The 103,869-nt window shown below is 41.7% G+C and overlaps 2 protein-coding genes across 3 annotated transcripts; one reads left to right on the top strand and one right to left on the bottom strand.

The window, feature by feature from the left end:
• Positions 1-307: 307 nt before the first annotated feature.
• Positions 308-61,137, bottom strand: WDR20 (WD repeat domain 20). 2 transcript variants are annotated; one of them, XM_054025815.1, is made up of 4 exons: positions 60,874-61,137; positions 24,144-24,326; positions 15,506-16,786; positions 308-1,201 (listed from the first exon to the last, which is right to left on the bottom strand). In XM_054025815.1, exons 1-4 carry the CDS (start codon positions 61,135-61,137, stop codon positions 1,148-1,150), a joined length of 1,782 nt encoding a protein of 593 aa, XP_053881790.1. In that variant the 3' UTR covers positions 308-1,147. The 2 variants fall into 2 exon arrangements, with proteins under 2 accessions (XP_053881790.1, XP_053881791.1); XM_054025816.1 differs by lacking the exon at positions 15,506-16,786 and having other exon boundaries at positions 60,874-61,128.
• A 20,985-nt stretch (positions 61,138-82,122) lies between these two features.
• HSP90AA1 (heat shock protein 90 alpha family class A member 1) lies at positions 82,123-93,244 on the top strand. Its single transcript, XM_054026414.1, has 11 exons — positions 82,123-82,232; positions 84,132-84,290; positions 84,391-84,757; positions 85,420-85,553; positions 86,805-87,113; positions 87,821-87,986; positions 88,336-88,526; positions 88,699-88,846; positions 90,501-90,769; positions 91,931-92,264; positions 92,500-93,244. The coding sequence occupies exons 2-11, from the start codon at positions 84,132-84,134 to the stop codon at positions 92,607-92,609; spliced, it is 2,187 nt and encodes a 728-aa protein (XP_053882389.1). The 5' UTR covers positions 82,123-82,232; the 3' UTR covers positions 92,610-93,244.
• Positions 93,245-103,869: the final 10,625 nt, after the last annotated feature.

Here is a 103,869-nt window from a genome sequence, read left to right as displayed (position 1 = left end):
ATCAGAAGAAATCACTATACTGCAAAAAAAATCTGAGGCTTCTATTTTAGTAAATATTGGGTTTTAATGTCTGAAAAATGTATTCAGAGGTAAGTTGTAATAGGAAGAAGTGCAGGGGAAAATTTCTAATTTCATTTCCCTAATCCAATTAAGCGACATTAAATATGAAAGTGTTCCTGATGCAAGAGGTTTTTAAAAAAAGGAATGTGTTCTACAAGGATTAGAGTGTATTTCTGTACCCAATATTTAATTCAAAAGATTGATTACATCAAAATCGATCCAATTTAAAACAGAACATAAACAAAACTGCATATTCAAGATAGTTTAATATGTATTTTCAGAATTAGAAATATCTTTTAGATGATGAAAATTACTAGTGTACTGATCCATTTTCCTCCCAATCACTGAATTACATTTATACATATAATACAGAGCCGATTGCAATTGGAAACAATATTAAAATAAATGTTTCAGATACAAAGGATATATTTTCTCCACAACATAGCTTTTCTGGGTGTCTGAATACCCATTTTAAAGTAATTCTCTACTAGCATTAAACTATTTAAGTGCAAACAATTTTGTTTAAAAAAAAAAAAAAGGACCCTATGATTGCAGCATCCATCTTCCTGAATTACATTTTTAAGCCAGAAAGTAATGACTTTCATTTTCCATGAGTGCATTCCAGGCTGTCTTCTAACCATCTCTGGTTAAAAATAAAAAAATCAGTGCAAAAAACAATGGTGAAGTACTAATTTATATAACCGTTGAACTTATTGGATTTAAGAAACATACTTTATTTTACACGTATCTCTTTCTCTCTATATATATATATATATTGATTAAATTACACCAAACTTGAAAAGTATAAAGAAAACTGAGAAAAAAAATAATTTTTACTGCAACACCAAATGAAGCATTTCTTTTTTAAAAGGAAAATTCTTCTTTGGGTGAGCAGCCTAGAAGTATTAGCCATACTAAGAATTCATTACATTATTCTTTTGCAAAGTATTATGTGATTCACATAATTCCAAGTTTACACTCTGCCATTTTATAATTTCTGATGCTCTCTGCATGAAGAACAGCTCCTGGTTCCACTGTCATTACTTCTTGTCCTGTGTTCAAAGATTCGCTAGCAGTAGTGCGATGGCTATACTACAGTTCCACTTGGAGAATTGGCCTGGTTTTGGGATGACAATAAACCCTGCAAACAAAGCAGTTTACATTAATCCAGCAAGAGAGCCTGACATTAACTTAAAAAATTAATCTGCAGCAGATAAATTTATCAGCACAAAGGTTTGTATGTACAGGCACTCACTACTAACAGATTACCTTTATTCCTCAAAAAATAATGTGCCAGATTCCTACATGAAACATTTTATTTGCCCTGCTTAATAATGTTCAAAACAATGTTTTTGGGACAGATTAATAAATATGTTTAGGACACTGAATTTGTTGCAAATGTTTGATCTTAGTTTGCCTTGCATTTTTCTTAAGCCACTGGCAACTTCTGGACACTTCTTTTTATACCACACTACACAAATAGTAAGTATCCTTTGAACTAATGGTTAAATATACAGCAAATGGGCACTACACTGACAATGTGTCTACTCTGCCATCAAGAAAAAAATTAGACAGTTAACCTCCATTAATGTTAATACTACTGGCGAGAATCCAAAGTTCTCATCTGCTGATGATAAATAGTAAACAGTTTAAGAAATATTTTAACAAATATTCCTATAGATTAGTTGGGAATGAGAATGCCTGGAAAAGACAATGAGTGTGGCGGGGAGACTCAGAATTCACATTAAGTTTTGCATTACCATTTAAGTTTGGATTTAGGTACGTCTATTAACTTAATTTTTTCATAAGTTTACCACCTTATTGAAATGCACTTCAAATCAGTAGTGGCTTGCTTATATTTCAGATTTGCAGCTTAAGAATTATGCAGCATTCTTAGCTACATAGGATTCTTGTTGATAACTGGTTTGGATAGTATAATAAAGAGGTATTTTCTGCTTTTGATTTATGTACTTGGCTGTCAGGTGATCAAGAAGCTTTTCCCTGTCATTCATTGAAAAGAAATGTAAGGGTTGAATTTCAATTTGGACACCAGCCTTCAGATTTAAAAAACAAACATCTGCACCAAAAGGCAGGTTTGTTTTCTTGCACTTTGTCATTTAGTTATTAAAAAGAGTGCTAACAGCCTGAAGAACTAAATACCTGCTACGCCTGAAGTACCCTGATTAACACAATGACTTCACTTTCCCTTGCTATATAGCTTAAAAAAAAAATCACTTTTAGTAATTTTCTTACCTCTAAATTATGTTCCTGTGACTCAGATCCATCAAGCTAGACAAGATCAGATGCAACTAACAATAGGAATGTAGAATTAGTGACATCTTCAGAGTCTATAGGAGCTCTTTCTTGCTTGGATCCAAGTATCCAGGAACCCCTACTGAAGAAAAAAATCCCTGTTCTCTTAAATCACAAACCGAAGTGGAAGAGGTTCTGGATTGGTGGATCTGAGTCACAAAAAAACTAATTTCAGGTAAACTCATCCTCCCCTTTAAAATCTCTGATCCACCAATTCAGACATGAGATGCATCCACATGGATTGGTGGGGTTCATGGCAGAAAATAAGTACATGGAAGATGGTATGGTATGCCACACCTCAGACTGCCCTCTGTAAATAGCATCTACAATTGTTTTATTTTGTTGTGTATACAATGCATAACTGATTTTCATATAATTTATGCAATGAAGTAGATTTGTGGCTCAGTCATGAAATATACAAATGTGATATTCAGGCCTTACAATGTTGCACATTTCAGAGTTCAGCATTACATGGAAGGAGGAATGGTAGGGTTTGCCTTCCTTCGCTGGGAGGAGGAGGAGGATGCATAGGGAGTGGAACTGTACATAAAGGGTAAAAATTTTAACAGCATCTAAGTCATTGGGCACTTCTGAAAAAGTTACCAAAAAGGACTTTTTTTTTTTTTTTAAAGTGAATAAAATGTGTGATGAATATACCAGAATGCTGAATCACATGCAGAGTTTACATTGTTATCATGACCACGTTCCAGGAGTCTGTTAATCCTAACCATGACACCAAAACAATTTCGCATTTTCTTGAAAGATTACACATACTAAGTAACTTTTAAAATGCAGTGGAAAAGGATATTCTGTAGTTAAACATCCCTAGGTACCAATATTCCTAATCTTGTTTATGACAAATTAATCAAGGGTCTGACATGTGCATATGCTAGTAATCCTATGATTGTGAAGCATAAATTAAATCCTATAAAAATGGCGTAAAGGACAAGGTATTTCTCATGACCACAATATCCAGGGGCCATGACAAACAAGAAATAGACACTATCCATTGTGAATGTTAAGGGAACCCTTATTTGAAATGCAGTCACTTCCTGTGTTTTGCTAAATACAGCTGTGCTTTAAAAAGGGGCGATTCTAGAAAGCACTAACACCATTCAATGTGGTACCACATACCCTATGATCTTCAGCATTCAAGTAATTAGGACCCAGACTGGGTTGATTCTCATCCTTATCTCCTGGGCTATGAATACCTTATCAGAAAAAAAGTTGAATAGTTTGAATAGAGGACTGGACAATAGGCACTCCTGAGTTTTAATTCCTGCTCTGAAATACTTCCTGCAGTTTTGAGCAAGGTACTGTCTGGTTCAGGTGCCCATCTATACAGTTAGGATAACTGCTTATCTACTTCAGAGTGGTCTATGAAGACTAGATGTTTGTACAGCACTTTGAATGTGAAAAGCTAATATCAGCTAATACATTCTGATGAGTAACAGTTTAGTAGTATAATTCATATTAAGACCAAGGATGAAAATGAGTAGCACAGATTACATTTAACAAAATTGAAATTTGTAATTTGAAGTTTTTAAATCAAGACTGGATATCTTTTCAAGTGATATGCTCTATCTCAAACAAATTATGGGTTTAATGCAGAAGTTATTAGGTGAGGTTCTTCAACCTGTGTTATACCAGCGGTCAGCCTATATATAATCATAATGATCCCTTCTGACTTTAAACTATGAATATGGTTATGAATTTTGGTCTGAGGATGATCATCAAAATTTGGTGAGGAAAACTTATGTTCAAGAAGGAAAGAAGCAAAGAAATGAAGATTGTAGCAGGCCATTTGCCTCTTTACTGAACCACTCTTGGATAGACCAGAGAAGATGGGACAGAACACATGTTACAGAAACTTAAGTAATTCTTAAATACAAAAAATCCTGCTAATGCAACAGTAATGCTGCCCACTTCAAGGTCAAAGTCGGGGGCACCTGGCATTGGCCACTGTCGGTTGACAGGATAGTGGACTGGATGGACCTTTGGTCTGACCCAGTATGGCCGTTCTTATGTTTTTAAAGTGCAAAGAAATTCAGATTCCTACAGTAACTTCAGATCTGTTCTGTTGTGCACACAATGCATACTACGCACCAAAACAAGTTATATTAAGCTATGTATTCAGCAAACAAGGAACAGAATATACTTAGTGTGCATGCAGCAAGGGCAAATTCAAAGTGGCTGCTGACATCTTAAATAACTTCATTCATTTTTTGCATTTATTTTTATTAAATGTTCAATTAGAACAGCATTCATAGGACATGAGACACTGAAATCAGGAATTAATTTCCAATTAAAAAACTCAAACTACAAGAGGAAAAAAAATTACCTCCTGTCAAGCTTTGAAGTTCTTCCTACTAAGGTGAATGGAGTAAGGTGTGAAGTTCATAGTTTTGCCACTGCTTTTTTTTTTGTTTGTTTTGGAGGAAGTCTTATCTGTTCAGGTTACGATGTCTGAACCTCCTTAAGTTACAGATCATAGAATGCATCAAAAATTGCAGGAAGCCCAGGGTGGGAAGATGTGCAGAGTTCATGTATTTTTTTCCTTGTTCCTACTGTTAAGATGGGTCTTTTTGGTGGAGGATTTTGCAGTGTTCTCTCTCTAATTCAAGTTGTTTCAGCAACTGTCCCTTGGCCTACCAAATGCTAGTCAGGCCTGCCAGAACATATACTGTGATTTCATAAAAAGGGCAGGACTGAAATAATATATTCATTGAGCATGCTCAAACTTTAAAATCATTTATCTTTTCATTCCCTATCCTGCAAATCTAGCAAAGGCATTAGACCTCAGTAAAGATATTCCAATCAAGTTCTGAACCAGCCATATTTGCATTTTCTATTCAGAAGAGACTGCCTTTAAAAAACATTGAGTACCACAATTCTCAGTACTGATGGCATTTTGATTTTTTTTTTTTTAAATTCACCTTCACAAACTTACAGAACTTCTGAAATACCTTTTGAGGCTGAAGTAATGTATGAAGACAAAAATTTATAATGCAGTTTCCAGATTATAGCAGCTGAGCCTGATAGTCTGAATTTCAAAAATCTATCAGCTAATACTTGGTGAATATGAAATAAGGAATAAGATTAATGCTAATCAAAGTCACCATAGGGTTACAAATATTCTTATATGAATGAAGATAAAATTGATTAGAACCAAAGAGGGAATAGATAAGTTGGTGTTTTTCATTGAGAAACTGAAAAATGTGAAACAATGAATATGGTGGTAGCTAAGTGCTATGTGGTATGCTGGATATATTAGGGCTTGTTTATACAATCACCAAGCTGCAGCAGCATAAATCACGTCTTAAATGATTAAAACTAAACCAGTATAAAGCCTTGCTTGGACACTACCATCCAATTTTCAACTTGTTAGCTAGGCTTGCGCCTCTAATTTTTAAGATGCAAATTAAACCAGTAAGGGTATCCACACACACAGCTGCATTGAATTAAATTTTTTAAGACCACAGTTTTAGTTTTTGTTTAGATGAGACCTCAAACAGTAGTTTGCTCAGGTAAATGTTCAAGTGCTAAGATGAGGCTCTGAGCTACATGAATTTCTTTACTTGATCACATTAAAGGAATTCCTAATGGAGTCATAAGATCAGTTAGTGAACTGGTGTTAAAATGTTACAGGTTTTTTTTAAAAAGGACAAATCCTTTATGAACATATACCCACCATATAGCAGAAGACTTCTTGAAAAGAACTGGGAGAAAGAGGGGTTACGGGAAAGCTGATGTTAAGCATTTTAAATAGAAATGACTATTTGTTTTGTTTCTTCTTAATATTTATTCATTTTATGGAAATTGTATGTTTGGTGCTGAAGTATCTACTTGCCTTTTCTTGTTTTGCTGTAGTAATGTCACATGCCTGAGTATAGTTTGTGTACTAGCAGGATAAAGTACCTTGTAAATGTGTGCAGCAGTAACACAAGTGATTCAGATGCCATTTTACTTCGGGTATATATTAGTGTATAGGGATATATTTCATTACTGAAGTGTATTTCCATCCTTGTGACAAAAAGCACTAAAATTCCACTATCTATATATAATCCATGTAAAAACCCTCTGCCTCAGACATCCACAGAGATTAGATAAAGTATACCATACCTTAAGGGCTCTTAACACTTCGGTTTAGATATGACAGGCACCTGTGTCCAAGAGGCAGACTATACCTCATGAGTTTATGTATAATGTACTGTATTTTCTGGCGTATAAGACTACTTTTTAACCCAGGAAAATCTTCTCAAAAGTCGGGGGTCGTCTTATACGCCGGGTGTCGTCTTATAGGGCAGGTGCTGAAACTTCCGAGCCGGACTGGAGAATCTGCGGTCGCCGCATATGGTGGGGGGAGCTCAAAAACGGCCGCGGCCGCATCCCCACCCGATGACGAGGTGAGGGGGCGCCTCACCGGGAAGGTGTAAGTGAAGGGCGGAGCAAGCTGCAGGCGTCCGGGACGCCCGGGGTATGGAAAAAAGAGATAGAGCGGCGCTGTGCCCAGAAAAACACGCCTCTTTCACCCGTCTGGCCCGCCCTTGTATCCTATTACCGTACCTCCTTCTCTGCCTCTCAGATCTCGCTCCTGAGGACTGCAGTGAAGCGGCGCAGGCGCGCATGTGCGAGATCTGAGAGGCAGAGAAGGAGGTAATAGGATACAAGGGCGGGCCAGACGGATGAAAGAGGCGTGTTTGCGCTACCGCTCTGATAGTCTTGGAGACAGGGAGGGCTGGGCAGGCAGGGAGAGCTGACCAATCCAAGCAGGCTTTGTATACAACAACCAGCCAATCGCCGGTAAGATACATCGCTTGCCGTGATTGGCTGGTTGTTGTATACTGGGTACCACATACAGTACAGCACCAGTATCTGTACCTGTTCATACAGTATAGCACCAGTACATACAGTACAGTATACAAATGTCCAACAGTCAAAACCCCATCATGGCTCCACCAGCAAGAAGAAAGAAATATGAAGCCAGTTTCAAACTTAAAGTTGTAAACTTTGCCATGGAACATAATAACTGCGCTGCTGCAAGACAATATGCCGTAACAGAAAAGATGGTTCGGGACTGGAAAGCAAATGAAAAAGCATTAAAGAGTATGCCAAGGGGTAAGTGTGCATTAAGAAGAGGCACTCCACATTGGCCAGAACTCGAAAAACATGTAGCAGACATGGTGAATGAGCATCACCAAAACGGTTATGTAGTGACATGAAATAAAATACATTTGTTTGCACTTCAGTGGGCCAAATCTAACCCAGATCACAGCAACAGATTTAAGGCCACTGTATCCTGGTGTACTAGATTCATGGGAAGGCATAATATGGTACTGAGGCAAAAGATGAAAATTGCCCCAAAATTACCTGCAGATCTTGATAGCAAAGTAAATAGTTTCCATCGATACGTAATACAACAGCGCACTAAACATAGCTATGCGTTAAGTAGTATTGGAAATATGGATGAAACTCCAATGAATTTTGATATGGTTGGAAATAAAACTGTCCATCAAAAAGGTGAAAAAACAATTTTAATTAAAACAACAGGACATGAGACGTCCAGTTTTACAGTGGTACTAGGATGCACAGCTGATGGCGCCAAACTGAGACCAATGATTATTTTTAAAAGAAAAACAATGCCGAAATTCAAGTTCCCTGTTGGTTGTTTTGTACATGTGAATGAAAAAGGCTGGATGGATGAAGAAGGGGTAAAGCTATGGCTTGATAATGTATGGAGCAGGCGACCAGGTGGACTTTTTCAAAAATGTAGTCTACTGGTGTGGGATATGTTCAGGGCTCATTTAACTCCCAGCACCAAGCAAATGCTTGCAAGACTAAACACAGATGCGGCAGTTATTCCTGCAGGATTGACATCGTTGGTACAGCCACTGGACGTGTGCCTAAACAAGCCATTTAAAGATCGCATTCAAGAACAGTGGAATGAATGGATGGTTAGCGGCGAAAAGTCATTCACAAAAGGAGGAAACATGCGTGCTCCACAGTTGGATGTTTTGTGCAAGTTTGTCATAAAAGCCTGGAATGATATTGATGCAGAAACAGTAATCAAGTCTTTCAAGAAGTGTGGCATATCAAATTCATTAGATGGTATGGAGGACGACTACTTGTGGCAAGATGAAGAGGAAGCCGAAGCTGAGACCACACCATCTGATACGGAATTCGATCCATACGATGACTGCCTTACAAATGTATCACAAGATGTCATTGATGTACTTATGATATCAGATGACGAACAGGAGGATTTTGAAGGCTTTTAAAGGGAAACTGTCACGCCAGCAAAACCTGTAAAAATACCGTAGCTTGCAGTTATGATGGGCGTTGCTAACTCGCCAGGGACTTGCCCGGCACTTGCTCTCTCTCTCTTGTTTGTTATCTTCCTCCTATCATCATCAGTTCCAGTTTGGTTGACAGCTTAGAAAACAAACAGCATGGCAGCTCCCATGGGTTTATTGTCTTATCCTTCCTTTCAGCTTTAGAGTGAATTAGGAAAAGTTTAATCCACTTGCACTGTTTTATGTTTACATGTTTGATGACAAACAGCCTTATGTTTATAAGTGACAGTTTTCCTGCTAAGTACCTGCATGTCATAAGCATTTGAATTAAAATGACCATATTGAAATCAAATCTGATGTTTTTTTAATTATTTTTTGGTGTGCGTTGGAAGAGGGGTAGTCTTATACGGCGAGTATATCCCAAACTCTATATTTTAACTGGAAAATTTGGGGGTCGTCTTATACGCCCAGTCGTCTTATACGCCGGAAAATACGGTAAATGTATAACTGCCTCATTTATCTTCTCTAAAGCCTGCTGAAGCGCGCACATGCTTTTGCTGACAGGATCCTAATCCCACCTAGGCATGGGACCTAGTTTAGGAGGAAAGGACTCATATACTTAAGTACAGAGAGAAGCATTCTCTAGCCTTTTGAAACTAGAACTTTTGGCAAGATTTAGGTTATAGGTCAGGTCAAACAAAAGCAACCTGAGAGAAACCAAGCAAATTTAATTTTGAATAGAAACTGCAGCAGCCAAGAATATGCAAACTCTCAATCTGAAAAGAGTGCACGGATAGAAAAGAGTGAAGACGGATGTGCCACCTAAATGTGAACTTTCAAGGCAGACTAGAACATGATCACACTGACTATTTCCTTAAGGACTTTTGTGCAAGAGATATTTAAAAAGGAAAGTAAAAGCCAGGTTACAGCTGGGAGACATCTTTTACCAAAGCATCCATTATGATTGTAGAATAGGGGGAAGCCAGATTGCTTTCATATTCCCACTAATTCCTGTGGAACTTGTTTGACCAAACAATTCTCAATTACATGGCATTTGACAATCAGATGTTCCCACGGCAAGCCGTCAGAACGAATTTCACCTTGCCTCTCAGCATATGCTTTCAAAAGTGCTACCAGGTCCAGTCACATTAAGGTCATTCACTTCACTATTTCTTGAAGTGCCAGAAGACCATCCAGTGTTTAAATCCAATAATAAGGAAAGAAGCTTCTCCCATCAGAAAGCTACAGAGGAATCTCACCAACAGAGAAACTGATCTCTGCTTGCCAGGGCCCATGACTCTAGAACTTAGGTCAATGAAATAAGGAGAATTTGAAGGCCCTGCTAGAAAAGCCCTAACCTGAGAAACAACCTCCTGAATATCATCTTTGTCGATTGCTTATCTGAATAAACCTGGAACTCTAGTTTAAGGGATGGAGAACCTTGATGAGCTGTCCCCATGTATCTCTGATGGAAGTGAGTGGGCAGCATTTTACACCAGCCTAACTTGACTATCAAAGTCAATGTCAAACTTGGTCTGTTCTGGACCTACGATATTATTTATAGGTTGGAAGCACCTGAATTCTCTTCTCTTTTGAATAAAGCCCACATTGGTAGGGCTGTGAACTCAGTTTTGTATAGTAAGCCTCAAGGTCTACTTAAGGTTGTGACAGAGGCACAGCCTGAACTGGAATCCATAGGGGAAAGAGCTCCTGTAGAGTCCAAAGACAAAAATTCTCCATTCCAACTGCTGCTTGATGGATACACATTGACAGCCTAATTTACCAATGTCTGAATGACTAAATAGGAGTTTAAAATGATTTATTTCATTGTTCTCATATTTAAGGATTTTAAAAGAAAAAACATGTGAACTTTACAACATAGTTCAAAGTTAGAAGTGACAGATCGAATATCAACTTGAGAACAAATTCTGAAAGATTTACTCAAAAACTGCATGATTTAGTCAATCCCTTGAATTATAAAATGGCAGCTAAAAAGCTAGCAGTTTCACTGCAGCCATCTGTTCAGCAAGGTATGTATAGCATATAGAAAAAACCTTTCACTCGTTACATCCCAGCTTTCAGAACTTTGATATGAAAAGGACTATTGAAAATTATTTACATTTACAGTTCAGTCACACATTTTATTTAACGTCAGTATACAGAGGACAACCCCAGCAAATTTTGTAATGTCAAGTATTTAGTAAGGTTCTTCAGCTGTAACAGTGACAACAGAATAGCTAAAAAATAAGCAGTATGAAACAAACTTGAATTTTTAAAATTATAAATATACCAACAATACTTATTAAAGCTTAATTATTGCAACAGTTAAATTAACAATATTTCATGTTAGAAAGGCTCTATGAAATTTATTCAAGTTGTCAAGAAATTAGATGGAAGTGTAAAAAGGAAATACATATGAATTTTCTTTTGATTTGCACTCAAGATATAGTCAATACAATTTTGTACAGTATCACCTAACATATCAATCTTTAACAAACTCAAGTATACAGAATTGGTAAAAATGGAGGGGAAAAAAATCTTGTTTTTAACTTTTACACCTAAGTTGTGCCACAGTAAATTAACTGACATGAAATTCATTATTGTAACATAAGCAGGCCAACAATTTTTTTCAGTATCAATTTAGTTGATTTAAGCTGCTAAAGGGGCAGATGTATACACAGTCTCAAGTACATAACCAAGTTTGAAAAAGGTGATAGTTCAAAACATGGGATTTCTGCAAGTATTTAGTAAAAGGCATGTTATTTCCTAACATGAAACAGAAACCCTCACCCATAAGACCTTTATACAGGGTTATGATCTCTCCTGGCTTCACTGAAGACACTTTGTCACACCTCCATTGTGCACACCTTGCTATACATTATCAAACCAGTGTATTAGTTTAAATTCACTCTGCTAATGAAGGTGTACTATATGTGCAATTTCATTTGCTACTATATGCACATTACAGGAAGCTTCAAATTGCACCTTGGTAACCTGAAATCATATAGCTGTGATTCAGTTTTACTGTAGAATTTACGCAGATACCGTTATCACATTGAAATAATTCTAATTTGATAGTACTTCAAAATACCAGTAATTGAACTTCAGTTGTATTAAAAAAAATGCTCTTTTCCACTGAGGAAGAATTAATGTGTAGACAGTGTTCCCACTCGCCAAAGTATAATATATGAATGTTTGTTAAGTACTTTTAGCAAAAACCATTAGTCATAATTTAAGGATGTTATAATTTAAGATTTTCATGTACAATAAGAATCAAAAACATTCTAAATTTCATGTGCATTGTTTCACAAAATGGTAACGTATTTAGTCTGCCAGATATATACTGCCATTTCACTCTCCTTTGTAGTTTTGTCCAATCTTACCTTGAGCTCTCTCAGAAAAGAGAAATAAGTGGTAAGTTTCCCTTAAATTAAAACAAAGTGGTTGTACAAGATAGGCAGGTTAAATTTTAGTATCATTCAAACATTTAGATAATACAGTTTATTTTGTATTGAAATAACTTTAGTAATAAAATTAGTAATTGTAATTAGCTACATTCATGCCTAGTAAAATAGTTTAAAGTAAAAGAATTATTAAATTCCTTTGCATGTAAATACGAAGCATTTTTACTGCATCTGTAGTATACGCAACTTGGCTTGAAGTAACTGGCAATGTGATTCATATGCAATTTCACTTTTCTAATTCTCTCCTATTTAAGTTGTTTTCAGACATGTTAAGGGATAAGATGAAAATTTCCATGACCCCAGCTAGGTTTTCCTAGGGAGCAATCCCCATGGCCAATCTGATGACAGTTACTCAACTAAGGAGAAAAAAAACCTCAAAAGTCAAACCCTCAAGAAGAGGGGACTAAAATTGTAGTTCCTAAAATGAGGGAAAGTGAAATTCGCAAATGAATGGATCAGACTGAAAGGAAAAATTGTTCATTCGTTTTTCAGACATGTAAAGCATGTTTTCCCATCACCCCAGCCCAATTTGTTTTACTGATTTTGTAAATCCCTTGCACTGCTTTTGTCCAAGAAAGTTAGTATGTTCATTTTAAAAGTGTGTTTGGATCACATACTTTACAAGAATAATGTAGCCAATAAGAAAGCTCAAGGTATGATGGGTAAACTGAAGTAATTCATAAAACTTGTGCGTAGGCTGTATGGGGCTGGGATGGCAGTGCATCATTCTGGCCTAATGGAATCAAGGTTGAAGATCCATTTCTGGATTTTCAGGCAAGGCCAGTAGAGACAAAAACACTGTGGGCAAGAGATTCAATAGGTCTAAAATGAGGAAGACCACCCTACGCCTGATCGTTGGTGCTTTCATGGCTCTTCCAAAAAGGAGGCAAATGAGAGGGAAAGGTAGAGATGGCTCACTGGCACTGATGCTTTCTACTGCAAGGTTAGTTTAATTTTCTGTTCAGTCTTTCTTTGGGTTGGTTATGGTTGGCACTCAACTGAGGCGGTTTGTGAGGCAATGGTGGAAGAATTTTTTTTAGCACAAAAAAGTGGTAGGGAGGGCAGTCTTCCAGGACTGTCAGGAACCCAGATAATGGGAGGAAGACAGAAGATAGCAGCTTTAAACTCCAAAGTGACAGACTTAGCCAAGGATAAAACTACTGGCAACATAGAAATGTGTGGTATATAGCCCAGAAGTGACACGTTACCATCAGTGTTTATACTTTGACCATTCTCGTTAAATATGCATAAAGTTATTATAAGTGCTCTATCCTATAAACCAAAAGATGCTTATCTTTCTGGCACAGATACTTCCCCATCAAACTCCTGTAAACATGCCACTAAAACTTAGTTTAAATAGCAGAGTGAACTCACTGTAAATGCAAATGAAGAAATCAGAGAAACAAGTCCATTTGAAAAATATCTTTCTAGGGAAGTAAATATATCCTAAATAATATGGCATTTACATCAGTGTGCAATATATTAATTTTGAAAAATCGTGATAACTTCGGCATGAAAATGACTTACCTGTAATTAAAGTTTTCCATATTAGCCAAATACATAAATCCTGATTTTGGGTACTGCATACTCTATATCTGAAATATTTGAGATGTTGTATGCTAAATCAAAACCATCAATGCACAAAAACGGATTAAGTTACACTCAGCAGTTTAAGGAAACCTAATTTATAAGTTCATAGAAAGAAAATGTAAAGGGGTAGTGTTTGGTAATACACACGCAGTCTGGGTTAACATTTATGCAAAATGGCAATATTCTATTCCAGAAAGCTGAGACACTGATACACATGTTTAAAGTTACTTTCATAAGAATGTTTGTGACTGGCACTGATTCACAGAAGTTAAAGTAGTTCCAGTGTAATGTAGTTTCACTATTTTGAGTTAATGATTCTCATGTACTAAATATCTTTAAAGGTAAAGTAATGCCCTTTCCCCCACCTTTAAAAGAAAGATACACTATGTTCAGACCTAGTTGACCTAGCCACTAAGTGTGCACAGATGCTGAGTGGAAGGGGTTCTCAATGTGTGCATATAATAGGACAGATTTGAGAACCAGACTGGAGGAGCTTTTTCAATATGTGCTTGGGGTTTCAAAGCAGCTAGAATCACCACTTTTTTTTTTTAAAAGGAATAATTCTGATAATTCATTCTGAGACTTCCTTGCAACAGAAATCTGAAGTTAGTTGTGGTGTATTTTAGTTTTCTGGAACACAGTGGTTGCTCCAACTACAAACATGACTCTAGAGAATCAAGTAGTTTAGGATTAAGGAACTACATATATCTGTATTGTCCAATTAGGAAAATATTCAAATAATTTAAGACCAATACTCCAGGAATGCAATAGCCTAATTAGTGCTGCATTTTTACACAAGCCCCTGCTGGTTCTCAGAACTGTATTTCATCAGAGAAGGTTAAACAAAGCTATCTTGGCATAGAAGGTGCTTGAGGTTATAAACTGGCAATTAGTTTTAGAAAACACAAGAAAACAAATTTGCCATGCAATGGACAAGATAAATATTGTATTCAAGATTAAGAGGCTTTTACAAGGGAGGGTAAAAACCCTAGAAATGTGTTACCTTAAATTGATAGACGTGATTGCCTGAAAGAAACCCACTAAAAATTCTTTTTTGCCTGCATACTTGACTAGTAAAAATGACACTACTGGACCAAACATGAAGCTGTTTATGCAGAATTTTTTTTTTTTTTTTAAACTGTGGCCACGATTCTTCTCATGATAATGAGCCCTATAAAAATTAAGATCTTTATACAGGTTCATAAAATCTCATTAGTAATGTATTATGCATTTAGGACTGATTCCCAATATGGTCAGCAGAGTTTTAAAAAGTTTGCTCACAAGTTGACTGACATTTATTAATATTCCAGAAATCCATAAAAAGGTAGTGTTAAACACTTAAGTTTTCAGATGGGATACCTAAATTCTAAAAAAGCTAGCATTTCATGGTAGACTCAAAGCAGTAGTATTTCAAAACACAGGAAAACGGCAGCACAGGAAAATGTGTGAATGACTAATATTGTTACTTTAGTGATTGAATACTTTTAATCTAGTTTTTAAATCTTTGTCTTCACCATGTGTTTATACTAAAAAAGTTTGAAAATATAGGAACACAAACTTTGGATATACAGTATTTCTCTGGTTGGAAGGCAACTAAGAAATGTACCCCAAGACACTTCAAATCATTCAGAAATATGGCATGCAGTATCCAAAAGTATGGCTCTGAGGAAATAACCTTTTTACATTAAGCATAAAGAAATTTTATATCCAATAATCAGGTATATTGAGAAAACTACCTATTCAAAGTTCTAGTTCTTTGATGCAGCATTAAGGATTAAAACTTACCACTTTACCAGGCCTTGCCCATGTGCAAATAAATCCCTCCTGACAAGCAGTGACTATACAGTCTTCAAGAAAAATTAACACAGTCAGTCTTTCATGTGCTATCTTTTTACAAATAAGAGGCTCTAACAAGGGAACATCTTCCATTCTGGGACAGAGAGGTGTTCCCAAAGTTTTAGCTGGGTCCGTTTTGGTTTTAGTAACTAGGTTCAGTTTGTCACTGCTCTTGCTAGATATATGTCCCATGCTATGATTTCTCTTGTGATCTTTTTCATGGTGTCTTTCTTTCCGATCATGTAGCGATAAGGTTGCAAACTTACTAACACCAGCAGCAATGGCACCATCCATGACACTGCTTTTACTGCCAGCATTTGAGACTGCAGAATGTGGAAGGCTGTTTGACCGTGGAAGAGGAGGGGGTACTGAGTTTCCAGGTGTTGTGATACTGTTTCCATTACTTCCTGGATTATTTCCACCACTTCCTGCAGGTGGACTTGTGGCATTCATAACATTTGTGTGTGTCCTTGCTCTTGATAGAGGTTGGTGAGGGAAGAGAATATCTTCTGTAAGGTCCCACAAACAGAGTTGTGTGTCTTGGCCTACAGAACCAAACCTATATGTAACACTTACTGGACGACTGTCTGTAGAGTTCCTTTTTGATAACCTAGATTGTGTACTATTTGCTCGATCCCTACCAAAATGAAGGTGGTCTTGGAAATCCTCATCACTACCACTAAATTCCATTGGGTCACTCTCTTCTACACTAGTGGTATATGGGTCAAATGCCACAACACTAACCCATGATTTATGTCCGTGGCCTCTAGCTATCACTCGACAGTCCACAAAAGACCAAACCGTTACCAAGTCATCCTCTCCACCTATTACAATGTATTTCCCATCTGGGCTCCAACACACACATAGTAGTCCCCCAAAGTAGCTTTTCATTGTACCATGCAACTCCACTGAATCGAAGTTAAACACACGAAGAAAGCCATCTTGGCTCACACACGCCAAAAATTTCCCATCGGGGGAAAAAGCAAATTCATTCAGGGCACCTTCGCCTACGGTCCATTTAAGTAGAGGATTTCTTGTGGATTTACTCTTGCAAGTGTGGACTGCAAAACTTTCTCCTTGCTTAAGTAGCTGGTAGTGTGGGGCTGTGGTACCACAAGTGTGCTCCACATTATATAAGTACATATTTCCACTGGAATGAGCTACTAGGAAAAGGCTTTCCGAACCTGGTACCCATTTTACACAGGTTACTCTGGACTTGTCTATTAGTCTCTGTGAAAAACAAAGAACAAGATATGCATCAGAAGAGTGATAGTTTTACAGTTTACATCTATTAAAATAAAATTTGACTGAATTTTGAATACTGTCAAACTCCTGACAGTTATAAAGTGGTGTTATTTGCAAAAGAAGCTCCAGTCAGCTTAAGATAGGCAGTTAGGAAGAGGAGGAATTACTGTTTAGGAAAAAGGTGCTTTTATTCTTTCTGGTCCAATTTTTATCAATAATAAATCTCTCTCAGTAACTAGGCCAATTTGTTATAGATCACAATTTAACATTCTTAGATTTACCTCTACAAGCTCAGCAAAAACAAGAGGTTTACTTAAGGAGCCAAAGAACACAGTCTCAAAAATAGTATGCAATCTGTGTGAATAGAAGTTACTCACCTACACTCTATATTAAGCTTATATTTAGTTAGAAATCAAAACAAAGTTAAGACCAGAGTTCAGATTAAATCCCAAAAGCCACACATGGGACTTGCCCTCAAAAAAAAAAAAAAAAAAAAAAAAAAAAAAGGCAGCTTTAGGAGCCCAATGGAAGATTCTAGAGTTACTAAAGTCTGCAGTGAACGTGTGCCAAGATATATACTATAATTACTTCCTCTGACTTACAATAACCAAATTCCTAGAGGTGGATGGAAAATTGATGGCTTGTAGTTAAGTACTGGTCAGAGAATTTAAATCAGAGCATCCCTTTTCCAAGTTACCCTTCACATATCAGAGAAACATAGAAGTCCATTAGATCATTAGGGAGGTGGTGGAATCTCCTTCCTTAGAGATTTTTAAGGTCAGGCTTGACAAAGCCCTGGCTGGGATGATTTAGTTGGGAAATTGGTCCTGCTTTGTGCAGCGGGTTGGACTAGATGACCTCCTGAGGTCCCTTCCAACCCTGATATTCTATGATCGCCATCTGTACAACAAGCAGTCTCATTTAAAGTATTAAGTACTTCCACAAATCGAGAGACAATGAGTGACCATGTGTATTAAATATGCATATGTACGATATTTTGAGTGTCTTAGTGCTGAAAAAATTGAAAGCTGCTTAGCAAATTTCACCTGGCTGCTTGAGCCTGCTAGTCCAGCCATGGTGCCCAATAGATATTTGTAAACTCTGAGCTGATCCATCACGCTGCCCACCTGACCACCCACACCTCCAATGTGATCTAGGGCAGAAACAAGCAACAGCAGTAAATAAGTGAAAGTATTATGGGCCACAGTTTGTAGGTTGAAAGAACAGTTGAGATATACAAAAAGTCAAGATTGCAATAAGTAAAAAAGGAGTTCCCAGGGAAACATACAGGGACTGACTGGCTGTAAAGTGCACTTAGCTATTTGTCAGAAGAAAATTAATTGAAGGATGAGGCAGTAGATGTGTATTTATCTACCACACTGAAAAGCAGCAGTTAAATGAACATTTCAAGCTATGCTTTGAAGCACTTCTATTGCTGTCAACCTGAAGATGAAAGCCAAAATCTGTATGCCAAGTACTTATTATGGACTACCAAAAAGAGGAGTTCAAATACAAAATGATTTAAAGATTCAGAACAGTAACAATCTAGCAAATTTCTTCTGAAATAAGCATCTTCAAATAGCAGTTTTGCTCGTTTTTTGTGGTGAACTAAAGAGCTGGTTTGTGTGCTAATTATTTTAATTGTGGTAATTGTTTTGTTGTTGGCCAATCATGCCTCTATTGTGACCCCAACAAAATATTAGAGAATTACCTTTACTAAAAGTATGATGCTAGGAAACTGGATCAATCCTCCCTGCCACAGGCCACATCTGTCCTCTAGCCATGGAATAAGTACTGAGATGGCAAAATGAAAGCACTCTCACACTGCTCTATTAATGTGGCCCAAAAATGGGCAAGAGACCCCATCTACAGGGTTGAATATTATTCAACATTTATATTACACTAGCACCTGAAGGCCACAACCACATTAATGGTAGGTTTTGTACAGAAACAGATGACAATTCCTGCCCCCAAAAGCTTACAATCCAAGATGACAAGACGTAATAGGTGAATGAGAAATAAGCAGATTGAGGTGGAGATGCAGATGACAAAAGATAACAAAAATGGGAGGTGCACAAATCTTAGTGAGCGATCACAGCTTGCCACCTGCTTAACCATCAAGGTTGCAGTTTTCTGTATGCATTAGAAAGAGCAGAGTTGAGGGAGAATTGGAGAATAAGGTGATGGGTTTATGGATTTTTGACTGGAAGCCTTTCCAATTCACAAGGTGCAGCCTGGGAGAAAGCACTAAAATGCTTGTGGGAGAAACAGAAAATTGTGGCTGGTAACATTCGCAGAGAGACTGTGCTATAAAACAACAGGTTGAACAGGTAGGGTGAGGCTAAATTGTGGAGGGCTTTGAAAGCAAGAAAAAGTCTGCATTTGATACAGTAAATGAAAGAGTCAGTGGAGGGACTTAAGAGGGTAAAAGGTGGAAAGGTAAGACAAGAAGATAATCCTAACAGCTACATTAACAGACTTGAAAGGGGACCTGGTTACAGGCAGAGAAGCTGGAGAAGGAGATTAAAGAATTTGCTCAGAAGTTTGGTGGTGTGGGTAGAAGGGAGAAGTTGGATCTTGGAGCTGTTGTGCAAGGAGAACCTGCAAGATTTCAGACATGGCTTTAATGTGTGGGTCAAAAGAGAGGGGAGAATCAAAAATAATGCATAGACCACAGGCTTGATAGTTAATAGTTCAGTTGCCCAACCAGAGGGTGCTGTAATTGGATTACAGACTTGTCCGCTGGAAAAAAGACCACCACCAATTCATTTCACATACAATTAAGGCTAAATTTTCCATCACTACAAAAATGGACTGGATTTGAACAGCCAACCAGAAGCAAGAGGTTCCATAGTCTACTCCTAGGGGAATTCTGCACCAGTGCGCATGCACAGAATTAATGTCTGGTGTGAAATTTTTCCCCCACAGTAGAAAGTACATTCTGCCCAAGAAGTGCTGCAATTCCACCTTTCGCCCACCAGAAGCAGCTGTGGCCCCAGAACAGCGGGCTGACCAGCAGTAACAGCTAGCAGCCAACTGTATTCGTTACAACAGCCTGCCAGTGGAGCCAGGTTAGGAGGCAGAGTGGGGCACACAGGGCTGCTATGGGGTCACAGATTGGGGAGCAGGCTCAGTAGCTAGTGAGGTGACAGGATTGAGCCAGGGGCTGCATGGGAAGGGGGTCTCTGGGCCACATGGGGACAGGGGCAGATGTGCCTGACTGAATGGGAGAGGCTCGGGGTCAGCCAGGGTCTGCATGGGGAAAGCTCCCCAATGCCCTAAAAACCCCTGCCCCCCCCCAAAAGAAAGTTCCATATTTCTCCCACCCACACCTAACAACTCTCCAGTTCACTCCAAATCTCCTCTCCCTCAGCTCCTCCATTACCCCGTGACTCCCCCAAGCCTTTGCACTGCTTTTAAGGGGTGTGGAAATACATTTCTGTATTTTAGTTTAAATGAATTACTCAAAGTTCTGCATTAATATGCCCAGTAAGGAATCTGTCAAAAAAACATTTCCTGAATCTTTGTGAGTCTGTCTGTTTTGTTACAGACATACTTGCTTTCAGTTACTTTGAAATAAATTACCAAAATAATTGAAACTGGCATGTTTATATTGTGTTATTTGGACAAATAAAATATGCAGAATTTTAAAATATTGCATGCAGAATTTTTAATTTTTTGGCACAGAATTCCCCCAAAAGTAATAACCTCTTGAGCCTTTCAAGTCCCTACGTCTTGCATATTCCAATGATTTTATATTTTGATCACAAAGTAATAGGACTGATTTTATCTTACTGAACTTGTTTCATTAGGCAACCATGACAGTAAAAATCTGGGATATCAGCAGGTTACTTTACTAATCAGTTATTTGTCATAAGGAATCTACCATCTTGATTGCTTTAGGGCAGAGGAGATTGCCTCTTTTTTTAAAAAAAGAGGCAGTAATATTTTGACCACTCACCCAAGTGCTTTCAAATCACTGGTGACAACAACTGTATTTTGCAAGAGATACAAGCCTGGGCAAGTCTTGAACTGGATGCAAACATTTCCTAACTCTTGCGTGTGTCAAGGTGTCAATTTGTCTGCCCCTTGGTGGCTCCCAGATTTGGCAGCACTAGCTGAGGAACCTATTACAATTAAAACTACCAGGATTAGAGAACAAGTTAAAGTCTACACTTCGCTACACTGCTAGTTGCAGCCAACCACACTTCAGCTTGAAAAAATTGTGGTTAATGAATGGTGGCAATTTTAAGATTTAAAGCTTAGCACAGGCAACCAAACTTAACAAAGAGTCTGGTGGCACCTTAAAGACTAACAGATTTATTTGGGCATAAGCTTTCGTGAGTATAAACCTCACTTCTTCGGATGCAACCAAACTTGTCACTATTAGCTGCATTTCCAATCTCTGCTACTGCTAGTATTAAGTGACCTCCTCTGCCATAAGTCTTTTGTTTTTTTTCTTCCAAATACCATCTCATTTGTTTATTGCCTCAGTGGTATGAGAGGCGATTCATTTCACTTTAATGGAACTAGTTATTGTGAAATGGGGAGAGTGTCCCAAACTGTTTGAATGCATTTATCAACTTTTATTCTATGCTTACCATATATACTGGCAAAAACTAGAACTAATTCACCACCAGTGCACCTTCACCTTTTAGAAAGAGTCATGTAGGTAGAACGCAGGCTTTGTCATGGAGTTGGCTTACTCATGGTTAGACAACATGGGTTATGTCTGCACGAAGTCTCCATTGATGTTATCACCATTTCCTCCACATCAATGGGTAAAGCTAAGATTTTATCACGGTTATTTTTAGTCACAAAGTCACAAACAGGTCACAGGCAATAAACAAAGCCCTGGGCACATGGTCCCCGGGTGAAGCCACCGAGCAGGGGCACGCAGCCCCAGCTGCAGCCCCTGGAGGAAGCCTCAGGGTTGAAGCACGCTGCCCCCACCAAGCACGCAGGGCCGGCCTTTGGGGTGGGATGTATGGGCACCTGCCCAGGATGGCCCACCCAAGGGTGCGCCATGCACAGGGTTGGGATTTCCACCTGACCCGCTGCCGAGAGGCAGCACGGCAGGGAAGCGAGCAGCGGGGGGGGGGGGGGGGGGGGGGGGGGGGGGGGGAGAGAATGTGAGCTGCAGGGGGCAGTTAGACGACCTGTCGTCGGAGCCAGGTGATTCCTCTGGAGCAGGGGGTGCCACTCCTCCACGCCGCTCCACATGTGCAGCTGCTGCTGTTCCTGTCCCCCTCCACTGCCCACTCATCCCTGGAGTCGCCCCGGACTGGGAGTGTCCTCCTTTCTGCTCTGCCGGGGGGGAGGGGAGAGCGGCGGCGCAGCAGCAGGGTGTCCCCCTCCCCCCCATGTACCCGATTTCCACTAAGCTGGGGTGACGGGGCAGAGGGAATCTGTGTGTGCTGCTGCCTCTCTGGGTCCGGAGCTGCTGGCATCTGCTTGTGTCTGAACAAGCCTAGTTCAGGCTCATGACCCAGAGTGCTTTCTTAAAGAGACAGCGCACTCAGGCACAAACACACTCCCCTCAACACAACACAACACACACAGTCCCCACAACACACACACCAGGGTTGCCTGCATCCAGGTCACTTCCTCACCTGGGCTGTGCTGAGGCATCAGGAGCTGCTGCTCTCTTGCACTCCCCTTACACAGCCCACAGGGAAAGTGACCTGGATGCAGGAAGCCCCGACATCACTCCTTTTGCACCCCTCCAGCCCCCTACGGCTGCGCGGGGCAGACGAGTAGCCATCCAGTGAGGGAGCGAGCGAGCAGCAATGCCAGCTGCTTTGTGCATCCAGGTCAGTTTCCCCATGTGGGTGCAGGAGGGGGATGCAAAGGTTAGGGGCTCAGGAGGAAGGTGCAGGGGTTGGGGTGAAGGGGGCACAGTGCAGGGGGTGGGGCACAGGAAGGGGCAGAGGTTAGGAGTGAAGGGGTGTAGGGATTAGGGGTGCAGGAGGGGGAGCAGGCATTAGGGGCGAAAGGGGCACCTTGCAGGGGTTAGGGTGGAAGGGAGGGTGAGGAGCCTGGGGAGCCCATGAGGGCCAGGGGCAAGGGGAGGGCTCGCCCACAGGGGCTGGGGCACCAAAACGCAAGTTCACCCAGGGTGCCATTTTCCCTAAGGCTGGCTCTGCAAGCACGGGACGCCCCAGGTTTGCGGCGCATGGTCCCGGCTGCAGCCCCCGGCAACCGCGAAACTGGGCATGCAGCTCTGCAGTCCCTGACAAACCCAGGATGCCACAGGGCTGGGGCACATGGCCCCAGCTGCAGCCCCCAGTGAAAGCTGGGGGGCTTGGGCTGCAGGGTACTGGTTCCAGTCAGCCCTAGTTGCAGAATAGGGGTGCACAGTCCCACTTCACCTCCTGAAGCCCTAGAAGTCACGGAATCCATGACTGCCGTGACCTCCGTGATTAAATCGTAGCCTTATCAATGGGAATTCAAGTGCCGACAAGGTCACAGAAGTTTGCCATTATGTCAAACTAACAAATTTATGTGAAAGTGATAAAATTTCAGAGGCTACTTGTGCCTTTTCTAAACTACAGCTCACACCAATGCAGCTGTACCAGTGGTGAATTATAGGTCCCATTTTTTCTAGTATAGACAAAATCATAGTGAAGCTTCACTCTGCTGTACATTGGTTTCTACCAAAAGGCACCTTTAAGTGGTGCATTCCAAGAAAACGCAAACTTTCCCCACTCAGCGAGACAAGGGGAATTGGGGAGAAGATGCAGGAAGTGGAAGAGGAAAGGGTAAGGAGAATTTCCCTCTCCTTATCTAGATGTAGCTGCTCCTAGAAGTGTGAGAGGAACTAGATAGGTCTAAAGCAGCACCCTACTGGGAATGAGACTGTTTTCAAGACCCTACTCTACAGCTGTCAGTGGGGATGGGCCTCCCACCAATCCCAAGTTGAGCCAGGCTAGACCTCTTTTCAGGCTGTTTAGAATAAGGCTTTTGATTGCTAGAGTTAATTGCAAATTCTAAATTCAAGTCATTTGGCAATTATGCTAGTTGTGTAGCCATTCAATGACCACGTGTTACCATACACAAATGTTTGTTTCCGTCTGTGGTTCACCCTTGAACAAAATGTTTGTGGAGTGTCTACAGTAGCATTTACATTCATGCTAGTTAATTCAAGTAAACAGGCAATCAACTAACTAGTTACAATACAACCATAACTAGTCTAGACAAAACCTATACGATTTTTTGGTGAAAACACACCTTATAGTGCAAGAGTTCACGTATTTTTAGTGGCAATCTTTGAGCTTACTTACATAATAACTTTTAAAAATAGGACATGCTTCCATGCAAAAAGATCAAGATTCCTACTTACTTCCTCATTAAATAATTTGCTAGTTTCTTTTTTAATAGGGTCTATAAGTTGGACCTGGCCTGCAGAGAAGCCCACTAGTAGAGAGACACTTTCTGCTGTGGCTGTTAAGTGATTGAAGTCATGACACGTAGGTTGCGTTCCTTTGTATATCCTTTTGTCTATTGGTTTACTCAAGTCAGCAGCCTGCAAAAAGAACAATGAAAACAAAAATTAAGATAGTTTATCATAAAAAGTTTATACATAACAGACTAAATTCTATTAGTGAACAAGTTTGCTGTATGTAGCAAGATGATCAACAAATGTAGTGAAGTTATAAAGCAACTTTAAATATTAATCAATTTGGCTTTAGTAAGTTACCATTGCTGTGTGAACAAAAGGTGAGATGCTTTCAGCAATTTAACACACACACACACACACACAGGCTTATCTATTACACGTCTTTCAGTTTTACTAAATACTGAATCATGTCCACCCATTGTGGTTACACTACATCCAACATGAAGATTAATGACACTCAAAGAATAATATCTAGGATCCAGCCTCTACATAGCCACGTTTCCACCAGGGCTCCTTTGAGAAGGGATGCTCTGATGGACAGGGGGAAAGGTCTCCCCACCAACTTTTCTGGCAAAAGCTTTCCCACATACAGTAACCCCTCACTTAAAGTCATCCTAGTTAACTTTGTTTCGCTGTTACATTGCTGATCAATTAGAGAACATGCTTGTTTAAAGTTGCACAATACTCCCTTATAACATTGTTGGCAGTCGCCTGCTTTGTCCACTGCTTGCAGAAAGAGCAGCTCGTTGGAGCTAGCTGGTGGGGGCTTGGAACCAGGGTGGACCAGCAGCCCCCCCTCAGCTCCTCACTGCCCTAAGTTCCCTGTGCGGCAGCCTCCCAGTAGGCTACCAATTGCCTGCAATTCAGCTGTCCCCTCCCCCCACTGCCATGTGCTGCTCCTGCCCTCTGCCTTGGAGCTGTTCCCAAGAGCATCCTGCTTGCTGTGCCGGGGGGGGGGGGGGGGGGGGGGGGGGGGGGGGGGGGGGGCGCAGGAGAGGGGAGCTAATGTCATGGTGCCCTCCTCCCCCCTGCTTACCCCATCTCTATAGAGCGGGGGGGACATGACAGGGCTCAGGACGGAGGGAGCTGGCAGCAGCTGCTGTCTCAAACTTGCTGATCTACTTAAAAAGGCAATGTACTTAGAGTGGGGTCAGCGTCCTTAAAGGGGCAATGCACATCTCTCTCTCTCTCTCTCTCACACGATGTGTGTCTCTGTCTGCCATGCTGTCTCCCCTCCCTCCATTTGTGCTGTCTTGTAGAGTGTGAGGCTACATTAACAACAATGTGTTAACCCTTGAGTGTTCAGCCCAGTGCTAGTTCATCATTTAGCACTAAGGCATTCCCTGGGAAATATCTCTATAGAGCGGGGGGGACATGACAGGGCTCAGGACGGAGGGAGCTGGCAGCAGCTGCTGTCTCAAACTTGCTGATCTACTTAAAAAGGCAATGTACTTAGAGTGGGGTCAGCGTCCTTAAAGGGGCAATGCACATCTCTCTCTCTCTCTCTCACACGATGTGTGTCTCTGTCTGCCATGCTGTCTCCCCTCCCTCCATTTGTGCTGTCTTGTAGAGTGTGAGGCTACATTAACAACAATGTGTTAACCCTTGAGTGTTCAGCCCAGTGCTAGTTCATCATTTAGCACTAAGGCATTCCCTGGGAAATATCCCACCCTCTGACTTCACCACCTCAACCAAGCTTCACAGTCATCATTAGTGTGTACAGTATTGTTTGTTTAAAAACATAGTGCGTGTGTACATACATACACAAAAACAGTGTCTTGTCTGGTGAAAAAAAATATAGTCTTGTCTGGTGAAAAAAGTTTCCCTGGAACCTAACCCCCCTTATTTACATTAATTCTTATGGGGAAATTGGATTTGCTTAACATCGTTTCGCTTAAAGTCGCATTTTTCAGGAACATTACTACAACGTTAAGCAAGGAGTTACTGTACTTGTTGCTAGGCAGAGTTGTGTGTGGTAAAGATTACAGCACAGGAAACATTTTTAGCCAGCAGGTCTCCTAGGCCATTTCTACACTAGTGAACTCTGGAGCCACTTTGAGCTCCTTATCGCACTCTTCAATATTTGCTCCTACATAATCATATAGAAACTAGATTGTTAAGTTTTCAAACAAGCACTTTCATGCTTTTTCACATTCTGCCCCACGTGCTTGTGAGCAGTTCCCTGTAAACTCACTCATTACCCTCCTTCAAATCCTTCCTTTGCTGTGATGCCTACAAAAAACTTGACAATAGTTGGTTGCTGCTGGGCTGAGATCACAGCTACCATGCTAACAAATATTGTCACATTGTTTACTTGTACTCAGTCACGCCTGAATTCATCTGTTGCCTCTTGTCTTATACTTAAGATTGTATGCTCTTCAGAGCAGGAACTCTCTTTGTTCTGTGTTTGTACAGCACTTAGCACAATGGAATCCTTGACTGCAACTTGGGCTCCTAGGTACTATGGCAATACAAGTAATTCACAGGGTTTTTGTATGGTGCCTATACCATAAAGATATTTGTAGGAGACTCTATTCTCTATCATTGTTCTGTACAATAAGAATCTCATATAGTCTATACACACACTGTCTGAATTACTGGGACCTTAACATTTTTTCTGGAGGAAGAAATGGATCTCCCATGACCCTTGGTAAATAAAAGGGCTCAGGCTGGCAAAGAAAGTTAAAGGCATGGAGTAGTTTCCATGTAACAGACTGGAGACATTGAGACTATTTAATTTGTCTCCCCTAAAGTCTCTTTTCTGTCCTGGAAGACTGATTGTCATTTCATTGTTCTCTGGCTCTATTACAAGATTCAACAGTAAAAGATGAGCACCTGAAAATCTATTTTAAATTGTTTTTAAAAACCTTCTCTTTACACCCATTTCACTTCAAGAAATGATACTGATCGAGCAACCATAGAACACAAATGTAAATCTGGACGGGACCTCAAGAGCTCATCTAGTCAAGCCCCCTCTACTGAGGCAGGCTCAAATATACCTCTAGACCATCCCTGAGAGGTGTTTGTCCAACCTGTTCTTAAACACCTCTAATGATGGGGATTCTACAACCTCCCTTGGAACCCTATTCCAGAACTTAACTATCCTTATAAAGTTTTTCCTAATATCTAACCTCAATCTCCCCTGAAAACTTACTTCTCGCCCTACCTTCAGGGGACATGGAGAACAATTGAGGAAGGAGGTCCATGCTAGAGATTCAGCACATCCATGCCTTCAATTAAGATATGAAATCATACCACATCCTCAAAGTTAGATGCAGTTGGGGGCTTCAAGTTGACAGGAAAGTAGCGGTCCCTTTACACTTGTTTCAGAGACACTCTGCTTGCCTTCATACTATGGAAAGACAGCTATTTAGAAGGTTCAGAACTTATGACAACTACAGGAATATTCATATTTGAGTTGGCACAGGTATATGTTGTAGTTATGTGACTTGCCCAAAAGGGCTTGTGCCCTTTTGATGTGCAAGGCCTTTAATTTTCCAGTTTATTTTACATGAAAAATCCAGCTCCAAACTTTGGGGGGGAGGGGGGGGGGAAACAGTTTCATCAGATCTCTAGGCCTTATAACTCAGAATAAAATTCTTATCTTCTTTCATCTACAAGGTCCATGCATCTGTTAACCAATGGAATTTTTATAGCAGCAACCCTTGGGGGGGAGGGGGTGTGTGTTAAAATGGGTATAGTTGTGTTTAAATTCCTCCTCCTCTACTGGGAAAGGATAACTTGTAGCACCCTCCGATTGAAGGCGATACCCATAGATACCTGAACATGCAGTTGTAAAATTGAGAAAATATGAACGGACAACCAGGTGGCCACCCTTTCAAGAGAGGGTTATGTTGTTGGTTAATGGAGACAGACTGATTTGTAGGTTTCATGGATGCATCATCTCAACCACCTGAAATAGTAAATTTCAATGCTTTTCTTTACATCCTGATGGTAGAGAATATCTAGAGCACTGGACTCGTGAAAAGCCTGTGTATGATTGATCTAGATATTGAGGGCTCTATAAACATTCAATGCATGTCCAAGCATCTCTGCTGGATGCGATGTTTTGGACAAAGAGGGAAGCACCATTTCTTGGACTGTGAAGAAAAAAAAATCAATTTTCGGGATAAAGATCAGGTCTGTTCAGAGAACCACATCATTGTGAAATGTGCAGTACTGTTCCTCAAGAAGGAAGCCCCCTACCTGATACCCTCCAGGTAGAAGTAACTGCTACCAAGAAAACCATCTGGAGACAAAATACATGGATACTTTCCCAAGGAGATCAAAGAAATGCAGAATCAGGGCATTAACAACCAAACTGAGGTCCCATGATGCTGTTTGATGAGTCTCAGGAGAACGAAGTAAAGATGCAACGTTGAGGAAATGCTCAAGATCTCAGATAAAGAGTCTTCTGGCCTTTGGAGGAAAGTATGCTATACAGTGCAGCCATTTTTTTCAGTGTTAAAATGTCGACACTGAAATCCCTGATCAGACCTTCCTGTAAGAATTCTAAAATCTGCAAACAGATGGCAGAGGAGAAAACAGGGTGAATTTATTAAAATCAAAGTAATTTAAATCACCAATTTTAACCATAATTTAAATCAGGAAGCAGGAAATCTTAATTTAAATGATTGATTTTAATCTTTTGCATTTGTATTTATTTTTATAAAGAAAACTGATTCTCACCGGTTAGTAATCATAAAAGCCATGTTGATTTGCCTTTAAACTAAATTTGGAACTTTTTACTAACCAGGATAACACCATCTTTTCACATTTAAGCAATTATATAGTTTTTCAGATTCTTAAATTATGTTAAGGTTTTACTTTATTTTAGAAAATGGCAAATGATCATTTGATTTACTAGATTAATGTATTCATGATGTGTGTCAAGTTGCATCTGGATGGAAGTTGGAATTCAATCAAAATGCACAAAACAGTTTTCAACAGTTATTTAAATAAAGATGCTGAATACAGCAGAAGAAACCTAAGTTTATAAAAACACGTTTTGTATTTAAAACTGATTTCTGAAACAAAGAAAATATCTGTAGTTAGTGAATTGTACTATTTCTAGTCACCATGTCCCTTCAGGGTTTTAGACCTACTAGATCTTATCCTCTCACACCTTTATTTTTATTCAGAGATTGGAAGAGGAAAACAAGATTTTCTGCTTTTTCATCTTCCACCTGGTTTCCCAACTTTGAATGAACTAATTATTCAATAAACAAAGAAAGTATTTTATGCACCTGTAGAAGAGGCATCTGCTGTCAAAACTGGTTTAGCACTTCAGTAAACTCTGGTTCCAGGTGCATAATCAGCAACTTCTACCAGTTCAATGGTTTGACTTTAATACTTTGGCATCAAGCATATACTGCTTAAATATTTTTATTTAATTTAAATTATTGTAAAATTATATTAAGTTTGGCCTTAAAATTGGATACAAGTTTCAAAATTAAATGTTTTATTTTCAAAAAGAAAAATGTATTTAAATAAAAAAATGCAGTTTAATAAAATCAGTTTGTTTTTCTCATTAATTTTTTAGCCACTCAGAGAAAAGCAATGTTTCTTGCACTGCCCCTTGGACTTCCACCAGGTTCACAGAATAGAAAAAATTCGTGGAAGTTTTTCTAGATGTCAGCAGAGTGGAGATTACAGCTTCTGTATATCCCATGTCTCCTCCAAGATCATTCAAAAGCCACACAGTCTTCTGTACTCTGACTTATACATCAGTCCCATAGAAAGCAAATCCTATCTTAAAAGGGAGGACAACGAGATCAGACTGAGCCATGTTGAAAGACTGGAAAACCAGGGGTGCCTCAACCAATGCAGAGCCACTAATGTTACCAGTGCACTCTCCCTCCTTGTCTTCTGGTTAGTTCTGAGTAGCAGGGGGAGAGGAGGGAGGAGAGAGACAAGTAAAGACATACAGGAGGGCTACTGGCCACCTCAGGGAGCACCTATGCTTACTATCTTTGGATCTCTCTCTCTCTCTCTCTTTCAGGAGGGAAAGGAGGGGACCTTACAGATGTAAACAGGTTTGAAAGGACCCTGAAATTCCTCATTAGAAAGTGAAGCTTCTGGGTTCACACTCCACTCTGCTTGATGTAGCTGTTCGTTGCTTAGCCAGCTGGGAACCATTTTCCTCTTTGCTCCAGTATTTAGAGCTCTGAGGGACTGTAGGTTCTTCCTCCACCCAGAATGTCAAAGATGGGCTTCATTGGGCAGGGATGACAACATTGTCCCATGCTGTTTATTGATGTAGGCGACTGTAGTAGTGTTGTCCCTCCACCATTAGCATATACGACATTCATCTATGGGGAGAGAGCTCTGAATTCATAGCAAGTTGTCCTAAGCGCCAACCTATTTATACTGTTTCTTCTCCTGCTCCATCCAAGTTCCCTGTATTGAATTAATCTGTGTGGGCCCTTCATCGTTTGAACTTGGCACTGGATGCAAGTACTATTCTGTCCACCTTGGCTCTAGGTAATCCATTCTTGAACCATGAGTACCATCTTAGAAATTATTAGGCTCCAAGGAATTTGGACTCTCCTAAACTAAAAAGTGTGGTGATACAGGGACAGTAGAAATGACTGGAGATTTCTAGTGTGCACTCTGGCCAACTACACCACATCCACAAGCAAGACTGACAAATGGGGAAGAAGAAGTTCCCATTTTTCAAATAATGACAGAAAGTCTACTTCGTTGATTGTCACCAGCGTGGACATTAAACATTTGCTTCTTGAGTCTGGGATTTTTCAGGAACTTGAAATGCAAAACAACCTTGCTTGGTCTTTTCTTTTTTTCTGGGAATTCCCATTCCTCCTTGATCACATCTATCAAGACCGTATTGAGGGCAATATACAGCTGTTTTGGATCTGAGGAATAACACTTCCGAGTGTTGTAGTTTTTCTTCTGACCTACTTTCTCCTCTTAGTCTTAGAAGTTTCCTCAGGAGGTAGATCTAAATTGGAAGCTGTCCTGAAGCACAGATTTGAAAAATTCTAACTGGAAGAGTTCTTCCTTCTTTTCCCCTCCTGTTTCCTCTTCCGATTCTGAAGCTTGTCCCTCCCTTGCAGGACGACACCGAAGGACTCCTGTACCTGCAAAATCCAGATTTGTTCTTCCTTCTTAGACCTGCCTCTCCTTGGAGGAATCAGCATCAGAAGACTGAAACAAACAGGAAAGACACCTCTGCCTGGATTAGCTTTCCTGAGTAGTAGAATCTTTTTAGGAATGCTTTGTTTTTTTCCTGTGATGAGTCGGGGGATGATAGTGACCACAGCGACAGATCACTGTATTTCCTTCTCATTTCCTTCTCTCTCTTTTGCCCTGTGGGTGCTTGCCATTAGATTCTGAGGTTGACAGAGAAAACTGTTGTTGGGAAAGCTCAGAGAATTCCCTAGTAAGGGCAGTACTCAAGATTCCCTGGACTTGATACTTCATTTGCCCCACACTGAATCCCTTGCTTGCATGTCCAGAGAGGGAGGCTTTGACCAAGCCTACACAGAGAGGCTCACCCTGGGAGAAAAGTTTCTCTGCAAGATCTGGGTCCATGACAATAAATCCCAGAATCTGACACTCACTACCACACTCAACTGAGATTGGCGGGAACTGAAAACTTCTCTATTTGGGAAACGACATCGGTCAGCCAGTAGTCATACTTGCCTGAAAGAGGATATAGCTATATCAAAAGAGCACCAAGATGATAGTAGAGTGTATATTTCCTTTTGAGCTACAAGGCCTTCTTACATTTTTTTAAAAATTTATTTAAGTTTCCATGGCAGCTCCATTTACAGTCAACGCACATACCTCCAGGTTACTCAGTGGTTACCAATACCTGTCTTGCCTGGGATTGGCTTTCCACAGCCTCAGGCAAAGCTGGTGTTGTAACAATAAGCTCTTTGCTTACTGTAAATCTCAGGCTCTTCAGGGGGCACACTATCTCCTACCACAGCTAAGGAAATCTCTCTCAAAAGAAGGATCCTAGTCCAGAGGATCTTCTGATCTTGAATGACAGTGGGCAATATGGAGTGATCAGGCATTCATGACTCTTGCACAAGTTGTGGAGGCAATAGGTGTATGAAAGAAGTGTCTTTTTATTATTATTTTAAATAAATACTTGTCAGTTCCTTAACCAGAAAGGAGTTAAATTTGGGGAGTATAAGTCATAACAAATTACTTGTGGAAGAGAGCTGACCCTGCTCCCTGGAAGATGAACATGAGGAGCCTCTCTGCACTTCTTGGGCCCTTTCATGTTCCTTTCATAAAATTATAGCAATATAGGGCTGACCTTGAGAGGTCACCTAGTCCACCCATCTGCAACAATGCAGAACGAACAAAACCTAGACCATCCCTGAGAGAGGTCTGTCCAACCTGTTCTTAAAAGCCTTCAGGGATGTGGATTCCACAATCTCCCTCAGAAGCCTATTTCAGAATTTAATTATCCTTACAGTTCCCCCCCCCCCAATATCTACCTACGGGCTTGTCTACACTGGCGCTTTACAGCGCTGCAACTTTCTCGCTCAGGGGTGTGAATAAACACCCCCATGAGTGCTGCAAGTTTCAGTGCTGTAACGTGCCAGTATAGACAGTGCACCAGCGCTGGTAGCTACGCCCCTAGTTGAGGTGGTTTTTTTTTTTTTTTTTTTTTTTTTTTTTTAAGAGAGCTGGGAGACCCAGCTGTTGCCGTGACTACACAAGCCACGTTAAAGTGCTGCCACAGCACCGCTTTAACATTGCCAGTGAACACGTGCCCTAAATCTCTCTTGCTGCAAATTAAGATCATTACTTCCTGCCCTATCTTCACTTGTTTTCCACATCCACTGATCACTGTCCTCTTTATAACAGCCCTTAACAAATCTGAAGACTTACCAGGTTCCCCTCCCCCAGTCTCTGCTCTTTTTAGAGCCTTTTCCCTTTGAAGGTTTTTATAATACTTAACTAGAGGAAGAGAGTCCCTGCACTCCTGATTTTACTGGAAAAACTAAGCCTTAGAAGTCTCCTCTGTGAAGGAGCGACATTCTAGTCAGAATTGTAGTGTCTTTCCCCGATGTCTTTTACCTTTCCTTCCCAGTTTCTCAGGTTATAAGAGGAAAACAAGCATAATTAACCACTCATAGCCCAGCCAGCGAGTATACCATAACCTTATAGGGTCTCCACCCCCCCTTAGTTCTAGTACAGAAGGAGAGTGGTTTCTATGTCTTAATATAATAATATAATCACTGAAGAGGCAATTTAAAGGGAACACTGCATCTGTTGCTGTGCTATAGAAATAACACTTGAAGTGAACACTTTTCAGATGGTCCCTAATCGGGTTTCTTGAATTTTACTGATGTTTCCAGACCCATTTGAGGAAAGAGCCAGGGAAGCCTTAACACGGCCATACTTTTTGCCTCACTGGATCCCATAGTGAGCCTGGCTGAGTTACATCAGGGCTCTCACAAAGAATCTGAGAGACCATTGCGGGAGGCAGTTCAAACTGGCTGGATGGATTTTCAGGGCTGTGACAACTCCCAGGACAATGCCCTGATTGACAAGGTCTGGTTTCTACCTTCAAGGATCTACAAGTAGGGGCATATGGACCTGCAGACTTTCCCTGTGAAGAGACAGCTATGTAAAGTAAATTTAGAGACTCTTTTTAAATAGTGTTTTTGTTCTGCAGAAGGCCAGGTAAACCTTCCTGGAGGTATGGAGGCAGAACAAAAAATTGTCAGGCTCTTCAGTGTACAGTAACTCATTTAACATTGTTTCAATGTTACGTCCCTGCTCAATTAGGGAACATGCTCATTTAAAGTTGTGCAATGCTCCCTTATAACGTCGTTTGGCTGCCTGCTTGTAAAGTCGCTGCTCTTCCACAGAATCTTACAAGGGAGCATTGCACAAGTTCCGCTTCTCTGCCTCCTCCCCCTCCCTCTCAGCGCTTCCCCCACCGCCAAACAGCTGTTTGGTAGCGCTTAGGACTTTGGGGAGGGAGGGCAGGAGCGGGGAAGCACAGCTGTTTGGCAATGCTTGGGACTTTTGGGGGGAGAGATGTGGCATGCTCCGGAGAGGAGGTGGAGTGGGGATGGGAAGAGGCAGGCCTGGAGCATTCCCGGCAAAATCCGAGACTGTTCTCTGGGGACGTTGCTGCTGCTGCTGCTGCAAAGGTGCTTCCTAGCGTCCTTGTCTGCAGCGGGTTGCGCCTGTGTGGGGTAAGCCAGGGGCACTTCCCAACCACAGTACAGTACTGTACAGTATAATGCCTTTTGTCTGTCCCAAAAAAATTTCCTTGGAACCTAACCCCCCGCGTTTATATTAAATCTTATGGGACAATTGGATTAGTTTAACACTTTCACTTAAAGTTGCATTTTTCAGGAACATAACTACAACCTTAAGTGAGGAGTTACTGAATTTGATCACACCATTCCCTCTGTAACTTACAGCTCTAGTTCTATTTATATAGATGCATGTAGGCTGACATCCCATTGGATAACAGCTCTATTGATCTTACAGACAAAAGAGAAGACTTTATTCAGACTTCAAAAAGAAAAAAAAAGGCCTACCTAAAGATCTAACTTGAGTGATAACATTGTTAAAGATTCAACATTCCCACCCCTTCAATTAAGGTGTAATCTAATATACACCTGACACACATTCCCCCTCCCAGAAGTTCTACAGCAAAATTAAGGAAAACAATTGATATTCCCAATATTTATACTGTAAATACAAGCAAAAAAAAGCCTTTATATCATAGAGCAGTGAAAACACAAGCATAGTTTATAAAGTTCAATTGTTTAAACTGCGTTACAACTTTTTTAAACCTCTTTCAGCTGTGCATCTCTTAAATTGAGATACACCAGGGCAGAGTTAAGATTGAGCTTCAAGTTTAATTTTGTTTTACACTTGACTCAATTTCCTCAGCTTGAAGGCTACATTAATGCTATTTTGCGTAACTAGATACACTAATTTTGTTGTGTCTCACCTAGGTTATGAAAGGCTGGTTATGCCAAAACTTTGAGAAAAGAAGTGTTTCCTAGGGCTGGTCCACACTAACCCCCCAGTTCGAACTAAGGTACACAACTTCAGCTACGTGAATAACGTAACTGAAGTCAAAGTACCTTAGTTCGAACTACAAAGTACTTATCGCGGGTCCACACGCAGCAGGCAGGCTCCCCTGTCGACTCCGCGTACTCCTCTCGCGGAGCAGGAGTACTGGCGTCGACGGCGAGCACTTCCAGGATCGATTTATCGCATCTAGACAAGATGCGATAAATCGATCCCAGAAGATCAATTGCTTAACCGCCGAACCCGGAGGCAAGTATAGACGTATCCCTAGATTTGCAATGAGATCTGATTTAGGATTCTGATATCACAAAAAAGCTAATAATCACCATATGTAACATGAAAGCAAACTTTTTAAAGTTTACTAGCTTTATTTTTAAAGAGAAGCCCCACTAGTAGCAATTAAATTTGTAAAATTTTACTTATATCCAACTCCTCAGATGTGGTGCACAAGTAGTTCAGTATTCAGAACAGCACATGATTAAAACTGGCTCATCTGCTTCCAGCTTATAAATGGAGATCTGCAAGTTTCAACTAAGACCAGAAATAAAAACAAACAAATTTGCCTTCAAATGGAGATTTAGACGGGGAAAGTAAGGAAAGAGAACAGAGGGAAGGGGGAGAGACAGCAAAGAAACTGTGGTGGCCTGCTTTAAAAACAACTACTATTTAAAAAAAATAAAACATAAAGAATCAGGAAAATAGACCTAAGACTGAATCAGTAGGAGAGAATGAGAAAAACATGACATGATATTAAGGTTTGCAATACAGCCATCCCCACCACCCATTTCATGACACTGCACTTCCCTGGAAAGTGTCCTGCAGCTCTTAATTTGTGTCAAATGCCCTATGCTGTAAACCTAGAAGAAAGAAGGCCCTGATCTTGTAAATACTGGTGTGTGCATAACTTTACTTTGCTTCAGTAACAGTTGTATGGGATGATTTTTTTCTAATAATGAAGTATTTTGAACAAGTTTAATCACAAAATACTGAACAAATGCAATCAACATTCACTCTAAACACAACAACTTCAATAGCATGTACATATCTCATCTCTCTTTTCACTCCAAACACTTTATTCTACTGAGCACTCGTTCCCCTGGACTATCTTTTCCCCACAAACAGAGCACAATTTATTATATATATCTTGTTTGTTCAAGATACCAGGGTGAATAAAAATCATTGATTAAAAAAACGGTTTTTGATAAAATGCTTTTTGAGATAAAAACCTATCTAAAGATCGTTTTAATTAAGATAAATTAGAGCTCAGATCTCATCATGGAATAGGGATTATAAATTCTAATTCTATTGTATGAGACAATATATTCATATAATATTTAAGAAAAGTTTTGTAAATGGAGTTCCAACAGTTCATGGATTAGGGACCCAATTTTATGGGGTTCCAGGGGCTTCTGTATAGATTTAGGTTAATCTACACAATGGGACTCAGTGCTCAGTCTAGAAGATACCATCAGAGATGCTTAGTTTTACAGTTCTCAAACTGTGGATTTGTGTCTCCAGAGAGAACATGCTTGTTAACAGCAAAAATGTTTTAAAATAAATACATAATATATAGAGGTGAGAAATAACAGACCTCAACCCTACTGTCCCTCTGCAAATTTGTGTACAGTCAATCCCTTACCTCTCTAAAAGTGCAAAGTTTCAAAAAGTTCAATGAATAGAAGATTGTTGGGGGTGGAATAGATCTGGACAAGGAAAAGAAGTCTGGAGATAAATGTGAGAAGGAAGGGATAGGCAGTAGAAACAAAAGTGAAACTGTTTGAGCAGCATATTCCAGAAGTCTTGAGGTCTTTGTGAGCATAGGTGCCAACTCTGTGGGTGCTCCAGGGCTGGAGCACCCACAGGGAAAAATTGGTGGGTGCAGCAGCTCCCTGCCCCGCCCCCTACCTCAGCTCACCTCCGCCTCGTCCTCTGAGCGCACCGCGTGCGCGCTTTTCCCCCCCCTAACTCCCAGCACTTGCCACCGCAAAACAGCTGTTTCGCACAGCAAGTGCTAGGAGGGAGGGGGGAAGAAGGGGAATGCGCCATGTGCAAGGGAGGAGGCGGGGCGGGGATTTGGGGAAGGGATTAGGATGGGGGCGGGGCAGGGGTGGAGTCGGGGCGGGGTCAGGGGGCACGAACACCCACCAGAGCCATGAGAAGTTGGCGCTTATGTTTCTGAGTGTAGCCTTCATTGATTTGAGATCTACCATACCATTCTCCCACTGGAAGGGAAAACCTATAATGGCAGCAGGCCAAAAAAAAAAAAAAAAAAAAAAAAAAAAAAAAAAAACACAGTTTGGGAATAAGAACCATTCAAGAAATATATGTTTGCTGATGATGTTTTAAAGAAAGTCACACCAGAGAACTAGAGGAAGTCACTTAAGCACTTGGATTCAGAGACTGTTGAAGTGATAACTTCACTTTTAACAGCAGTAGCTTCTTCTGCTGGTGTAAAAAGAATATTTTCTTCCTTTGGACTAATTCATTCCAAATTGAGAAATCGTTTGGGACCTGAAAAAAGCAGGAAAGCTTGTTTTTCTTGTCCAGATTATGAACAAACAGGAAAATGAAGGTGAAGATGACTGAGTTAGCTGCAGAAGGCAATATTTAATTGTTGTTTAAAAAAAAACTAACTATTTTAGTTCAAAGCTTTGTTTTTGTTAAAATTGTTATTTTAAAAACCAAATGTTTAACTGAATTCAAAAATTCATCTGCTTGTTTTGTTAAAAAATTATGTTTGCTGTTGAAGAAAAAAATCCAGGAATACATAGTAATGTTGTTTTAGTTTAATAATAAAATTTAAATGTCTGTCTGGTGATGTTCTCCTCCTAATACAGCATGGCAAGAAAATCCTCCAAATATTAATGATTAACCTCTTGAATTGGAGATAGATATTTATGAGGTCATTGGGAGGTGAACTGTTTCAATTACCTTTGGTAAATGAAATAACCAATCATTCATTTTCTGAGATAGCTGTAAAACTAATCTGAAAAGTTTTCAAAAATAAATCAATTAAAAAATGTATTGTGTGTACCTTTTAAAAATGAAACCTACATCTGAGTTGTGAAGAATATGTATTAAGGTTATAACAACCAACAAGAATGCACTTTTACGTACAAATCCATGATTAAATCAAGTCTTCCTGACTAGTGATTTAAATCAAACCCACCCTGCAAGATACTAACAGTTCTGTGATTATCAAAACCAGATGTTTAATTCATTAAATGCAGAATCAGGATGTTAGGTGTGCTGGAAAGTTCCTGCAAAATCATATAAAAACAGGGACTGTCCCAGTATTTCAAAATTAAGTGTTTCAGACCATTACATAGGCTTAGCTTGTTCATTTTTGAACAAACTAGTAAGATTAGAAAAAAAATGTGTTCAAGTTCTCAATAAAACTTGCATAAAAATTGTTATGCATCTCATTTTAGGTCCTGTATAAAAACCAGACGTGCTTTGAAAGCGAAGAGTCACTTTCAGAAGTATTTCAGTGTATAGTTTGCTGGATGAATAAGACAAAATTCATAATGGCTCTATCATTTAAGGCCAGAATCTTGGGCACAAATCTATACTTAGGCATAGGAGTAAGAATGGTTTCGTTTTCCAGGAGGATTGAAGCATCCATAGCCTCCACTGAAGTCAATGGGTATTCAACACTTCTGAAAAAAATTCAGACTAGGTGCCTATTTTAGGCACCTAAAGTGAAGAGTCGTGGTTTATTTTTTAAATGTCTAAACATTAACAATTCTAAATATTTGTTTCAATTTCTATAAAAATTGGAACACATTTAGCCAAAGCTCTGATCAGCCTTGCCAAATAGCAAGGGTACAAAATCAAAACCACATCTCCCCCCATAAACTGGAAGAGGAAAAAAACCACTCAGTGTATGCACACATCTACAAACCTTTGGCTTACCCTTTTTCTCCCCTTAAAAGCTAGAAAAAAAAAAAAGAGCTTTGCAGAAGAACACGAAGGTTAACAAACTTGGCTTAGTTCAAACCAGGAAAGGGGATGAAGGAGTGCAATTCTAAAGACCTTCACAGAAAAAGACTACCTTTTGCATTGTGAGCCAATGCTGACTGCACCTGTTGCAATATGGTAGAGTGGCAGTCTCAACTAGATCCAAAGCTACGTTTACAATAGACATTTTATCCTTTTTCAATTGAACCTTCTATAGAATCAGTTAAAGCACAAACTGCTCAATGAATCCGCATGGTTATAGCGCCATTCTAACCATATCAGGTCCAAAGTTCTCCAGACATCTATACCACATTTCCAGACATAGCTCAGTAAGCAGTGGATTCTGGGAGATTTTCAAAGATCCTTGGTGCACTGCAGCTGGCCTTGCAGAAAGAATAGGCTGTGTCTAGGCTTGGGAAGTTTTCCAAGGAATTTTTAAAAACCCCAACTGCATTATAACCAAAGAACTTGTTTCAGAGATGAAGTCAGCAGCGACTAGTTGACAGATACCTACCAATCTTTTCAGGATGTTTGTTTCTACATATTTAATGTAATACAATTAAAATAATTTTGCTTTCTCCCAGAAAAGTCTCAGCTCTAGTCAGCAGCCAATTCACATTAGTATTTCCATTGTTCCTAACACTAGTGAGAGATTTCCCAAGAACTGTCAGCATAGACCAGGCCAGTGTGCCCAGAAACAAATTATGTTTGGAGCCAACAAAGCCACTAGCTAGTTATAAACTCAGCCTGAAACTGTAGGGTAGACAGCGATTTAACACAGAAGTAGTAGAATTCTAAATTAAAGAGTTACAGTTCCCACTCCTCATTGTGAAAGTATGAGACCAAAGAGGTCTGGTGTCACCTAAACGTCAAATGCACTAGATTATATAACAGCATTAATTGTTCATGCAATTGTATCAGACTATAATGTAGGGACACAAGTTGAGATGAATTGACAGTTTCAGTTTTGTTTCATACAAAAAAAAATCCAATATCCTCAGTTTTATCTCTTGAACTACTAAATAAACTACATATAGTAGCAAAGTTGTCTTACTCATAACTATAGCAGTTTCTACAGCTAAGATTGAAAGTTTCTTTTACACTCCCTGCCTCCTTTTTCACATGCTCCGAATTCTAAACCATTTGCCTTTTGGACTGATGTTTTTCCATGCCTAGGCTATGTCTACACTACCATGGTAAGTTAACCTAAGTTACGCTACTCCACCTATAAGAACGTAGCTGGAGTCAACGTAGCTTAGGTCGACTTACTGTGGTCTCTACACTGCACTGGGTCAACAGGAGACGCTCTCCCATTGATTCCAGTACTCCACCAGGAACGAGAGGAGTAAGGCGAATCAACCGGAGAGTGCTCTGCCGTTGATTTAGCAGGTCTTCACTAAATCGAGCGCTGGTGCATCGATCACAGCAGCGTGATCCTGTGGTAGTGTAGACATGGCCTTAGTCTCTGCTTAAGTGATTTGATGGGAAGTCTGAAGAAAATGCCTGCAGTCTTTGAGTTACAAGGGAGCAAAGAGGGGTTTTGTTGTTGTTTTTGCATAAACTAGCCCCAGTTTTTGCTGTAGCCACGTAAAAACACAGCTGAAGTAGGAAACAATCCAAATCAGAGCTGTATAGAGCAGGCAACAGTTTGTCAGCCTGAAATGAGAAGAAGGCACTACAATGGAATATTTACAGGTGTCAGCTGATGTTTGGAAGTATGAACTACGCTTACTAATACTGCTTACAATTAATCACATGTACAATTTAAATAGACTTGTGAGTATCATTCATCCATTATTTAAATCCTTGGAATGCACTGCAGTATGTTCCTTTACAATCTCCAATTAAGAAAGTATACCATTTCTGTGAGCCAATTAAGTGGATTCTGACAGATTTAGAAATTTTTTCCTACACTACTCCACAGTAATTTGATCAATAAGCTTAAATGTAATTTAAAAGTGTGAACTGCATCTTAATTCTGTTCCCAGCTACCCAAAAGCCAGAAACTTAACATGGATATTGCAGATTCTCCTCTCTGAAATAGAGGGTATTAATTCTCACCCTACTCTTATTCCCTACATTACACCCAACCCTTCAATGGATCCTTTAGTCTCCTCCCATTCCTGAAGTCATACCTTCTTTCATGCAACCCCCTACACTTATACCAGCCTCTCTTCCCATGGAAGAAGTGCCAGCCCTCTCAAAGTATTATGTAACAGTGAATAAGGTACTGTACAAACCAGATGAACTAGATTTATGGAAAATAAGTCAATACAAACATGCCAAATAGATCCCAGCTAAACCAAGTATTCTGATGTAGTTCTGCAAATATTCTTGACTAGTTAGTTCATTGGGTCAACAAAAGTGACATGAAAATGTTTTCAGAGGAATTAAACTACTTATTTTCATAACATTTTAAATTGGATCATCCTCCCCACATTAGTAGGAGAGATTTACTGGTAACACAAGTAAAACTAGTGGGAAGTTACAACTACTGTTAAGATTTGCCAATGAATGCTGCCTTTGACAAGTTGCACTTCTCATTTAGACAAAGGCAGCTGAACTGCTTTTATATTGCCAAAAAATATGCAGCAGTTTGGAAATGGTATTTACTTTCAGCATGACAATCATCTATCCCATAGACTGAACGCCAACTGCCTATTTCACAAGGCATCTAGTCTATGAAGATCTCCTTCCCACACAAAAGTTACTTGACCTGTTGGACTAGTCCTCTCCTCTCAGCCACACCATTATCTTTGTACAGTCAATAGTTCTCTCTTTAGCTATCCTAACTCATATACAACTTCTCCCTTTCATCTTCTCCTGTCATTCTCAAATTTTTCCAGTCTTCTCTTTTCAATGGCTTCTGCTCACCTGTGAAATCAACCCCATTGACTGAAGACCATCTGCCATCTTCTATGAAGATTACACACCACTGCATATTTTGTATTGTACAACTTGTGTCTTTTGTTAAGCTCATCATATAGTACCAAACACAGCATTATATTTAGCATAATTGTGCTAAACAACTGAATACATACAAATGTTCATTCCTGTGCTGTGCAAAGTTTAGTCCATAAACTAAGCCATTGCTAGTTACAAGCCAGTTTATTTCTTCTCTAAAACTTTAGAAAAAGTCACATTTCGATGGGAAGTGAATATGCTGTTCTCTTTCTTGGGATACGAGGAAAAGGCGGCTTTATGAAACATATGAAAACTGCTACATGGGAGGTTAGCAGTATCAGGATGTTAGAGGTTTTCAATCCTTAAGAGACAGACTGGGTATGTATTGGAGACTACAAACAAGTAGAAGCCAACAGCTAAGTATAATGAGAAATTCATATGATTTCCCCCACCACCCCCCAAAAAAGCAAAATAGTTTTTTTTTTTTAGTTACATATTACACAAAATTAAGATAATTTGTTAAAGAACAATGTAAGCATGCTAGAATGCAATTTTGGTGTTAGAAGACTTCTTCTGCTCTAATTTTAAAACTATCCAGATATTAGAAACACTCTGCTGGTCTGTAGTTCTTTAAAATATCTGTGACAAACAAAATTGCAGTTCATCTGAAATTTTTAAAATGTTAAGAAACTGAGCAGCCTAATGAATAAGAATATTTCCCTCTTTAAGGATATCCTGACATTTCAGAAAAAAGTAATTAAGCATTGTGTGTAATTAACGTTTTTAAAGCCATATTAATTCATTATATCAGCCAGCATAAACAAAGCTATACAGTTCACTAAAAATACATTCCAGTAGCCTCATACTAATGGGAATCTGCAAACTGACTGGAAGATCATATTCCTTTTCAAATCAGACCAATTTTAACTCCCCACAGTTGGAACTGAACTATGTATTTGCAGCACCGTATTATTGCCTAGACCTAGGGCGGCAAATTTTCAGGGGCGGAAGCTCCCCTCCGCGCCCCGCTCCCCTGCTCCAGCTCACCTCTGCCTCCTCTGCAAGCACGCTGTGGCGTCCGGTTTCTCTCCCCGCCCAGCACTTGCGCCGCGAAACAGCTGTTTCGCGGGGCAGGGAGGGGGGAGGAAGGGGGAATGCCACGCACTGGGGGAAGAGGCGGGGCCAGGGGCGAGGATTTGGGGAAGAGATCCAATAGGAGAAGGGAGGGGGCGGAGTTCGGGTGGGGACTTTGGGGAGGGGGTTGGAATGGGGACAGGAAAAGGGTGGAGTCGGGGCAGGGCCAGGGCAGCAATTATTTCCCAACCTAGGGGCGGCAAAATTATTAATCCGCCACCGTGTATTTGTACTGAAGAAATACCTAACAGCAATCAAAGATCAAGACCCCCATTGTACTAAGCACTGTACAGACATTCAGTAAAGACAGTCCCTGCCACAAAGAGCTCACCGTTTAGGTATAAAACTTTGAGATATGATTTAAAAAAAGGGAATACACAACAGAAATTTACCAGAAAAACCAGCACTCAAGATTTCAGTATCATCTGTTGCTATAATAAAATATAGCATTTTAAATCTGATAGTGTACATTTGATATTTGTGAGGGGGAAATTGTTACAAAGCAGTCAGCATAACTGCACCCTGTATTGCATCTGATGTTGCTATAGAAACTTATTTCACTGTAACAGTGCTTGATAATCACGTTATATTCTCTTCATTGCAAAGCTCAGTATGAGTCAATTTCTGATTGTAAATATGGATCTTTTCGGACTGTTAGGTCTTACTGGCTCACAGGAATACCAGGGAATTTTGGTGTTCTCTTACACATATCCAACCCAAATAATTCCATCATGTTGTAGCATGTTAAAAAAATACAAGTGTAAAAATCAGATTATTACTAATATTCTATAAACAAACTAATTCCCTGTTATTCTAGAAGTCTAAAACAGTCTGATGATAGTAGTTTGAATAAAATAAAGTATCTGCCAAGGAGGAGCCACTACTTCAATACCAAAAATAGGCTCAACTGGTTTATGCTCAAAAAGAACAGGAGTACTTGTGGCACCTTAGAGACTAACAAATTTATTAGAGCATAAGCTTTCGTGGACTACAGCCCACTTCTTCGGGCATATGCATATGCATCCGAAGAAGTGGGCTGTAGTCCACGAAAGCTTATGCTCTAATAAATTTGTTAGTCTCTAAGGTGCCACAAGTACTCCTGTTGTTCTTTTTGCGGATACAGACTAACACGGCTGTTACTCTGAAACTGGTTTATGCTTTTACTCCAAGCCATATCTGGTCATAGTCAGAAAAGATGTAATATTGTACACTGCCAATTGCTGTATTGATGTTACTTCAAGCTTCTATCATTTTCCTTCCATGTCTCTCAAAAGGCTCTTAACATCCCTGTGTGGCAAGTAAATATTCTCATTTTACAAGCAGGAACCTGAGGCAGACAAAGAAACTACCTGCAAAAACATGTACTGAGGACCTGGCTGCAATACAAATTCATCCTGTAGAGTAGATGGGACTAACCATATCTGAGCTATGCTACCATGTTGGACAGACCAAGCACTTCATCTAAACTGGAAGCCTAAATCTTATTTTAGAAGTTCTAGGAGTAGAAGGCAGAAAGTCTCACTCAAGTACAATCCAGGTCTCCCAACATACAGAACTGTTACTTTACTTTCACCCAACATGTTTGTTACTTGTAATCAAAGCCAGAACTGCATTCAAGTTAAATAAGTTGTCTGATGCTTTGCAATTTACAAGAGCAGCAGAAAGCATAATTTTATATTTCTATTTACAAGATAACAAGAGATGGCACTGGAATTATTCCTCCCCCAATTGTTATGTACTTAGTGCCTAACAAATCCCTTTGCCCACATTAATAAGCTGGAAGGTTTTCCTGGGAAATGTGGGGAGAGGCTAAGCCAACATCTGCAAAATTAAAGCTTTAAAAATGAAGTTTAATCCTTCAAGAAAGTCTTCTGAATAAGAACTGCACATACACAAAGCAGTGTTGTCTTCCCAATTCTGCAAGCCAACTGCTCCAGTACCTCTGTGGCGTCTCATAGCTTTGCCAAACAGCAGCTGAGTTTAATATCCAGCTCTTATCACATTTATCAGTAGCTATCAACGCATTTTACAAAGGGGGTAATGAACATTATCCCTATTTTACAGCTGGGAAAACAGAGCAGCTAAGTGACTTGCCCATGGTCACACAGGAAGTCTGTGGCAGAGAAGGGAATTGAATGCAGGTCTCCCAAGTCCAATGCTAGTGCCCTAATTACCAAACCATCTTTCCTTTATACCAGCAAAAGCACTTTTATACCAGTATAATCATTTGCACTATGATTTTTGCCAGCACAGAAAGACTGCCAAAAAGAATCACTCATAACCAACATTACTATGCCAGCAAAAGTTTCTAGTGTAGATTTAGGCCCAAGATCCTTCTCCTTCCAGCAATTAGGACATGGCGCTTAAAATCTGTCAAACACTAAATGTGGGATAATGCAAAAATAAATAAATAAATAAATAAATAAATAAATTTTAAATGGAGCTCCAAAGCAAGACTAAGGGACAGCACATGAGTAGACACTAAAGTAGCCTCACCTTTTCCAGTACTTTATGAAGGCAGGGGACTAGACTTCTCAGAGCACTGACAGATCTCACTAGTGGCCTCCTTCACTCCACTTTACGATGATTTGTACTAAACCCTCTAACCAACTCAAGATTAGCAAGAAGGTATTATAAAGGAAGCAGTGTTCAAAGATCTCCAGCCAGAACTAAGGTTGACCTAATACCAGTACAAAGGTGGACGGACGGATATGTGTTAATTAGAAGATATGTCTAGAAGCTTCTGGCATACATCATCAGGATTGGGAAAAGAACCTGTTAAATTTTTTTTTTTTAAACTAGGCAGAGGCCCCAGTTTTGCAACCCATGTTAGGGAGATGGATGTGAAAGACTTACCTCTCGTCTAACTCATCTGGGAAAGCTTCCTACTTGCCCCAGATAAGTGAATTTTTAACGCCTGCACCCACAAGTCACTACTTCAAACGAAGAGCCTTTTTAGCATACACATTTTGCTTCATCCGGGTATATGCAAATTTGTTCAAGAGTCAAAATTCAAGTTACCAAAAGCAGGTTAGCATAATATGCTAATTTGATGTGGATACAAGTAGATGGTTTTTGCATCTGAACATAAGAAAAAAACATTTAGGGAAATTCTAGCTATTTGTATTAAAGTCCCTTGTTGAGATATAGAGCTAATACTAAACAATTACAGAATGGTAATTTCTTAAGTATTCATCTGACCCAGTGGTTCTCAAACCATGGGACACTTGTGGCCTAATCAGCACCCAGCTGTGGCCCATGTGACATCCTCAGGGCTGTAATTAGGGCGGGGCAGGAGGGGCACCTGCCCCAGCACAGAGCCAGTGGGGGGAGAATAGGGTGGCACAGGATCAGGCCCCAAAGCATCAGCAGGAGACCAGGGTGCTCAGCTCCTCCCAACACCACAGGATCGCAAGTCCAGTAACCCTGGCTGGAGCAGGCTCCTCTGCACTAGGACCACAGCGGCAGGTGGGCAGGGCAGGCTGCACTGCTGAGCTACATGCAGCCAAGGGGGTACAGCTAATGCATGGGGGACACACTGGTGGCAGTCCCTGGATGGGAGTAGATATTGGGGCACAGTCCCTGGAGGGGGGGTTGAGTGCTGGGCGGCAGTCCCTGGGGTTCCACACCCATGCTCTTTGGGTGCTCACCCCAGCCGCACTGCCAACAGCAGTAATGTTTTGACTTATTTGGCTAATTTAAAATGCTCTTAGACATTTGCCAGTGTTGAAATGAAAGGTGCTATATTGATTTGAATTGTATTGTTGTCATATAACAAATACTGAACTTTTTTGGGGGGGTAGATGTACAAGTATATATAGTGTGTGGATGTGGCCTACATAACAGAGAGCTGCATAGGCAGCCCCCAATGATAAATAGGTTGAGAACCATTGATCTGACCCATATCACCTTTCGTAAGTAAGCATTAAAACTTAGTAGCGAGTGAGCAGTTGAATTCTACAGCCACACAATATTTATCGGTACCATACTAAAAACAAAACCCCTTTAAAAAGTTTATACAGATGTAATAAGACTACAAAGTAATATTTTGATACATGACATAATAAGGCTCCAGGCCACATCATACATGGAATAGGATTGACAAATACTCCATTGCTATAGAGTATCGCCATCTAACTTCAAACAGGTATTACCTACTTAAAAATCTGTATGCATCAATGCAGCTGCTAGAGCAATAAGTGGGAATGGTAAGTTAGCCTTACAACCTCACATGTGCTTTCACTCACCCCTACGCTCAGCATCATCGTCCTCTTCCCTAGAAGGTTTGAAAAAGTGTACACCATAGTTTGCTCAGGCTAGGGTACTCACCTGAAAGGTAAGAGACCCAGGATCCAGTCCCCTGTTCCAGTGAATTTTATAATTTATCTATTATCTACAGTGCAACAGTTTCAACAGGAGAGACTGAGAAAGCCCGATATCAGAATAGCTTATAGCCCAGTGTTTTGGACACTCCCTGAAGAGGTGGCAGATCTCTGTTCAAATCTTTCTCTCTCCTCAGGCAGAGGGGGACTTGGACCAGGGGTCTCCCACAATTCAGGTGAGAATCCTAAGCACTTGGCTAGAAGTTATGAGGGAGGATTTCCTCCCCTGGTCATTTTGTGTAAGCTCTGCTATAGGGACCCAATCCAGTAGGCAAAGTCTGAGTATACTTACTGGATTGGAACCCCACAGGCAAAGGAATGCCCTGTGTTTCACTCTGGGGCTCAGCCATCCAAATGCCTGGCATGGGGCTGCAGCACACATGCTTAGAGGCTGAAACATAGGTGCCTATGAAACTTTTACTGGAAAAAAAATTAAGTGCTGAGCAAGTTTATGCATCTACAAAATTCAGGGGTAGCTGACCAGGGGTTTTGTGAATCCCAATGGGGCCTGATTCTTGAATATAACCTTTTCTGGCATGCACCTTTCGTTTTGTAAGTAACTTCCTACTTCAGTGCTTTGGCTCATCCCATCATCAAAAAAGGCTCCATGTACTCAAAAAATTCTAGAACTGCAAAATGAAGTCTTAGAAACGGTTAGTAAAATATAACAAATCCATCTATGTTCATTCTAATAAACGTCTGTCCTAATCTGAAAGAGGCAGTCTAGCAACACATGTAGAGCTGTAATACTCCGTTTAATTTATTTTTATAGTTAATAATTACCCTAGTAAACCAAGCTGTTAAACACAGTGGTTCTCAAACTTCTGTATTGGTGACCCCTTTCACACAGCAAGCCTCTGAGTGCTATCCCTCCTTATAAATTAAACTTTTTTTATATTTAACACTATTCTAAATGCTGGAGCTGACGCAGGGTTTGTGGTGGAGGCTGACAGCTCGTGACCCCCACGTAATAACCTCATGACCCCAAGAAGTCACAAACCCCAGTTCGAGAACCCCTGAAAGCATTCAGATCACTGCATTATGTAACTGAACACTTGCTCGAAACTTATGCATGAGGTCACAATAAAATTTTTAAAGTTATTTAGCACATCTTTAGAGGACTGGTGTCCATAATGCAAAAGTTAAGGCAAAATACTGGCAAAGTGAAAAAATGTATAGAAAAATGCAGTCACAAGGTCACATTTTCAGCTAGATAACTTACTGCAAAAGAGAGACTATACAAATGGTTTCAAACTAAAAGTTTAAAACTTAAGGTAACTCTCCTACATGCACCTGGACATTTAGAACCAGACTTTTACAATTCATGGGAATCTTGCTCAATAGATTACAAAGAACATGATTTATGAAAAATTAAGTCACATTTGTCATGGAAGTGAAAAAGATGGCACTTTTGTTGTATTCATGGTTAAGGCTACAATTTAGTTACAGAGGTCACGGAAGTCACAGAATCCATGACTTCCAGTGACTTCTGTGACTTCAGCCTGTGGTGGTCAGAAGCTGAGGGGTACCCCCGCCGCCTCTGGAGGCACCTGCCACCATGGGGGAACCCCCAAGCTGTGGGCAGCAGAGGTACTCCACAGCTCCCAGCTGCCGCAGCAGAACCCCCCAAGCTCCCGGTCACTGTGGCTAACAGGTGAGGTGGGGGCACCCCACAGCTCCCAGCCCCCATGGGCAAAGGGGGGACCCCCAGAGATGCAGGCAGCTGGGGTACCCCGCAGCTCCCAGCTGCTGCAGGTGGTTCCTAGCCCCTGCGGCAGTGTGGGGACCTGCAGATCCCCACTGGGGAGTCCTCTCTCCCCACCGTAGCCCCAGGGCCCGCACCTCCATCCGGAGTCATCACCCTGGACCCCACCCCAGAGTCTACACCCAACCCTCTGTCCCAGCCCTAAGCCCCTCATCCCCAACCTCTCCCCCCCCCAGCCCACACCTCCAGCTGGAGCCCTCATATCCCCCCTGCACACCAACCCTCTGCCCCAGTCCTGAGCCCTCTCCCACACTCCAAACCCCTGGGCCCCACCCCCACCACATGAGTTTTATTATGTGCATCAATATGGAGGTGATGTGAGACACATCACCTCCATATTGGTGCACATAAAATTCATTCTGCACATGTGTGGGAAAAATTAGAGGGAACACTGCCCTATAGGCAATCTCAGTATTTTTAAATGTATTTTACTATGTCTCCTGTGCTTTTGATACCTTTCCACTCCTGCCTTCACTGCACTTTTTTTCTATCCTAAATGATCAATACTGTGTTTTCATTGTATATTCTTTCCTTTCTCTCCCCCTGCCCTTAACATTAACTCCCCCCCCCCAATACATTTTTACCTCCTTCCTATTAAGCTTTCAGACCTGTGTTTTTACTTTATGCTCTTAGTCTTCCTCTCTCCCAACTACAGTTACACTCTGCCCCCTAGGATGAATAGTGGCTCCAATTACCCTGTACCTGGCTTCTCTCTCCTGCAGAAAAAAGTAGTTGCATAAGGTGTTTTGCTCCCCTGCTCTCAACTCCTCTCTGGGAAAGAATACGGCAGTTCCCAGTCCCACTCAGGCCCCTACAGATTGCTACTAGCCCTGAATGAGCAGGTGTTTCTAATGAACTTGATTATAGCAAGTTATTGAGCTGTACTTTTGAGCTATACCTGTGGCTGAGTGCCCTCCACAGGAGGAGACAGGGAAAGTAGACTGTTGCTAGAAAAGTTATCAGTTGTTTATGGTTAGGGCCTTAACAAATCCACAGGCCATTTTGGTCAATTTCACGGTCATAGGACTTTAAAAATAGTAAATTTCATGATTTCAGCTATTTAAATCTGAAATTTCATCATGTTGTAATTGCAGGAGTCCTGACCCAAAATGTTGTAGTGGGGGTTGCAGTACTGCTACCCTTACTTCTGTGCTGCTGGTGGGCAGCTGGAGAGCTGTGGCTCCTGGCCAGGAGTCCAGCTCTGAAGGCAGAACCGCCGCCAGCAGCAGCGCAGAAGTTGTGGTATGTAGAGCCCTATGTGGATACAAATGTATACCCGCGGATGCAGGGCTCTCCTAGGAACTGCAGCAGCAAAAGGAGCAAAACGTGGGGTCACCGCTCGCAGGAGCCAGTGCTCTACACCAGCAACTTCTCCGGCCTGGCTGTACCACCCCCAGCCCTGCCATGCAACTGTCTGCGGCTCCTGTCTGGGCACGTGTGCCACTTGCACACTATCGCAACCAGAGACAGATGCGATGAGCAGGGGGCAGTACAGCCATGCCAATGGAGCTGCCAGTGCAGGGTGCTGTTTCCTGGGAGCAACAGCCCAACGTTCTGCTCCTTTTGCCACTGCGGTTCCTAGGAGAGCCCTGCAGTTCCACGGATACTGATTTATATTCGCAGATATCTGCACCCACAGGTATAAATTTGTTTCCATGCAGAGTTCTAGTGGTATGGTATTGCCACTCTTACTTCTGTGCTGCTGCCTGCAGAGCTGGGCCCTCAGTAAACAGCTACCACTCTTTGGCCGCCCAGCTCTGAAGGCAGCAGCGCAGAAATAAGGGTAACACAGTATGGTATTACCTCTTACCTCTACACTGCTGATGGGGAGGCGGGGGGGACAAGGGGGGGGGGGGGCGCTGCCTTCAGAGCTGGCTACCCGGCGAACAGCCACCACTCTCTGGCCACCCAGCTCTGAAGGCAGCGCAGAAGGAAGAATGGCAATACTGTGACCCCCCTAAAATAACCTTGAGACCCCCCTGCAACTCCCTTTTGGGTCAGGGCCCACAATTTGAGAAATGCTGGTCTCCCCCATGAAATCCATATAGTATACAATAAAAGCACACAAAAGACTAGATTTCACAGGGGGAGACCAGATTTCACTGTCTGTGAAGCCTTTTTCATGCCCATGAATTTGGTAGGGTCCTATTTATGGTCCTAGAGTTGTGAGGCAGGGCAGATCTGAAGTTATGCAGTTCTCCCAGCCTCTGATGCATCTTACCTTTGGCCCTTGTCCCGCTGGACTAGTTTGGCACCCCTCTATAGCAGTAAAACACTAACTTCATGTATAGTATGAATATACATAAACACTACTCTTAATCAGAAAGGTTATCTGGCTACTATGTACAGCTAGTGTTTTATAGAACTCTCTTTAAAAAAAAGATTTGAATTTATTGGGAAAACTTCAGTATGTACTAATCTTACACAGAAACGCAGAAACAAAACAAAACCAATTTTCTAAAGAATAAAAACCTGACCTTCAACACAATCTGACATTTAAAATTCCTTGTACTTTGATTTGTCTCTCACCATGGTTTCTAGTACAAGATAGTAACTTAACAGATTTACTGAGTAAGAGTATTTCTTTATATTGTTTGTTGCAGGCCAAAGTGTCCTTAAGGCATTATTACATGAATTTAAAAATCCACAAATGACTCATGAAATTTTTTTTAAAGACATTCAGTATGTGGAGCCCTTTTTAGCATCTTCTAGTGAAGAACTAGCAGTAATAACAGAACATTGATATAAAAGGACATCTAACTTCTCAAAGTTTTACAAAGTGAAACATGTCCCAAGAGACTCTCATAACTTGGTAGCTTAATGAAAGTGATCTCCTAATAGAAGTGGGTAAGAATCATGCTCTGTGTCTGGAGAATCTTCAGGGACATCGCCTCTTGCTTAATAAGGTAGGTCTATATTCTGCTGCACACAGTAAATTCCATGCAATTTGTACACTGCAGTACATTTTAAGAAGTTGACGCTCTTGTTCAGAATAGCATTTGGCATTATATTGTATCTTTTCATTCACCAGTGAACCCAAATACTTAAAATTAGACTTCAGTAAGCCAAGAACTGTGTGATGCGGCCCTTACTGAACTCTACAACATCATACAATCTCGAACATTAGGATTTACATTGTCAAGAAGACACACTGGTCAAGACAAAATGATTAAGTCCAATTTGAAAAATGTCAGTCTAATTTTGACCTGGACAGTCAAAACCGAGACAGATTTGCAGAAAGTCTAGAAACTTGTACCTTTTAGGTTTGTAATTTAACTCCCTCTTGAACTGCTTTCTTGCATAATGAAAGAGCATTCTTTCCGATAACTCACACTATGTCAATTACATTTCAACTGCACAGTAAATTCTGTTCTTCCACAACTTTTGTCCTATGTTACATCCCTAACCTATCTGCTCCTAAAACCATTTCTGCACAAGAATTTCAAGTCAGTATCTGTTTTCACTGTGTTGGCGATCATCCTAAACCATAACAAACAGTATAACTACAGTAATTGAGATACTTATGCAACATTTCAACAGATTTTAAAGTATTTCCAACATATACTTCCCAACCTTGAAACAGTTCTGAAGCTTGCCAATTGTTAATTTAAGCATTTTTAACATTTAACATGAACCCACTGTTTAAAAACCAACGAACCCCATTTAAAAAAAAAATTGTATTGTAGATATGCTACGACAAAAGTCAGCTCAGAAGACTGAGTACACCTAACCCACACAAAAGATAGTTGGGGTCACCAGTTTCAGAATTTTTGGGGTGATTGGTGTGTGTGTTGTGACAGATACAGCCATTTCCTGCAATGTCCTTGGAAGGCCTTACTTTATTAAGTTAATCTATTATGGTGGGGCAAAATTGTGTGTAACCTCTCGAGGGAGGAGATGTGAGACCTGGAAGTTCAAGAGACTATACAGAAAATGTGCCAGACAAGTATGGACTTTTGGAATAAGTAGTGTTAAGTGGACTTTCCGGGTAATAACTAAGGAGACATTAATGCAAATTACCCAACTCTGGTTATACAAAACCCCAGTCTTTTATAGTTACTCTCCCAAGGAGAGAACATAAGAACGGCCAAACTGGGCAGAGCAATAGTCCATCTAGCCCAGGATCCTGTCTTCCAACAGTGGCTAGTGCCAACTGCTTCAGAGGGAATGAACAAAACAGGGCAATTAGCAAGTGAACCATTCCCTTTTGTCTAATCCCAGCATCTGGCAGTCAAGAGGCTGAGGAACATCCAAAGCATAGGGTTGTGTCCCTGACTATGTTACGTCCATCAATGGCTTCCATGAACTTATCCAATTCTTTTTTGAACCCAGTTATACTTTTGGCCTTCACATCTCCTCCTGGGAACATGTTCCACACGTTGACTCTGCGTTGTGTTAAGTACTTCCTTTTGTTTGTTTTAAACCTGTTGCCCATTAATTTCATTGGGTAACCTGGTCTGTTGATTACCTGTTACAGAAGGCCAAGATCAAAGGCCTGGGCAGTATAAAGAAATGGGTAATCTTCCCAGCCTCTGTTTTGGTTCTGAATTTAAGGCAGATAAACTTGTAACCACAGGGAAAACCCAGTTGTGGGTTCTGACGGTGCGCTTCAGTCTCTCCTTTTCTCTTCTTGTGGCACATAATAGCCTAGTCTCCTGTAGGCTGTAATACTTTGGCCTCATTTCGGTTGTTGGGTTTAGTGTGCAAGTATCTTGTGATATACAGGAAATCACACTAGATGATCTAATAGTCCCTACTGGCTTTAAACTCAATGACTAAAGACTAAAACCTACCAGAGCTCTAGGTCAAAGATGGGGGTTACCTTTGGTAAGCTTTCTAACATACATGTAGGTTCTTTATTGATTTAAGATGTTTTCTCTAATGAATTTACCTTAGGAATAAATGTGCTAACTTAGAAGAAGCTGTGGGGTAACACATAACTGTGGGCAATACATTGGTCATAGTCTTTAGAGAGAAAGCAAAGACTGTTTAGGCAATCCAACTTGCGGGGAATCACAGTGTAAATCAGGGAGCCGTACAGCCTTAAAAACTCACATCAGAAGGGAGTGAGATGCAGAGCTCTACCCAGGAGAGGTGATGGCTGGGAGCTAGAAACCCTTATGCATGGTCCACCAACAGCAAGCACCCAGAAGAGGAAAAACTGGTGCAGTTACCCTGAAACTGTGACATGTTTGTTCAGAATACCCCGTAGCTCAGTAGTTAAGGCACTTGAGATGTGGGATACCCATTTTCAAATCCTTGCTCTACCTGATATGAAGCAGGGACTTGTACTCAGGTCTCCCCCATGCCAAGCGACTGCCCTAACCACCAGGCTATTGGGTATTCTGTGACAGATCTTAATCTCTCTTGTTGCAACTGCTCCACTTAGTATAATTAAATATTTATTGTGCCAAAGAGAGAGAGACAGATTCTTGGTGGTTAAGGCATTTACTGGGACATGGAAGACCCAAGTCAAATTCCTTCTCCAAATCAGGCAAAGCAAGAATTTGAAAAATCAGTCTTCCACATCACAGGCATGTGCCCTGACCACTGGACTACTGACTATAAGGAGGTGGGGGAAGGGGTCGCTTCATGAGAAAGGGCTAATCTTGTTTAGGTGCCTGACTCCAGAAGGGGGTTCACGCCTGTGAACCCCAATCCAAGGCCTCCCTCTGACCTTGAGTTAGGCACTTAATTTGCTTTGGATGGTAGGGCTTAGGCCATGCCACTCTCTAACATTTCCCACTGGCTAGTTTAGGCATCTGACAACTGAGCTTGCTGGTTTTTGTGAATCTTTTTCTTAGGCACCTTACTCTCCCCATTATTGTATAGGGAGAGTAACTCCGAGCTGAGGATTCCACTGAGCAGCAGGGTTAGGTGATGCAATGCCTAAGTCTAGCCTTTAAGGCCTAGCTAAATTCAGTTATAACTTGGTAATATGTACAAAGCCAGGAGAGTTCATCTATGATTAGATCATATATGGCATTAATTTCATTCACCTCTGACCTTGTAAACATGAACCGAACAACATTTTTATCAAAGAATGCCCTGTGGTCCACAAACAAGATGTATCTGATGGCAAGTCTCAGTTACCTGGTCTATACTTGAAAAATTATATCTTGCTTAGTCTTCCCATGCTCACCATAAAGGTACAAAGGAACTTGCCAATCCAACCAGAACCCACACATTATTTAACCCTTTGCCACACTACCATAGCAACCATTGAAAGGTTATAACTACTGCAGCAGCTAAGTTCACAAGTATGGACCTCCAGGAGAAACATCATCTTTTGGACAGAAATTTATTCTGAAGATTGAAACATACAACCCAGAGCACTCCCAAGTGAGCCTGAGATAGCACTCCCCACCCAAAGAGGGGATCACTCTCAAAACAACTCTGGACTTCACCTCCAGCAAAGCTTTCACCTTAACAGGAGATTGTTAAACATAACTAGCCTCACTCAGTCCAGAAGCTGAGGTGAAAACAAAAACCACAGGAACATACCAGCACTCCCAAGAATACTTAACTAGACAAGTATTTCATTAAAATGGCCACACCTCATTGCATCACAACCCTAACTTCTCCTTACTAACGTATAGTTTCACTCCCCTGTCCACTGGATCTAAATTTAAGACAAGGTTAGAATCTACTAACAGGTTTTTTTGAGCTTTGGATTGTTGTAACGGGACAGAAAATACTGCATAAAAGCCTCATTACATCAAATAGCTGGCATATAACTCATCTGCTCTTCTCAAGTTTCCAGTATTTCATTCTTTCCTGCTACCTTCCTCAAGTTCACTTCTAAACATATTCTGATAGAGACTTTCAGTCTGGGGGGAAAAAATCCTTCAAACTGCCTTGGAGACTTTTCATAGCAAACAAGTAGGTTCTTCCAAACTTTCTCTATCTCAGCATTCCAAGCTTTTACATCATCTTAGACACTGGACCCAACTCCCGATTCTACCCTCAAGAAACCAGGTTAAGAAAGCATCACAGTGTCACAAGGAATACCAATCCTTACATAGGATTCATCTCTAAAGCAACTCAAACAATTCAGTAGCCTGGTAAAGAGACTTACAACTAAAGATTAATTCACAAAACAGAAATGGCAGACAAATCTGATTTGGAACGTGGAAGCAGCCAGATAAAGAAAAGTAACCTAAAGGAATAAATACCCTTTAGGAATGTGATTTGGACTCATTCAGATTGGGATTTCAAAACATTTTAACTATTTCCAGGTTCTTCCACGGCTGAATTAAATATAGTACATACCAAAAGTTCATAACCTGCAGAAGTTCCCAGTGCAGACAGTTGTCATAGTTTCACAGTAATTGCATCTGTATGCCCCCTCCTTGGTCACTCAAGGGCACGCATTTAAAGTTTCCGGCTCCCAGCCATCACTTCTCTTGGGTGGAGACCTGCATCTCTCCCTCAAGACCAGAATTTTAAGGCTGCATGACTCCGTGCCTTACACTGTGATATCCCCAGCAAGCCAGTCACCTAATGGCCAGCGCCTGTGCTTTGCTTTCTCTCTGAGGGCTATAAACAGTGTATTTCCAGCGGTTACAAGTTACCACACAGTTCTTTCTAAGCAAGCACCTTTATTCTTAAGGCAAAAGCATTACAGAGAAAACATTAAAATCAATAAGAGTGCCTATATGCACACTAAAAGCTTACCAGAAGTTATCCATCAGTCTTATGGGGCTCTGATAGGCCAAAGTCTTTTCAACTCTTCCGCAAGAGTTGAGGCTCTAGGACAGAAGATCCTATCCATTTGTTGGCTCAGAAAGGCAGCCTTGAGTCAGTTTACATGTAGCCTTTTAAAGCCAAATATTCTTTGTTTTCCTCGTGTGTGGAAACTCACTTTGAACCAGTATATATGTACCTTTGCAGGGGATGGTACCTCTTTGGAGGTGTTTAAGGTGAATAAATCATATTGTAATCAAAGTTTTAGTTCCTGGAGGAGTTGTGGAACCCTCTCCCATGGAGTAGAGCACAGTCGCACATATGCTTGGCCCACAATAACATATAAACTTATTACGATATGTTCCCCTAAAGATAGTGTGTGCCGTTGCAATATCTGTTTACTTTGCTAGCTCTTTCATGGTTAAATAAAGCATGGTACATACTAAATAAAAGTTCTTTACCTGCAAAAGTTCCTACTGCAGGTAGTTACCTAAAACTGAGGAATAAGACCCAGCTTTTTCTTAAGATAATGGCAATTCCTTCTCTAACTTCAACAGGAACAGAAGCTAATGGAACAAGGCTTTTTAAAGACTGCTTAACAGGCAGGAAGAGGTAATAAAATTAATTTCTTTTTAATCTAAGTTATACTGCAGCTTTAAAATACAAACCTGCATTTGCTGTAGTTAACATTTTAAAGTACCTGAACTATCATCACTGGTCTAATCTAGCTAAATTGATCAGGAGAAAAAGTTTAAGTCAGGCTTACATAACACAAGCCAAACTACACACAAACAAAACCAAGCCTCGCTTCCAGGTGTAAATTCAGAGTGACACTGTTCACTAGCAGAAGCTAGACTACAGCTCAACCTGCTAAAACTGAGTTAAGGGTGTTTTCCTGCTATAGATGCAAGCTAAGTAGCCAAGTTTAATCAGTCTTAGCTAGCTAGTGTTGGCTAAATGTTCTCTAGTCTAGAGACAACTTTAGAAGCATGCTGTATGTGAAGTTTACAGCAGTTTATATTTATTCATTTTAAGGCAGTGTTTTACACTTCTAGTTTAATCTATCATTGAGCTCTCCTTCTTTCACCTATCTTATACACCATATCAAGAAACAGTAGCAAATTTTATAACAAACGGCATTTCTCTTTATGAAAATTATGTTAATCATTCTGACAGCTGTAACTGTCAGCAGACAATCTTCCCTATGCTGATGACAATTTTCTACACAGTCAAAGAGAACCAAAGCCATAGGCCCCAATCTACAGAATCACAGGCCATAATGATTTCAAGCTCATCAATATTTCTAGATACATTCATAATGAATACAATATTCCAAATGTATGGCAGATCAACTTCCCTAGTCTCTCATCTATAATATTTTCTTTCATTTGGATACATTTAATATATGTCAGCTGTTACTTTAAGGCTTTTTAAACTGAAGTTAGTAATTATGGTATTAAAAGTATCTGTTCTGAAGGTCAGTGATAAGATTGGATTGCTTTGCTTTGACCAACACAAATTCTATTCTAAACTTCTAGTATATTTTACTGTATTATTTGAAGTAAGAATAGTATATTTAGAACATTTATAGTATGTCTCAAAACCCAAAACAAACATCCAACAGGTAAGTACAGTACGATTTTCAACTGCTGCTACGCCCACAAATACAAAGTTAAATACTGTTTTACTAAAGATATTGGAAAAGCTATTAGAAGAATGCAAATAAGACTTACAAGTTGTAAGTTGGCACTTAAAAATTCATCAGTTCCCTATTTTCATGGCATATTTTCAACCTCTAGATTTTTCTTTACTTTAAGTGTGATAACAAATGACTAAAAAAGACTGGTAAGAGTCACATGTCCTGTAACCGGGATGCATTAAGAGCTGCTCTAAATAAAACAGTTGCAGAAGTTTGCAATTATTCAGTACTGAAAACTAAGTCAAAGATGATAGACTCCTAGCAGTTACAAGGGTTGGAAGATGGACAGATTTTAACCATCATCTACACTGACTCCTATGTAGAAAAGGCCACTATGGATTATAAAATGGAAGTATTACAAATATTATTTGTTAACATGAGTAGACAGATAACTGTTCAATAACATCACTCTAAGTGCTTAAATACCAAATTAATATTTAAATTTAATTCACAATTACTTAAAACATCCCCAAATTATCAAGACTCATCACATGATTAACTTAAATTATGTAAATGTCAATTCAAATGTGTGTATGAAACAAATGCATACAATTAGACAACACAAGTTGGGTCTGTTCAGTTGCTAGTCATTACCAACTGATCCTTACTAGGCTTAACTCTCCTCAGCAATTAGCTAATGCTTACATTTTACATGAATTATCAAGCAAGAGAAAGAGTGGTTTGGACATTCATTCACCTGGAACTGTGTAAACCCAGGTCCAATTCCTTGCTATGCTACAAACTTCCCATGTGACCTTGGGCAGGTCAGTAAGTTTCTCTGTGCCTCAAATCCTATTTGTAAAGTGGGAATAACAAGTCTTCCCTACATCTCAAGGTTGTCAGAGAATATATACATTAAATATTGTAAGGTGCTCACATACTTTAGTAATTGGGAGGGGGGGTTCATATGTACCCAAGATAAACAGATAATATCTCAATAAAACTTTGAGATTGGTTATGCCTATGCTTACATATATTAAAAGTAACATCTGTTCACTTGGTGATGCAAATTATCAGAATGCCTCACTAAACACCAGGAAGTAAGGCACCAAGTAGTACCAAAAAGTCAAAACAGCAATTACATATATTTATGTAGGTACAATTTGCCCATTAATATAGTATACTAGCCATTTAATGCACAAGCTATTAGACCTGCACCACCAAATATCATTCACAGGTTGGGAGCCTTATTTTGCATCAGTACTTCTCTCATGATAAAAGCTTTTGCTGTTATAATTAGAAATTTAAAGTCTCGGCCTTTAGAGGATTCAGCTCACTGTACTAGACACATCTGGAGACAGTCCTGGGGTTAGAGTCTAATGTTATAAAGTGTGAACTAATTTTTCACTCTAGGTGTGAAAATTTTTCTCCAAATAAGGTTAACCCTAATAATAATAACCCTAAAACCCCACCCTGTCAGAGATCTGGCAGCCCCATGCTAACACCAAACACTCCTCGGAGAGAGTCCCATAATCTTCAGCCTGTAGCAGCAGGTGAGACAGGCCCAGAGTTACTATGCCATTACCAAACCTGCCCAAACGAGCCAAAAGAAAGGGCTGCACAGGAACATACTTTAGCTACTGGTGATGACTCTCTGAGTTGTTTAACTTAACTAGTTTTTAAATGTAGCTTTATAAATGTATGACTGGGCTTATAAAACAGAGTTGCCCACCACAGCAGGGGATTAGACTCTACAACCCAAGAAGTCACTTCCAGTCCTATATCCTTTAGGTAGCCCCCAACACTAGTCCTCCTCTCTCTCAGGGTTCTCCCCCTCACACCTCTTCCCCCTACCCCCCCCCCCCCACACACACGGTCCGACACCATACAAGCCCCGTGGCTCTGTGAGCAGGTACAGTTCCCGGCCACAGACCGACTCCACCCAGGAGGGCCTCCACCTAGAGGGATCCCGCCCCCCTGAAAAGTGCTGAGCTCACAGTAGGGCAAAGCCCACTCCCCTGGCCTGGCCTCCGGCTCCCCGGCCTTCGCAGGTAGGGCTCCCGGATCACACTGAAGCCAAGCAGCTCGCCCCTGGCACGCCCCTCGTGCTCCGAGCAGGTCGGGGCCCTGGTCTCTCCCGCCCCCCGGCTGCCCCGGTACCTTGCGGACCCCCTTGTAGATGTAGAAGTAGAGCTCCCGGCCCACATTGAAGCAGAGCCGGTCGCCGTTGCCGCTCTGGTCGTTGACGTTGACGAAGGAGACGCGGACTGGGTTGGAGCCCTGCGAGTTGAAGGGCACCCGGTTGGGCCGGCTGTACTCCGAGTGGCTCAGCAGCTTGTACAGCCCCTCCCGGGTGGTGAACTGGGTCTTAATCTCGTTCATCTCCTTCCCTCCTCCCTCCGCCGCCATCTTGGAAAGGAGCATTCATCCTGCCCCAGTGCCCGGATGTGCCCCCACTGCGCAGCCGCCACCGCTCGCTCTCTCTACCCGAGAGCGGCACGCAAAGGCCGTAAGGGGGAGGAGCGCCTCGCCTGTTTACTGCGCCTCTGCGCATGTGCCTGAAATCTGGGCGGCCCCTAGTGGGGGAGAGGGAGGAGCCTTCTCTTGGGAGAGGCAGGGCCAGGGCTGGCCCCCAGGCGAGCGAGCGAGCGAGCGAGTGGCGGTGCTGCTCAGGGGGGAGAGCGGGGCTCGCGCACCCAGTGCTTTTACAAGGGGTGGTCATCAGCGCAGCAAACGGGTGTCAGACCTCTGGGCGGAGGGCCAGCAGCACAGTGTCTTAAGGCTAGGGGGTGCTGCGGGGAGACAGGGGGATCAAAGCCCACCGGGCGGGGGTGGGTAGTGCTTAATGCCATGGGCTTGGGACTCTGCAGGGCGAGGGGAAGGGCGATTTAATTGTTTAGGGGCAGGGTTTTTAGCAGCATCCTGCGGCACTATGAGGTGCCAGTGTCGCACCCCCAGGTAACTTGTTATCTCCATGCACAGTTTTTGTTCCCACCTCCGAAAATTGTCAGCTGTGAGAGTCAGGAGGAGTCTTGGGACCCTTGTCTGTGACCATGGACAATTACTTCATCTCTCTGGGCCTAAATTCACCTGCTGACTGTAATCATTCTCACCTACCTCAGAGGGGTGATGTTAGGCATAATTATTTATTGAATAAATTTACACCTTATCAATAGGCATCTAATCAAATAACAAGCAAAGGGATTCTCATTTGCCCTACGGCCCTCTGTTGTCACTCCAGCAGCATGTATAAAGGTGCCTTAAACTGGGTAGGAGTGGCCCTTGGGTCAAGTTCGCAGTCAGCACAGGACTGGTGGAATGGTTCTATGCCACCTTCACTCCCAGTCCTGATTCATCTCTGCACATCCTGGATTCTGGAGCCACCCGGGTCTAGTTCCTGGCATAAATTAGAGCACTGCCAGATGGTTTTAATATTCACTTTTGCAACAGCCCTAAAAAGCTGGGCCACGGTATGCTCCAGTCATGCCTCCTCCCACCACTGACACTCTCTCTGTTGATCCTGAGAACACACCTATGCCATGGTCTGCAAAGAAGGGCAGTGTAGGGCTGTTCCACTGGCCCTATGCCACTGGGTAAATCCCCTTTTGCTGAGGGATCCTCAAGTGAATGGTTTTGCCAGCTTCATGGCTCCTCTTTGCTGGCAAAACCCAGATTCAGAGTCTGGGATCACAAAGGTGCAGGAATGCTAAGTGCAGAAATAAAGGAACTGAGAATTAAGGCCAAAAATTCTAAATAGAAAAACCACCAGTTTAAATATACAGTGAACCCAAACTGATGCATCTAATGCTTTGAGATCCTCAAATGAAAGGCACCGTAGAAGGTTATAGGATTATTATTTAAGTTCCATGATAAACTCCAACATTTATAACAAACAATGAGATTATTTTTGTGAATTAGAGGATATCTTTATGAAAACATTCCCAATGGGTTATAAAATTTTGTAATAAGGAAAGTGGATTGGTTGATAATATATTGCTAAGGCAGCATCCTTTTTCACAGTTCTGCTGCACTAGTGCTCCCTGTGCTATCACAGCATCTGAATTACTCCTCTCATCACCCTTTTTTGATAATAGTATTGTGCTGATCTTGCCCCTACATGTTAGCTCTGCTTGGATGGTAGGTTTAAAAATAACACTGTTGTGAAGGTATAAGTGATTAATATAACATCTTCTTATATGGTACATAGGGAAAGCAATCTAAGATTTCACACAATTTGTTTGGTAAGAAAACTATTCTTTTAAACTTTCAAAGATTTGTTTAGTTGTCTTTTATTGGTAGGTTACAGAATTAACAAGTTACAACTGAAACCTGCCAAAACAAAACAAAAAAAATCTTAAAAGAAGTGTTTCTCTAGGAACCATTTTACAAAATTATCTTAATTGGACTCACATTACCCAACTCTCTACATAAAATGTTGGTGCTGGGTCCTCCGTTCTGGTATAGCCAACATGAAGTGACTAAACTAGCCCTGTAGTTAACCAGTAGCATCTCACAGAAGAGAGCGTCCATGTGTGTGCATGGAACATTCCAATTGTGCATGCACTTAGTACGAGTATGCCACAGTGCTGTTCTGCACAAGCACGTGATATTCCTCCTCCCTAGCCTCCATCTTTCTAGGGCTGAGTGTTGGTATCACAGAATTACCATGATTCACTTCCCAATGTTTATCAGTGATTTGAGTTAAGTACCAGCTGATGTACAGTTTTGCATACAATTAATTTGTATTGCATTTTAAATAGGGCTGTCGATTAATCGCAGTTAACTCGCACAATTAACTCAAAAAATTAATCACAATTAAAAAAATTGATCACAATCAATTGCAGTTTTATTCACACAGTTAAACAATAGAATACCACTTGAAATTTATTAAATATTTTGGATGTTTTTCTACATTTTCATATACATTGTATTCTGTGTTGTAATTGAAATCAAAGTGTATATTATTTTTTATTACAAATATTTGCACTGTAAAAATTATAATCAAAAGAAATAGTATTTTTCGGTTCACCTCATACAGATACTGTAGTGCAGTCTCTTTGTTGTGAAAGTGCAATTTACAAAGGTAGATTTTTTTGTGTGACATAACTGTACTCAAAAACAAAACAATGTAAAACTTCAGAGCCTACAAGTCCACACAGTCCTACTTCTTGTTCAGCCAAACAAGTTTGTTTACATTTACAGAAGAGAATGCTGCCTTCTTCTTATTTACAATGTCACCAGAAAGTGAGAACAGGCATTTGCATGGCACTTTTATAGCCGGCATTGCAAGGTATTTATGTGCCAGATATGCTAAACATTCGTCTATCCCTTCATGCTTCGGCCACCATTTCCAGAGAACATGCTTCCATGCTGATGACGCTCGTTAAAAAAATGTGTTAATTAAATTTGTGACTGAACTCTTTGGGGGAGAATTGTATGTCCCCTGCTCTGTTTTACCCGCATTCTGCCATATATTTCATGTTATAGCAATCTCGGATGATGACCCAGCACGTGTTGTTTATTTTAAGAACACTTTCACTGCAGATTTGACAAAATGCAAATAAGGTACCAATGTGAGATTTCTAAGCATAGCAACAATATTCGACTCAAGGTTTAAGAATCTGAGTGCCTTCCAAAATCTGAGAGTGACGAGGAGTGGAGCATGCTTTCAGAAGTCTTAAAAGAGCAACACTCTGATGCAGAAACTGCAGAACCCAAACCCAGGGCCGGCTCCAGGCACCAGGCACCCAAGCACATGCTTGGGGCGGCACCTGGTAAGGGGCGGCGGGGGGAGCGCAGTGCGGCATTCTGCGGGGGTGGGCGCTCTGGCGGCACGCGCTCGGCGGGGGTTCCGGTGGCGCTCAGCGGGGGGGCGGGCTCCGGCGGGGGGCCAGCGCGGGGCTCAGCGCTGGGGGGGGGTCCGGCAGCGCTCGGCACGGCGGGGGGGCGGGCTCTGGCACGCGGCGCTCCACGGGGGGCGGCGCTCTGGGTGGGGGTTCCGGCGGCGCTCAGGCTTGGGCTCCGGCAGGGGGGGGCAGCGCGGGGCTCGGCGCTGGGGGGGGGGGGTCCGGCGGCGCTCGGCACGGCGGGCTCCTGCGCACGGAGCTCCACGGGGGGGTGGCGCTCTGGGGGGGGTTCCGGCGGCGCTTGGGTTCGGGCTCCGGTGGGGGGGGACAGCGCGGGGCTCAGCGCGGGGGGGGCGGTCCGGCGGCGCTCGGCACGGCGGGCTCCTGTGCGCGGCGCTCCACAGGGGGGCAGCGCTCTGGGGGGGGTTCCGGCGGCGCTCGGGCTCGGGCGGGGGGGGGGCAGCGTGGGGCTTGGAGTTGGGGGGGGGGTCCGGCGGCGCTCGGCACGGCGGGGGGGGCGGCGCTCTGGGGGGGGTTCCGGCAGCGCGGCGCTCGGCTGGGGGAGTTTGGGGGGCGGCGTTTTTTTTTGCTGCTTGGGGCAGCAAAAAAGCTAGAGCCGGCCCTGCCCAAACCACCAAAAAAGAAAATCAACCTTCGCTGGTGGCATCTGACACAGATAATGAAAATGAACATGCGTCGGTCCACACTGCTTTGGATTGTTATTGAGCAGAACCCATCATCAGCATGGACAGATGTCCCCTGGAATGGTGGTTGAAGCATGAAGGGACATATGAATCTTTAGCACATCTGACATGTAAATATCTTGCGATGCCAGCTACAACAGTGCCATGCAAATGCCTGTTCTCACTTTCAGGTGACATTGTAAACAAGAAGTGGGCAGGATTATCTCCTGCAAATATAAACAAACTTGTTTGTGTGAGCAATTGGCTGAACAAGAAATATGACTGAGTGGACTTGCGGGCTCTAAAGTTTTACATTGTTTTATTTTTGAATGCAGGGGGTTTTTTGTACATAATTCTACCTTTGTAAGTTCAATTTTCATGATACAGAGATTGCACTATAGTATTCGTATTAGGTCAGTGGTTCTCAAACCTTTGTACTGGTGACCCCTTTCACATAGCAAGCCTCTGAGTGTGACCCTCCCTTATAAATTAAAAACACTTTTTTATATATTTAACACCAGTATAAATGCTGAATGCAAAGCGGGGCTTGGGGTTGAGGCTGACAGCTCATGACCCACATGTAATAACTTCGCAACCCCCTGAGGGGTCCCAACCTCCAGTTTGAGAACCCCTGTATTAGGTGAATTGAAAAATTCAATTTCTTTTGTTTTTTACAGTGCAAATATTTGTAATAAAAAAAAAGTGAGCACTGTACACTTTGTATTGTGTGTTGTAATTGAAATCAATATATTTGAAAATGTAGAAAACATCCAAAAATATTTAAATAAATGGTATTAAATTATTGTTTATCACGATTAATTTTTTATCGCTTGACAGACCGAATTTTAAACAAACAGCTATATCCATTACAAATCAAAACATGGGCCACATGTACAGAAGATTTCAAACATTCCTGACTGTTGCTAACACCTTTTCAGTTCCACCAGTAGTAGCAATCGTGGTAGCCCTTAGTGAAGATGCTGCAAAATGTAGTTAGTGTTAATAAGTATGACCCCAAGGCAGTGATACTCAGACTGAGGCTCGCAAGCCACAAATGGCTCTTCAATGTCTCCTTGTCAATACCCGACCCGGGCAAACTGTCCAACCCAGCGGACCAAATTTGGTGATGAATCCTGGTCACGTGCCATCAGAGGAACGTTGTGCATATGCTAAGAAGAATGTGTCTCCTGCGGCTCTTTGCAGTTCATGCTATTAAAACACTGAGGAGAGCCCAAGGCCTGGCGGCCTCTCCCTGGATAAACCCGAGGATGAGGGGCCCCCTGGGGCGGGCTATGACCAGGTAAGTAGCACTCCCTGCCCTAATTCTCCTGCCCCCATGACCTGCCCCCCCCCAGTTGCCCCATCCCCTGGGGCCCAGCCCAGCCCCCCCCCAATTTTTCCCCATGTCCTAAATCCTCTGTTCTAATCTTCCTTCCTCTGAATTTCCTCCTGTGTCTTAGACCATCTGACTCCTGCCTCCCCATCTATCTTACAACTCATCTGGCCTCTGGGGTCTGCCTCTTTCCCCAGTTCTCCCACCATCCAGGGTCCTGCCTCTCCATGTTCTGCCCCCCACCCTATCTGCTCCCATAGTCCTGTCGCCCCATGCCATCGACCCCCTTCTCTAGCATCCTGCCTCATCTGTACCCATGTCCTATTCCCCCCACACCATCTGCCCCCGTGATCTGCTCCCTGCCTCCTGTTTTCCTAGCCCCCGCATCTGCCCCCCACCATGTCCTAGTCTCCTCCAACCCCATTTGTCTCCCACTGCAACCTAAACCCCACCTCACCTGTCCCGTGTGTCCTGATCTCCTCCTGTGTCCAGGCCCCCATCCCCACCCTGTGTCCAGATTCCAGTCTCCCTGTATTATCCCCTCATTGTTCAACCTATGAATTGCTTGGCCCTCTCCCACCCACCCCAGCCTCATGTTGGGCCCCAGGCTCCAGCTTGGGGCAGCTCCCACTGCAGCTTAAGGGGCCCCTCGGATCAACAGAGGGGTTTCTTTCCTCAGGATGGGGTGGGTCAGAGTCCAACTGGTGCAGAGGACTGATGGAGCTCCATGCAGTGAGTCCCAGCACATGGTGCTCTTAGGGACAAATCCCTAATGCGGGGCTTGGCAAGGCTGCTGGCTCTTCGGGGTGGCAAACCCCAGTGGGATCTTTCAGGGAAGCCAGTTCATGGAGGAGCACACTGCTATATTTGCCACTCTGTCATCCTGAAAGGGGAACTGACTGGGGCAAAGGAGTCGGGAAGCTGCAGGTGTTTTGCAAAGCAGGTTCAGTATTATGGACTAAAACCAGTTAAGAGAGAGGCTAGAATAGGAAGAGACAGGATTACCTATGTGCTATATGAAGAAGGGAAACCATACACACTTGAACAACCATATAAAGATAAATTAGTTTTTAAAACTGTCAATTAGATCTTAATTTCAAGAGAGAAAAAAAGCATCATAACTAGAGATGAGAAAAGACTTGCATGCTTCTCAGTTTGTCAGTTTTTATTTAAATATGTTTCACAGAGCAAAAATGAAAAAAACAACAACCGAGACTAAAGAGGCTTAACGTAGTTTAAAGAATTGCTCAGATGGCTTCTGACACACAGAAATACGAACATCAGAGCATCAGAGGAGCTGTGGGAAGTTAAGCAGGCTCGGGTGGACAGAATAAAAAACTTTTGCATGGGAATGTTGTTGTATAGTTATGAATTTAACTAATATAGAACTATCCAAACAAGAACTTGCTGTAATAGTTCACCAGAAAAATATTTTTTAAACAGAAATATATCATTAAAATTGTGAAGAAACTGATGCGGTATGCTTTTGTACAGTAGAATTATTTTTATACCTCGGAATTTCTTTATTTACTGTTTTAGCTCCATCTAGTGAATTTTTATTGCATTGCAAACTAGGAAGGCTTCATACTGAATTACTTTGTTGGTAGTTCAGCCTCTTTACTTTTAAGAGGCAGTTGCACACACTTTGAGACAGCAACCTAGATTCTTCTCTGTGCCCACAATAGCAACAGGGCAAGTGTTTTCTATCTATCTATAGTGCCCCCCATTACCATAGTAGTTGAGTATCTCATAATCTCTAATATCTTGCAAAGTATGGAGTACTAATATCCACAGAGAGAATAAGTAACTTGCCCATAGTCACAAAGGAAACCCATGGCAGATGAGGATATTGAACCCAGCCCTCCACAGTTGCAGGCTAGTACTTTAACTATTAGATGATCCTTCCACCATTGGTGGTTTATGCCTCCCCTAGTCACGGGCTGCCAGAGAACAGTGTGGCCCATGGTACAGGCTAGGGCAGCCCTGAAGCTATCCTAACTTGCACCCCCATGTCCAATGGGCTATTGCAGGAGTACAATACACTCCAGACCCTACCCCTCCCACTACCAACAGACATCCATCTGCCCCCACCTATTCCACAAATCTCTCCTGGGACACTTTCCTACTACTTAGCCTAGACTCTTGCTTCTTCAGTTTCTTGTTACCTGCCCTCCTCAACAGCCCCCACCCCCACAACAAATTTATATATCTTCCTTGAACATCTATCTCTAAACACTTCGTCCTTGGAAGGTACATTACTATTAAGTTATTTCACAAAAGATAAAAACATGTCATCTTGTTTAAATAGTTTGTATGCTGCAGGGATTGCAGTTAGGGAGTGTAGTAGGGACCTAATTTTCTTTTGGCGATCATGTGATCTAAATGATGGCTTAATCCATTATTTTCAAAATATACCCTCTCCCTACAGTCATTTGATGAATTGAGATAACCTACCTGACACAAGGAAATAAGTACAAAAGTACTATATTTTTAGAGATGGGTACATATGAAATATCATTTTTCCTAAATGAATTGGGGACATAGAGTTCATGTGGATAAACTTAAACATGTAACTTGAAGATATTTAAACATTAATTGGCATAATTTTATTTCTGATCAAGATGTAAAAACCTGACTCTTTTAAATGAGTACCTTACCAAATCAGCTCTAACTGGTGCTGACAGTAAAACTCTCAAATTTAATTATAGGGGAAACTCTGGGCCGTGGTACAAAGGTTATCTTTCATCTTAAGGAAGACCAGACAGAGTAATTGGAGGAAAGACGAATCAAGGAAATTGTGAAGAAGCACTCTCAGTTCATTGGCTATCCAATTACACTCTTTGTAAGTGTTCATCTTGGAATGTTAATAGTAATTAGACTAATTTTTAAATCATTTAAAAATGACAGTATATTACAATTTAGTGGTACAATAAATAATTTAGTCATAGTACAGAAATTCTATTCCAAAGATGCTGTTTACTAATACCATAGACTAAATTAATATATTAAGGCTGACTTGAATTATGTACTTCAAATACATTAAAACTCTTGCTTAAGAATCATCTCTTCCACCCCTTGCCCTGCTAGTGGGAATTCCTACGATAATCAACAGTGCTGTCAGACCTTGGTTCTCCTAATCCATTCTGTGATTTCATGTATGATGATTTATAATCTACACAAGATTGGCAGTGAGTGGCATAAATCTCATTAAGGGGATACTGTTCACTTGACATAAACCTAATGGTTTCAATAAACGTCAATCTCTTTATAGAGCACTTTGTAAAATGTCTTCAAATGACAAAATATTAAAGTCTCTCAAAGGTACTTGACTCTTTAGTGCAATCTACATCTACCTATTTAGAATTATGCTGTCCTACTACCTTTAGTTCATTCTAGTATGCTTAAATAGTGGGGTGCTATGTAACAGAAAACCAAATAACTATTTAAAGATTGCTACCGTCAAATAAATTTTCCCCTTCTTTTAGCACATCTCCCCACTAAATGTTTAAGAAGTTAGAAAGGGTCAGGGGAGAGAACTTGGCTGCTGCAGTATATAAGGTATACAAGACCACTTTGAAAACCAAGCCCAAAACTGTCAGTTGAGGACACTGGTATACCTTAAAACTTATTACCAGGGGCTTTGACTCATGTATTCCATGCTATGATTAATGTCCATCTTCCACTTAAACTTCTAATAACATTGACAGATGGAGAAAGAACAGGATAAGGAAGTGTGAGGCAGAGGAAAAGGAAGAAAAGATAGAAGACAAACCAGAGATTAAGGATGTTGGCTCTGGTGAAGAGGAGGAAAAGAGAGATGGGGACAAGAAAAAGAAAATTGGCTTGGTTTTATTGACCTCTTCCTGGTCAATCTGTACTGGGAACCCAGATGACAATGAGGAATATGGAGAATTCTACAAGAGTCTGACCAATGACTGGGAAGACCACTTGGCAGTGAAAGTAGTAGGACTCACATCTAAAGTCTAAATAGCTGACAAGACCAATGGATCCTACTTCAGTTGTGTGCTTTGGGTGTCTGACTATTCTTGACCCAAGGAGAGAGATCTAAAAAGATGTCTGCCACCAGCAACTGAAGGTCAGATATGCCTGTCCATGTGCTATATCACATAATGAAACACTGCTTTAATTTCATAGTGAAGATGACACTGTTACAATTTACACACCTGGCCTGTCTTTTACTTGCAAAGTAAAAATTGTAGGTCTTAAACTTGGCTTGGTTTTTACAATGTAGGAAAGCAGCATTGCTTTGACATAAATGTAACAGAGGGTCCTGTGGCATCTTTTAAGACTAACAGACGTATTGGGAGCATAAGCTTTTGTGGGTAAGAACCTCACTTCTTCAGATGCAAGAACCTCACTTCTTCAGATGCAAGAAGTGAGGTTCTTGCATCTGAAGAAGTGAGGTTCTTACCCACAAAAGCTTATGCTCCCAATAAGTCTGTTAGTCTTAAAAGGTGCCACAGGACCCTCTGTTACTTTTTACAGATTCAGACTAACACGGCTACCCCTCTGATATTTGACATAAATGTTTACAGTGTTGTAGTCATATTGGTCCCAGGATAAGAAGAGCTCTGTGGTGCTTGAAAACTTGTCTCTAATAAACAGAAGTTGGTCCAATAAAATATATTACCTCACTCACCTTGTCTCATACATATTGATAACGGATTAAGAATATCCTTTGACATACCTGATTGCAAAATAGAAGTTAAACATCACTCATCACAACTGGTAAGATGTAGCAGCAGTACCTGAGGCACTTCAGGAGCTCTGGCTCAGCAGGAGGGGAATCCTTGCCTGCAGAGTTTGGGACTCTTGCAGAAGCAGGGAATTGACCTTCACTCTGACTTACCAGGCATGCTAGTGGAAAGCAAAATAAATCTTCTGGATAGTTTAGTCTTGAGGTTGGGGCAGGGGGCTAGCCTCCCACAATGGCCAGGTCACCGGCCACCCATCACTGAATCCAAGAACTTTCTTCGTGCCTTGTGGCTGCTATTCCTTCAACCTGGTTATGTCAGATGCAACGTCATCTTCTTCAGATTCAGTATCTCTCTTCAGAGTACTGCAAAAGATATATGTCTTGTTTTCAGCATTAACTATCAGGTGTAAGAACCTCACGGATAAATGTTACAAATCTGACCACGAAGCCACTAAGTGGCACTTGCTGGGAGAGTCGCATTGACAGTGTAAAGCCAGTGAGGTACCAAGTAACTGAGATGTATGACGTCCTGATGGAACTGGCGCAGTTGAGTAAAGCTGAGGCCGGAAAGCTGAGGTGCAAAGCCTGGCAAACCAGATCACTGACTTAATTGTGGTTTGGCACAATATACTTGTGACGGGATCCCCTGGGTACAACCTGGAACTGGGGTACCGCTGTGTCCCCTTAACTCTCCAGCCTGGGTTGTCTTTCACAATGCTTTGCTAGTGACAAGCAGCAAACCCCTCTGGCTCAGCACAACAGCATATGGAACCCCATACCCTGCTAAATTGAATGCTCCCTAAGCCACTCATGAATCACACAGAGAAAGGCACCAGCAAATTTCCCAAGCCCCCAGCTTTGCATCCCAGAACAGTATTGTCTTGCCCTGGTCAGAAACCTGACTAGTGTAAGTTCATTACCTAGTCCGCTCTTCCCTTGATGTGAAGAGGACACACACTAGCCTTTGTAAACTGAGCTGAGATTTCCCAAGCACTTCAATCAAAACACACTATTTTAGCTAACATATAAAACAGATTTATTAACTACAGAAAGATAGATTTTAAATTATTATAAGTGGTAGGCATAAAAGGTCAGAGATAGTTACCAAAGAACATAAAAAGTAAGCATGCAGTCTAAATCCTGAATCTTATCAGACTAGGCAGTATTTGGATAAGGCAGTTTTTCTCACCCCACTAGATGTTGCAGGTAGGTTACAGTTTTTAATACACAGGATTCCCCTTTAAGCCTGGGACCAGTCTCCTCAGTTCAAGTCTTTGTTTTCCCAGCATTCTTGTTGCTTCCAGCATAGGTGCGGGAAGAGTAAGGCAAAAGCGTGATGCCACTTTCTCCTATTGTATACCCTCAGTCCATGCGCCTGGAAATCAGTAGCCAAGCAATGTCCTGGTGGGCTTTGCTGAGTCACAGAGTTGAGCAATCCCCCATTGTGTGATACTTGCACAGCTCTCTTACAGAATTGTAAATCCCTTGTTTATAACTCCTCTGCTGATTAATGGTCGTTTAACACCCTCCTTGTTGTCACTGAAGAACTAGTGGATGACTCTTAAATTTACAGCTTATTTCAGTAACAAACATATAGCAAAATAACTTTATACACACTAACAAGATACATATTTTGACAGAACAATGGGTTTCAGCTGATTATGATTTTTCATATGGTGTCTCACATGGCATGTTTTGTATTAAATATATCATCATATTTATGACGGGGGGAATATGGAGGTTCCAGAGTGCTTTTTTGAGGTACAGAATACCACAATCCTGTTCCAAGTAAATGTTGTAAGCAAGGCATTACAAACGCAGTCAATGGACATAGTTTCATAAACTTCTTAACCGTGTTATACACAAACAGTGAATTACTATCAACCAAAATATGGTAACATGAGGTAGCTGCCAAATGAACTTTGCACTGACAAGTAACATGACTGCTCAAGTGTAGACAAAGTATAATTGCCCAAACTGTCAGGAAAAGGGACTACAGATAACCTTGTCCTGTGTCTGAAATAGAAGATCTAGAGACAGAGGAAAATATATCAACACCTCACTGGACAGTTGAAGCAGAATCGTAAACCACTACTGACACTGATTCAACTCAGGGAATCAGAGCCATCTTTGCCCTGCCCTGACATGTTCCACTGCACTCTGACCAAATCTAAAACATATGTACACATTATTAGGTATGCAAATACCTTGATAGGCGATCATGCCCGCTTAAAAATGTGGCATCTATGTCTTGGCATAAAATGTAACTTTTGCTCACTTTCTTAAATGCTCTTCCCTTGAGATTATACAGATTTTGAAAGTGGAAGTCTCCATAGACGTTGATGTTCACTTCAGCAATTTAACCACAAATGCACTCTTTCTGATGTATTATCTGAGATTTCCACTTGCAAATTTCTCCCTCAGTTGAAACATACTTCTCTTGGGGAGCATTCCTGAGTTTTGTTATCTCCCAGAGTGGATCTACTACAACTGGTGCCTAGGAAGAGAAAAATAATTATCCAAAGGTATATATTTGGGAGAAACTTCTTGTCTTACATGTTGCCTATCTTCCCAAAGAGTTAGGATATGTGTTTATATTGGTTAGTTGGTTTGTTTGTCTGTCATTTTGCTTAAGAAAAGGGACTGATGGAAACGGGTTATTGCCATTAGTGAATGTGCTACTCTACGAACCTATAGCTGTGTGAGTTGCATTCTGGTTCCATAGTAGAAGCACAGACCCAAGAGCGCAGATCTAACTTCAGAGAACAACGATTACAGGAAATGTATGGTAATAATTCTCTTACAATGCCCATAAATCAAAAGGCAGAGCCAGGTACTGCAAAGAAGCACTTGTAAATCGAGGGAGGACCATTCTTATTTGTCTCTAAACTAGTATATGCATCATTCCTATTTAAAAATAGGTCTTCCAGTTCCACATTAAAGGCACATATATGAAGAATGAATTTACCATCTGTGACGGTGCTGCCCGTGGGAGCCAGCTGAGATCACTCAATTAGGGTGAACTGCAAACAAAATGGGTCAGACAAACCCCAAACGCTGGTGGATATTCCAATACTTAGATTTACCAAGCCAGCACAAAACAGCTTCTATAGTACCTCACTGGTTACTTAGAAGTCCAAACAACGCAGTTTCCTTAAAGTACCCAGCCTCAGGCCTCCATCCAGACATACATGTCAGATATGATGATGATTACTGAGAATCTTATCTCATCATATAAAAGAAAAGGTTTTCCCAATCCCAAAGGATCAGCCACATACCCAGGTCCAATTATAACATAGATCTTACCCAAAATACACGCTTATAGCCAATTCTTATTAACTAAGCTAAAATTTATTAAAAAAGAAAAGAGAGAGAGTGTTGGTTAAAAGATCAATATACATACAGACTTGAATTCAATTCTTGAGGTTCAGATACATATGAGAGATGAGTTTGTAGTTGCCAAAAGTCCTTTTAGAAATAGTTCATAGGTTATAGTTCAATGTCCATATTCAGGGTGGCTCCAGTCAATGACTGGGGATCTCAATCCTTATGGCTTAAGGTTTCCCCCTCTTGAAACCCAAAGCAGATCTGAGATGCAGAAGGATCGTGTCCCAGGGTTCTTATACATTTCCAGCAGCCTTTTGGCCTGAGAAAACAATAGGCTTAACACTCCTTCTTCCAAACATCCTGGCAATTAGCACAGGGTAATTTATCCATTAAACAGTTCAGATACAGGTTACCACAACCTTCAAAGAAACATATAGACAATAATACTATTTAAAGTATCTTCCTAAATGTTAATATTCCTTTTTTGATCTTTGAATCAAAGCTATAGCAATAGACAAGACTTGTTTGCTTATATCACAAGACCTGAGCAAACATCTACCCTTCTATCTCTAACAATGCAGGCTTGCATTTCAAAGCTCTATTCATTTACATATCTTCCTAACCAGTCTTAAAAGTTCGGCCATGGGTCATGTCAGTCTGAGAGGTAATTAACTCTTTCTGGCCCTGTCATCTTTCAATGAGATATTATATTACACTCATAACATCACACCATCTAGTGGCATGCTCAGGTATAGGGCTTATGGTTTGTGATAGCTAATTATATGAACTGCCCTGAGCCTGATTCTCCAGTTCCTTGCAAGTTATGTAATCATTTCACCCGTGCAAAGGGCATAAAACAGTACCAGATCAGAATGGCATTATTTTATATTCACTTTACACCAGTGTAAATGACTATACAAGTTGCAAGGAACTAGAGAATAAAGTTCATGGTCTGGTCATGGGGGAGAGAGAATAGAGGGATGAGAGGAAAAGACAGATACAAAAATCTTGGGTCATATTAATTTAATCCATTATGCTTTATTTTGCAATTAAAAACAGTGAAAACAATTTAATAACTTAGCTAATATTAAAAATTGGCATTCTGGGGCCTGCCATTGTAATCCTTCCAGGAATCCTTGACCTCTGTTCTGTGACTACATGCCAAACCACTAGCCAGAATTTATACACATTCCATTATCAAACAACCTGCATTCAGCTTCAATAAGTTAAACAAGTGGAACTTTATTAACCTGTGCACTGCTCTGTCCAAGTGGCTTGTGTTGCTTTCAGCCCAACACTTCACATTCAGTGTTACTGGTTTCCTCTCAATGAGACCCTCCAGGGAAGATGGGGCCTCTGACTCTAATTTCACTGATCATGATACATGTTCCCTATTTTTACAAACACTTGAATATAAACATTAAAAACAAATTGATGCCCAGACCCCCACTCCATGTCCCTTTAGCCAGAGCTTCTAGCACATGGAGTTGGAGTCTTGCCTTTACCACAGGCACATCTGGTTACGTAGGATACGTCTACACTGGAATAAAAGACCCACAGCACAGCTGCAGCTGGCCCAGGTCAGCTGACTCTGGCTCAGGATGCAGAGCTGTAAAATTGCTTTGTAGACATTCAGGCTCAGGCTGGAGCTCAGGCTCCATAACCCAAAGGGGTAGGGTTGCAGATCCCCAGCTCCAGCCTGAGTCCAAATATCTACACAGCAATTTTACAACCCTGCAGCCCGAGCCCTATGAACCTGAGTTAGCTGATATGGGCCAGCCGTGGCTATTTAACTGCTGTGTAGACATACCCTATCTGTGTCCCTGTCTCCAAGTCTTGCACATTATCTCTCTGCGGAGTCTCCTCCCTACCTGTAAGGTTGGCCTCTGGAGGATTCTGTCTCTCTGTTCCCTGATGAGCTCTGTAGGGTCTCTGGGTGTTTGTCTGCTGGCTTGAGTCTCCTGTTCCTGTGGATCACTTGTCCCGGCCTCTTACATAGTCACCTTGTATGACCTGGGTGCTGCTCCTCATCTCACAGCTCCATTTGTTCACTCCTGGTGTTTCTCTAATGGCTGGATCCTCACAGGAGTGCTTGTCTCCAGGGCTGGTAGGTTCTTGGCTGACCTGTCATATTCCAGTGCCTACTTTCTCTGATGGTCAGCCATTTCCTCTTGGTGGTATTGGTATCTCCCAGGCTGCAACAAGTTCCTCTTCATCGGTAGCAGGGTTTTGGTCCTTTGTCCCATCAGGCCTGTACTGGACTCTTCTGACAACCCTTTGAGGGGGTATGCCTGTTTGCCAAAAATGCTAACGAGAGGTCTGAATATCAAGAAACAGTCTTGTGTAACAGCCTTTTAGGTATTTTCACAGCTGACTCCACTTTACCAGTACTCTGTGGACATGGCTGGGGAGGAGGTGTCGTGGTCAAGCTCCCAGATGCTTGTTCAAGTTCCTTGAATTCTTCCAAGGCAAAGGTCTACTGTAAATTAATACAGTGTCCAGAATCCCATATCTCAAAATGGGCTTTCAATTTGCCACCCACTGACTTTTTGTACCAGACATGTCATTCAAAATTTGAATAGTAGTCTACTGTAATCAAGTAGTACTTTTCATTGAAGGTAAATAAACCTGCTCCCACCTTTTACCATAGTCTATTAGAAAGCAACAAAGAGTCCTGTTGCACCTTATAGACTAACAGACTTATTGGAGCATAAGCTTTCTTGGGTGAATACCCACTTCATCAGTGCGTCTGACGAAGTGGGTATTCACCCATGAAAGCTTATGCTCCAATATATCTGTTAGTCTATAAGGTGCCACAGGACTCTTTGTTGCTTTTTACAGATCCAGACTAACACGGCTACCCCTCTGATACATGGTCTATTAGGTAGCTCATGTGGTAAGTCTTTCTGCTGGCAGGTGTTCACACCCTTCAATCGAGGCATGGAGTTGTGTATTCACTTCTGGCTGTTAAACATACTCTTGAGCCTATCTAAGACAGTTATCAACGCTCAGGTAAGAGGCTGCTTATTTATTTATTTATTTATTTATTTTGGCAAGACATCCTTATATAATGAAATGGGGACAACATTTCTCTGCCCTTGAAATATGACTCCATTCTACATGTGCAGCTCATCTTTCATTTGAAAATATGTTTTTGGTCCTTGGCTTTTGTCTTCTGGCCACCCTGCTAATATTGCTCTCTTGACACCTGTAGTAGAATGTCCTTTTCCATAGCCTCTTTAATTTCCACCCATTTCGCTGTTGAAACTGGAAGTGCAGCATGTTAATGGATTCAATGTTCTGATCTCCCTGCCCACAACTTGCTGATGCTGGGTATATAGGCTCTACTTAGGGCATCAGCTAATGCCAGAAGTCATCCTGGACAATATTTGATCTCTAGCTGGTAGTGGTAGAGGTTGATATGACTGGTAGTCATATCAACATGTGCTGCATTTCATTTGGAACACTAAGAAGGGGCTTTACCATGACTGTCTCTAAGGGTTTGTGGTCTGATTACAGTATTACTGCATGGCTACAGGTGTACAGATGGAATCCTTCTGCTCCAAATATCACAGCTGGAAGCTCTGTTTCTGTTTGGGTGTACTCCTCTTCAGTCCCTGACAAGGCTCTCCTGGCATAAATGATCAGCTGCTCCTGCAAAAGAGCTATACCCAATCATTTCTCCAGTTCATCACATTGGAATGTTAGTGGCTCTCCTGGCTGGTAGTACCTCAGGAGAGGGGAATCCCTTATAACTTGTTTCAGCATGTCAAATGTTTGCTGTTAGGGACCTGCCCAGTCCCACTCCACATCCTGTCTCGTGGGCATTGGATACTGCCATCTTTTCAATGCCCTGTTGAATGATGTTCACTCTATGTAGCTGTGGAACTTGCCCGATGGCTTCTCTACCACCACACTACTTTTTCTTGCTGCATTGGCCTCTATGAGTGCTACATTAGCTACAATACCCCTGCTCTATAAACTTTCAAGCTCCTTTGCATACTGGATTACATAGTGCCACTGGAATTTTCTTTCGTGGTAAGCACACAGGTTCCACTGTTGGGTCTACTTCCAGTCACAGCTTTCATCAGAGGCACCCATTGCCTTTGAAAACATCCCAATCAACTTTTAAAATTGTCTCCATTGTTCATGAGGCTTCTCATTTTGCTTTTTGCACTTCAGCTATACAATGCTGATGCTGCACCATGATCAGATCCATGACTTGTACTAAATGTATTCCCCAAGGAGAGGGGGCCTGTGTTGCTTAACTTCTACTGCCACAAACCTCAGTTGGTACCCTCCATTATTTTTCAGGTTAGTTACTAAGAGCTCACACTTTCCTAGGGGCTAGAATTAGGCTCTCATTGTAAATTATTAGTGTGTGACTGCTGCTTTGTAATGGGTGTGCTCTAATCCAATTCATGCTGAGGAATCACAATGCAGGAACCTCCACTATCCAGCTGAAATTGCACACAGCATTTCTTATTACTATTGTTGCATTCACAGAGGTGGTATTCTCCCTTGTTGTTTTCCTGTCACTATGGCCTGAACCTGATATATGCTCCTAGACTCAAGGAGAGAGTCATGATGTCATCACAGCTGTCTGATGTGCCATCCCCTTCTTGTAAAAATCTGACTGAATTTTTTGAGACCTTCTTCTGCTCTTACACACACTGCTAAAATGCTCCACCTTGCCCCATTCCTTACAATGCTGTCTTAGTGCAGGGCACTTCTCCTTTACTCACTCATGCTGTCTCCTACAGTAAAGGTATAAAATCCTGACCCCTTACTCTCCTTTGCTGTTGTCTCACTGTATATACCTCTGGGGCTGTTGTCCTCATAGGGCTTTCATCCTTTTTGTTGAGGCTTCTGTTGCATGCCCCTGTCTAAGCATCTGTCTAATGTGAAATCGCCTACCCATAGCAGCCACTCCAAATTGGTGGTGACCCCAAATTAGGGAATCTATCAAGTCTCCAAAATTGCATGTAGCAACCAGTGTGTATAAGACAGTAACATAGGTGTTTAGCCTGGCCCCCTCAGATTGGTCTTAGTGTATAGGGTTTTTTTAATTACAAAAGAAAAAAATCACCTGCATTACTCTGTAGTTTTGTTCTGCTTTGGGGAGCAATAGTTCCCTAGGGCTGCTGTAATGCTTGAGGCAAGGGTAAGCTTCAGAGGGCTACAGACGTCGCTACTGTGTTCCCCAATAAGAGGGCAAGTCTGGACACAGCATGAACGCCTCTTTCCATTGGGTCTGTTGCTGGGCTAGGTTTGGGTCTGCAAACTCCAGTGCTCTAGGGAGTTTCTGATTAGTTCCATGGCTCATGTCACCAGCTGCTGCACTTCGATTGCTCTATCACTGGGCTGCTAACAAGTGAAGCCAAGAGTGATACAGGTTAAGTTTAATAACTGGAACTTTAATAAAGACTGCGCACTGCTCCGTCCATCTGGCTGCATTGCCTCTAGCCCAACTCCTCACGTTGCCTGTTTCCCTGAATAACCGTTCCTCCAGGGAACATGGGTCTTCCGACTCCAGTTCCACTGATCATGATAGAATACTGCTTTCTCTTGTGCAGCTGAGATTTTAATAAATTCTACTTATCACTTGTAAAGTTAGTACACCGCTACCTCAATATAACGCCACCCGATATAACATGAATTCTGATATAACACGGTAAAGCAGTGCTCTGGGAGGGCGGGGCTGCGCACTCCGATGGATCAAAGCAAGTTCGATGTAACGCGGTTTCACCTATAACGCGGTAAGATTTTTTGGCTCCGGAGGACAGCGTTATATCAAGGTAGAGGTGTAGCTGAATTCCTGACTCCTGCTATGTCATGTGTATCCATGTGCAAAAATCTGACAGCATTCTATCTAGCAGTGACTCTGACAATATCCCATTCTCATTGCCTAATTTATATTCCTCTTTCAAAGAAAGATTAGGTAGTTATCATAGTTCAACTAGACTTTCTGGCTCATAAAAACTGACACACAAAAAGCTACATAATTCGGTTTTGTACAACAACTGCTGCCAGCTACAGTTCAGAACAGCAACTTCATTTTATTAAAAAATGATTAGATTAAATTCATTCTGACTTACTCAAGGAATTTAGATACTCCTTTGTAATGAGAGCAGTGGTTATCAAACATTGCTGTATTATGGATCATTCTTTTGAACTACACATCCTCCTGTGTCCCATATCACTTCCCATTGACAGTTATGAGACTTGAGAAAGTGGGAAACAGCACAGCTGCTTAGCAGCAGGGGCAGCACTTTACTCAGTCAAGCCACAATCAAAGCATAAGCCTTTGCTCAGTCAGGTATCCTTAACTGAGTCTACACTTCCTGAGGCTACCACAAGGCTTTATACCAGTGATGGACAAACTGTGGCCCATGGGCTGCACACTGCTTGTCAGGGTAAACCACTGGCAGGCCGCAGACAGTTTGTTTACATTTGCACATCCGCCCACATCTCCCAGTGTCCACGGTTCGCTGTTCCCGGCCAATGGGAGCTGCGGGAACTGGCGAGGGCTGCAGGGACATGTACAGGTTTGCGCAATGCAGCGTTGCACAGATGGGTGGCATGGCCCAGAGCCATGCAACGAAACGTGGACTGGGGAGGGGGCGCTGCAGGGCCATGCAGTATAGCATGGGGGGCACCCCGAGGGCATGCAGTGAGTATAACGTGCAGGTGGTGCCTCAGGCCAATGCACTGAAGTGTGGAATGGGTAGCATGTGCCCCAGGGCTGTGCACTGCAGTCTGGCATGAGGGGGGGTAGCACCCCAAGGCCATGCATGAAACGTGGCCCGGGGGGTGCCCCAGAGCCATGCATCATGGTATGAGGAGGGGCGCCCTATAGCCGCGCAGTGAAGTGTGGCAAGGAGGGGGGCGCCCCGGGGCCGTGCAGAGAAACGCGCACAGACCCTGAGGAGAAGGGCAGACGGAGGCGATGCTACCCCTCCCCCCCATCCCATCTCTTGGACGTTCTGATGCGAGGGGGAGGGGTGGGAATGGTGAGCTTCTGGCTGCTTCTAGGACTTTCTGAGGGAAGCGGGGTGGGGGAGGGAGGCAGAGCAGGAGAGGCGGAACTTGGCAGAGGGAGAGTCTAACGGGTGCCACCTCCTTCTAGGAAGTTCGGCGGGCGGGGATAGGATCGGGGCGGAGTTCGGGTTTGCAATGAATGAAGTCATCTTGCGATTTGCGCAATCCCCCCCTTTCCCAAGCCAACCGATGACAGTTGATCTCGCGCAAGCGCATTTCCCACCCCTTCAGAGGTGACTGTTGGAAAGGGAGCGCGCGCGCGAACCGGGCTCCGGATGGCGCATGCGCAGTCTCCTCAGCTAGCTGACCGCGAAACGCGTGCGCAAAACGAGAAATTTCGTTCTGGCGCATGCGCATTTGTTCCCCAGCAGCTTCCCCCCCCGACCCCTCCCCCCGTGATGAGGGTTGGAGTCGCCACCCCCGTGCCTGTCAGTGAAGGTTCCCGATGGTTCTGGAAGGAGGCGGCGCCGGGGGTATATAAGTCGGGCGGGAGGCGACGAGTACTAGCGCTGTTAGTGCGGAGAGGGAAGCACGGTTAACCGAGAGGAGCCGCTACAGCTATCGCCGCTAAGGTGAGACGCGGAGGCAGCAGTGACCGGAGGATGTATCGGAGGCTGGACCTCTCAGCGGCTCCTTCTCCGGCCGGCGGGTGGGGGGTGACTTGGGCTGAGGCGGAGGTCCGTTCGCGCCGCGGAACGGAGACAGGCGGCTCTGCTCGCGGCAGCCGCGCTTGCAGGGCCGTGTAAGGGCTGCAGGCAGCGCCTGCCGAAAGAGCCCCCCACAGAGCGGTGTCTGGCGTGGCGGGAAGTGACCCCAGGCGGCTGTGCGGGGACTCACGCTTGTCTGGGGCGCTGATGGGAGCGGAGAGACGCGGCTCCTAGAGGGGACTGGCTCCCGCTTCACACACGGAGCGGCCGGAGCAGGGTCGGGGACGGGAGGGGACCGGCTCTGGCTGCGCAAGGGCGGTGATGGGCTCGGACTCGGGACGAGGCTGGCTCACGTGCCGGGGGGGGGTGGAGAAGGGGCTGTCGGGGTAGCTCGTGTGGCTGCGGGGGTCCCGCTGAGGCGGGGGCGGGGACCGGCCCCGGAGGGGGGTGTGTGTGTGTGTGCAAGGGACTCGCTCTTGCGGCGAGTGGGTGGGGAAGGAAGGCTCTGGCAGTTTCTAGAATCTGTTCCTGGCCGGAGGCTGTAGGGGGCGCCGTGCCCCCGTTTCTTGGGAGAGTGAGGCGCTGATGCCTCCCGGTTTCCAGCTCTGCCTGTTGTAAACTATACCAAGTACCCACCGCGGGGGGAGGTTGGAATCTGAATTTGACCCGGTTCTCCGTGGATATTTGTGGTGCATCTTACAGCGCTACTGCCCTGGAGAAGCACATTGCTAGGGAGGTCTCCCTCTGAGCTTTACCTGGATTTGGTTTAAGCCGGTACTGTAGCAGTTAGAACAAGGATATGACACTGGCACTGGGCTCCCCAGACTGGCGAAACCTGTTCTTTTGCAGCTAAGAAGTAATAAATGGATTATACCAAATTTATCTCTTCTTAGAATTGAAGTATAGTACCATTGCCTGGGTGAGGGGTATGAGCAACAAAATGCCACATTGTCTGTTAAACAGTCAATGCAGTTGCACATATACACCTTTGGGTTGTATGAGCTATGCTGCTCTGCAGCCTTAAGGTGAGAGCTTCCAATTTGTGACTAATCACTCAGCAAAAAAATTAGATGACTGCTGGAAACAATACTCCGATTGTGAGTTGAACTTACTGTGAGTTGAATTTAAGGGTATATGTGTAGGTATGTTTTGCAAATCATTTTCTAGTCCCAAATGTTGTATAAAGCTAAACTTAATTGTTGGAATTTTGGTTTAGACTATAATGTTAACTGCATACAGTATCCAGTCCTTGATTGGAGGGAATGATAGTCCCTAGATGCTCTGGAAACTCATTTAGATTTTTTTGACTTGTGTAAAAGTACATATTTTTTTAGACAAACAAGGCAGAACATCTAGAAGCCAATTCAAGTATTCAACACAGTTTCACTTTCTTCTCCTTTTCTAAATGGCTCCTGCAACTCTGAGGATGAAGAATCCTGAAGGATTCACAATATTGGCCTTACTGCCTATCATGCATTTTTAAGGAATGGGCAAATTGCTGCTGAGGTACTTAAACCTTTGTCCTCCTGAGGAGCAGAGAGTTGTGCTCATCCATCACTGCCAGGTCTTTCCAGATAAGGGGTATAAGAATTGGAGTTGGAGTGCTCTTCACTGCCAGCAGGAAGAGAATATCAACTGGGGTTCTCTTACTTAGTCTGATAGATAAGTCATGCTCTCAACAACCCTTCTATCCCGAAGTGGTGGTACTTGTTAAAAGAAGTCTTAGTGGTTGAACATAAAACAGGTGAAGAATACTATGTAATTGTTTTAAGAGCCATTCTACAGAGCTGTCTTTTAGACCTACAACTTCACTTATTTCTACAGATGCCAGAAGCTGTGCAGACTCAAGACCAACCAATGGAGGAGGAGGTGGAGACCTTTGCCTTCCAGGCTGAAATAGCTCAGTTGATGTCTCTGATCATCAACACTTTCTATTCCAACAAGGAGATCTTCCTGAGAGAGCTGATTTCTAATTCATCAGATGTAAGTAATGGAAATAATTAAGTGACTAGCAGCCAGTGACATTGCTACCTAAATGCAAGTAGTGTGTTGAGGGGTCTGATAGTTGCCTCTTGTTTTGTAGGCTCTGGATAAAATCAGATATGAGAGTTTGACTGACCCAAGCAAACTAGATTCTGGAAAAGATCTGAAAATTAACCTCCTTCCCAACAAGCATGATCGCACCCTGACCATTGTGGATACTGGCATAGGGATGACCAAAGCTGATCTGGTTAACAACCTGGGTACTATTGCCAAATCTGGCACCAAAGCTTTCATGGAGGCATTGCAGGCAGGTGCAGATATTTCCATGATTGGTCAGTTTGGTGTTGGCTTCTACTCTGCCTACTTGGTTGCTGAGAAAGTAACAGTGATCACCAAGCACAATGATGATGAGCAGTATGCTTGGGAGTCTTCTGCTGGAGGATCATTCACTGTAAGACTTGATAATGGTAAGTACTAACATTCTGTTGCACAGGTAGCTCTAAAGCAGCCCCTCATTCATGTGTTTCCCCATATTATGGAAGGGTTTTGAAGATAGAACAGCAGTAGCATACGGTATCATGTTAGACTAAACTGCAGTTAAAACAACTGCTCCTCAGGGGTAGTGTTTCTTAACCTCTGCTGCAAAATTGATTCACAGTTGTAAGTAAATTACAATGGTAGTGCAGCAGTGCTCCTGCATTTCTCTTGTGAAAAGGATAAGAATGTGAGGTAGTGGTTCAGATAAGAAACTTCTATTTCAGAGGATAGCTCAACTACAAAGGGAGCTGGGAGCTGTTTGTATGCTGCAGGGATTGTAGGTAGGGTGCATATCTTGTATTAAAGATCATGTGATCTAAAGGAGGGCTAATACATTATTGTAAAAGCGTGAGTGCAGGTGACCTTCCTGACACAAGGAAGTAAGTATAAAAATACTATGTAGATGTGGGTGTACAGGAAACCTGTGTCCCCCAAATAAATTGGGGACATAAATAATGTGGATAAATTTAGGCATAAGGTGCTTAATTAGAATCTTCTGATCAAGATGAAAAAACCTGACTAGTTAAACTGGCACCTTGCTAAACACACTTTTACTGGTGCTTGCAGTAAAGCTCTCAAATCTTTATTCTAGGGGAACCTCTGGGCCGGGGTACGAAGGTTATTCTGCATCTTAAGGAAGACCAGACAGAGTACTTGGAGGAAAGACGAATCAAGGAAATTGTGAAGAAGCACTCGCAGTTCATTGGTTATCCAATTACACTCTTTGTAAGTGTTCAGGTTGGAATGCTAACAGTAAATTAAACTAGTAAAATTTAATCACTTCATAAAATGACCACATTATAATGTTTAGTGGTACAATAGAAGGTTTAGCCATAGTATCTCAACAGTACAAAATTTTTATTCTAAAGTGATACACCAGATTAAAAATCATTAATATACTAATGTGTAGTGTGTATAGATAACATTTGAATAAGTATCTTTTGTTTTTCTTCACTTGCTGTTGGGGACTCCTGCCAATCAACAGTGCTGTCAGACCTGGTTCTCTTCATACATGGAGTCACAGAATAGAGTAAAAGATAAACGTGATGGGCACTGAGTGACATAACACAGTACATCATTAAAGATGTACTGTTAAACCTAATGGTTTCAGTAAACTTTAGTTTCATATACAGATGTTTTCTGTTTGGGGGTTTATTTTAGCAATTTCTGAGTTGTGTAGCTGTCCAAAGACTAGGGTTTTTTCAGGGTCTTCTCTTGGTCTATACTGTAACAAATTAATTTCTTTAATGTTCCCTGATGCACTTTAACATGTTTCAAACCTTTAGTGTGCACCAGCAGGGTTTACGTGGAACAATTATGCAACTCATTAGTGTGATTTAGAAATGACACCCTTGTAGTCTGTATTAGTGCTCTGTGTAGACAGCCCCTTAGAGACAAGTAACCAGTTCTGATGTTTTTCTGATCTTTATTGGATACAAGAAAAATGAAATCTGGATTGATCAGAGCTGTTTTGTTGCTGTTCATCAGTTGAAACTAAAAATCAGAAGCCCTCCTTACAGAGCATCCTTAAAGTGACTTAAATGACTTGATAAATATTTCTCCTTCTGCCTTTTTTAACAAGGCTTTCACCAAATAAACTTGTTTCCCCCTCCTCCCGCCACAAACCATGTCTAGCTATTCAGGATTGTGCTGTGCTACTACTTTTTGATTTATTCTCTTATGCTTAAACACTAGGGTGCTAGGTAACAGAAAACCAAGTGCAATAGTTACAATTGTCTCCCCCTTCATTTTTATCGCATTTCTACACTAAATCTTTAATTAGAGGTTAGGAAGAGCAAGGGGGAGAACTTGGTGGTTGCAGTGCGTGTGTGTATAGGGTATCCAAGATTGCTGTGACAATCAAGCCCCAAACTGTTGAGGACGTGGGCATGCATGGAAAGATTATTATCAGGGTTTCTAACTCATGTATAACATGCTGTGATGTCCATCTTCCACTTAAATTTCTAATCTTTTTAGGTGGAAAAAGAGCGGGATAAGGAAGTAAGTGACGATGAGGCAGAGGAAAAGGAAGAAGAGAAAGAGGAAAAAGAAGAAAAGACAGAAGACAAACCAGAGATTGAGGATGTTGGCTCTGATGAGGAGGAAGAAAAGAAAGATGGGGACAAGAAGAAGAAAAAGAAGATTAAGGAGAAATACATTGACCAGGAGGAGCTCAACAAAACCAAGCCAATCTGGACCCGGAATCCAGATGATATTACAAATGAGGAATATGGAGAATTCTATAAAAGCCTGACCAATGACTGGGAAGACCACTTAGCAGTGAAAGTAAGTAGGACTTGTTGTCTCTGAAATCGAAATGGCTACCTCAGTGGATCCTACCTCAGTTGTGTGGTTTGGGTATTGTCTAGGTTCCTTTTTTTAATAAAAAGACACCTCAGTACTTGAAGAGACCTTTCTGCTTGGCTGAGGGTGATGAAAGCTGCAGTATATGCCTACTAAAACTGCTGTAGCACTCAGTGTAACTGAATATCCTAAAGTTAGAAAATACAAAGTTACATCTCTTGATTTGTGCACATCTGAAACAAAGTAGAAAGTATAGGCCTTGTAAAACCAAGTTAAGTTATTAAACATAATGTAGGCAGCAGCATTTATCTCAGGCGCTGATTGGTAAAGTTTTTCTACAGTTAGGAATTGCCTTGGCAATCAAGGTGAATACATGCAAAACAAACTAAATAATGGATGGTAGGTTCTTATGGCACCACAGGAGCCCTGCCTAAAGAGAATGGGAACCTCCTGTAGAGCTCAAATTCTACAGTATTCGGAGAACATCCCTTCCACTAAGAGCTACATACTGGTGGAGACTAGGGGTATACCTTGATTAAGAGAGCAATGACATTTTATTAGTGAAGATGTCAAGAATGTCTCTTGGATGTCATAGCCCGAGCTCAGTGAAGTGGCCATGAATGTCTTCCAGTGTAAAATGCATCAAGCTAACTTAAAAGATTCTTAAACCATGTCTTACTTTCTTGCAGCACTTTTCTGTGGAAGGGCAGCTGGAATTCAGAGCTCTTCTGTTTGTCCCAAGACGTGCACCCTTTGATTTGTTTGAGAACAGAAAGAAAAAAAATAACATTAAATTGTATGTACGCAGAGTCTTCATCATGGATAACTGTGAGGAGCTAATTCCTGAATATCTGAGTAAGTAGGCCCTTGTTTGAGAAGTAACATTCCTCTGAACTCCTGTCATGTACACCGGTGGACAAAAGGCTTTCTAATAGAAACATCTTTTGTGAGACCATAAATAGTGACCAAAATAAGATTGTCTTTTTCTTTAAGATGTGAATGTGGACGAGTAAGACAGAACAATGAAGAGGGTTGATTATCTATCTGATTCTTTAAGGTTTTGGAGAAAAGGAACTCTCTAATTAAAAAAAAAAAAGTCCTAGACTATATATTTATTTGGAGCATATCTAATTTATTAAGATTAATTTCATTGTAAAGATCTTTCTCTTAGTTTGCAAGATTTGACACACGTACTTTCTTACAGACTTCATGCGGGGAGTGGTGGACTCTGAAGATCTGCCTCTAAATATTTCCCGTGAAATGCTGCAGCAGAGCAAGATTCTGAAAGTGATAAGAAAGAACTTGGTCAAGAAATGCTTGGAACTCTTCACTGAATTAGCAGAAGACAAGGAGAACTACAAGAAATTTTATGAGCAGTTCTCTAAAAATATTAAGGTTAGTGACCCTTTAGTATTTTAGCAAGAACTTGTCTCTCTCTATTTTGCATGGTGGCCTCTATCAAATGATTTATATTATATTTTTTTTTATTATTGGCACTTGCACAATATGAGCATGTAGTTTGAAAAGGTGAGTTTTTTTTTTTAATATATATTTATTTTCCCCCCAGCTTGGCATACATGAAGATTCCCAAAACCGAAAGAAACTCTCAGAATTGTTGAGGTACTACACTTCTGCATCTGGTGATGAGATGGTCTCTTTGAAAGACTATTGTACTCGGATGAAGGAAAACCAGAAACACATATATTACATTACAGGTAACTCAACTGCAGTTACTTTCAGTTTTGGCTTTTAAAAGCTTCTGAATGTACTAGACCTTTGCTTGCTATTTAATGACTCTCAGGCAGGCACCGGAACTTGTGCCATAGGTAGTACATAGCTTCCAACTTGTCCTATCTGTCTTTTAAATAGTCTTGCTGTGGATTGGCAGTTCTTGCTCCATAGGATATCATACCACATGCTGTCACAATACCACTGCATGTTGGGATTAGTCTATAATTGAACAAGTGGGTCAGCAATACAAAAACATGTGTGGCATTTCATAAGGGTGAGTCTCTCTAACTTAAAACTACTTTCTTTAGAAGTATGTATTTATTTAGACAGACAGACATACCCTGTCTGAAGTAAGGTTATTGCATTTAAGCCCTTAGTAGGTATATGCAGGTGAACTCCACACAACAATATCTTTGCATGTTGGAAAATGCACAAGGAGGCAAGCTACATGGTGAATATCTCTCTTCTGAGCATCTGATGGAAACTTAATGACAAGCATCTGTGTTCTAAATGTCATGCTTGAGTATTTTTCATACTCGGAGTTGAGACATCTGTGGGTCTTTGTTCCCAGTCTCATGTCAAGGAATCATGTAGCTGTGTTTTGAGAGAAGCAGCCCTGGGCACAAACAAGGTTTCTAGTGGTATTCATATGGCCCCAATTTATACCTTGCAAACATTCCAGTCAGGAATGCAGCTGCTAGGGAGCCTCTGAAATAACAGGAACAGTCTCCATTTTTTGGCTATTCCTTATCTTTGAATTTACTTCCCTTTTTTTTTTTTTTTTTCTTTTTTCCCCCTTCGGGGGGCAGGGGACAACAGTGACAATGAAGTAGAAGTTTTTTGTGATAGTCTCAAACTTCAACTCAACACACTTAAATTGGCTTCTTATCGTTCCTGAGGTACTTCACCTAGTGTTTGAGAATGTCTGTCTGAGAAATTGGAGATTAAAAGTACAACATGCTACATTCATGAGCTGTGATCTCTTCTGGAGTAGGTATTGCCAATCTGCAGCTGCTGTCCTTCAGCTATGGATTGCTAGGCCTACATGATTAAGGGACCAGGTGTAGCTTATCTTTCATCCTGATAAACACCCAGATTTTAAGAAGTTTATTTAAAAGGGTATATGTGGGTTAGCATCAAAATCAAGTGGCCTTAGGCAAATGGCTTCAAGATTCTGGATTTCATGACTAGGTTCAGTGCTGCTCAAGGATAAGCCTGAACCTGTTGAGGGAGCAGGTGCAAGCCTCTTTGCAGAGGACAAATAGGAAAGCCAATGTCCTTTCAGGGTTGTATCTGACACCTAGGAAGGGAAACTCCACTTTTCTAAGCAGTCCCTCAGACTGCTGGCCTCAGGGTGGCTCAGTAGTGCACTTCACAAGCTATTCTAGGCACCTTAGGCTGAAGTTGCAAGGCCCCTTTCAACAAGCACCAAAACAAGGTTAGCATTTTAGCCAGTCTTCCATTTCCAGTAGTCTGTCCAGAACAACCTGACTGTTTGCTGCTCCGTTGCTCTTCTGGGACAACTCAAGCTTACTTAAATGAGAATCTCAGATACCTAGAGAAGGGACAGTTTTCTATAGTCATCTACTGTAGTCAAGTAGTTGTGGCTTAAGTTGAAAAATGGAATTCTTCTTTCAGGTGAAACCAAAGATCAGGTAGCAAACTCTGCTTTTGTGGAACGCCTTCGCAAACATGGTCTGGAGGTAATTTACATGATTGAACCTATTGACGAGTACTGCGTGCAGCAGTTAAAGGAATTTGAAGGCAAGACCTTAGTTTCCGTAACAAAGGAGGGTTTGGAGCTTCCAGAGGATGAAGAGGAGAAAAAGAAACAGGAGGAGAAGAAGGCAAAGTTTGAAAACCTCTGCAAAATCATGAAAGACATACTTGAAAAGAAAGTGGAAAAGGTATGAACATCTCACTGTTTGTAGGCAGTCTTAACCCAACTGTTACATCACTCTTCTGATTAGTAAGCTCTTACAGGCTACTGGGAGCAATGGTCTAGCTGTTAATGAGACAGCCTTTAGTCAGCCATGTTCCTAGCATTTAAGAGTTCTAGCACCACAAATATTGCTAGTCTATAATTCCTGTCTCATATGGAACACTTTCTCACTTCTCAGGGTTAAGTGTGTGTTTTAAGGCAAGGTGAAGAATGAAGAATGTGTAAAATAAACTGTTCTACTTGGTGTAGCTTGGCAGAAAGTATTTAATACTCCATGTCTTGTACTAAAATTACTAGCAGTTTTTTTTTTAAATAAACTATAGAACAGGGGTAGGCAACCTATGGCACATGTGCCGAAGGCGACACGCGAGCTGATTTTCAGTGGCACTCACACTGCCCAGGTCCTGGCCACTGGTCCGGGGGGCTCTGCATTTTAATTTATTTTTAAATGAACTTCTTAGGTTTTTAAAATGTTTTATTTACTTTACATACAACAATAGTTTAGTTATATATTACAGACTTATAGAAAGAGACCTTCTAAAAACCATTAAAATGTATTACTGGCTTGCAAAACCTTAAATTAGAGTGAATAAATGAAGACTCAGCACACCACTTCTGAAAGGTTGCCGACCCCTGCTATAGAATGATCAGGCAATCTGTGTGCCCCTTATCTCTTTAGATGCAAAAAAAAAAAAAAAAAAAAAAAAATTAAGGCATGACTCAAACACTAAAGTCAATTTTTTTCTTGTATCCAACAGTAGTAACTAGCATATAGTCTGTCTGTACAGTGGTTACTACTTCCTCTTCCCCCACCAAAAAAGTAGGGTTGGAACATGTAGTTTTATAATCAGTTTGTCAAGTGGTGGGAGATGCTTTGGTTTCCAATCAGAGTGAAACAAGATTAGTCAGTTACTAGACTGTCCATTGGACTTTTAATAGTTAAAGTATCCTCAAATTCCACTTTATGATGTGGATATACAAATGTTGATTGCATCATAGCTCCTCTGTATTTTGTCACTTGGCTTATGCAGGTACTCTAGAACAATTGCTGCAGTTCAGCATATCTAGTATCTTAAACCCTACAGAAACCAACTTTGTGGTAACAACTAATGCTTCCACTCAACAGGTTGTGGTCTCCAACCGTTTGGTGACTTCTCCATGCTGCATTGTAACAAGTACATATGGCTGGACTGCAAATATGGAGAGGATAATGAAAGCACAAGCATTGAGAGACAACTCCACAATGGGCTACATGGCAGCAAAGAAACACCTTGAGATAAATCCTGACCATTCCATCATTGAAACACTAAGGCAGAAAGCAGAGGCTGACAAGAATGACAAGTCAGTGAAGGATCTGGTTATTTTGTTGTATGAAACCGCACTCCTGTCCTCTGGTTTCAGTTTGGAGGATCCCCAGACACATGCTAACCGTATTTATAGAATGATCAAACTTGGTCTTGGTAAGTAAGCCTGTTCAATTTATAATCTTAGTTCATGTATATTTATTGTCCTTGGGAGGAATTTAATGGTTGTAGATCAACATTTCCTCTTGTCCAAATAACTGAGGGTGCAGTTGAGTAATCACTCCTGCCTATGATATGAAGGACATAGAAATTGTTTCTGTCCTGAACTCTGGTATTAGAGATTAAGATAATCTGGAAATATATTAATTGTACAATCGTGTTTTTTGTACAGGCATTGATGAAGATGATGCTGTTACAGAAGAAACTAGTCCAGCGGTTGCTGAGGAGATGCCACCACTTGAAGGCGATGATGACACTTCACGTATGGAGGAAGTGGACTGAAATAGCCAGCTAGCTTACAGAAACTTGTGGCTGTTTCCTTGGCTAATTTGAATAAGTTATATTTTGTATATTATGAATGTTACCTGCCAAAAAAATTGACATGATCTGCATTCCCTCTTTATATTTATTTTCAAAGATGTTATACCTTATTTTTGTTACCTTTTTTTTTTTAGCTAATGTGAGATACGAAGGGAATGTGTTTTTCTTGGTGCATTAACACTGTAACACCCTAGACAGGCAAGGAAGTGATTATTTTGTCTATAAGAGCTGGTTGCAGATGGCAGGGGTTTCAGCTTGTTCTTTATTGCCAGAAATATGGGAAAAGTAACTTAATGTGCTATCTGGATGTTTAAAAGTTGTAATCTGTTATACAGCTCCTCACTCACTAAACATGTCTGGCATACGGTACCTAGTAACTAGGTATCTAGAAGAGCTGAAATATTTGGGGAAGCTTTAACCCCCCTGCTCCTATGTTTCAGTCTTGATGTTAAAATTTGTCTTTTTATACTGTAAAAGGATTTTGGATTGCACTCTACCATAGAATAGAATCCACTGTAAATCTCTTGTGATTTATGCAACTCTGCATGTACAGTTCAACCTTAGAGCTGTCTAGGAATAAAAGTGTTATGAATGAATCTTCATTGTGAGGGAATGCAAAGTTATTTCACTAACAAGTGTGGCAGTCATACTAATTGATTCTCTGGAGACAAGTGAGCCATAATTGAAAGCCAGCTTGGGACTCAGAGCTCCAGCCAGGGTGAAGACTTGTGCTGTGGTCCCTGCCCAATGATTCCAGATCTGGGGTGGGAGGGGCTGAAAGCAAGGAGCAGGGCATGGCCTTGGCCAGAAGAAGAGGGGCAGGGGCCTAGACTCTGCCCATGGGTGATGGATTCTACCTAAAAGTGTGTGTGTGCCCAGGGGGGGGCGGGGGAGGGTATGAAGCCATGCCCCCTCGGTAGCCCAACCCCTGCCACTCTTCTTCCCCTGGTACACACCCTCTGGCCAAGCTGAAAAACATAGCTGGGCCAGGGACCCCAGACACCTCCACTGGCCTGAGAGGGAGGGACCCAAGAACAGCCCCCAGCCTATGTCCCTGTTCCTCTGGCCCCCGACCTAGGGCAGGTGGAGGGTCTGCAGCTGCCCACGTGGTTTACCCCAACCCAACTCCAGCTTCCATCCTGGCCTTGGGGCAGCGCCTCAGGAGGCCGAAGAGCTGTAGCCAGGCCATGGTCAGAGCCACCTTTGCAGCTGTGGGGGGCTGCAGACCCTCCATCTGCCCTGGTGCGAGGCTTGAAAGCCTTGCAGATCTTACACTTGTCCCAGTGATGAGTGTCTCCCAGACACCGGAGGCAGGAGTCATGGGGGTTGCCTGTGGGCATAGGCTTAGTGCAGGAACTACAGCGTTTGAAGCCCTGAGACATCATTCCCTGAAGCCAGTAAGGGTGTGTATTGGAGGTGGAACCCCCCCAACCTGCTAAGTAGTGAGACTATAATTAACAACTAAGAACTGTGAACTACTAATGAACAAAGGGAACTATTTACAGAGAGTAACAGAAGAGCTAGGGATTAGTGGGACACTTGCAAGCAGGAGACCACTGTTCCAACAACTGTCACTGGTGGTAAGAAGGAACTGAAGGGGGGGTCGGGCCAGCAGGGTCCTATATAGAGCACCATACCAGCACCACTCCAGGGGGCTCCACAGCCAGCCCGACAGGGAGCTGCTAGGGAAAAGTTTCTGATAGCTGTGCACACAGTGCATGTGCACACCTAACTGGAATAGATATGAGCAACATCTCAAAGAACAAGTTACAAAAGGTGGGTAATCATTTTTAATGGAAGGTTAATAACTTTTTTCCTCAGGCACCCATAGCAAGATCACCTTTCCCTCACAGACCTCTGGAAGGTTCTCATCCAGAAGGCATCTCATGTGTCCAGTCCAGAGAGAGAGCAGGAGAACTTGAAGGAGGCAGACCTCCAACCTGTCCTGAGAATGATCTTGTCTTTCCAACCCAGCTTGACAATGGAACTTCTCAGGAGAATAGTCAATGCCCTGGAAATTCTGGTTGAAGTGCTGCAAGACTAGTCTCACAACTTCTCAACATTCTGCACTTATAGGTCCCTGGTGGAATGGCAATGCCAGTAAATGAAAGCTGGTTGGAACCAGCCAAGGACCTTTGGCAAACCCCTGCCTCCAAGGCTCCCACCTCTAAGAAGGCAGACAGGCACTATCAAGTCTCCTCCAAGGGCTCTGAATATTTCTACAACCACCTGCCACCAGACTCTTTAGAGAGACAAAGTGTATGGGGTAATATCTGTTATTGGACCAACTTTTGTTGATGAGAGAGAGACAAGCTTTTGAGCCACACACAGCTCTTCTTCAGGTCTGAGAAAGGAACTCAGGGCATCACAGCAAAATGCAAGGCGGAACAGGTGGTTTAGCATAAGCAATCTGTTAAATGGTTAAAGGGGGAAAAAATGTTTAATAGAACCTCCTTTAATCCCTATAGTGCATTGGCCCTTCACACTTCTTTTACCACAGCATCCAAGCTCATTTCAATCCTAAAATGCTTTGAAGGACTACAGACAAAAGAAAGTTGACAATTCTTAATAATTTAAGAAAATAAGTAAAAATTACACCAACAAGGTGAGGAAAGTAGAAATGGGATACTTGAGGATGAGAAATGTCACAACATAACAATAAAACATTCTCTAAGACATTAATAGTGGTGATAAAATATCTTTATAATAATTCCTTTTTTCTCTGAAGCCTGTATGAACAGTTATATTAATTCAAGAGACTTAATCTCACTAATTTTTGCTTAACAATTAAACATAGAATTTTAATCTTATATTTGAATATCCTGTATGTAGGTTTAATTAGATCACTGACACTGCTTAAGGTGTTTTGTAGTTGAATATATCAAAACCCTTCTTCCCTTCATAGTCAAGATATCCTATTTGTACAAAGTGATGTCACAGTATCATCTGTAACATCACATTCTGTTGCCGCAGTAATAAATCTGACATCAAAACAGATGACTTTGGCTTTTGATGACTAAGAAGATAGTTTGTACAGCAAAAAGATCCTGTGTGCGTATGCATTAATTAGCAGTTCTGGGAACTAGGATGGAAATAATGATTGAAAGGTAGGATTATGCATGCAAACATTTCCTTCTTGGTGATGCTCAAATGTTTAAAACAAAGGTATTCGAATGCTTGATTTGTTTCAAACAGTTTCTTAGATAATTTCTCCAAATTCTCTCATTGGCTGAAGTGGTCATTTACTAAAATTGGATGAAGCATATTCACAAGGCTTATTATAACACAGAAGCTGAAACTATGTTTTAACTTATAAAAAACAGTAAGCTAAAGAAGCCAGATAAAATGCTATCAGAACAAGAGACTCAGAGCATCTGTGAATTGTCATGTCATATCTCTTGTCAAACATTATGCCTGTTTTGCTAATTGCCTTCTGAAACGAGGGGTGAGGGGAAGGGGCTGGGGGAGAGATAAGGAACCATGGAGTGGAGCAGCAGGCTGGCAGGTAGAGAAACTGTACCAATAAAGCAGGAGCTCTTTGAGGCCATGGTAGATAGGATACAAGTTTCAGGGATCGTGTGGGGCTGGGTGATAATGGCACTGGTACCACAGGTTTGGGGCGGGCAGCTATGGATGGTGCTGGGATGCAGTGTCTGCAATTGGGATGTAACAGCCCCACCTCTGGGGATGTAGTAAGCAGTGAGCTCTCCTGGGCATCAGTTGCATGTTTTAGGCTCAGGAAGAGAGAAGTGGCACAGGTAAAAGGAGGGGGCGGTGATAGTGTCATCTCATTTCTGGAGAATAAAAGTGTGTGAGATTTGAGGATGTGCTCTGCTTTTTAGCTGTGGAAATCAAACCTTTTAAACACTTCATTAATAAAAGGCTTAAATAAGTGGAAGATGAACATGTTAGGCTGGCATTAAAGGAATTAGTGTTTGGTTATTTAATTTGTTAGGAGGGTTTCTTTAACAAAACTCCTTTTCCCCCTCCTGTGTATTATATTCTTGTGATCTAATGGAGTCCACTAAAAATCCAGACTTTGTAGCAAAACTAACACATAAATGCATGGTAAAATCTTTTAAAATTATTGACTCTCTCTCTCTCTCTAGCGAAAAATACTCCTAAAATTTATCCTCTAGTGTGTTGAGATTTAAAACTCGCACAGTGAATTGGAAAATGCTGAAGACATCTATTTCTAGTTTTCTTTGCTGGTGGACTGATGACTTAAGCCTTTACCTCCATGAAAGTTGATTCAGATGTGAAGCATGAGAAGAAGGGAAGAAACCAGCTATGTTCTATTGGAATAGTTAAAATGTTGAGCAGTAGGTGGTGGCCCATGAGTGCAGATTAAAACCTTCACAGGAGATGAACCTAGACTATGGAATTTACTCCTGCAAGAGATAAGAATTACCACAGAGCACCACTTTCAGAACTAGATTCCAAACTAATTTCTTGAACTTCACTTTCCCTTCTTAAATTCTTCCTAGATACATAAGAAAGGCCATACTGGGTCATAACAATGATCCATCTAGACCAATATCCTGTCTCTGACAGTGGCCAGTGCCAGATGCTTCAGAGGGAATGAACAGAACAGGGCAAATTCGAGTAATCCATTCCGTCACCCAATCCCAGTTTCTGGCAGTTGGAGGTTTAGGGACACCCGAAACATGAGGTTGCATCTCTGACTAGCTTGACTAATAGTCATTGATATTCCTACTCTCCATGAATGAATTTACCTAATTATTTTTTGAACCCAACTAGAATTTTGGCCTTCACAACAGCTCCTTGCAACAAGTTCTACAGGTTGACTGTGCATTATGTGAAGAAATACTTCCTTTTGTTTGTTTTAAACCTGATGTCTATTAATTGAATCGGATGACCCCTAATTCTTGTGTTACACAAAGGGGTAAATAACACTTTCTCCACACCATTCATGATTGTATAGACCCCCTTAGTTGTCTCTTTTCTAAGATAAACAGCCCCAGTCTTTTTAATCTCTCCTCATATGGAAGCTCTTCCATAGCCCTAATAGTTTTTGTTGCCCTCCTCTGCACCTTTTCCAATTCTAATATATCTTTTTTGAGGTGACCAGAACTGCACAAAGTATTCAAGGTGTGGGCATACTATGGAGATATCCTATCTCCTAGATCTGGAAGGGACGTTGAAAAGTCATTAAGTCCAGCCCCCTGCCTTCACTAGCAGGACCAAGAACTGATTTTGCCCCAGATCCCTAAGTGGCCCCCTCAAGGATTGAGCTCACAACCCTGGGTTTAGCAGGCCAATGCTCAAACCACTGAGCTATCCCTCCCCCCTAGATTTAGATAGTGGCATTATGATATTTTCCATCTTATTATGGATCCTTTTTCTAATGGTTCCTAATATTCTGTTAGCTTTTTTGACTGCTGCTGCATATTGAGTGGGTATTTTCAGAGAACTATCCACAATGACTCCAAGGTCTCTTTCTTGAGTGGTAACAGCTAATTTAGACCCCATTTTTTTGTATGTATAGTTGGGATTATGTTTTCTCATGTGCATCATTTTGCATTTATCTAAATTGAATTTGATCTGCCATTTTGTTGCTCAGCCACACAGTTTAGTGACATCCTTTTGTAACTCTTCACAGTCAGCTTTGGACTTTTATCTTGAGTAATTTGGTATCATCTGCCAATTTTACAACCTCACTGTTCACTCCCTTTTCCAGATCATTTATGAATATGTTGAACAGCACAGATCCCGTTACAGATCCTTGGAGGGGACCTCACTGTTTACCTCTTTCCATTGTTAAAGCTGACCATTTATTCCTACCCTTTGTTTCATATCTTTTAATGTATCAGTGATCCATAAGAGGACCTTCGCTCTTAGCCCAGGACTGCTTAGTTTGCTTTAGAGCCTTTGGTGTGGGACCTTGCCAAAGGCTTTCTGAAAGTCCAAGTACTCTATATTGACTGGATCACTTTTATCTATATGTTTATTGACATCCTCAAAGAATTCTAATAGATTGCTGAGGCATGATTTCCCTTTACAAAAGTCGTGTTGATTCTTCCCCAACATATCGTGTTCATCTAGGTGTCTGATACGTCTGTTCTTTACTATAGTTTCAAGCAGTTTGCCTGGTATTGAAATTAGGTTTAGTGACCTGGATTAATTGCCAGGAGCGCCTCAGTAGCCATTTTAAAAAATCAGTATTACATTAGTTACTCTCCAGTCATCAGGTACAGAGGCTGATTTAGGCAATAGGTTACATACCATAGTTAGTAGTTCATATCTGAGTTCCTTCAGAACTCTTGAGTGAATACCATCTTGTCCTGGTGACTTATTACTGTTTAATTTATCAATTTGTTCTTAAACCTCCTCTACTGACACCTCAATCTGGGACAGTTCTTCAGATCTGTCACCTAAAACGAATGGCTCACATGTGGGGATCTCCCCCATATCCTTTGCAATGAAGACCAATTCAAAGAATTCATTTGGAGTCTTTCACAACGGACTTGTAATCTTTGAGGGGTCCTTTAGCACCTGGATCGTTCAGTGGCCTCACTGACTATTTGGCCGGCTTTCTGCTTCTGATGTGCTTTTAAAAAATGTTGCTATTTGTTTTTGTGTCCCTGATTAGTTGCTCTCCAAATGTTTTCTTGGCCTGCCTTATTATACATTTGCAGTTGACTTCCAGAGTTTATGCTTCTATTTTCCTCACTAGCATTTGACTTCCCGTTTTTAAAAGATGCCTTCTTGCTTCTGACTGCCCTATTTACTCTCGTTAGAGTAAAAGCATTTTTTGGGTTCTTCTTTTTTTATTTTTTTTTATTTGGAGTATACATTTAGTTTGGGCCTCTGATATGATGTTTTTAGGCAGTTTGCAGGCATTTCATCCTTGTAACTGTTCCATTTAATTTCTGTTTAACTAGCTTCCTCATTTTTGTGTAGTTCCTCTTTTTGAAATGTTCCTATGGTAGTCAGGGCTGGCTGTAAATCAAATGGAACCGCAGATGAGGAGTGTCTTCGGCACCCCCGCCTCCATTTGCTAAACTTTTGAATACCTTATTTCTTATTGCATTTGTAGCCCATTTCACAACTGTGATGCATGATTTGCAGGCATGATTTAACCCTGTTATATAAGACAATAAATTTGCACACTAGGATCTGTACAGCTGCAAGCCTGGCGCCCCAGGCGGTCGCCTGGGTCACCTGCCCCTAAATCCAGGCCTGGTGGTAGCTTTCTTTATCATTTTCCCCCTACAAGGATGTTAAATTTAATTACATTATGGTTGCTATTATTAAGCAGTTCACTTATATTCCTCTCTTGGATCAGAGCCTGCATTCCACTTAGGACTAAATCAAGAATTGCCTCTCCCCTTGTGGGTTCCTGGACAAGCTGCTCCAAGAAGCGGTCATTTAATGTGTCTAGAAATTTTATCTCTGCACTCCTTTCTTAGGTGACATATATCCAGTCAATATGAGGATAGTTGAAATTCCTCATTATTATTGTGTTTTCTGCCTTTGTAGCCTCTCTAATCTCCATGAGCATTTCACAATCATTGTCACCATCATTGTCAGGTGATCAGTAGTAATTCCTACCGCTAGACTCTTATTGTTCAAACATGGAATTTCTACTCAGAGAAATTCTGTGGTACAGTTTGATTCATTTAAGATTTTTATTTTATTTGAAGCTGTGCTTTCTTTCACATATAGTACCACTCCCCAACCAGTGCAACCGACTGTGTAATTTCTACATATTTTGTACCCTGGTATTATCGCATGCCAATCCTCATTCCACCAAGTTTCCATGATGCCTATTATACCAATTGTTTCTTTTAATGCTAAGAACTCTAATTCACCCATGTTAATATTTAGACTTCTAGCATTTGTATACAAGCATTTGTACATTTTGTCAATATTCAGTTGTTTGTCTTCATGTGTTATATTTAAATGGGACTCTTTTATGTTTGACTGTTCCTTGCTAGCTCCTACTTGTATTTTACCAACTTCTTCCTATCATCTTTTCTAGGATATTAGAGTTTCCCTTTTAATAAATTAATCTCTAAGGGATGGCTCTGCCTGAACCACGTGCTCTTCCATACCTGTTGGCTTTCCCCCAGGTCATAGTTTAAAAAATCCTCTACAATCTTTTTAATTTTACATGCCAGCAGTCTAGTTCTGTTTTGGTGTAGGTGGAGCCCATCCTTCCTGTATAATCTCCTCCTTTTCCCAAAAGGTTCCTCAGTTCCTCCTCCGTACACCATCGTCTTGTCCACGCATTGAGACCCTGCAGTTCTGCCTGTCTTCCTGGCCCTCCACATGGAACTGAAAACATTTTGGAAAATGCTACTATGGAGTTCCTGGACTTTAATCTCTTACCTAGCGGCCTAAGTTTGGCCTCCAAGATCTCTTTCCTACCTTTTCATATGTCATTGGTACCAATATGTACCATGACCACTGGCTCTTCCCCTGCATATATGTCTGTCTAGATATCTTATGAGATCTGCAGTCTCTGTAAATTGCCTTCCAAGTGCAATGCAGTTCTCCCAGTCATCACAAACCCAACTATTTATGTTCCTAATAATCAAATCCCCCATTACCGGGCTTTTCCTAGTAACTGGGATTCCCTTCCCAGCAGGGGTATTTTCTCAATGTCAGAGGATACCATGACATCATCTGGAAGGAGGGTCCCAACTATGGGATTGTGTCCCTCTGCTCTAGCTTGATGTTCTCCTTCCCTGAGACTTTTATACTCCTTAACTACACAGAGGCTGGCAGACTGGGAGGTGGGACTGCTCTATTGTGTCCCTGAAAGTCTCCTTTATATACCTCTCTGTTTCCCTTAGCTCCTTCAGTTCAGCCACTCTGGCCTCAAGAGCCTGTACTGTGTCTCTGAGGGCCATGAGTTGCTTGCACCAAACGCATGCATACACCATCTGCCCACAAGACATGTAATCATACATGCTGCATTCAGTGCAATACACTGGATAGCCCCCACTCTGCTGCTGGACTTCTGCTTGCATTATTTTTACTTTTAACAAAGACACACAATATGCAGGGCCGACGCTTCCATTTAGGTGACCTAGGCGGTCGCCTAGGGCAGCAGGATTTGGGGGGCGGCAATTCTGTGGCGGGGGGTCTTTCCACGCTCCGGGACCCGCTGCCAAAGTGCCCCAAAGACCGGGAGCGCGGAAGGACCCCCTGCCGCAGAATTGCCGCTGAAGACCGGGAGCATGGAAGGACCCCCGCCTAGGGCGGCAAAAACCCTGGCGCCGCTCCTGACAATATGCCTGCTCCTGCACACAATACACAAATAAAAAAAACGCTCCCAGACCTATAAACGAATCTAGCTGTTTCTTCTACATGTTATTTTGGGAAATACACAGCTATGTAATGCGGACCATAAAAGTGCCTACATATATATCAAAGGTAACTAAGAGAGAGTGATATTTATAGCATTAACATGTATAATGGATCTAGAAAACTATATAAAGCTCTGGTGAGCTGTTGCACTGCTTATAGACTGAGAGATTTTCTTTTGGAAAATATTTTATATACATTTACTATCGGGGCTGGCCAGGTCATAACTAAAATGCATACTGGAATTAAAGACAGCTGTAAACAGCTTTTCAACATTCAATTGATTGCTAGCATTTGGGAGAATAGGTATAAATGATTGGCTCAAGTAAAGTCTTACTCTCTTAAAACTGACAGTAATATTTATTCTTATACTTGAGCTGTTTACCACGGAGATAAGAAGAAAAGCTAGAAATTAGCTTCCCTTTGTCACTTTGTGTATTTTGTAGCTAGGTGTTATCGCCTAAGTGGATGTGAGATGCTATTGAAACCTTTCTTTACGCACGACACCCAAAAATCTGGTCAGGGAAAGATACAAGAAGTGTTAAAGAATGTTCAGTACAATAAGCATTCAGATATCATGGTGATGGGTACAATATCAATACTACATCAAAGTAAAACATGACTGTTGCTTTTTCATTTGGCAAGACTCTCACAGAGCTTTTCAGCACACTTAAACTGAATTGAGACATGTTCCTTTATATTGGCTTCTAATTGCATTTGGAGGTCTTTGATTGCCACATAGAAATGTTTACAGAGATCTTGTGGCAAATACATAATTACAAATGTTCTTGTGCATATTTCTGATGTAAAGACTTTCTTAAACCAGGGTTGGCCTAATACTGAAGGACCTGTAGAGAAACCAAGTGACATGAAACTTCAAGTAGGTTTGTACACTTCTGCTATTTGATTATTTAGCAGCCTTGTTTAAATATTCTGATGTAAAAAAAAAAACCACAATTGTTTGAACTTTTATCTAGAAGAGTCATATGGGGAATGGCTATCACATATATCTCCCTTCTCAACCCATACGAGAAAGTTGTGATATACAGGGGAACGAACAAGAAACTGATCTTTTATATCTTGGCCCCTGTCACGTGATGTGGTTCAGGGTTACAAAAGGTGATACTTGACTTTTACCATATGGCGGGAGTCTATTGTCTCCAACACTTTTATGTGTGTTATATGTTGATACCGGTAGTGAATGTCAGTGTGTATTGCATTCTTTCAATGACCTTTCTCATTATTGTGGCATGGACAATTTGGGAGAGACAATGCTAAGTTAGTTTGGTGGCAGCCAAACTAAACACAATTCTCATGCAATGAGAGGCTGTTGGCTGTTTGTTGAACTTATAATATGATATATTATGATATATTATAAAACGGCCTTGAGGTTTATATATTTTTTTAAATATTTACATTTTTTAAATTAAGTATAAAAAAATCCCAGTGAAAAATCCTCCCCTCTGAACCATGGCTGATCAAATGTGGAACAGACATAACTGCATCAAAGAAGCATTCAGTGTCCTTAGCACCAACGGTGGCATGAAGATGAGACAGAGAAGCACACTACTTCGTCATAAGGTGCCCCAATTGTGCTTTATTGTTTTGGTGATGGGAAAGAGAGAGATGGGTGTGGGTGGATTGGAGGGAGATGAGAATTTTTTGCAGTAGCCTTTCTCTGAACAGTACTAGTCATTCCTTGCACAAGAAGGGCTGGCTCCAGGGTTTTGGCTGCTCCAAGCAGCCAAAAAAAAAAAAAAAAGGCGCGATCGCGATCTGTGGCGGCAATTCGGCGGGAGGTCCTTCGCTCCGAGCGGGAGTGAGGGACCGTCCGCCGAATTGCCGCCGAATAGCTGGACCTGCTGCCCCTCTCTGGAGTGATCGC

The sequence above is a fragment of the Malaclemys terrapin genome, chromosome 4 (genome assembly GCF_027887155.1).
Source record: "Malaclemys terrapin pileata isolate rMalTer1 chromosome 4, rMalTer1.hap1, whole genome shotgun sequence".
In the NCBI taxonomy this organism is placed as follows: Eukaryota; Metazoa; Chordata; order Testudines; family Emydidae; genus Malaclemys; species Malaclemys terrapin.
Note: the sequence above shows the minus strand (reverse complement) of the source record. Positions and strands in the feature narration are given on the sequence as shown.

Excerpts from the sequence above, each read along its gene's own strand:
- WDR20 (XM_054025815.1), bottom strand. The coding sequence starts at position 61,137 with ATGCTCCTTTCCAAGATGGCGGCGGAGGGAGGAGGGAAGGAGATGAAC. Across the intron at positions 16,787-24,143 it reads GCAAATTATTTAATGAGGAA|AGACTAATAGACAAGTCCAG; the intron begins GTAAGTAGGAAT and ends TGTTTTTCACAG. Across the intron at positions 1,202-15,505 it reads GGGCAAGGCCTGGTAAAGTG|GGTTTATTGTCATCCCAAAA; the intron begins GTAAGTTTTAAT and ends CTTTGTTTGCAG.
- HSP90AA1 (XM_054026414.1), top strand. The coding sequence starts at position 84,132 with ATGCCAGAAGCTGTGCAGACTCAAGACCAACCAATGGAGGAGGAGGTG. Across the intron at positions 84,291-84,390 it reads TGATTTCTAATTCATCAGAT|GCTCTGGATAAAATCAGATA; the intron begins GTAAGTAATGGA and ends CTTGTTTTGTAG. Across the intron at positions 88,847-90,500 it reads ACACATATATTACATTACAG|GTGAAACCAAAGATCAGGTA; the intron begins GTAACTCAACTG and ends TTCTTCTTTCAG.